At 35.5% G+C, this 144,179-nt stretch overlaps 5 protein-coding genes across 6 annotated transcripts; 3 read left to right on the forward strand and 2 right to left on the reverse strand.

The window, feature by feature from the left end:
- Positions 1-42,041: 42,041 nt before the first annotated feature.
- Urod (uroporphyrinogen decarboxylase) lies at positions 42,042-49,814 on the forward strand. Its single transcript, XM_085958586.1, has 7 exons — positions 42,042-42,161; positions 42,253-42,540; positions 43,406-43,564; positions 44,184-44,327; positions 45,139-45,294; positions 48,133-48,300; positions 49,564-49,814. Exons 1-7 carry the CDS (start codon positions 42,144-42,146, stop codon positions 49,705-49,707), a joined length of 1,077 nt encoding a protein of 358 aa, XP_085814712.1. The 5' UTR covers positions 42,042-42,143; the 3' UTR covers positions 49,708-49,814.
- Positions 49,815-51,236: 1,422 nt separating this feature from the next.
- On the forward strand, positions 51,237-77,509 carry LOC147064135 (1-acylglycerol-3-phosphate O-acyltransferase Pnpla3-like). 2 transcript variants are annotated; one of them, XM_085958620.1, is made up of 9 exons: positions 51,237-51,460; positions 56,687-56,919; positions 58,145-58,333; positions 61,742-62,002; positions 68,285-68,460; positions 70,622-70,786; positions 73,037-73,205; positions 75,555-75,690; positions 76,198-77,509. In XM_085958620.1, the coding sequence occupies exons 1-9, from the start codon at positions 51,301-51,303 to the stop codon at positions 76,389-76,391; spliced, it is 1,683 nt and encodes a 560-aa protein (XP_085814746.1). In that variant the 5' UTR covers positions 51,237-51,300; the 3' UTR covers positions 76,392-77,509. The 2 variants fall into 2 exon arrangements, with proteins under 2 accessions (XP_085814746.1, XP_085814745.1); XM_085958619.1 differs by having other exon boundaries at positions 75,537-75,690; positions 76,198-76,860.
- Positions 77,510-81,429: 3,920 nt separating this feature from the next.
- CRIF (growth arrest and DNA damage-inducible proteins-interacting protein CRIF) lies at positions 81,430-85,292 on the reverse strand. Its single transcript, XM_085958723.1, has 3 exons — positions 84,906-85,292; positions 82,895-83,130; positions 81,430-82,377 (listed from the first exon to the last, which is right to left on the reverse strand). Exons 1-3 carry the CDS (start codon positions 85,210-85,212, stop codon positions 82,174-82,176), a joined length of 747 nt encoding a protein of 248 aa, XP_085814849.1. The 5' UTR covers positions 85,213-85,292; the 3' UTR covers positions 81,430-82,173.
- A 15,318-nt stretch (positions 85,293-100,610) lies between these two features.
- arr (low-density lipoprotein receptor-related protein 6) lies at positions 100,611-127,116 on the forward strand. Its single transcript, XM_085958618.1, has 20 exons — positions 100,611-101,121; positions 102,216-102,436; positions 106,740-106,930; positions 108,513-108,803; positions 109,252-109,436; positions 112,888-113,108; positions 113,842-114,015; positions 114,446-114,679; positions 115,675-115,816; positions 116,288-116,452; positions 116,975-117,119; positions 117,648-117,775; positions 118,288-118,441; positions 119,441-119,718; positions 120,515-120,760; positions 121,132-121,531; positions 122,346-122,528; positions 123,003-123,174; positions 125,114-125,337; positions 126,006-127,116. Exons 1-20 carry the CDS (start codon positions 101,025-101,027, stop codon positions 126,967-126,969), a joined length of 4,815 nt encoding a protein of 1,604 aa, XP_085814744.1. The 5' UTR covers positions 100,611-101,024; the 3' UTR covers positions 126,970-127,116.
- A 7,855-nt stretch (positions 127,117-134,971) lies between these two features.
- TTLL1B (Tubulin tyrosine ligase-like 1B) lies at positions 134,972-142,149 on the reverse strand. Its single transcript, XM_085958824.1, has 8 exons — positions 142,121-142,149; positions 141,754-141,953; positions 139,826-140,012; positions 139,544-139,745; positions 136,429-136,592; positions 136,188-136,254; positions 135,760-135,869; positions 134,972-135,116 (listed from the first exon to the last, which is right to left on the reverse strand). Exons 1-8 carry the CDS (start codon positions 142,132-142,134, stop codon positions 134,972-134,974), a joined length of 1,089 nt encoding a protein of 362 aa, XP_085814950.1. The 5' UTR covers positions 142,135-142,149.
- Positions 142,150-144,179: the final 2,030 nt, after the last annotated feature.

The following is a 144,179-nucleotide window of genomic DNA, read 5'->3' on the forward strand; positions in this document are numbered from 1 at the left end:
AGTTATCTACGCCACCACCAGGTAATCTTTCCAACTATTGTATCAATATAGCAAACTGTTGCAACTGCATATTATTTAAATTGATCTCAAAATCATTCCTGAGACTGACTACCCTTAGCAATTTAGGTACATCGCGAACACCCTGTTGCAGAGCCTTCTGCGGTTTTAACCCACATCCCTGACATTAGCTACCGATGGTTCTCTGATAATTTTTTCATGTGATTTTAATGACTGTTTTAGTTTTCTTGTCTTCGGGGTGGATCTGTCGATGATTTATATTTTTACATTTTAGGTTCGCGATAAAAAAAATAACTAATTATTTTACTCGATCGCTGAACTGTGGGTTGAACAAACTTGAGGAAGCTTAGGAGATAACATCATTTGTAAAATTGTAGTATGTATATGTATTTGAATGAAAACAAATACGTATGACTGACCAAATTTAGCGTGCACTATTTATGGCGATCTAACAGCCTAACTCCACCCTTCGCCATGGGCAGTTGTAGTTAATATAAAGATCCATTTTAGGTATAGGTATTTAAAAAAATCTAATTAGGTAAGTATGCAATAAATTGATAATGAAAAGCTACTTTATTTATTTACCTATTATGCAATATGCTAATATCAACCATTATCTTAAATTATAATTTAATGACCCGTGAACGGCCAACGCCCTGCCCTCCCCAACGTAGATATTATGCGTAACATGGCGTCAGCTCAGCTAAGGTAGCTACCTAGGTACCCTTTCCAAACTTTCATTAGAATAATGCGAACCGCCTGAGTTTACCTTTAAAATTCGGTGGCGAAATACAGGGAAGGTATTCCGTCGTACGCAGGAGGGTGCGTAAGGAGCTTAGGGGAAAGTTGATCGATATCAGAGACTGATATTATAGTCATATAGTGAAACATAGGGTAAGCCAAATGCGCTGACTACTAAATAACTGCAGGTGAGCGTGTAAGTTAGACCAGTGACGGTACACAATATTTTGCAAAATATTTTACTGGCGAATATCTCAGTCACCTGCGTCTTGCAGACGACATTGTTATCTTTGAAAAAGATCCAAATTATATCCAGGATAAGATATAGGAGCTTGAAAATAGAAGCAATACCTATACGGAGCTATGTAGGTAATCGGTAGGTACTCACTACACAACGTATTATTCACAATGGTTCGGAGCGCATTCGGGTATGTACATGTACCTAAATAGTATTTATTTCAACGACTTCTCATTGTGGCTAATGACCAATCTGTGCAAATAGTTAAGAGTAACATAATTTCCTATCCTGGTCAATATCAATAATCAATGAAAATGGGACGAAGAGGGCCAGACTGGCTGGAGGAAAACTGTGGATGAAGCCAAGACTTGATTTGACCTGTAACTCCAATGGAAGTAGGTACCTAGGTAGGTATATCCACCCTCCAATACCCGTTTCGTAGGGTAACGAACGTTTGGCGCTATTCAATGTTGTGCTGAAAGTGTCAGAGGAGCAACCTCTTATGATATTGATTGCCGTGCTCTAGAATGTGCGTGATTACTATTCTGATTTAATGTGGTCAAGCCTTGGTCAAAAAAGATCTTCTCCATCGACGAAAGACGTCGCAAATTTATTAATAGATTTATGAACAAGTAGGTATGTAGTTTACAACGTTTTTCTTAGCTCGTATTCTTATTTTCCGGTACAAATCTTGCAATCGATTTTTAACTAACTTCCCGACTAGCTATACATTTGAAACTTTTAGAATATATCAGAACACGATGACAATGCAGTCTTTTAATACTTTTAGCCGTCTTTAAGTATAATTGAATTCATTTTCAGTTAATTCTGTTTTGTATGAAAAGTTATTTCGACATCATTATCGGTTGCTAGGGGTCTGGGGTCCAAGCAACTAAACTATTAATATATAGGTACGTGCGTTACTATGGAAATCAATATGACATGTCAAGTACAAATTTTTTTGATCGTTGCTAGGCAAGTCAAGTTTATATGGTTCAACAGAATTTAAAAACGTTGTAAGTATATAAAAAGTTCTTTTTATCTTGTAATTATTTAATTTGGTGTTGACCCTCTAAAATAAATAGTTGTCAGGCACAGCACTGAAAGGGGTTAGTTTTTGTAAAGAACGAAACCGCATGAGTTTGGCTTGATAATGGTTAAGCCTATTGACCCTTCGCGAACGACGCCAACTCAATGTTATTCGCTTTTCTAATTAGTAGATTATCTGAAATAGATAACCGCGGGACGGAAAAGTTACTGCTTATGCCACCTAATGTTTTGCAATGCCGGCTGATAAGATATCCATTGATCTTGAAGATTTAAATTTAAAATAATGGATGAGGTATCCAAAACCACCGTCATATTATAATAAAATAACTGCCCATCTAACAAGCTTAAGCCTTGTTCATTCATTTAATTAATTGGTAGGCACGCATACAATTTTTGTTCTAAAAATAATCATCAGCAACTACGGGCTAGGTTTGAATGCATTATGTCATGGCCCCCACATCTTGAACCGGGCCCCCAGGTTAGAATCTTCGGCGGTGTGAGTCAGTGTGACGATCTACAGTTGTGTAATACAAATAGTGTAAAAGGTAAAATTTTGGGTATTTTATTGCGATTTTTTGTATTTTTTTGAATTGTGGAGTTGTGGAATCGACAAACAATAATCGAAAATTGTATTACACAAGTACATATTTTGACATGTTCGTATGCTTGAAGTTAAATAGCGCCGCAGGCGACATTTTTTACTATTAGTGCAATTTTATGATGTGTGTTTATCTCACTTGGCTGGTCGATCCGCTACGCCGGGCTCCCAGGCTAGAGCCCTGTTAGCCCCTCCCTTGTGGGGGCCATGCATTATGTCTTAAACTTAAACTAAGATAATTAGGTACTTAAACACAAAAGTCGAGTTACACATATCTTTTAATATACCTATTTGTATACTTATTAGGTATGTAGGTATTTGCATAGGTACCGCATAGGTTCTTAGGTAGTACGGTTAAAGAATTTTCTTTCATTCGTTAGCAGTATTTTTTTATTATTAACTGAAAAATGTGTTGATCGCTCCGAAAGGGTTGAAAAATTGATAAAAATGCAAGATAGATTATCTTTTTATACCTAGTTTTAATGTTTCTGAAAATGGTTTTATCGCGTAAGAAAATAAAAAATAACGCATGCAATAGACTTGAAAAATAAAAATAAATCCACGCATTTTAAAGTTTGCTTGACTCGTATGTAATGTATGACATGTAGGTAAATAGGTATACAGTTACGTCATTAGACATATCGGTAGGATCGTGTTATCAACAGGATTTGTTTAAAATGAACATGGAAATGGAAAATATAGGTAGTTACCTACATACATACATTGAAAAATTTATTTGCTTTACTTCATGGCTCCCACAAGGGGGGAAGGCTGACAGGGCTCTAGTTAGCCTGGGGGCTCTGCGTGTCGGGTCAACCAGTTAAATTAGAAAAAGGATGATAAATTTGCTCTTATAGTAAAAAAAAATCGCCTGCGGGGAGTCAATCAAAATTAACAACCACCTTCACAAAAAAACACTCAATGTCCCAACTGCGGAATTCATAAGTCAGGTACGCACGGGACTAAGAGGGCTTCACTGTGCCTCGAAAATCTTTGGTGGTTAGCCCACCGACCGGCCGTTGCGCCTAGTTGCAGCGACTGACTGAGCCAGTTCAATCACTCGTTGTATTGACTTTCGCCTGCAAAACAATTACAATGAAAATGATAATATTTTTGAAATCCGCGTCTACCAGTATCGGTACCTAGAACCTAGTAGCTACTTACCTACTTATCGATACATATGCACGTATAAACATAGATATTATCTAGGTAGGTAGCAGTGGCGAGGGGTGGAGGTAGTCTGTTAAGATTAGACATAAATAGTGCACACTAAGCTTTGTCAGTCATACTTACTTATTTTTTCATTGAACTAATAATAGGTAGATAGCAGTGGTGAAGAGAGGAGGTAGGCTGTTAAGATCCGCCATAAATATTGCACGCTAAACTTTGTCAGTCATACATAGGTACCTACTTGTTTTCATTGAAATAAGACTGCATTTTACAGATGGTGTTGGTTAGTTTTTAAAATTCAATTAAACCCTGCGAAACAAAGCCATAATACATAATAGTCAAAAAATACTCGTATATCTATAAAATATCTAAAATAATGCAATTAAAGCATACATAAATTTGGATATTTTATAGATAGAATAATAATTTTTATCTATTATAGTTTGGTTTAGGCATAGCTAGATGAATTTAAATGAACCAACAATATGTGTAATACGTATTCTTAATCTAACGAAAACAAATAAGTAAGAATGAAAAAATGTGCACAATTTTGTCATATCGCCTAAAATATACCAATACTATTATGGTTTGGTTTAGACAGGGTTTAATTGATTTTTAAGACCCAACCAATACCATCTGTAAATGGTAGACTTATTTCAATAAAAACGTATACATTAGACTGAAAAAGGTTAATGTGCACTATTTATGACAGACTACCTCCGCCCTTCGCCACTGGTAGATAGGTAGGTACAATTTGCAGATGATGCTTGTTAGTTTATAAAATTCAATTGAACCCCGCCTAACCGAAACATACTAGTTTAGGTATGTTATGGGTAATCCTATAAAAATAGTGCACACTTTTTGAGTCATAGGTACTTATTTGTTTTCGTTGAATTAAGAATAATATTAGGTATGGTATTGGTTATGTTTTTAATTCATTAAACCATGCCAAAACCAAACCCTGATCAATAAAAATATTTTATATACTTATATCTAAACGATTTTTTTACTATATTATCTACTATGGCTTGGATTAGGCAGGATTTAATTGAATTTTAAAAGTTAATAAACCTCAGAGTACCTAATGATATAAGTATAACAAACACTATCTACACATTGTAGTCGTTCAATGAACACAAATACGCATGACCGACAAAGTTTAGTGTGCACTATTTATGTCGGATCTTAACAGCCTGCTTCCACCCTTCGCCACTGGTAGGTAGTAAGCACCTATGTGCTGATGTTTATAAACTATAATACTTACCTAGATTCTACTTGTACTAGATGTAGGTACCTACTTAGGATATAGTTACCTACCTAATTAATATGTAATTTTATTTACGAATATTAAATTTAATGAAAATAATGTTTGCGTGAGTGCATGCTTACATAGCCCGCTCTAATCGAATAAGCAACGCATTTTAAATGGGTGCGGTTTTGGATTTAGGTTTATTTATCGAAAGATAGCTAGAATAGGAAGGGACTATAATATCACTATAGTGATAATAAAAAAAAATAATATAAGAAATAGGTACGAAAGTAGGTACCTACCTTATATTATGATTATTGGCTCTGCAACGCAATGTGGATCTGGGCCTCCACACGAAGAGGTTTTTTCAACAGATTTTTGTTTTACGAGAAATGGATGACAGTGACTTGCTCAACCTATTAAGTACCTACTCTGGATCCTATCACACGTTGAAAAACAACATGTGAATTTTTGCCACACCCGGGATTCGAACCTGAGACCCAAGACATTACAAGCTCGTATGCACCTACCGTCAATAAGTAGGTAAAAATCTAACTATTGTTTTTTTTATATTTATACCTAGCAATCCTAGCATTATAAAACTTAGTAGATGCATATTACCTATTAGGTAGGTATTTATACCCAATAGTAAGTTACATATCAATGTAACTCTGCCACACGTTTTCTGAATTCCAATAGATACTTATGTAATAGTTAAGGTAGGATTATGTCTTACATGGACCTACTTCCTACATATTTTCTGAATTACACATTCTTAGAAATTAAAGCAGATAAAATAACGAGCTGGTTAGATTCGCAAAGCAGTGACGTCCCGTGTGGGTAGGCAGATTGAGCGTCGCTTGGGGGCGGCAGTTACTCGAAGGGCGGCAAATCGAAGAGAATCATTTGGTTTATATAGAAATAGCTACCTAAACTGAGTACTTAATAACGAAGATATCTTTCCTTAAAAAAATCAGCTCAATGGTTGGGAAAAAAATGTATTAATTAACATAAATGGTTTAACAGGGCTGTATTTTTTCTCGGGTTCGCAATGTCTAGTTTACTCCCGTTGCCCTTCGACGTCGTTGGTGACCAGAAACGACACAAACACGGATGATTAAAAATATTTTATAAAAAAATGGGGCGGCATTTTGTCTAGGGACGTCACTATCGCATAGTATAATAAAAGTAATCATACAATACCATGTAGCAGTGGCGAAGGGTGTAGGTAGGCTGTTAAGATCCGCCATAAATAGTGAACACTAAACGTTATCAGTTATTCGTATTTGTTTTCATTGAACTAAGACTATAATTTACAGATGGTGTTGGTTAGTTTTAAAAATTCAAGTAAACTCATAAAAGATAATAGTCAAAAATACTCGGCTATCTATAAAATATCTAAAACTATGCCATTAAATCATACATAATTTTGGATATTTTATAGATAGAACAATATTTTTTATCTATTATAGTTTGGTTTAGGCAGGGCGTAATGAATTGTAAAAAATAACCAACAATAGGTATATGAAGGTAATATGTATTTCTTATTTAACGAAAACAAATACGTATGTATGAAAAATGTGTACATGTTTGTCGGATCGTCCAAAATATACCAAAACTAGTATGATTTGGTTTAGGCAGGATTTTATTGATTTTTAAAAAAAATTAATCAACACCATCTGCAAACTGTAGTCTTAGTTCAATGGAAACAAATACGTAATGTGTCTAACAAAGTTTAATATCCACTATTTATGTCGGATCTTAACAGCCTACCTCCACCCTTCGCCACTGCCATGTAGGTATACCTACCTAATGTTTTGTTCATACACAACATTATAGGTACCTATATGCCTACCTACCCGAGTCAAGTTCGTTGTTAAGTTTTTAGTTCGCATACCGCGAGCTCTGCTTTGTCCACCCTTGCCCCAAAACGCGCATCTACGTTTTTTATTTATTTTTTTTACAAATCGTGCGGGCATTTTCGGTGTGTGCGTAAACCAGTGGAGTCCTTAAGAATCACAATAATGAAACATTTAGTAGGTTGTGCATTTAAAAAGGAAAATATTATTCTATATAAGTAGGTAGGTACCTATGTTGGTGAACCTTTTTATGTACGCGTGCCAAATTTTCCCAAATATTATCTTTCAACTGTCTGACGTGCCGAGCAGTTTTTCGTGAGGAAAAAGAGTTTTTAAAAATTAAAAATGATGATACCTCTCAGAGAACATAACACACATATAACTTTTTCACTTTTTTCAATTACGCCAAACAATTCGGTCCACCAATTTTGAAACTGTCTGCCATAATTACTACTACTAGCTTCACCAAGTTCTTATTTGGTGCAGTCATTTTTTGTGGGTAGAAATGAAATTGTTTGTTAATGTATTAGGTAGGTAGTTCGGTTCTTACACAAATTGACACGAGAATTGCTCCGATTAGATGAAGCATTCTCTTGCTACAGTGGTCTCAAGCATCATAAATCGATCAAAATTAGTGGTTTACGGCGCGGCATCTCCCGCCGCCCGATGAAGTTAGTGTGATAATATTATATGTGACGCATAAAGTCTAAGGACCGACCTATGCAATTATATATTTACATTAAACGTAATGCTTATTCATGAAGAGTATTTGTCTGTTATTTTTTGTACAATGCGATCTGTCATTTATTATTATTACATATAGGTATTTTTTCCTTCTTCTCTTTCACGCGTGCTATGCAAAATCATCTCGCATGCCACAGGTTCGCCACCCCTGGCCTATAGCATAAGCATATTAGGTACTTAGTATAAAAAAATACCCAAATACCACTCAGTTATTATGAGTCCAATATACCTATTATTATTAGAAAGTTTTGAATAATATTAGGAGGAGAATAAAGTGTGTCTTATATGAAGAAAAAATATAAGACCTGCTCTTCAAACTACGTAAGAGAGCTCAGAAGAACAGTAGCAGTTAGTTATATGACATCACGTCGTAAGGAGGGGGTCTGATCATGTACCTAATATGATGATTTGTGATGGAGGTGTTAGGGAGGTTGTAGAAAATGTGACACATATTATAAACTAACAAAATATAAACTTTTTTTTTAATAAAATTATTCCGAGAATATTAGGTACCTACCTACGTAATTTAGACAATAGGTTAAAAATTTTGTTACATCTCGTTTCGCTTCACATATTGTATGGATTACGTTCGCGTGAATTGAAAACTATTTTTATATGAAGTTTGTTTCTCATAATTTCAAGACGTCTGCGGCGGCCCATATAAATTGTTAAGCTATTTAAGGAGCGCTTACATTTTACGTAAGTGCACATTTATTCAAAATAATTTCTAGGGATTCAATCACATATAAATATTGATTGTTGTTAAAAATAATAAATAATTTATCTCATGATTTTTATTTGTCAGTTAGTTTATTCATAGACTAAGACAATTTATTCAGCCAATTATGTAAGTTGAAATCTGATATTGTATCTAAGTCTGTGTTTTAAATACTTATAGAAGTATTTTAAAATGTCTAGTATACGGGTTAAATTATAAATTGTTATGGAACAGATTCACAACAACGGATATTTTCAATATATTTTGAGCGTACCTATCTTGCGTTTATATTTAGGAAATTACATAATTCAAATTAATTGCTTAATTTTATACCACCATCAGTGAGCTTTTGAAATTTCATCGGTTTTTGTGTACCTACCTATTCATCAGTAGTTATGTCGGATTATCTTCTTATTTCACGTAAATACATCTAACAGGTGTGTTTTCTCCACAGCCTACCTGTTTCCAAAAGTCACCCTTCGCCACTGCAAAATATAAATCTATCGTTGGAGAAGTTCTAATTTATGTTATGTGAGTTGTAGTTCTGACGATGATTTTAATGTTTTGTTATAAGTCATAAGATGACATAATTGTGGAACCGATGGAAAATCACAGGGATTTGGTACTTATGATGATACTGACAAAAATGACCTGACGTAAAACCATCATAAAACGGGATACAAAGGTTATACAGGAAAATCTGACAAATTGACCTTGGGCTGTATCCTGGAAACGCCACTGGTGAAGTCCTAGCTAGACGAAAATGCAAGAATGTACCTACCCGTTTGATTTGTATGGTAGTGTGCGTGCTCGCGGGGGCGGGGACAATAATGCATCGAGGTTGTTAGCCCGCGATCGCCCAACTAACATTCCCAAGGCCACGAATGCAATGGCCCATCTCGCGTCGCGCGGCAAATATTTAAATTTTCATAAATGGAACGTTGGGAGAACGCTCGGCAAAATGGCGGACGCGGGAATTACGCGCCAGGAAATGGTCAATTGTGTGTGTTGAAAAACATGATATATTTTGTCATTGTTTTCAACAATCGTCGGGTAACACCTATTTATTTAACCATCAGACAGTGTCACTGTGGACAAAAATCAAATGCATAACATACTTAGGTAGGTAGGTACATTACTAATATCTACTACTAACTCGTAATTCGTACCTAAGGGGCCGTCCACATATTATGATGTCACACGATTTTGGGTGTTTTTAAACACCCCCTCTCCATTGTCAAATTTTGTCACATAACCTTTTAAGTACCCCATTTCTATAAGTATTTCTATAAAAATTAGCCGTGTTGCTAACTTTATTTATTTAAGTACCTCGTAATTTTCATGTTAGGCAGTGACGTCCCGTGGGGGTAGGCAGATTGAGAGTCGCTTGGGGGCGGCAGTTACTCGAAGGGCGGCAAATCGATAAGAATCATTCGGCATACTTAGATATAGCTACCTACCTAAACTTAGTAACAACGACAATGTCTTTTCATTAAACATATCAGCTCACTGGTTAGAAACAAAAAATGTATTAATTAACATAAAAAGTTTAACAAGGCTGCAATTTTTTTATCGGGTTCGCGATGTCTAGTATACTTCCGTTGGCCTTAAACGTCCGATGTCCTTAGTGACACGTGCGGATTTGTCTGCCGTCGACACTAAAGATGCATGCCCCCCCCCTCACAGAGCGATCCATCTACCGCTCTTGGTCCACGATTTTAGTATTAGTATAGTAGTAACGTCAAAAAATCCCCACTTTTGGGAAAAAAATATGTATAAATTTAATTTTATGTGTTTTAGTGGTAGATATATATTTTGTTAGTAGGTACCTAATGTATCCATGCCAACCCAACACATTTCTTAAATGTTGGAGTCATGAAAGGATGATTAAAAATACTTTTTATAAAAATGGAGCGGCATTTTGGCGCTGCCTAGGGGCGGCATTTTGTCTAGGGACGTCACTGATGTTAGGTAGGTATCTAGGTACATAAGATTATTATTTATTGGGAGAAGACGAAAGCTTGCACTTTATTATTGAAAGCTGCGACATATATTTTTCCTAAAATGTAGCATTTTTATGCCAAATACTTTTAACTGTATTGATTAAATTCATTCAACATATTTAGGTAGGTAGGTACCTACTCTGAAAGTTTCAGAAACTCTGGTTTATGGAATTAATACGTAGGATATAGATAAGTACCTCAAATTAACACGTACAATATGACAATAATAATAATATGTAGGTAGTAGGTACCTACCTATCTACCTACCTACCAGCTACTTACCTACACCTCCTATCTAATTGTAAGCATCAATTTCTTTATAATTACTTATTTCGCTTTTGCAGTGTGCGTAAAGTCGAAAAATAATAGGTAGGTAGGTAGATATCGCTATTGTTATGTAAATTGACCCGAGTTAGGGTGCGAGGGCAAAAACGCAACCTTTGAATATTATTTGTCAATTCCAGTGATTCCCAATTTTATTTAAATATACCTACATATAGCGATAAATACATTTTTGAACAAGTAGGTTTTATTGGGAGTGGAGACATTTCCTAGGCGAGAGGTGACCAATATATACCGATGATGATATAAAATAGGTACCTACGACCAATAGTATGTAAAGACGTGGTGATGAGTAGAAGGCATAGCATGCCAATACCTGGGTAATTATCTACAGTGCCAGATTTACCCTTCAAGGGACACTGGCCTACTTGGAGACCCGATAAACGTGTCTAATTAAATATTTATATAAATGCATACCTATCTTATAGGTGTAGTGTTCTAATAATATTCAATTTGCTTTTTATAATCAAAATCTAATACCTACCTACTTATCCTGAACATTTCAGACCCAATATACTTACCTACAGGGCCGGATTTACCATAGGGCTAAAGGGGCTATAGCCCAAGGCCCCAAATTGATAGAGCCCCGGAGATCAACAAATAAATTATTGAAATAGTGGTGTTAACATAAATCCCACAACCACATGGCCAGAGCCATACGACTTAGGGGCGAATCTAATAATATAGGTACCTACCCTATATTGAGGAAGTCTCGTGTTTCAATTTAATTGTTCTGTTTACAACTAAAATATGCTTAATAAAAATTACATAATACCTACCTACCTATTACCCCACGACCCCTTCACGTGTAATTACAGCCCTATAGGTATTATGTATTTCAAAACGCTAGTGTTGTTTTTAATTCGTAGTAATCAAGAAAATACTTTTCGATTTGCTCATTCGATTATTTTTCGGACCCTTTTGGGGAGCCTTGGCCCTATCACCATGGTAACCCCATGCTTATCTAAAATAAAATTACTCTAATGTAGATTATATTATATTAAGTTGGTGCTTTGCTACATGTAGGTATCTTTTGTTTTGTTAACTATCAATTCATGGTGGAACTGCATTGTATTGTTGTTTTTATTTAATAAAACGCAATTTTTTTATAGTACTTATTCCACTTTAATTAATATATTAGGACCGGTTTCGTCCGCCTCAGTCCGGACGAAACCGGTCCTAATATATTAATTAAAGTGGAATAAGTACTATAAAAAAAAATGCGTTTTATTAAATAAAAACAACAATACATGTAGGTATACCTATGAAAGTAAGTATGTATATTATTAAAAAAAATCACACAGGAATAATTAACTCTCAATCAGGTTTACTTATAAAAAGTTTAACAGCCGCTGAAGGAAGTCAGTAGGTGGGTAAAATATTGTATTCAAGGTAAGGGATGAAAATAATGTCCTGCGCACAGGTGCTTCGGGACACCCCTTGCTGACTTTCTGCCCGTCTGAGAAACGCGCGCTTCCAAGAATTTATTAAATAAACGAGAATAATAATAATAATTTTACTCAATAGGAATAGCATCCCTCGCAGACGATACTGGAAAGCATTCATCCCTTGATTTTTTGTCCATTGCGTAATATTCATAAAAGGGCTGCATTGTATGAGCGGAGACGACAGGTCTGTCTGTCTGGAAATATTCGGTTACTACGAGGGTGGGTCAATAAGTCCTTAGAAAAGCCGACAGGTGGCGCGACTAGTACTGCAAGCGGTTTGTTTTCATGCAGCGGCACTACCGATTCAGTATGCTGCGAAGTTTCAATCAGATTGGTCGGGTTGTTGTGTGTTTCTCGTACATTTAAAAAAAAATTGCTTGTGGAAAATGGAAAAATGGAAAATGGAGAAAATTGAGTTTAGAGCTGTTATTAAACATTTTAATATAAAAGGGTTAACAGCAAAGGAAATAAAAAATGAGTTGGATTTAGTTCACGGCATATCTGCTCCTTCACTTGCAACTATTTATAACTGGTTAAATGAATTTAAACGTGGTCGTACATCAACAAAGGATGAACCACGCTCAGGACGTCCTGTAGAGGTGACTACACCAGAAATGATCAATAAAATCCACGATATGGTTTTAAGTGACCGAAGATTAAAGTTGAGTGAGATAATTGAGGTTACAGGGATCTCAAAAGGTAGCGTCATTTCTATTTTACATGACAAATTGGGCATGAAAAAAATTTCTGCAAGATGGGTGCCGCGTTTGCTCACAGTCGACAATAAACGCAATAGGGTGGTGGCCTCTAAAGCCCTGTTGTCGCTCATGCAACGCAATCCGGATGAATTTTTTCGTCGCTTTGTGACTGTAGATGAAACATGGATACACCACTATACTCCCGAGACGAAGAACAGTCAAAGCAGTGGATTGCGAAAGGCGAACCATGTCCAAAGAAGGCGAAAACCGTATAATCAGCTGGTAAGGTTATGGCTACTGTATTTTGGGATGCACGTGGAATTATTTTCGTTGACTATTTGGAAAAAGGAAAAACAATAACAGGGGATTATTATGCATCTTTATTGGACCAGCTAAAAAACAAAATTGAAGAAAAACGGCCTCATTTAAACAGGAAAAAAATCCTCTTTCATCAGGACAATGCCCGTGTTCACACATGTTTACGATCAATGGCTAAAATTGAAGAATTGAAGTTCGAATTGGTCGACCACCCACCGTATTCGCCAGATTTAGCCCCCAGTGACTTTTTCCTTTTCCCAAACTTAAAAAAATGGCTAAGTGGACAACGTTTTTTTTCAAATGAAGAAGTCATCGATCGGACAAATGCTTATTTTGAGGACCTTCCGAAAACTTATTTTTCTGACGGTTTAAAAAAAATTGAGAAACGTCTAACCAAGTGTATTGAGCTCCAAGGAGATTATGTTGAGAAATAAAAAAAAAATACATAAATAAAAACTGTTTTAATGCTTTTTTCTAAGGAATTATTGACCCACCCTCGTATAATAATATGTAGGTAGGTAGTAGATACTTAGGTATGGTAGGGAGGTACCTACCTACATACCTAAATCGATTCAAGATAAACTTGACCTTTTTGTGTTACAATACTTGGTTACGATTCCAAACTATAGTCCTAGATATACCTAGGTACGTAACTAGAGATATAGGTACATATATACGGAAATCGTACCTATGTGATTTTGTATCGTGTCTCATACGAAACTTATGATTTTTATTCATGAAAATATATTTTTACTGACAAATAAAAATCAGACCACGTGTGTAAACTACTGAATACACGGAACTTATTAGAACAGTCAGGGAAGGATTGATTGCTCGTAATTCCGTCATCACACGTGTGTATCCAGGGCCGGATTTACCATAGGGCATATAGCCCAGAGCGCCCAAATTGGTTGGTCCCCACTAGGGATTTCAATCACGGGATCCCGAGCTATTTTCGATACCTATGAATCCCAGGATTGATAAACATAATCCCGAAACTTTCGGGATTGATTTTTTATCAATTTTTATGGAAAATAAAATGAAAACGAAAACATAGCAAAAAAAATACTTTTAATAACAAATAACTACATTAGAAATAAACTGAGTTTGAATGAAGTTTCATTTATACCAATGTGTAAGTTGCCGATTCATTTTATTTTTTCACATGAATTAATAAAAATGAGAAAGATTGGAAAAAAACAATACTTCGCATCATTAAAAAGTAATTCCACCATGATCTCATACGTTTGACGGCAGTTTCATATTTGGCTGACTAATTAGATTTATGAAGCGATAAGGCCATAAGTACACCATGATTTGCTTACTATTTTAAATCTCGCTAACCCATTCATTAAGTCTTTACTATCAGAAACAGCAATCACAATTCACATTATTATTTATAATACAATATTATTTACTCCATTAAACTTATATATTTCCAAGATTGAACGTATACAATATTAACAATAAATGTCTTAAATAGTATAAATTATACTAGATTTATTTTTGATCGATTGTATCAATGTTATTTGTAAATATATTTTTTTTTTATATAAACAATGGAGAAAAATGCCAATCCCGGGATTGTCAAATCGTAATCCCGGGATCAGAATTTTGGCTCGGGAATGGATTCCCTAGTCCCCACTGGTCCGAAAAATAAAATTTTCCTTAAAACATTTATGAAAATCTAGAAGTAGACAAAGCACTAGGTAGGTACACCACGCGAATAAATTTGTAGAGTCAAAAAGCTCAATAAAACCACGAGAGGTGCCCTGGTTTGTAGAGTCTTCTTTGACGAGGAATGAGCTTAAGTTAATACTGAGGCTAAGAACAGGGCACACCATGGGCAAAAGATTTGATGTCCTCATGGGAAGAAGCGAATCGCAGCTCTGCGATGAATGTCATGTTTTAGAGGACATTGTACATATAGCACTGCAATGCCCCAAATATGAAGTTCACAGAGTACAGCTGCGAATTGCAGATATCTATGAGAATGTCGACGAATTGAAGGGTGTCCTGGCGGTGGGTAAGACGGAAGAGCTAGGCAAAATTGTAAAGTTATTTAACAGAATAGGACCTGATCGACGGATCCCCTTCTAGAAGAGAAGAGGCGATATGACAACGAGTCGCAGTCAAAGCCTCGGTAAAATCACAAAAAAAAAAAAAAAAAATCGCAAAACCCATCAACTTATTTATCAGCCGAAAATTTCGTGGTTGAAAGCCATGCATTAATCATAAAGCAAAAAAATCAAAAAAAACTATAATAAGTATGTAAACGACGAATATATTTAGGTAGCATTTTGTAAAATGCCGTTTTCCGAGGGGGGGCAATATGTACCTACCTATTAGGACAAAGCCCCCCCCCACCTCAAGTGGAAAGCGGAATCCGACCCTGTGTCTACCATTATAGTAATACTATTACCTACCTACAATTCCGTTACCTATCTAACTCAGGCACAACTACCCTAGTGCAACCCACATAACTATTTATTTCACAATATTCACAAAAATGTTCCTATTTAGGTAAGTAGGTATATTTATTTTTACGATACTGACTTAATGTAATAATTAATAAATAATAATGTAATCTTACCCAGATAGGTAGGTATCGACGTTTATTTTAAGTGTTTATGTGCGAATAATAAGAAAATTATTATGTCATGATGGCCAAAATCACAAATAATGAGTACTATAACGACATCTGTGAAATTGCTTTAAAATCATGATAAATAATGATAAGAAGATTCCTATTTTATAAATTATGGAATTGTTGCTTGTGTAATAAAATAAGTTGATAAAAAAATAAATACTTTGTTATAATTTTGTTTTCTAGCTAGTCTGGATAATCAATGGAGACAATGTATTCAATAAATTATAAAATGTATACATAATTTTACTACGATAATATCTAGGTACCTATCGTGGAAACACTCGTTCACACGCACGCCTTTCAATCTTCCATTCCACATCCACTCCTGGTCCTGACTACGTCCTCACATCACTACGCCCTCGAAACATGACACACTGTGTTAGGAGCGTATCAAAAACAACTTCCCGGTAGAGTACATTAGAATGTTTAGTAGATAATTTTGAATATTATTTTTGCTTTGGTTGAGACCACAGAACAGATAATAATTAGAATACCGATAGGCCATATTCAATACGCCGCATGGTGAAGCAGGATTTGAATGTGTGAGTGTCCTACGAAAATGAAGCACGCATTATGCACGTGCAATGGTGTGTGTAATACACCACATTAAATGAGCGTAAATGCATAAACCGCGAGCAGCTTTCAGTATTCGATGTAAAACGTATTATTGACACGTGTGAAAGTTTAGCCCGGATTCTTCCTTACTCGAGTCGGTTACCTGCTATCGCCTTACCCGTTATATATTTAAGTTCCCATTATTTCTGAGTTCCCTGGTTGAGACCTATTTTAAATGAGACTTATCTCGCCGTTAGGTACCACCTACTTACAATTCGCCTATAGGTACCTACGTTTTTATTTGCAGAAATCGATTGGTTATCAGGCGATACTTTTTTATTGTGCATGTATGTACAATATAGTCAATCATAGTAGGTATCTAGATATCATTGTATAATAAACTTTTCGAATAGGTATAGGTACCTACCTAGATACTTCTAAGCATTTCAATTACGCTGATTACGCGGGTGTCCCCTAGGGGTCGCCTAATTATTACTCTAACTAATTCTAATGCAAAATGACCGCGGACTTTCAATTATGTTACTTTACATCGTTGGTATCTATTAATATTACTTTGTTATGAACATAAAAAAATCAAAACATTTTTTGCTTATAAAACTACCTGCGTATTTTTTAAATCTTAATTTTCCTGGGAAAAATAAAGATCACAAAAATATAAATTGGCCGAGTTGAATAAACGGCTCTAGTGAGTCGATATCAGCGAGAAGGATACGCCTTATGAATATTTTTTTGAAGGAAAGTAATTCAGTTTTTTATAAAGGCAATAAGAAAATCACTTTGTTAATTTTCTTTTAATGGCAAGATAGGTATAACAGGACAGATAGGACAGATCGCCAATGAAAAATCACACGCCATTGAATTCTTATTCACAATAAGTTTATAAGTAGGTAGTAATTTTATTAAATGGTAAAGAAATCATAGTTTGAGATAATAATATACTAAATCGTAGCAGGTAGAACATGGATATCGTAACAAAATAGTCAATTACAAACTAGATTAGAAAGTTTTACTGGATATAAGTAGGTACCTACCTACCTACTTGAGTCTTGGCGAATTGTTTATAGGTAGGTATATAGTGCGTGTTTCACAAAATAATAACTTTAAAAAGGGTACCTACAATAACTACAGATATCTTATCAAACAAAAAATGTCGATACTTATTCTAAATTTTAAAGCAGACAGGTCTAATTTTACATTTTATAGTAATAGGTACCATGGTCCCCACAAGGGGGAGCTAACCGGGCACTCGCCTGAGGGCCGGGGCTCAGAAGGGGCCCGGCGTGGCGAGTCGACCAGATAAGTGAGATAAACACTTATTTTCAAAATTTTCTCTAATAGTAAAAAAGTTATTTTGGTTCAATCGTATTACTATTTTTAAATCTGTGGTTGTACGATGCAACTCTATTATTCAAATGGACGTATTAAAAATATAAAAAAATTGCTAAAAATACACCTTAAAACTGCGTAAGTATACCTGGATATGTATATTTGGAAAAAAACTATTGTAGTGTCACACTGACTTTACCCTTAGCGATAGATGTGGGGGCCGGCCAAAGATCCTAGTCTAGGATGTGAGGCCATGAGTAATACTCTAGGGTCTCTAGGTACCTATTAGGTAAGTGCGTTATAAAGTCTTTTATAATATACCTATCGAGAATTACCTACACCAAGAAAACGCTGAATTTCTTGAATAGATTAAAAATTAAAACAAAAATGTTGTTGGACGATAGGGCATATCCTGAGGGAGATGCATTTTAATGACTGTAATATACCTACCCTTAAATTTCGCATTTCGCCCACTACATCTGTCTTGTCAGAAACTCACTAATTCTCAATATAACAACGGCTTTTTTATGTTCCGCTAACGGTAAAATCCTGAATTATGTGCGTGCGATTGTGTCAACCATTTCCCAGATATCATTTATTTTTCTTTGTTCGCTGTTAAAAAGGTTACGATATTTTTACACACCAAATTTTTAAGGGATTTTGTATTTTGTAGTTCTAATATCTAATAAATCAAACAGCTATCATTCGATGCAAACTTGTTAGGCGGTTATGAAAAAATGTTTGTCTATTTACCTGGATATTATGTCACAGGTGTTTATTTGACGGTGAGTAGGTAGGTAGGTACCTCAGTAAAATTTTAATTATCGGATATAGATATAGGTAGGTAGTCGATACATAATTTTCCAAGGTATAAGAAGGTATTAAAATAAATAAATAATAAATTAATGCTATTTCGATATGGCCAATAAATAAATAATGTCACGTTCACGTGATCATATACCTACCTAAAGCCTCAATTACATTGAGCCTCTTTACGAGCTGTTTGTTAGCGAATTTATAATCTGCCTGTAAAGTCGCCAACAAACAGCTCGTAAAGAGGCTCAATGTAATTGAGGCTTAAGCCAATGTATAATCGTTAGATGTTAAATAATAATCGTCTTCTATCGAGCATTCGCTACTGATATTCGCGACTGTCAATACTTTTCTTACGATATCTATATGTATCATAATATATTATTATCAATTGGTAAAGTTATCGCAACTTTCGTCCGATATTACATCCCTACTTAGGTATTACGTATTACACATGTGGCACATTTAACTGTGCATCTGAAGCTTTTTTTTTATTACATCCTACGGAAAATAATAGGTAAGTATGTGGATAGAATACGTGTGTCATTGATGAATGATGAGGAATATAGTTAGGTAGGTACTATAGGTAGCAGTGGCGAAGGGTGGAGGTAGGCTGGATCCGACATAAATAGTGCATACCTACTAAACTTTGTTATTCAAACGTATTTGTTTTCATTGAACTAAAACCCTGCCTAATCCAATACATGGTAGATAAAAATCAAAACATATTCGTTTATCTATAAAATACCAAAAATATGCCATTAAACCGTACATAATAATTATTGTAGATATTTTAAAGGTAGAAGAATAGTTTTTATCAATTACGGTTTGGTAAGGCATGGGCTTAATGAATTTAAAAAAAACTAACCAATACCATCTGTGATAATATGCATTCTTAAGGCTATCCCTCGGTTGAGGCACGGTCTAAAAAGATCGTGGCTAGCGATGCGCGGATTGCGGGTCGCGGGTGCAAATGACGCATGTCAAACGAAATATAATTTGTCATATAAATCCAACACGTGTCCATTTAATGTTCTGTTTATTGTTCTATCAGTATCTAACAATAATAATGTCGTCTCTGTTCTGGCAGAACACACTAACTGGAGAATACTAGTTTTGAGTAATTTGACTTTGAAGTTGTTAAAATGTTTGAAATGGTCTATCATGTGAGTTTATTAAGTAATCGTAAAAAGGATGACTTTAAAATAAAGACTGTTTATTTATTAAGAATGTTTCCAGACGGTAAAGTTTGAAATAAGGAACATTTTGGTATAACTAACTCAAATGTCAATTTTTCGAATTAGTGTCTTCTGCCAGAACAGTGACGATATATTCATTGACATGTTTTCTTTTTAAAGTAAATGGGTCACGTTTTTAGTCATCTTTACACGATTTAAGAATAATACGCCCGTCGCCATCACGAAAAAAATTTACGTGTTTCCAGCTCGACGTTCTCTCTCCGAATGGCAGCAGGCAGCGAGTCCAAAATTTCGTCGCGCCTATAGTTGAAAATTATTTGCCATTTCACTGATGTATCACCTTAAGGTAGGTACCTATGACTGAAAAAGTGTGCACTATTTTTGTCGAATCGCCCATAGTGGTATACCTAAACTATTATCGTTTGGTTTAGTCAGGCTTTAATTGAATTTTAAAAAATAACCAGCACCATCAGCAAATTGTATTCTTAGTTCAATGAAAACAAATAAGTATGAGTCCAGTGACGTCCCTAGACAAAATGCCGCCCCTAGGCAGCGTCAAAATGCCGCCCTATTTTTTATCATCCTTTCATTACTCCAATATCTAAGAAATGTGTTGTATGAAGCATGGCCCCCTCATCCTGAAGCGGGCCCCATGTTAGGATCTTTGCCCCCCCCCCTACCTATCGCTAAGGATAAAAGCAGTGTGACGCTCTACAGTAATGTTTTCCAAATGGTGTACGCGTTAAAATTGATGTGTATATTTAGTGTTTTTTTGTATATTTTAATACATACACTTGAATTGTGGAGTTTTTGAGTATCGCTACACAATTATAAATTGTATTGTGTAACCACATAATTTTAAATAATATCATTATTGAAGGAAAATAGCGCCACAGGCGAATTTTTTGCTATTAGAGCAAATTTGTGATAAGTGTTTATCTCACTTATCGAGCCCGAGCCCCAGGTTAGAGCCCTGTCAGCCCCCCCCCTTTTGGGGGCCATGGTTTGGATAGATTACTAATAAAATATACACCTACCACTAAGCTGAAACATACAAAATTAAATTTAGATATCAATAAATAAATAAGCGAATAAATATAATATTAGTTAGACACGTACCCAAATCACCAGAGTCTGAGATGCCATTTGGTTGATATGTCTGACACATTTGGTTTGTATCATTTAGTAATACCTACGCAGATGTATTATTTTCACACCATTTTTTCTATGCTATTATTGTACCCTACAACATGTAAACAAAATAATTTTCCTCATTATTTTTTTAATATAAACCTAAATTTAATCATAAATACACTATTAATTAATAGTCTCAACATTCAACCGTTGATGATTGAAATAAACTACAAATCCACACTATTATCAGCAAAAAATATGTTTACAAAAAAAACGACTTAAAAGAAGGTATTGCACAGTATTGTATTCACAGCACGATAAATATGATATAATCTAGGTAGATACCTACTAGTGTACATTTTTATTACAATTAGCTGGTACTTAACGTAAATACCTATTATATGCACGAATACTAATTGATTATGTCAAATGTCAATAAGGATTAATAATCATTATGAATAGGTATCTATTTCCAATAGGTACATCCGGCAACTTTTAAATCTCGCGAATGACTGGCAAAAATATTTGGATAAATTAAAAAATACGGTATGTACCTACCTACCTATAAATCTCTACCATAAATTCTCCTTGTTTCGTTACTGTAACAAGGGATGGTGTGATGAGGGGTAGGTGATGAATAAAATCAGAAGGTTTTGATGCGTATAAAAGTAATTCCCCAAATTTATTATCCCTTAACACAAATTACAGATTCAATTTACAGCTTGAATAATACAAAGTTCATAAATTAGATTACGACGATAGTGTTTGTGATAAAAGTTATTTTAACGTTGAAGCGAGCGGCGTGTTATTAAGACGAGCGAATTTAAGGTACTGAGTTCTTGTTGGATTGCCACGTCTGTTTTTATATTGAAAGTAGACAAAGGAAATGCTATCCACAGCGTGGGTAAATTTATTGTTTTGTTCCCACATTGCGGATAGATTCCTGGGATTTTGTCTGCGAAATTTGATTAAGGTACAAACGTTATCAGTCCAACAATGGATTTCACACGACACAATGACAGGAATGCACTGTTTACTCGTTCATTCCTGTGATGGACAACTGACACCCGGCACTTAAGCATTTCTTCAGCCGGCGGGAGGTGATCATATGTCCGTTCTCACGGCAGTGTTTTGCTGATCATTAAAAATATTGAATTATTAAAATGTTGTAATTTTTAGGTTTTAACTGCTATCTACACATTGCACTGTCTGCGGACTACTTCCACCCTCATACCCCCCTTCCAGCGAAATGCGGCACGCAAATCGCGATGAAAGTAGGTAGAGGTGGTCGCTTGAAGGTCCAATCAGATCTGTCTCGGTGGATGCTGCGGTGGTCTGCATCCCGGGACGTCTGCTCTCATGTCCTTGATGACTCTCTTGGTGATGTGCTTTTTGCAATTTGTCCATAGCAGGTAGCTGGAAACTGCGGCAATGATGACGATAATCAAGGCAAGCGTTGCCCACGACAGTTGGCCTGTCGACGTGTCGTTGACAATTGCTCCGCCCGACGCAGTCTGTGCGACGATGATCTCTTCCTTTGTCTGTTGTGCACCCATTTTCGTATGCTGGTGTCTCTTGGTGATGATGATGGTAAAATACTGAATAATCCAGTTGAGTTATCCGCATTTATTGTGAATAAATTGTTTATGCCTGCATTTTAAATATTGCGTACACCACTGACCTACATTCTAGGTCGATGTGTGTTCTTGCTGTCGCTAACGTTGCTGTTTTGAAATCGGAAACTCCGCGTGCTGTTTTGAAACACGACCCCGATTGCATTGTTCGGCTCGTGCCTGATGTTGTTGACCGATATTTGTCCTATTGACCTAGAGACGGTCTGGAAAATGGACACGTCTGCCGTATCGGGTAACACGAGCTCCCACGGTGTCAGGATTTTTCTCAGGCTGTTCCATTGTTTTATTTTCCTTGAGAATGTACGCTGGTTTTAAACGGTCGATAGAAACGGTGACGTTTTTTCCTCTCTTGCAAATGACATATGTTCGCGAATTGCGCGTGATGACCTCATATGGTCCGGTAAATGGAGATCTTAGCGGAGTTTTGACTGTATCATCGCGTAAGAAGACATGTGTCGATTTGTTAAGGTCTTTGAAAATGAAAACGCGTTTTTCGCCGTGTTGCTGGCTTTTCACAGGTTGCAGTTGTTGGAAATGTTTTTTCAGGATCGTGACGTAGTTGCTTGGGTCTTGGTTTGTGCTGGTTTGATGGCACAAAAATTCCCCTGGTAGGCGTAAGGGTTCGCCGTACACAAGCTCAGCTGCTGTCGTCTTTAAATCTTCTCTCCAAGCTGCTCTGATTCCCATTAACACTGTCGGCAATGTTTCAGTCCATCTCTCATTCTCGTGGCATTTTATAGCGGCTTTTAATTGACGATGCAGTCTTTCGACCATACCGTTTGCGGCTGGGTGATATGCTGTCGTGTGAATCCTCGCCGTACCAGTCAGACGATTTAATTGTCTGAAAAGGTTCGACTCAAATTGTTTGCCTTGATCCGTTGTCACTCTCAAGGGCGTTCCAAAACGGGCGATCCAACCATTGTAGAATGTACGGGCGATCGTTTCCGCTTCTTGGTCCTTAATCGGAAATGCTTCCGGCCACCGCGTGAATCTGTCAACGCAGGTGAGGCAATATCTGCAGCCTTCAGACATAGGAAGGATGACGATGTCGATGTGGACATGCTCAAATCGTCCTGAAGGTGCAAAGTTTCCGAGTGGTGCTGATATGTGACGTGTGATCTTGTTCTTCTGGCATTGAAGACAGTTGCGGGCCCAATTTCGACAATCCGTTTTAATCGACGGCCAAACAAATCGTTGTGTGACAAGTTTGACGGTCGCATTAATTCCGGGATGTGAAAGTCTGTGGATATGATTAAAAGCTGCTTGTCGGTGCGGTTTGGTTATGAAAGGTCTTGCGATAGGTGTTGACAAGTCACAGAATACTTTTATGTCTGTGTCGGGAATAAGTACTTGTTTCAACTGAAGTACCGATCCGTCACGTAAAAATGTACTCATTTCGTTGTCAGTTTCCTGGTCGGCTGCGAGGTTGGCATAATTCAGTGTGTCTTCAACGACTTCTATCCTAGACAAGGCATCAGCGACGATGTTGTCTTTTCCAGCGACGTGACGTATGTCGGTCGTGAATTGTCCGATGAAATCGAGGTGTCTGAATTGTCTTGGTGAGCACTTGTCCGATTTTTGTTGGAATGCGAACGTAATGGGCTTGTGGTCGGTAAATATGGTGAACGTGTGAGCTTCTATCATGTGTCGAAAATGTTTGACAGCTAGATAGATAGCTAAAAGCTCGCGGTCGTAAGCGCCATATTTTCTCTCCGCTGGACTTAGCTTCTTTGAAAAGAATGCCAGCGGTTCCCATTGATCGTCAACTCGTTGTTGAAGTGCTGCGCCAACGGAAGTATCGGATGCGTCACTAATTATCGCTAAGTGAGTCCCCTCACTTTTCGGATGTTTCAATAGCGTTGCTTCCGCCAAACTCTTCTTGCATTCCTCGAAGGCCTTGATTGCTTCTGGTGTCCAGATGATAGGTTCTTTCTTGGAAGTTTTTCCTTGCAGGAGTGAGTTCAGTGGAGCTTGCGTTTCTGCGGCCTTGGGGACGAATCTCCTATAGAAATTCAAAATTCCCAAGAACCGTCGTAGTCCTTTTTGAGTGTCTGGGCGGGTGTATTCGCGAATAGCGCTGACACGATCTGGAAGTGGTCGAGTTCCGGTGCTGGAAACCAGGTAGCCAAGGAATTTAACTTCCTCTACTCCGAAGTGGCACTTCGTGGAGTTGACAACCAGGCCGTACTCCTGTAGGCGTTTGAACAAAATTTCCAGGTGTTGAAGATGCTCTTGTTCTGTTGTGGAGGCTACCAGGATGTCGTCTATGTAGGCGTAGCAGAAGTCCAGACCCTGCAGAACCTCGTCAATGAAGCGCTGAAAAGTCTGGGCCGCATTCCTCAAGCCGAAAGACATAAATGGAAACTCGAATAATCCAAAGGGTGTTGTGATGGCAGTCTTCGGAATGTCCTCTTCAGCCACTGGGATTTGGTTGTATGCTCTCACCAGGTCGATCGTGGAGAAAACTTTCCTATCACGCAATGTTTGTGTGAAGTCTTGGATATGACGCACGGGGTACCTGTCAGGTACGGTTCGAGCGTTTAATCCGCGGTAATCACCACATGGCCTCCATTGATCTTCAGATTTGGGCACCAGGTGAAGGGGTGACGCCCAAGAACTTTCAGATGGTCGTGCTATTCCAAGTCTGGTCATGGTTTCGAATTCCTTTTTGGCGATGTGAAGTTTGTCGGGAGCTAGGCGTCTAGGACGTTGAGCTACAGAAGGTCCTTCGGTGGTTCGTATGTGATGTCTCGTGTTGTGGATGACTTCTCTACCAGCTCCATCTGGGCGCGTGAGATCCGGAAACTGCTGCAGTAATCCATGATAAAGGGATTTACCTGCGACAGTTTTGACAGTTGCTATCTCAGTGCTGCTGTGGCGTCCAGAGGTTGTAAGTTGAGTCGTCTGATCCAACAGTCTGCGATTCTTGACATCGACTAATAATCCGAAATGGATTAGGAAGTCAACACCAATAATGGGCTTGGTGACATCTGCAATCACGAATTTCCAGGTGAATTCTCTTCGTAACCCCAAATTCAGCGTCAGTGAGATACTGCCATACGTAGCAATGACAGATCCGTTTGCTGCTGAAAGTTCGTACTGTGATTTTGGTCGGCGCCCCTGTACTTTCGTGCGTGGGAAAACGCAAAGGTCCGCTCCGGTGTCGATAAGGAATTGTATTTTCGTGGCGTGGTCGGTGACGAAGAGGCGGCTGGAGGTAGGGCTGTAATCGCTGGCCGCGCTTAGCGACTGCCCGTGGCGTTTCCCTTGTTGAAGGTGCATGGTGTGACGCACTTCTCCGCATCTTGGCCGAATCTACGATGATACCAACACATGCCAGGTTTGCTGTGGCTTTGGTCTCGCGGTCGGGAATGGTTCCTCCTTTGGCTGGCTGATCGTGACTGGTGACGTGGCCTTGATGGTCGGTTTCCTCTTGCGAGCTCTTTGGAGAGCTCCTCGCGAAGAGTTGAGATTTCCTCCCGCAAGGTGATCACCAGCTTGCTGATGCCGCACAGGTCTTCCATCGTGGTTTCAGCAATGGATGCCTTTGATGTGGAATCTGCCATGGCGTCCGCTAGGTCTGCAACCTTGTTGAGATCCGCGTCCTTCTGTGTCGCCAGTACCAATTGCATGGTATGTGGTAAGCGACCCATCCAAAGCGTGCGTAGGATGTCATCAGTAACGGCTGCTCCTGCGAGAGAACGTAGGTGGCGCAAGAACTGTGATGGTTTGCGATCACCAACTTCCTCGTGCTCCAGTAGTCGTCTGGTCTTCTGCTCCTGGGTAGAGCTCAGCCTTCTCGTCAGCTCCGTCCTGAGGTGCTCGTAGGCTCCTTCACGAGGTGGGTTAAGGATGATGTCTCGAACCTCTGAAGCGTAACGAGATTCCAAAGCTCCCAGGATGTATCCAAATTTGGTCGCGTCAGTCGTGACGCCAGCTGCTTCGAAGCTTCGCTCCACCATGCAGAACCACATTTCCGGGTCTTCTGGACAGAATGGTGGGATCCTCACTGCCACGCGGCTGATCTGAGGTGTGGTCTGCTGGGCTGGTGCTGGTGTTGTCGTTTCTCCTCCGGCATTGCTGCCATACCCGCTGGAGAACTGTCCATTGGGCATCTTGACAAGGCAAGTGAATTTAAGAAAATTAACGCGGGAAAACGGATGTTGAAAACTGCGCGGGAAAACGAGCTCCAACGAAAAAATAATTCTCTCACAAACACAGTAAAATAGTAGTTAATAAAAAATTAAACGAAGTCTGTAAAATGAAAATGAATGAATTGAATTTTACTTTACGGGTCACCACTGTAACAAGGGATGGTGTGATGAGGGGTAGGTGATGAATAAAATCAGAAGGTTTTGATGCGTATAAAAGTAATTCCCCAAATTTATTATCCCTTAACACAAATTACAGATTCAATTTACAGCTTGAATAATACAAAGTTCATAAATTAGATTACGACGATAGTGTTTGTGATAAAAGTTATTTTAACGTTGAAGCGAGCGGCGTGTTATTAAGACGAGCGAATTTAAGGTACTGAGTTCTTGTTGGATTGCCACGTCTGTTTTTATATTGAAAGTAGACAAAGGAAATGCTATCCACAGCGTGGGTAAATTTATTGTTTTGTTCCCACATTGCGGATAGATTCCTGGGATTTTGTCTGCGAAATTTGATTAAGGTACAAACGTTATCAGTCCAACAATGGATTTCACACGACACAATGACAGGAATGCACTGTTTACTCGTTCATTCCTGTGATGGACAACTGACACCCGGCACTTAAGCATTTCTTCAGCCGGCGGGAGGTGATCATATGTCCGTTCTCACGGCAGTGTTTTGCTGATCATTAAAAATATTGAATTATTAAAATGTTGTAATTTTTAGGTTTTAACTGCTATCTACACATTGCACTGTCTGCGGACTACTTCCACCCTCATTACCAACGTTGATATAATATATAATATTATTTTCTTTTAATAACTATGGCGCGACATAATTATTGGCTTTTGCGCAGTATACCTACCACTGTTATGAAAGGAACTCTTTAATCTGAGTAAATGACATTATATTATTATGACTGATTTATTATTCGCTTGTAATGTTTTACATTTATAAAAATATTCATAATGTGTATAGGCGCCAAGTTTATTAGCATTTGTATACGAAACCGAGCAGTCAAGAATAAAATAAAAAAATCTCTAGCGGAGCGTGGTGACATCATTCTAAAATCGCTGCGAGTACCGACTGGATAATAATAAAAAAAAGCATCCGGAACAAAACATCTCCAAAGCTCTGGTTATAATATAACTAAGTTTAGGTAGCTATTTCTATATAATACCAAATGATTCTCCTCGATTTGCCGCCCTTCGAGTATCTGCCGCCCCCAAGCGACGCTCAATCTGCCTACCCCCACGGGACGTCACTGAGTATGACTGAGAGCATACCTCTCACCAGTGGCGCACCCAGGATTTAATATTGGGGGGGGGGCCAAGTTGGAGAATGTAAATTAGTCCCATAGGCTCTTTTACTTCTTCATATAATTATTTTTACATATTTTCACAATACACGGCGATATATTTGTACAGTTTCTCATAGTCCTAGCCTAAGTGGAGGCATAGTGGCGGTAACCGTTGAGCGTGTCATCAGCGACTGGCGGATTGGAAGTGACTAATAGCGACCATGCTGGACATGTGCACCTAGTTTGCTAAAACGTTTCTTAAATAATATCGGCTGTGCTACCCGCTTGGTCTAGAGCAGTGTTTCCCAAAGTGTGGTACGCGTACCCCCTGGGGTACGGGAAGAGTTTGGTGGGGGTACGCGCTGCACCGGGCTATGGCTACGCCTGGTGCAACAAGCATTAATACAACATCCATGCTAGAAGGCTTATCGCAAGGGGAAGAAGAGCAATTGTTGGAATTATTAGCTTCAGACGGATTCTTGCAAAATATATATAAGGAGTGTACTTAAACATAATTTAGGTTGTAAATGCAACATGTGTATCCAGTTTTAACAGAGAAATTCCTGAAATACATTGCCTTTTTCAACTTCATATCCATAAGAAATTGCTTTTTCAGCATTTGTAGACATTAAGTCAAAAAAAGTAACAGCCTTTGGGTGTGGAACCGCATTTCAGATTAAAATTAATAACCAGGGAACCAAATTATGATGATCTGTCGTTTCATTATAAATAATTAATTTCATCCTTCTCATTTTTATAATGAATGTTATTTTTTATAATATAACTTTTATTTATATTTTATTATGAATGAATTTTATTTTTCGTTTATTATTATTTTGTTAATGTACTACAAAAGGAATATATAAATATATTTTGATTGTTATTAAAGTACTTATATGCATTTTTCTTTGACGAGAAGTACTCAGTGTTACGAAAATTATAGAAGGGGTACACAGATGTCGAAAGTTTTGGCAACACTGGTCTAGAGAGCTACAATATTTATGCCGAATTTCATCGAAAAATTCCACCGAATTTTTTTATTTACACCACCAACGACTGTAGTGGGTGTAGTCGTTCTTTTCGCCGAATGTTTATCATAGATTTTTGGTTTTTTAATATTGAGGTTCCAAAATATTAATTAAAAATGGACAAAAAAAGTATTATTGCATTTAACGTATACACAACCTACTCAACACAACACAGCCTAATATCTCGTTTATCGGTCTTTTGTCTATTGCGCTCGGTGTACCTACACCATGGCCCCCATATCCTGAAACGGGCCCTCAAGCTAGGGCAGTGGTCGGCAAACCGCGGCTCGCAAGCCACATGCGGCTCTTTGGTCCCTTGAGTGCGGCTCTGCCACAGATGCTCTCTCCCATATTTGACATAGCCACAAAGAAGAAGCAAAGAAAATGGAAGAGGATAACCGTAAATGTAATGTTGAATAGACCGAGACTTGGCGTTTATTCAAAACTTAAATGGCACCGACCTGTATTTATGTGTCGGGAAAAATTGGCGCATTCAAATTTAGAGAGATACTACAACTAAAAACTCGTAATTTTGCACTAAATATTTTGTCGATGATGTAAGGAAGAAAGCAGCTGAGGAGAAGAGTCAATACCCGTTACCGTTTTTAAAAAAATCGGTTAGGTACATGTTCAAACACGCGCGTTAACATCATTTTACTCCCTACTTCAATTATAGTTTGTCAATTTATGTGCTACGGCCGTATGTTGTAGCTTAACCACTGGGGAATGCCAAAAGAAATCGCGTATTTCAAAAAAACACTACTTTATTCTTAGGTCAATAATTATTATAGAGCAATCATTATTCGTAGGATGTTTATCACACCTTGAATGGTCAAAGACATAGCTTATAATTAGTATCTTTAGAATTATCTTCAAATGTGTTAATCTTGCCCATTTTTTGAATAATAAAATGCCTAATTCTTGTCAAATTTGGGATCACAGAGATTACAATATATTACTTACAATACATTACGTAAATATTTCACTATAATAATGTCGATATAAATTATACTGAAGGTTTTATAAATGCGTTTAAAAATTAATAAATGTAAAAAATCTTAACACCACTGCACATTTATGTACTGAAATATGACTATATTCTACAACATTAGAGCGAGAGGTTTAAAAGAATACTATTTTATGTTATAGAAATACTTTATGCAGTCATCAAAAATGTTTAAAATAAATATAACGGGTAATAAGGCTTCAAAATTATATAAATAGATTATCTACAACCTTTAAGGTATGTCCAGGATCATGCTTTGAATATAGAACAAAAGCTATATTAGGACCTACGCTGAGCATGTCCCCCCTTAAGAAATTTGGCTCTGTTGATATTTGGCTCTATTGACTAATGAGTTTGCCGACCACTGGGCTAGGGTATTTGATAGGCCCCCTATCCACCACTTAGATTAAAGGCAGTGTGAAACACTACATTAACGCACTAAATTGTGTTTTAGTTCAAATTGAGGATACTTATACAGTGAATTATTGGTGATTTTCAATACATCTACTTTGATAATGGAGCTGTCGAGTATTTTTTTATTTCAATTTTTTTAATATATATTGTGGACATTACAAATTATAAGTTTAAGACGTTCACAACATGACATTTAGAAACAAAAATATATAAAACAGTATTACATAAAAAAAAGAGATAGATCAGTAGATAAATTAGATAGGTACAATGAAGTACACCGGATGAGTTAAGCAGACCCTATTGTAAAAATTTATAAAAAAACGTCCACCTAAACTCATTCTCACGTAGGTGGAATATATCAACACCCGAAGCAATTTCGTTAAACATAGTATCGATACATAATAATCAGAAAATATATTGGACAATTATATAATTTAAAATGTTCATAGTCATGAAGGATAATAGCGCCGCAGGCGACTTTTTTTTACTATTAAAGCTAATTTATGTTGTGTGTCTATCTCACTTATCTGGTCAACCCGACATGCCGGGCCCCCCACAGCCCGGGCCCCAGGCTAGAGCCCTGTCAGCCCTCCCCAGCCATGACCTATACCACTCCGGAATTCAGGTGGACACCGAGAATTTCATTAGGTACGGTTCACTAAACAGTTCATTAGGGAACGGGTTTCTCAAAAAACCCGACATTAGTGTTTCGGCCCCTTGCCCCCCCCCCTGGGTGCGCTACTGCCTCCCACCCCTCGCCACTGGTTAGAATGTATCTAGGGTTCACCTACATGAAAAATGATACCTATAAAGTATCCATAACCTACATAGGTACCTACTCCTATTTTTAGTTTAAAAAAAAATACTTACCTACACATAAATACATATCTGTTTTATTGATGCTAAATTAGTGAACCACAACGTGAAGTCAAGGCGCAATTTTATAATTTATTATGATTTAAAATCCCCCCAAAGGCCAAGAATAATTTTTAATATCACTTTTCGATCTGATTGACGCGTGTTCTCCAAAGTTTATCGTTTTACAATAAATTAAAGATATAGTTTAGTAAATATTTTCTTTTTGATTCATTCCAGTCCGTTTAACCATGCACATAATAATTGTTAAATTGAAGATAACATTGTTTTTTGTGCAATAACTTTAGTTAAAATAATATTTTATTACTTCTACATTGGTAAGTAGGTACATACTAACTAATAAGTAACGTTACTTACTTATGTTACGTATTATTCATATATAAACATTAATTACATAATGACGATTCCCATTTTTTCAATGTTTATGTTTTTCATGCATTGAGAGACATTGACGTAGGTAATTTCAAAAATTGCGTAAGAGTGAAGTTAAAATAATATCAAAGAAACTTTTTATTGTTTATATTTAGTGTTTATATTATTATAAATGTTACATGATTGAGACGTAGTTCTTTTTTTAAATTTAATTTCATATTTTAATCTAGCATAATCTTACCAGAGTAAAATATAGAATCAATGTCAAACTGTGCTCTTACAAAAATAAGTAAAGTGATTAAGAATTATATTTTTAGTTTATTGATTATAAATATCGTCTTTTGATGTTCAGTATTTACTTAGGCATAAAGTAATATGTAGACATCTGTTAACACTTATACTATACCTATATCTATCTACTTACTAACTGCCCTATTTATCGAATTTCTGTGAGTGATATCCGTGTTATTCTGGACTACTAAATATAACGGAAGCGTGTTACCGCGTTAATTAGATACCTAATATTTAAAATAGCCCTGCTGGTGTTTGTATTGTAATTTATAATTAACGACAGATAGTAGGTACCTACCTATTATCCATGGACCATGGTTACTTTGCACTTCATAATTAGGCGATCACAATTTATTTCTAAACAATGTAGCTAAAAATGTTGTGGGGTGTAGAGGTGCCTTTATTATTTTATATAATACCTATTCATTCATATCCGCCCCTTCTTTGGAGCATATCGACATCGCGCGGCGCCTCCAAAAATCCCTGTCGCTAGCCAGTCTTATTGCACCGTTCCAGGTCATACCAGCATCCCGTAGCTCCGCCGTATATAATTTAGCTATAGTATTAAGTGGCCTTCCTGGACGCCAGAACAGAATCCGGTTGGCTTAAAGAACAGACTGTTTGGTGCGTTCTCTTATCTCCTCGTTACATACTCCTAAAGTACCACCGCAAACCCAGTATCCGTCGCAATCATCTGTTCTCGAAGTTCAGTATATGGTTGCTCTGAGCCTTCGTAAGGTGCCCGCACCGTCCGAACAGGCGGCATTTAGTTTTGATCGAGTACAATCGTGAGTCTCAGACAGTCCGCATCGAGTTGAATGTTGCTCCAGCCATTTCTGTTCGGATTGCGAGCTCTCTCTGCAAAATTCCATCTCCCGTGATGTGTAGGTACTCCCAGGTGTTTGAAGATGTCGACGCTCTCGATGTTTTGCCCGTCACTTATCAGAAGGAAATCAGGATCGGGACAGGTGTTTGATTATCAATCTAACGCGGGACGCGTAATTATGCAACCTGACAATTTTCTCTTGAATGCCCTCGATTAAGTTGTCGAATATGACAGCATCATCCCGTGGGGTAACGGATATGCCTCGATCATGTAGTATTGACTTTCGTAGTAGGTATGAAGTCAAAGAAAATGATGAAGAGAAACGGAGCAAGGACACAACCCTGTCTGACTCCGGTCGTGACCCCAAACCATACAGGAACAGTATCACCAATTCTGACAACATTTGTTATTAAAATTCAGGCATTTAATCATGGCAATAATCTTGGGAGCGATCCCGTATGCTCCCAGTATCCTCCAGTCCAGAAGGAGGGGCGGTGCGGACTGTCGAAAGCCTTCTCATAATCCACAAAGCAGCAGGCCAACAGACTGTTTAGATCATGACTCTGCTGGAGAAAACATCGAAGGTTGTGGATTTGGTCAGCACACGCTCGTCCAGGTGGAAACCTGGCCTGGGTTTTCCTGAGGACGTGCATTATCGGGACACTTATCTTATAAAGAGGATGTTTGCCAAAGTTTTGTCCGGAACGCTGAGTAGCGTAATGCCTCGGTAATTGTCGCAACTAAGCGCAATAGACGATAATGTATTTTTTATCTCGATCAATTTATTATTTTTCATTTTTCCACAATAATTTATTATTTCGCAATCAGTGATGTGACTCAGATAGCAATCCATCAAAGGAATGTTTCAACATTGAAAATAACAAAATATATTACTGCAACGATTGACAATTTCTTGAAAATCTCTTATCGATTTCGAAAAGGTAAACATAGTATAAATAAGTAGGTAAGTAACTACCTCTCTCCCCACTGCGCACATAACACCACTACGTCACTGAAAATAGTCATTGATGTATTAATAGGTACTTATTATAGAAACTGATCTCTCACTTGCTATTCTTATAGATAAGTAGGTATTATAGAAACATACCTAACTTATACCTACTTTAATAAATGGGTAATGAGTATTATCTACCTTCAATTTATTAATATAACATTTTCCTGAAACATTGCAATCTGCACAGTATGGAGCATAATTAATATTTTTCCAGTCAAAATTTTTCGTATCTAGGTTTAAGGTTTCACTACGTTATCAGATGATATTCATAAAACTCATATTATTTTGTTTTATTATTAAAAGTTAAAACATGACGGTGTCCATTTACGCCGAGCTATAAATCTACATTAATTTTATCCTTTTAGTCCTCGATAGTTCAATCTACCTACATAGGTATTTTTTATTTCATTTTAAACATATGGATCAAATTTATTCATATATGTTATTGTTATTAGGTACTAATAGGGTAGGTAGATAAAAGGTGCCATGGTAATATCAATATATCTACAAATTTATCTAAATTTTGGTAGCGAGAGGTTATTGGCGATAGTTCAATAAAAAAAAATATTATACCTAGGTACCTACTTACCTATTTATATTTCATACCTACAGGAGATAAGTAAACGCGTAGTGGGTGAGTTAACCTTGTATAAATTATTATACGTAATATATATTTTATACCTAAGCTAAATAGAAATTCCTTTCAAATGATTGTTTTTTAAAGAAGAGAGTTTTCAACCCTTTTCTATTCTCTAATTCGCGTCGTAAAAAACATCCATCCTAGTTTTATGGCAGGTATAAAAGCTTCTTTTTGAGCAACGGGGTGCAAAAAATACACAAATAAATGCTAACCTGTAATCAACGTAGGGCAGGTAGGTGCCAAGGCCAAGGCTTACCCAATATCATTATAGTGTTTAACAGTTATATTTTGCAGATTACATAATATATGTACCTAATTATTTATTTTGCCCATTGTTTTCAGTTCGTGAAGCTATCTAGATATCTCAAATATTTTTTTTTAATTTGGTATCTTACCATTGCACAACGATATTCACATAAATACCTATACCCTTACTATGTAGGTACCCCATAATTAGGCCCTCATATTCCAGTAAGTAAGGCGCTGGTATTTCATCCAGGAGCCCCGTGTTTGGTCTCGGTGAGGTCACAATATTTATTTATGTGATTTTCTCAAAGCCTGTGTGTTTGTGATTGTTTCTCTTCTATTACCTTCTGAATACACTACTGTTTCACTATACTACTGTCATTTAAAAGAATATAAATATGTAAATACTTATATATATTTGATTACAAGTATGTACCTACCTACCTACCTACCTACCTACTAGGTATACCTAACGAAAAAAACTTTGCCCATTCATTTTTTCGATCATATAGGTATATACTTACCTATATATAACGCAGGGAGGGTGACAGTCAGGAAAAAAACTCTTGGTACCTATTTGATCAGGTCGAAGGTTGGAAAGGATGAGTTGGAGATTTCTCAAGACGGACGATCTAAATGAAGTAGGTACAGATACGTATCACGGCTTCCCATTGACGTACCCTGACGTCCAAATCATTTGGGTCACGATGTGGCTCTGATAAAGTAGAGTGTAGAGTGTGTAGACTAACTATTAGGTAAGTAATGAAAAACGAATGGAACTCACGATACATAAACTCATCGACAGGGGAGTTGACCCGAAAGTTTTTACCTTCGATTTCAGCAGCACGAGACGTCAGGGTGCATAAGGGGCTGTGTTTTGAGATGACTCAGATTCTTACAGGTAACGGAGTCATGCGAGCATACCTGCACCGGTTTAAAATAACATCTGATGGCAGTGACGTCCCTAGACGAAATGCCGCCCCTAGGCAGTGCCAAAATGCCGCCACATTTTTTGTATACAGTACTTTTTATCATTCTTTCATGACTGCAATATCTAAGCAATATATTATATGGATACATTACTAACAAGATAATAAATCTCTGCTTCAATAGACAATATTACGAGTCTACGGTTTCAGATAGGTACAGTAAAAAATAAACCTGACAACTTCCTAAACTCACGAGTGACTGACAAAAATATTTGGATAAATTTTAAATTAGGCATGCACGTGTCATTGCTGTTCACCAAGAACGTGGCGTCCAAAGACAACGGAAGTCAGCTAGACATCGCGAACCCGACAAAAAATAAAGTCCTGTTAAAACTTTTAGTGAGCCGAATTTTTTAATGGAAAGATATTTCCGTTATTACCAAGTTTATGTAGCTATTTATATATATACCTAATGATTCTACTCGATTTGCCGCCCTTTGGGTAACTGCCGCCCCCAAGCGACGCTCAATCTGCCTACCCCCACGGGACGTCACTGTCTGATGGAAAGTGTCCATGCGACGACGGAAGCGACCAGGAGGTCCTACATTTACTCCTAGATTGTCAAATCTTTAGCAAGGAGCGGCACAACCTGAACTTTTTATTACAGATGGCAGATGCGGACATTCGAGACCTTCTGGGGACCATGGCAAACGAGGCCGGAAGAGATGCACTTTTTAATTTCTGTATTGATGTAATAAAAAGAATAAAAATAATAAATGGTGACATGTAATGATGATTCATGCTTTTCAGATCCAGTGACTGTAATCATATAAGATAGGATAAGTATATACTCAGAATATCAGTCCTATGCGACAATTCTTTTACCACGGGAAAAAACTCGACTACAAATCGCAGTCCTCAGTTCCCAATGAATACGGCAAAATATTCATCACAATCAACACCGCCTTGCACTACAAAGAATTTTCCAGGGTTTTTGCAAGGCGGTTTCATATGCTCTGGCCGAATTCAAATTAGCAATACCCGATGCGGGTAGAAGAATAGTTTTCAATAAGGCATATTCTCTCAGCCGGCACAATTTTCATTTGACTAGCATCAGGTAGAGTAGTTTGCGTGCCAAAGTCCTTAAGAAACCTCGATAGTAAATGCGAGGTATCCATAAAGGCATCTAGAAAAAAAAATAGGTACCTAAGTAAAGTTGAATAATCGTTTCTTCGCCACTGGTACTTACCTGCCTACTTAGGTAGGTGCCTACCTTAGATAGTAAGTAGACAATTAGGTAGGTAGGTAAGTAGGTACCTAATGTTCCAATACCAAGGATAACTTTTATGTAGGTAGGTACCTAGGTATAATACCTACCTATATAGACGCAAAAGGGGCTAGACCTACTCAATACGGTAAATTCTGCGAAATATAAAATAACACAATGTGAAGCAAACATTTTTTATTATAAAGGAAGGGTTGTAAAAAATATTGCGGTAGTGCAATACGGAAGTTGCAGAAATTGAAAGAAATGTTTTGCAAAAGGGTTGCATCCATAGACTATAGTTGCATCTCGTTTATTGCTCAGCCAAAATTTTACCTTATTACCCCTTTTCAAGAATTTCAAACAAAGGTATTTTATAAAATAAAAAAAATATTTTTCAAAAAATATCTCGCAAGGAACATAAATTTTATTTGTTTACTTTTTATTATGAAGATTTTTTGCCGGATGGTATTTCAGTATGTACCTACCTCATGGCTCCCACATCCTGAAGCGGGCCCATAGGCCAGGATCATTGTCGGGGCCCCCTACCTATCGCTAGGGTTAAAAACAGACGCTTTACAGCAACGTTTTCCAAATGATATTCCAGGTAAAAATAAGGGTATTCAGTGTATCTTTAACGATTTTTTGTATTTTTCAATAAATTCGTTTGTATTATGAAGTTTTCGAATATCGACACACAATATTCCAAATTTTTCATCACACAATAACATATTTTAAAATGGTAATATTCTTAAAGCAAAATAGCGCTGCAGGCGACTTTTTTACTATTTGAGCAAATTTGTGATGTGTGTTAATCTCACTTGATAATGTAGACGCGCCACGCGGGGCCCCCCCAGGCTAGAGACCTGTCAGCCACCCCCCTTGTGGGGGCCATGACCTACCTACATAATAACAATAATAAGTTAATAATACCACCTACTGCACCTACCAATGATTTCCTGCGATCATCACAGAACATAATATCTATCTACAATAAATTCCGTGGTAATCAATAATCATAATATTATGTAGGTAGGTAGGTATCTACCGTACCTTAGTACCTACCTACCTTCAACTCCGCAATATTTACTCATCATCAGCTATCCAAAATTTTACTATAACACCTACATATTATTTGAATTATAAACCAGTACCTTGGTACAAAATAATATCACAGAATTAGATACCTACTTAGGTACCTGTATAATGTATATTATATACAATAGGTAAGTAAACTGAAAAGACAATACGCTACAAAAAGCTACGGGAATGCGAACGTTTCTAATAAATTTTACTGTAGGTTCCTACCTACATAAGGGCTCAGACACGTCATGATACTGCAGTTTGCGTTAACCTGCGTCGACGCACGTTTACGTACGTCGACTGCAGTCTGGCCCAATATACAGGGCACTGTCAACGAATCAACTCAGACGGCGCTGCAAATTCGCGCAAACTGCGGCACCGTAAACCTGATCTTAATCGATCCCAGTTGAATCCAAACTTTTGTGGATCTTATCCGAAACCAATTATTGGAATCAATTTGAATCAGATAATATCCAATAAATTGTCAGCGCCACGTGCCTTGGGTCTTAGGCACATGGCATTGCATTGGACGTGCGTCGACGCAGGTCCTATTTGATTCCAATTTCATCCGATTTGAATCACCAACTAGATTTCTTTTATCCAATTGGCGATTCTAATCGGATGAAATTGGAAACAAATAATAACTGCGTCGACGCACGTCCACTGCAATGCCGTGTGTCTGCAGCCTTAGATATATCGACGTAGACTGCGTTGTGGTACCGAAGTCAGCGTCGATTTGTAAACACGCGTGTCGTGGACCTAATGGACTGCCACCTCGCAAGTTGTTGAGGAGATCCGTGATCTAATTTGACCGTTAGATTTTTTTAGTCATTAAGTATTTCAATTTGCTTATCAATTTTTGATGATAATTAGCAATTAAAAAGTAGTGATTGTATCATTTTCGCTCATTTGAATTTTGCGACATACATCAATATTAATTGAAGGACGCTGTCTATCAACAGGGCTGACACTATGATTATTCATTTTTCATTATATTGCCTGCAAACTATAATGGTTTAGATATGTATGGCAATACAACTGATATTAATAATTGTGACGTCCATAGGCAAAATTTATTTGTAATTATTCTTCAAAATATAGATCTGAGGGCGCAGACACACGACACTGCAGTGCAATTAACGTGTGTCAACGCAGGGCTTACTCAATTCCAAATGCATTCGATTAAAAGATCGAATTGGGTAAAGAAATACAATTGGAGATTCCAATTGGATGCATTTCAAACTAAGTAAGATCTACGTCGACGCACGCTAACTGCAGTGCCATGTGTCTGAGCCATTAATTTACCATGTATTGTACGACAACATCTTCTTGGCTAAGCTTCTAGGCGCTGCTGTCTACTAAATGGGAGGAGCTTCTTAGTTTATAATAGGATTCCAGGTAAAAATGGGCGGAGCATGTTAGTTCACAGTATTAACACGTAGCTGACGTAGCCAAAAAGATGTTGTCATACAATAGGTACCTAGGATAACGATATTAATTTAGCTAAATTCACACAGATTTGATGCATACACAATTTATGATAGTTTGTAAAGCATTCGGAGTCATCCATTGGTCGGCGTGCTAGTATTAAATGGTATGCAGCCAATTAGATATCGATTGATTAGAGAGTAGTGGTTTCCGGCCAATGAGATTTTAAATCGGATTTGCCCAAACAGAAGGTGGGTAATGTACGATTTTCAATTATTGTAAGAACGTCACTATTAGCGTAGGGAAATAATTACACCTCATTAGTCTGAGCCATTACCTCTTCAGAACTTTGTTGATAATAGTCGAAGAGGTTGGACAGTGCATCTGATATTAGGTACCTACTAATATAAAACAAAAATGTTGAAGTTTATAATTATGGCATATATATGAGAATTTAATGTAGGTTTAGATACCACTTGCTGTAATCTTGCACTATGTTGATAAATTAATATTATTGAAAACTAAGGTAAGGTAACATATGCCTAACTCCCAATGTTATACCCCGTTTACACATGCATAGATTTACTGTGCACAATAAGAAAATGTATGGGAAAACATGTATCATCCTGCAGTTGGCAAGATTGCGTGCATGAAACAAACAATTTGGACGGTTTTGAATTCAACGCGCATGATTATTTTCGATCTGCGCCTGCGCAATAGAGCGATAGTGGCGAACATGCCGGTAACAAAAACGAACTACTCATTTTGAGCTTAACTGATTATCAATACGACCTGTCAGATAGTAGTAGGTATAAAATGACAACATACAGCGCTCGAAAATTTTCTGAGGATATTAACATGTTTATCAAATGTTATGTGTATTTTATAAACATAAGAGTGATAGATTTTTTGTTATATGGCATATCAAGCTCAGACGGTCAAATTATTTTGTCCACGAGACGGAGCTATAGCTAGATTTCACCAACCGAAACGGCGCTCCAGTGCGCTCGGGTCCATTTCGAGCACTGAATCGAATGAGTTTGGAGAGACAGTCAGTACTTTTACGTGTACACAGTTATTATCAAATGATAGTTTAAAATAAGCACTATTGCCGACAATAATTCCATGCAAGTGTACAAGCGCAATTATACGTGCATGAATTTACTGTTGACAGTACGAAAATGACAAAATGTGTGGGTAAACATGTATTATCCTGCAGTGGGCAAGATTGCATGCATGAATCAAACAAGTTTAGAAGCTTCTGAATTTTCATGTGACAGTAATAGCGCCTCTACGCGTGCATGGATTTACTGGCGGCAATAGTGCTTATTATATCATGACAATAACTGTTTACACGTAAAAGTGTTGACGATCTCTCCAATTCATTCTTTAAGAGTGATCGAGACGCGATGTTGTCATTTTATGGTACTAGTTCGTACTATTGACAGCTAGTGAAAATATGTAAACTTTAAAATTCGTTTTTTTTTACCGACAGGTTCGCCACTATCGTTATACTGCGCTGGCACAGATCGATATCTTGCCAACTGCAGGACATGTTTACCCATACATTTTCTTACTGTCAACGTGTCAACAGTAAATCCAGGCACCTGCAAACGGGGTACCTATAAGATGTTTTCGATCTGCGCCTGCGCAGTAGAACGATAGTGGCGAACCTGCCGGCAAAAAAATTAATTTTCAGGTTGACCGATTTTCACTAGCACTGCTGTCAAATACTACGAAATAGTACCATAAAATGACAACATCACGTCTCGCCTTATGTATGCGTCTCACTCACTCTTTAAGAATGAATTGGAGAGACAGTCGGCACTTTTACGTGTACACAGGTATTGTCATGATAGTTTAAAAGAAGCACTATTGCCTTCAGTAAATCCACCACTTGTACCTACAGGCGTTATTAAGGTAGATAGGTAATGAAATGTTGCGAAATAAGAATCTTAAAAATTTAATAATGAGTGCAGAAAAAACATTTATTAGCAATAGCTAATTTGTTGTATTTTTTTTTCATTCTTAGAATCTTAGAATTCATAGAATGAATGAAATTACTAATACGTTGATTGTTGGTAAAATACAAAGAGATTAGACGTCAATCTCTTTGGTAAAATATGACTGACAACCATAGACTATAGAAACATCTAGACGCCACCCGTTGCATTGCTAAATGAAGCTGCGTGCCATGCGTTTGGTTTGTGGGTGAACGAACGCATTCGTCTACAAATGTTCGAGACCATAGACCATTTCGGTAGTGCTCGCCCAAAGTGCTCGCACTAGACGCTCAGAATTAGAATATAATTTTCTATTTTTTTAGGTACGTTATATAGTATTTTTAAGCGGTCAAAATGCAACCATTAGATAAAGATATCCATAATTTAAGTTATTTTAAAGAAACACTATGTCACTGATATTAAAATATATAATAATATACAAATAAATTATCACGAACATGTATGAACTTACCTATGAAACGTAATACCATCGTCTTGCTTATCAGTACGGCTACCGTATTTTAATACAACACACCTTTAAAATAAAATATTCTTGGGCCGATATGACGTGACCTATGTGCCAGCCCTGGATAAGTTGCCCAATGATGAGGTGTTGCCATGCCGCATTGCCGCAAGTTTGTGACAGTTCAACTTTTGTTGATAATTTAGTTGTGTCATAATACCGGTAAATAAAAACCAACTGTAATACGTATTTCAATAATTTAACGGTATAATTGTACAATGGCTTTATCAAATAAGGTATATATTAACAATTTAGTGCATTTATTTAGCTATATTACAATATGTAACTCTGACATAACCTCAATTCCCGAACTGTTTTATATTCCAGTCATTCCCTGCTTTAAAAAATGACAGACTATTGCGAGCAGCCAGAGGTGAAGAGGTCGACAAGGTCCCAGTATGGGTAATGCGACAGGCCGGAAGGTATTTGCCAGAATTTCAAGCCGTGCGTGCCAAACATGACTTTTTTGAAGTTTGTCGAACACCAGAATTAGCATGTGAAGTGACACTACAGCCTCTGAGGAGGTATAAACATTTAGATGCCTCAATCATATTCAGTGACATATTGGTCATACCTCAAGCCCTGGGAATGACAGTTGAAATGCACCCTGGAAAGGTTTGTCTGATCTTCTTAAAATATTAGATAATTTATTATTGAACTGACCTAAAAAAATAATTATTGAACAGCCATTACCCCATCGAAGTAATTTAGGACTTATCTCATTATTCCTAATTTAAAATTTCCGTCTGCCTCGTTCCTACAGAAGATACATACAGACATACAAACTTATCTGTAGAATGGCCAAAAATGGAACTACGAACTACCAGAGGACGCCATTTTCAAATTTTCAAAATGTCATTCTAATGTCAGATTTTGTTCAGTTACAAGTCTTGATTGGGTAATTTTTGACAGTGGCTCCCCCATCCCATTCTTCAGATAAGTTTCTAGGTCTGTACACCGAATTTCAAACAACCATAATTCAAACCGCGACCAAAGACATCATTAAGTTTGACGAATCAGCTTTCTTTGGAAAATGGCTTGGCTTTAGCTTAATTTGAAGTTTTTTTTATACAATGTAGCGATTCATCAGTATGAGTAATTAAATATTACAAATTGCTAAATTTGACCACTGACTACTTACTTCGATAGTCATATATTATAGATATAGTTAATAAAATGTCACTATTTAGTCAGACATAAGTTACTAGAGTGTGACTTCTATATTGTGGCTGACACATCATAGTGCTGTATAATTATATGTAGCGTGAATGGGTGGAAAGGGGGGGGGTTGGCATATAGATGTACGTGAATTAGCTGGGATGTGGGGTTTAGTTGTCTATGCGTGACCGCTAGCGGCAATAATATTGTCAATAAAAAGTCTCACTATTGTACCATTTATGACGCACCTTGACCTCCACAAAAATAGCAATGTTTATATAGTTATCTTCACATACATGATATCAATGAATTCACTTTCTAGGGTCCTGTATTTCCCACACCGTTAAACACTCCTGAGGATCTCGATAAGCTCACAATAGAAGGCGCTGTTTCTCGATTGACCTATGTTGGGGACGCCATCACATTGACAAGAACTAAAATTGATGGACTCGTTCCACTCATTGGATTTTGCGGAGCACCTGTAATACCTAATTTCTTATTTAAATTTACAGCATTTAATTGTCGGTATTTTTTTGTAGCCAGATCAAAACACCGTTGATTCTGCAATGAATTGCTATTGAATGTGTATCGTTGAGCATTTTTGAGTTATTTACATTGCTGGATAGGTTTATGTCTATAATGTAATATGTGATTCAAACTAAACCGCAAATGAAATAATCAAAACAGTAACAGCTGAGGCAAATATCAATGAACCAACACTGCAAGGCGTACAGTTGCCCTAATAAGAAGAAATGAAACACTAATATCATGGAGATGTTATCATGGAATAAATCATTCACTAATGGCCTTTGTCCCCAGCGGTGAGCTGCGAGTGAAATTTTCGAGGATTGTTTATAAGATATCGTTGTGAATTATTGTTTAGATTCAATCAGGAAAGTAATATGATATTTAGTTTCAAAATGAAGGATGATTTAGCGATATGCTTAATTAAAATTTCAACACTTAACAGAAAACAATTATATAATTTTATCATTACAATGGCGTTAACAATCTCTTAGCGAAACTACAACTCATTATTATTCTTTTTGACAATTGGATTACTATAGTGTTTTTGATTTATTCTTTCAACCTCTTTCCAGTGGACTCTGATGGGATACATGATTGAAGGTGGAGGCAGCAAAACAATGGAAAAATCCAAAGGATGGCTGAAGAACTATCCCGAAGCAACAACTAGATTATTAACAATTATTACAAATGTCATTGTAGACTATTTATTAATGCAGGTAATTTCGTCTAATTTATCTAACATTTGCCCTATTAAATTGTTGAATAGGTTATGTCACTTAATCAATCACCAATTGAGATCAATGAATTATATAAACATCTGCGATGTTGAAAACTGTATTTAACAGAACCAAGATTTTCGCAGGACATTTCATTAGAAACGCTGCATTGAAATCAGATTAAATGATGTGGAAAATGAACTATGGTATAAGATCTTACGAGATCATATAAAAATAGCAATATTTATGAAACAATTGAACACTATTATAATATATGAATTGTAGAACCAAGGCCTCATATAGTCAGAGCACGGCACTACATTGCGAATTCTGGTGGTGATTCAAGTTACCACTTAACTTCGAATACAATGCGGTAACCTGTTTTTAGTAAATGAAGATTTTCAATTGCTTATTTTGTTCATATTTATTAACGTATTACCATTTTTGTCATGAAACAATCATGATTATCTTACAAACAGTTGTATTCGAAATATAAGCAGTAACTAGCACTGCAATCGAAATTCACAGTTTCGTGCCGTGGCCTGATTATAGCGGTCCTTATCGTAGAACATTAAATTTGATTTACATTCATGAGTGTAAAAATTACCAATTATAAATAATTTTCCACTTATATATAAAACATATTTTCTAATTGGCTGTTACACAAGTAAGTAAATTATTAGGCTTTATGCCAATTAAGTTTAAATTATTATTTTGTCATTAATTTTACATTGACATTATAATTTTTTGTCATTTTGCATTGGTCAATAGTTATTTATTACTGATTCACGCTATTAATTGTGTTCGTTAGGTGGAAGCTGGTGCTCAATTACTCCAAGTTTTTGAGTCGAGTGCTGAACATTTGTCTCCAGAGCAGTTTGCAACGATATCCACTCCCTATTTGAAGGATATTACAAAACGCGTCCGTGAAGGAATCGCACAGAGAAACCTTCTGAATGTGCCCATGGTTTGTTTGTATTTTAATTATTATAAAAAAAGTTAGGGAAAGTCTTTTGAAAAAAAATATTTTAAATAATTTTAATCAACATAATTATGTGTGCTGTTGGCTTTTATAAAATTTCTTTAAAAAAAAGTAATTCAAGCTATATGTCATCCGAAGATGACGACACTGCAAAGTGTAACAGCAAAATTGGAATAATATTTGTTAGAAAAATAGTACCTACCTATATGAATTATTATTATTGTGTAGTTATGTTACACCTATAAAAATTCATGAGATACATTAAACACAAAATGCATTAAGATTTTAACAATATTATTTTTAAGAAATTGGTAAATTATATAAATTTAAATACGTGGGCATTTATAATAATAGTGCCTGTACACGTGTATGGAGTTACTTGCACCAATAGTGTGTATTTTAAACTATCGTGACGATAACTGTCTACATGTAAAAGTGCTGACTATCTCGCCAATCTCATTCTTCAAGAGTAAGCAGACGCGATGTTGTCATTGTATGCTACTATTTGACAGGTCGTAAAAATCGGTTAACCTCAAAATGAGTCTGCACGGTGTAGTTTATTTTTTTACCGGCAGGTTAGCCACTATCGTTCTACTGCGCAGGCGCAGATATAGCACAGTCTAATTGTTCAGAAACTAAAGTAAAAGAAACTTCTGAACCTTTTTAATCCATCTTCAATCTTGTAATTTGCACGATAATACGTGTTTACACATGCATTGCTTTGTTATGGCCGTGATAATACATACTGTCAGCAGTAAATCCATTTACATGTAAACGGGGTATATATTTTATGAATGTCAGAACTTTTATTTTTCACTGCATAATGTGCTTACATGATTTATAAAAATATACTATAATCCATTGTGTTTTCCTTCTTTTGTACATTTTTATAGTCTATTGTATTTTCTATATATCTGTACATAATGTTAGTAGGTACCTATGTATATTTTTTTATTTTCAAGAGTTGCATTTGATATAAACCATTGATTTTATTTTTATAAGTATAATTTATAACACATTTATAAACAATAATTTTTGATGTTAGGTATTACTTATATTGAAAGTATTTAAACATGCTGATTATTGAAGTTATACTTCTTTTGGGGCGTTTGGGAAAACAGATCAGAGTGTATTTTTGACGTGTGACGAAGTTGCGCGTGCCGATGTAACACGTTTGGCGTGTGACGTAAGTTGTGCGCGCCGATGCAACACATAATTTATTATTATGATAATATTCATTTCGGTCTCAGGAGTACATGCGCATGCGCATAGTGTCATTTAGTTAGTCGTTCAATACAACAAAGTAAACAGTACTTGTTGTAAGCATAACAAATATTGTGTTATAATAAATATATATGTTTATAAACAAATTTCTGGAGACTAACATTCTACACTGTTAATTTATATTCATAAAACTTTATTTATATTGGGGTGTATATTTATTTTTCATTGTAAAGATTGTGTATTTGAGGCTATATTTATGTAAGTATTATTTTTGTGTAAAATTATATGTCAATAAATAAATAAATTTTGTGAATGCTGAGTTGGTAAATAATTCAACAAATATATTAAAATTTGATTTTTTATTAATTCATCATGGGCACTTCTGAATCAATTATAACCGCTGTATGGCAAAGATGAGTTTTGGTCCAATACAATAATTAAATTACAATTATCATGTGCTATATGAGACACAGATGAATCGCGTACGTTTTCATCAACCTAATCTACTGTAATATTAATAGACTCGGGTAATTAATTATTTTGTTTTGTTACGTCAAAAAAGTATAACTTCTAACGCGCGTACATATTTTTTTTAATCTGACAGTTTTAACCGCAAACCCGGCTAGTATTTTTTTCCGATTAACTGGATGCCCTAGCGTTGACTCACAGGTTGATATGACTAACACTGACATTCTGTTTACATAAGTAGGTACCTCCACACTGAGGAAGTCCATAATATTATGTGCTGTCGTATAATTGAAACGGTAGCTTAACTTTGCTTTCCAATCTTGTATTATTACAAAAATAATCCCAAAGTATATTTAATATGAACATATTAATTAAGAAAAAAAAATGCCAAATCAGCCATTTTGGGTTTTGTACCTATGTAATGTTTTGCAATTATATTATTATCTTGTAAGCGTGTGACATTTACAATTACCTACGTAATTGGTTGGTATATGAGAGTATTATTTTAAGAATATTATAAAAAATATACAATTGTCAGTTATGCAACACATATCAAACTTCCGGGGGTCAAGTTAAAATAAGTAGGTATGTACTCAACAATCCGTGTTATCTCTTACACGTATAACATTGGTTTTTTAAAGATTATAAATACATTACAAAATGAATAACACCATATCTTTTTACGGAGAACAATAATTCAATAAATTGGTTATGTAGATTATTGTTTAATGGACACTCCGTGCATAGGTAATCAAATATAATGCGTTGTTGTACAATACGATATCGTGTCACATTCCATGAATATTTTCAACAATCAACACAATTTTATGTAATATTATTTTATGATAAATCCACAGGAAAATATATTTACAAAAATAAATCATACTTACAATATGAAGAAATAAAACATGGCTTGTGGTATTTTACCTTTATCACTGTTTTTGTAATCATCTTTTTTATAACTTAATGACAAATTAAGAAGGAGACAGAATTTATTGTTAAGGCCATCCTACATACCCATGTGAATATTTGTTATTTCATTTATATGTTGGAAAACCTCAATAATTGGAAAGAGTAATCATGGGTTATAAGAATACTTTCACACTTACAGTTTTCTTTTATTTTTTGTAGACTATATTCGCTAAGGGCGCTGGTCATTCTCTGAAGCTTCAATCGGAATTGGGCTATGATGTGATTGGAATTGATTGGACTGTTGATCCAGTTAAAGCAAGAGAAGACGTCGGGCCAAATATCACCCTGCAAGGAAATTTGGATCCCCAGGATCTCTACAAACCGCAGGTAATATATATTATGTATTCTCCGTTGCCATTTAAAAATGATAACTTTTCAATATGGAGCAAATTTTAGTGTCGCTAGATTTCAAAATCAGTCCATAATGGATGAATAGGAGAAAAACAGCTTTTTTGTTTTATCAAGTACACAGTCACAAGGGTGAAAGTTTATATTATTTCGAGTATAGAATATTTAAAATTAATAAATTCCACATTTCGATAATGCAGAAATTTTAGAAAGCAGTAGTTCTTCAGCAATTCACAAAAAAGTTAAAAAAACCTAAAGGTGGACTTGGCTGATTTTGAAATCTAGCGACACGCAGTGAAATTAATAAATGAGTGTGACAACAGAATTCTTACTTAGTTTACCATGTTCGATCCTAAGAAAAGAATATGGGCCTCCACGGAGTGGAGGTTGTATTAACAGATTTTTTTACGAGAAATGGATGTTAGCCACTTGCTCGATCGTCCATACTCTGACTCCAAACACAAATTGAAAAACAAAATGTGTATTTTCCAGACCCAGGATTCGAACCTGGGACCCACGACTTTATAAGCCGACACTTAAGCCGCTCGACCATCGTGGGTGTTAACAGAAGCGTTGGCAGAATTCTTACTTTCCAAAACACTGAATTACATAAAATTAAATATTTCATGGTATTACGATGAAACTGTTTGAAATAGTGATGTTTATAATGTTTCAACTTGAATGATGTAAGATCGTAAAAAGAAATTTTTCCATATAGAACTGCTTAGTTGATACCATTGCTGAGGGGCGGAGGTAGGCTGTCATACGTATATTTTTCATTGAACTAAGTCTACAAATTGTAGATAGTGTTTGTTAGTTTTAAAATTCAATTAAATCCTTCGTTAACCAAGTCATAATAGACCCACTCCACCCTACGCCACTGGTTGAAACCTACTAATTACATAAGATAAAACTCATTAAGTACAATTATAACCTGCACTTATGAGTTTTACCTGTGATACAATATTTCCTAACTTGTTATTGATATTCATCGTATACTACCATTATGTTGTCCAGGCTGTTTACGCCTATTTTTAATAAAAATTGAAAACAAACCATTACGTCATAAGTTATATCATTAGACTATAATCGTTCTAACCGTTAATGTCTTAAAATTACTGTATAAAATTTCCTACACATATACCATATCGATCTGTATCTATGGTATCTGCATTTAACAAACTTAAAAAGTATAAATCAATGTTTACCTTTATCGTATAGTTCTTTTTTATTTCATTGCAGGAAGAAATACGTGAGCTGACAACTGTTATGGCACAGAAGTTCGGTAAAACCAGATACATTGCTAACCTTGGGCATGGAATCACACCATTGACGCCCCTCGAGAGCATGACTACTTTTACGGAAACAATTCACGAGGCTTTATAATCTCATACACATTCCTCATTATAAATCGAATGTTATGTAGTTACTGTTTATAGTTTATAATATTAAAGTTTACGGTTTTTGGAATATATTATGTTTTCTTTTTCTCTAATGCATGGTTTCCTTTGATCCACTCATTTTGTTTAATAATAATAGTGAAAGAATATTTTAGATTAAGTAACAAATTTTCAGTTTCGTCGTTTAGCCATAGAACAGCAATATTCCTAACAACACCTCATGTCTTACCATTATATCATAGCGGCGATATGTGGATCCTATATCTATACTCCCGACCCCCCCACTTTCATCCTTTAAACTGTATAATTATACTTCAATGGTTTTATGTTATTTTCAATTATTCTAAAATAATATTAATTTGCTAGTGCAAAATCGTGAAAAGCTATAGTTAAATAATGTTTGTATTTAAATACATACCTACCATGAACAAAAATTAGCAGTTTATATTTTCTTTATGAATTTTAAAGGGAGGGAATTAAAAGCGTGATTTTTCAAAAAAACCTTGGTTATAAGTTATAATAGGCATTCTTGAAGTAGTGAGATTTTACTTGAGAGGGGAATTTTCGTTACAACATGGAATGAAAGAACAATAAATCAGGCGTGAAGTTGTAAATTGTGCTCAGAATTTCAGTAGATTCGATGGAGATGAAAAATTTTTCGCATGCAGCCCAGTCATTAATTTATATATATATTATGAGGTGTAGTTATGTATGGAAGTTATAAAGATTTTTTTTTGCACGTATCCATTTAAGATAACCACAAAAATAATAAAGCATAGTGAATAATATTCTACAACCATCATGTCTTGGCTCCAATTTTATAGCGCTGTATGCAGTGGTAAGGACTTAAGCTGGGATCAGGAGGATAGATAGGTACCTTGAAAATACGGAGGGATCCACAAATCGCCGTTAAGATATTCGCAGTCATGTAGCTGATAATTTGAGATTAAAATAGTAAGGAGCATTTTGATTCTACCTAAGAACTTAAGTGACACTAATTTCTACTAATTTTAGACCTTTAATAATATTATGTCTATCTAAGAATATAGGTTGCTTGAGATTTTATAAAACGTTGCAAGGGTTTCACCAAATAAGAAAGGTTGGAAATCTCTGCATAGGAGAAGGTTTTCCTCAACATACTATTTACGTTCACACTACTCACTGTTAAACTTATTCCTAGTTATTGTTATTCGTATATATAAAATTTGCTTTCTACAAAATATAACGTACCTATTATCAGGACACTCAAAAATTATTATTGTTAGAAGCATTACAATTTACTTCGTTACTAAGAGTAATAATTAAAAATGTTGTCGGAATCCAGTACCAAAAATATAATATATTTTTAGAGTGGCAACATTTTTAATAATCTACACACTCGTAGAAATCTCGTAAAGTAAAGTAAAAGTAGCGCGTGTGTTGGTGTTGTGTTTAATGTCATCTTATCAGCTGTTTACACGATAAACACAACTCCGATCGTCTTATTTATATTTTCATCGTGTACATTCTGACGATAGTTATCAAGCGACGTTCGTTCAGTGCGGAGTGATTGTGCCTACGAATTTAAAACTATTATATTATGAATCTATCATTTGCGGGCTGCGGGTTCCTCGGTATTTATCACGTCGGAGTAGCGGTGTGTTTTCGAAAATATGCTCCGCATTTGCTGTTAGATAAGATTTCTGGAGCGTCGGCTGGAGCGATATCGGCGTGCTGCCTGCTTTGCAATTTACCATTAGGTAAGAATGATATCATCAACGAAATTCTACATCTACAGAGACGGTCCGACAACGGTGGCTTTGTTTAGTAACCTTCACGAATGCGTAAACAAGCGTCATGTCAATTTATCTGGATGACGTAAATATTCTCGTACTCGTACGTCGATTGATACGGATTCTTAAAAATGTAGGCAAAAACTATATCAGTCCGACGATAAGGCTGAGCGATCACAAGATATCTAAAATTTTAAATCGTGATGTACCCGAAACATCTCCATGAAATAATCTGACAATTACATTTACTTTCGACACAAGCTGCAGGCAATATTTCTTTTCATTTTGCTTCCGATACTGTTACGTTTGTAATAAAATGCTTCAAAAATCACGAAATAAAAAATGTTCTTACAGAAATCATTACAACACGTGTAGTAAAAAAACAATACCAAATGACACTGAGCAGTGAGCACTATAATATTATCAAAAGTGCTTCACAGTTATGTTGATAGTATTTGCTAATATTGAGACAAAGTGTATATCATTTAGGTACTATGAGAAATAAAATATATTTCTCTTTTCATTTGTATAAAATACGAAATACAAATAAAAATACCTCCATATATGTATGCATCACTTTAATATAATATTATTATCAACTCCTTCATATTTTTTTTAGACTGCAACTGATCTCTAAAAAAATCATTTAAGTACAATTAATTCGTCCTGTATCTAAGACGAGACAGCAGCGCGGTTTCGTTGACGCAAAAGACGCAACCAGAAAGTCAGAAAACTTATAAATGGACCTCCTAAAACAGTTCCCCAACCATACATTTACATACATACATACATACAACCCAATCATACGTTTATTATAAATTACCTATACCGAAATCTAAAAAATATGTGTATTTCACATAAAAGTTTTATTTGTATTTTATTTTTGGTAATCATATGTATTAAAATGAAGTCGACTTTTTAAAAATAAACATCCCAAATAATATGAACGTAACTACATAATTCGTACAGGAGAGTGGATGTTATTGGGTGTTACTTATATCAAGGCAGGTTATTTTATTATTCTCTAGTGATGAATTGTTTTACGAGGGGCAACAAGTAAAAAAATCATTACCTTATTTTTTGGGCACTTCCTATATTGCACACTCATGTTAAACATCACAAAATGATTCTTTTTTTAAAGGCTCCTAAGTATTATAATACGGTTGGGGTATTTTATTCCTGTACTTTCAGTACCATTCAGACTTTACTTCATTTTCCAATCGTAAAATTGAAAAACGCATTGAAATTTAATATACTTACCTTCCCATTTTTTATTAAATGTTTTGTAATATTATTTATAAGATCATGTACTTTACTCTTCAAAAAACTCTGTGAATTTTATTGTGATGTGTGACCTATGAAGTCATAAAATTAATCAATCAATAACTGTTACCAATTGAATATAATTATTGAAGGTGAATATAGGTACCTATATATTTTCTTTAATTACAACTGAGATAAGATAACTGTTTTTGAACTGGGCTTCTAATTTCAAATATATACCCATTTTTAACTTTTCATAGTTTTTCTTTGATATTTCTATATACCCATGAAATAGGTAAATTAACCATTTGTTTTTTTTAATAACTTCGAGATTTCACAAAACACAAACTCAACTATCATTCAACAACGCTAAAATCAGCGGTGTCCTCTGGGAGAAGGCAGGTCATGCGTTGCTTAGAGACAGCAAATTTAAGCAGAAATTGCTGTTGTATAAAATTAATATTATGAACTCCCGTTCTCAGCGTATTCTGCTACCTTATTCTATACTTTAAATAATGATTCCGAATGAGGTTTTTCGATACACAGGAGTTCGGTGAACCTTGGTTCCATGAATATTCGCAAAAAGCTATCTAAAAATAGTACCTATGAGTACCCACATTTTTTATAATTGAGTTTTAACGTGAATAAAACAAAGATATATTAAAAGTTTTGCTTGGTTTGTTACAGATAATTATTAGCATAGATAAATATATAGCAGCAAGAGTTTAATAGAAACGGGGAATTTTTTGTAGCAACATGGATTTCGGTAATAGGGAAGTATGAGTGTTGTCGGCTCTCCCGGCTACTAATTAATCACTCACTACCAGTTGATTTATTTTCACTCATCGAACATAATATTAATATGTGTCAGCCAAATTCGGGTTCCCTAAGATGTTAAAATGTAATATCTCAAGGGTTTTTCTAAACATAAAAGGTCGAGGTTCACTGACGGTGGCCGCGTGGCTTAAGCGTTGGACTATCACGCCGTGGGTCTCAGGTTCGAATCCTGGGTCTGGCAAGTACACATATTGTTTTTCAATTTGTGTCTGTCAGGGTATGGACCTAATAGGTTGAGCAAGTGGCTAACATCCATTTCTCGTAAAAAAGAAAATATGTTAATACAAACCTCTACCCTGTGGAGGCCCATATGATCTTATTAGGATCGGATATGGTCGGAATTAATATGGCCATGTATTATTTATTATTCTTGGGTTGACTTTGAATTCTTTTTTCCGCATGTTTTTCTCAATCATTCAATTATTTTCATAATCTTATCAATATCTTGACATATTTTCGTGTTATTGTCTTAATGCTTACGTATTTAATTCACCATGTACTTGTGTAGATAACAATTATGTTGATTCCTGCGGAAAACGGAGATGAAACGGAAGACCTCTTTACTGCATAACAATATTATATTATTACCAGATTAGATATGAATTATAACTACATTTTATTTGTACTGAGCCCACACTCAATATTAACTGTGTTAGTAAATCTTGTTTTTTAAATTTTATCAGAAAAAAAAATACTTGCCATTGACCTTCAGGATAAGATAGCAATAATCGTCATTATTGTATAATATTATTGACAACTGGTGATAAAAAATTAACATCCTCATGCGTAGTTTATCGAAAGGGAAAGCTTATCCGCAAGTATTGATTTTTATCACTCGTAAAACACTGGTACAATTTTGTTGAACAATAGCCACTCGAGATACTGTAAGTCGAATATGCTAAATATACATTTAAGTTAGAGTAGATAAATCTTGACTATAATACTATCAAGATGAATCTCCCTGATATATATTGTTATTTGATTAATTACAGAATTATACGCTATTGTGTAAAATGCTGCAGGCAAAACAATAAAATTTTAAAAGAATTGTGTACCTATACCTATGCATATTTAACTAGAATCATGCATGCTTACAAAATTGGTTATTGTTAATAAATATACGTATGGCTAGTGGACTGTATCTTTCAAACGACTTCTTAATATCACTATTATCAACCGCTTTTAGCTTTTCACCGAGATCTCTTTCCACCGACCTTAATAAAGTTATCAACCCAGTAAGTTTCAGGGTTTTGAGTGCTACTGTGTGATTTATGTATGTGCCGCAGAACTTATTTGCTTCCTCTTCCGTTAGTTTTACTTGTGGCCCTTCCCGATTACTTTCATGCTAAGTACTCTCAATTTATGAATCTCACTTAAATTGAATGTTCATGTTTTTCATCTGTGATTTCCCAATCACAACCAGTGAAGATAATTCCAGTTTTACAAATGCCGTTATTCTATGCTACACATAATGTGTTTCTTCTTCTCTTTATAGAATTTGTATAAAAATTATTCGACGTGGCGTACTTACTTTGCGTTACCTTCATATGTTTAGACTCCATCTCTATAGGAGAAGGGTTTATTCAACATCTTTGACTTTGGTTGTATAGAAAAATATTTTAATATCATTATTAATTGTTGTATTCACAAACAATTTCCGTTTAATTAAAGTTTGCCAGTTAAGTATCTTTTCAATATAAGTACTGAGCTGTTAAAACAATCTTGTTTGTTGTTATTTGAATGTTCAAAACATGATTTTTTTTAATCAGCATGACCCATGCTCATAATATAAATGCAAGTCAAACTTTTTAAATAGTCACAGGTACTTGAACACATTTCACTTTCACATTGTGGTCTTAAAAAGTAGTTAGCCTAATCTAAAAAGTATCTACTTTCTCTCTCACTCTCTTATTACTTTCACCTATCAAATCGATGCATTTATTTTTTTCAATGCAGCAAGCTTGTTTTGAATATCACTTTGGATCGTTATCTTAGTATGTACGTGCTTATTATTTGAGCTAATGCATAGCTGTCCATTCAATTATATTTTTTTTACTATAGCAACAATCGTTGCAATTAATTCATAGATAAAAAATGGACATTTACAATAATTAAGATCTTATTTTAACTATATAAATTTGTTAGACTTTGTATCACCTCAATTAAATACCTATTTTGATGACGTATCACTTTGTTCGGGTAATAGAAAACAAAATATAATAGTTATGTATGTAACATGTAATTTTTAGTATAATATACAAAAAAAAAAATCAACTGGACACATCATGTGTTTGAAAAAAGATAAAATTGAATGTATTAGGTAGGTACCTACCACAAGATACATGCAGAATAAACAAAATTATGTCATTAAACTCCATTTTAGTGATTTTCCTAGATTGCAAAAAGTATTTAGTATAAATATTACCATGTTAGAATAATATGGGCATCCAAAGAAGGGATGTCATCCTTTATGCCACCATCAGATCTATATTTGCCTTATCATCTGCCTCACGGAACAGTTCAGTGGAGCTGCATATTTACCAATCACGGCGTCGTCCTCTACTACACTTCCCGTTAATATTTTCTTTAATGACAAGTTGGGGAATGCTGTATTTTTGTCCTCTCATAATATGGCCGAGGTACTGTAGTTTTCTGGTTTTGATACTACACAGAACTTGTCGGTCCTTTCTCATTGAGGATGTTAAAAATTTTCTCATCTCTACATTGAGGATGTTAAAATTTGTCACCCGGTCAGTCCAAAAAATTTTGACGATGTGTACTTCTATACAGCCACATCTCGAAAGTTTCATTGACCAGACATTTTTATTGAGAAAGGTTGCTATGCAACCGCACAACCCATTCGGTCTTTGCTCTGGATCAAATACTCATTGAAAAACAAAATTTATTTTTTATTAGAACACTGGATTTGAATCCGCACCTACAAATTCAGACATTTGTATTTAGTATAAATGACATATTATGAAATATAATATTTACCTGGACATGTGTGAATTTTATCCGGCCAGCCTTTGTTAATTATTCAAATAACATTAATAACTGCATGCTCTTGATAGATATTTTCTTTTTCCGCAGGTGAAATAACTAGCGATGTGCTACGGGTAGTGATAGAAGCACGGGCGGGGTCTTTGGGGCCCTTCAGCCCATCCTTCAATGTTCAAAATATCCTGTTGGAAGGACTCGCCAACTTCCTGCCTGAAGATGCCCACATTAGAGTGAGCGGAAAGCTTCACATCTCTCTGACCAGAGTTTACGACGGCAAAAATGTTATCGTCTCACATTTTAACAGCAAGGAGGATTTGCTGCAGGTAATGATAATTTACTTTCACAAATCGCCTCGCTGGCTTTTAGTCCTACAATGTACATTGAAGGTACGAATTAGTCAAGGCTTAATTTGAGGCACTGAGGATTAAACGTGTACAAGAAATATGTAATCAAAAATAAATGAGGAACAGCATCACCATAATATACATACTTATGTGTGAAACAGGATTTAAACTTGTAATTGATTGTAATATTTTTGTTCGACTTGTCCTTCAATTTCAATATTTTTTCATGGAACAGTAATAATGGATCATTTTTACAGAGTGTTTGAAAACAGTTGAGCATGTAGAATTTCTATTCTATTCTATTCGCATTTAAAATTTTGAATTTACCCAACTTGGTTACCGAGTGCATTGTATTAGTTGAATCTTCAGGACCTCAACTATCATAAATACAAAAATTTTGAAAGTCAGTAACCCATAAGTGGCACACGCGGCCTTCCAATAGTACTGTTTATAATTGGTACAAACCAAGCAAGTTGTCGGTACTTTCTCCTGACATATTCCTGGTAACATGTATTATCGTAATAATGTGCCATTGAATATGTCCTGTAGGAAGCGTATAAAGTTGTATCTGGCGGTAAGTATTAGAAACGAATAGGTTTTAAGTACTTTTATTGTTTTAGCAAATTGCTTGTTTCAACAGTTAACATTCACAGTGTGCTACTTTGCTAACTGTACAGGAAAATTTAAATCAATTTGACCTCCACAACAGATCAAACTATTGTTTTCACATGTGTCTAATCACTTACTTTACATTTTACTATTCTTTGATTTCATTAACAGCAATCGTTTTCATTTTTAATGTCAATCATATTATCAAAAAAAAAAAAATTTAAGTACCCATAATAAATCAATAATGAATGCTATCAATTCGTTAAATATAATAGCCACTCAATTAATTTATGATTACTGTTAACATCTGACATAAACATGATAATTTCATAATAACGATTTGCTGTATTTTGCCCTACATTATATAAGTAGGTAGTTTATAATAGATAAAGCATTTTATCTATAAGTTCTTCATGTGTAAGATTACCCCCAACGTATGTTTTTCTGGCAGAAGAATTTGTATTATCATAGAGAATTTTCATTCCCTTTATAGAGAATCTATCATGTGTCGCAGAATATTGATCTATGTCGCCATATTCCCATTAGTTTTCTTCACAACGCTGTCATTTTAACACAATGTTTTTATTTCTTTCAGGCACTATTGGCGTCGTGCTTCATTCCCGTATTTTCAGGATTGCTTCCTCCCAAGTTTCATGGGGTCCGTTACATGGACGGAGGATTTAGTGATAATTTACCGATTCTCGATGAGAACACAATAACCGTCAGTCCGTTCTGTGGCGAAAGTGATATTTGCCCGAGGGACCTTAGTTCACAGCTTTTCCACGTAAGTAAAACTAAATAATCTACGTTTTAACCTCGGAAGAAAAGTAACCTCGTTGAGTCAGATTGACCCGGACACTGCGCTGAGCATAATAATATAATCATGCACAAACGAATTGAGTCTATGTTACGATGGACATAAATTGAGCAAATAATAGACACGCCCTCATGGCTGTTGCAACTAACGTTTTAATTTATTTTAAATTCATTTTATTCACTGTTATTTACATACAATTAATAAATAAAAAATTTTAGATTATATAAAATCACATTTTAAACATTTTTGCTGATGACTTTATCATGACTTTTAGCTGTCATAAATATCACGTCATTCTATAATTTAGTACTTACATACTGACTTTTTCCAGTAACGATCAAATGATCCGCTGTGAATATTAAAGATTTGTAAATAGACCGCTACGCTACCACTACACGCACAACGTGTATATACTTCGATGGTTTTGAAATAATATGTAGTACATCTATAATCTTAATTGGTTCATTTCTAAATATATTTTTACATGATTCCGATGACAAATGTTTAAGATTGATCATATTTATAATAATCAGCCTGATTTCTAAACATTTCATGTTATGTCAACAAAATAACCAAGGACAATAAAATATGATTTTCTCTGACGTATATCGACTCTGGATAAACATTTAATTTAAATATTTAATTGATATTATCAATTTTAAATTAACATCGTACGATCATATTTGTAACTGACAATCAATTTAATAATTATTATTCTCCATTATATGGCTCAATGAAATTTTGTGTTTCCTTATAATATAGGTATCTCACTGATTACTTCCTCCAATTAATATTTTTTAATTGATGTCGATAAAGTTATCATGTTCGCTCATTCTCAATTCATTTATTCAGTAGAAATTCGATTATTCCGACTAATTGACGATGAAAGCAGGAATGCATTATCATAATTGTGGAATACTAATAAAACTTATAACTAAAAATTTTGAATTGATGTTTTTAATAACTTGTCATTCTATCAAGTATTCAATGAAAAAAAATATTATTAAAAACTTATTTACGTAGGTACGCAATGCGGTGGTGTTTGAGCATAACCTGATAACTGCTTTTTTGGTCGTTAAGTAGTATAAAAATTGGGTCACTATAAATACTATTATCTTTCATTTGGTAATAACCCGGTATCTATATTTCAATTTAAATGCTCAAAACCATATGGTAATAATTATGATGATATGTGAACAAACACAGCGGTTATTTTGGTCAAAACATAACCAAAGACCTTCTCATAGTTTGATCACTGATAAGTGACATTATTTTCCTAATTAATGGAATAATTGATAATCTAATTATTGTCATATTTTTCTACAGTTATTTATTTTAAAATGTTAAACAACGTATGACAAAAAATGAACCGAGATTTATGTGGGCAATTCAAAGCTTAAAACTGCTCTCCTGTAAATTCAACACTTTGCAGTTAACAGGTTATGCCCAAACAACACCGAATTCATTGACAATTTCAACATTTATTCGTGCCTTTTTCGTATGCTAATGCTAAACTGATGATCATAACGAAATCCAGTCATTAGAAGCTCTACTATAGACTTAATATTTAATTGAGTAAATTCTAGCTTAATGGAGACTCTCCCCAGAAGAGCACTCCCCCAGACAGTGAATGATTTGACTTCAAATCCCACTCGTTCATATACATATATTTCTGAAATTTGTCACAATTATGTAAATAGAACATAATTACATCTACAGTCTCATCACAGACGTCACAACTTGTATAAATGTGAAAGTGTTTTTATCTTCATAGATAAAAACACTTTCATATAAGCAAATTCTTATAAAGCTTATTCATTTAAGGGGGGACATGCTCGTCGAAGGTCAAAATTGAGTTTTTATTGTATTTTCAAACCATGATACTGGACACTCCTTAAACGTTGTAGATAATCTATTTATATAATTTTGAAGCCTTATTATCCTTTATAGTTATTTTAAACATTTGATGACTGCATAAAGTATTTTTGTTACATAAAAAAGTATTCTTTTAAACCTCTCGCTCTAATGTTTTAGAATATAGTCATATTTCGGTACATAACTGTGCAGTGGTGTTAAGATTTTTTACATTTATTAATTTTTAAACGCATTTATAAAACCATTAGCATAATTTATTACGAGATAATTTTTGTAAAATATTCACGATAAAAAATTATATTGATAATCTCTGTGATCCCAAATTTGACAAGAATTAGGCATTTTATTATTCAAAAAATCGGCAAGATTAACACATTTGAAGATGATTCTAAAGATATTCATTATAAGCTATGTCTTTAACCATTCAAGTGTGATAAACATCTTATGAATAATGATTGCTTTATAATAATTATTGACCTAAGAATAAGGTAGTGTTTTTTTAAAATACGCCATTTCTTTTGTCATTCCCTCGTGGTTAAGCTACAACATACGGCCGTAGCCATAAATTGACAAACTATAATTAAAGTAGGGAGTGAAATTATGTTAACGCGCGTGTTTGAACATGTACCTAACCGAATTTTTTTTTATTTTTTTTTTAAACGGTACATGTTCAAACACGCGCGTCAATATCATTTTACTCCCTACTTCAATTATAGTTTGTCAATTTATGGCTACGGCCGTATGTTGTAGCTTAACCACTGGGGAATGACAAAAGAAATGGCATATTTCAAAAAAACACTACCTTATTCTTAGGTCAATAATTATTATAAAGCAATCATTATTTATAAGATGTTTATTACACTTGAATGGTCAAAGACATAGCTTATAATAAATATCTTTAGAATCATCTTCAAATGTGTTAATCTTGCCGATTTTTGGATTAATAAAATGCCTAATTCTTGTCAAATTTGGGATCACAGAGATTATCAATATAATTTTTTATCGTGAACATTTTACAAAAATTATCTCGTAATAAATTATGCTAATGGTTTTATAAATACGTTTAAAAATTAATAAATGTAAAAAATCTTAACACCACTGCACAGTTATGTACCGAAATATGACTATATTCTAAAACATTAGAGCGAGAGGTTTAAAAGAATACTTTTTTATGTAACAAAAATACTTTATGCAGTCATCAAATGTTTAAAATAACTATAAAGGATAATAAGGCTTCAAAATTATATAAATAGATTATCTACAACGTTTAAGGAGTGTCCAGGATCATTGTTTGAAAATACAATAAAAACTCAATTTTGACCTTCGACGAGCATGTCCCCCCTTAAGCAAAATATTTACTGATAATGTTGCCAATTCTAATCAAAAATAATGACAGACTAATATATTTCCAGATATGCTCAAATTGATGTTCTCGTTATATGAAATAATAAGAAATGTTATCACTTTGTTTGCACCTGCTGATATCATTTTTATTTACAGGTCAATGTGGCCAACACAAGTATTGAACTCTCCAAACAGAACATCAGCCGATTCGCGAGAATCCTCTTCCCGCCCAAGCCGGAAGTCCTGAGTAACATGTGCAAGCAGGGATTCGACGACGCACTCAGATTTTTGCACCGGAATAATCTGATTTCGTGCACGAGATGTCTGGCTGTCCAGTCCACTTTCCAAATTCAAGATTCTTTCGACGATACCATAGACTTCGACCCCGACTGTCTGGAATGCAAAACCCATAGACAGGTGAGACAATAAACTATGTAACAATACAAAAAATTTCAACATTACCTTTGAGCTTCTTCAATAATTATCATGACTAATTTTTTTGTGTAAATAATTTTTTTGCTACACAATATAAGTCTTGATGATTATAAAAACATTATCTTAGTTCAATTCATGTTTTATGAGCGATATGCCTATTAAAATTATTCTATTGTTTAATCAATGCGGATTGGTATAATATAATTATTAATTAAAAATAGGTACAAAGTCCAAGATATCATTACACAAAAGAGTCAAACTGAATTCCTTGTGCCACAAATTTGGCTGATTGAAAATGATAAGGTTCGAAAATCAATTTGGTTGAAATTTGTCTCAGCTTGTGTAAAACAATAACTATTCTTCACTTAATTTATTATACAACCGGGCTAAAATGTATAGTTCGCATATTTTGTATAGCCCTGTAGATCAATTAATATGTAAGGTAAAGCAGATGAGGCATGGAGACCTCCATGTATCTGGATGTATCTTCGCAGACTTTTTACATTAACCGGTTGTTATCCACTGAATGAAAAAACTGAATTTTACCCAGCTGTGGGATTCGAATTGCAACCAATAGAATGAATTCTTAAAGCCTTAAATAATACACTAATTACAAAAGGAATCCACTAGCCACCAAAACGTATGACCCTCAAAGGCACAGTATAATGTGGTTTCTTAAATCTTAATTTTTCTTGTACTAAATTTAAAGTATCACAATTTTTTTCGTCATTTTCTATTGGGATAAATAGGTACTCATCGGAATACTATTTTTTTTCGAGTGCAAGGATAGAGTTTTAAGGCATCTTTTCGTAATATTTACTGCAATTACAATCAAACGCATGAAAAAATTTGATGCGGATTGATGGACTTACAGCATCATTGGAAACGAAATATACAGCTTTATCAATTAATTGTTAAATATTATTTTGACTATTAATTATTTCATTATTATTAGACCGTACAAGGTGTAAATAAAAAGTCTGCCATTTTTGCGTATTGATCTATGTGTCCCTGATATCTGAGAAATCGAGTCATTTGTCTGTTCTCCCAAGGTGCAGAATTAACCTTCCAATTAGGAGAGCAATAACTGTATTAATCGAATTGATATAGGTATCCCACTTTTGTGATGGCGAGTTTCGATGAACGTTAATTTATATAAACTCAATATAGGATCTATTTAGCTCACTTCGTGTACTTCCTTGTACTTTTTATGATTACTTCATATTTTATACATGATATTTATAATATTATTTTGATATTTCCATGGCGTGTTGGGTTCGCTTTGTGTAAAAAAAATAATTTAAATTTTATATAGGGATTTAGCAGATGGCTAACAACCATTTCTCGTATACCAAGATACCTCCATACCATGGCGGTTTCATAGGAGCAGAATCAGTGATATACCGTTTAATGCTCATATATTGTGAATCATGATAACATTATTATAATCAGTGTAGTTTTCTCATGAATCAACCTTTTTATCTTTTCAAAAAAAGAAATAAGCTTCACTAATTCGGCTACGGACTTGTTGGTCATGTAAACACCTGAATTAGAATTATCATCTTAGTGTGCATCACATAAGTATAACTGGACAAAAGAATAATATGACGGGCCATGCAATTCCAAACTCCGTTCACTTTTATTATCAGTTTCGAGTCCTTACAATATTATAGGTACAAACAACGTACAAGTATCTGTTCTTTATCTTATCAATTATTAGTGTTATTAAACTGAGTAAATGGTCACAGAATTCTAGATAAGCACATTTGAATCAATATATGAACTCGAAATTGATAAATAAATTATTGATAATCATGTAAGAACATCTGCAATTACATTTTCTCAATTATTTTCTTTGCTTTAGTCATAATATAATCTCTTTGTTGCTGATGCATGCTATTTGAATAATCTTTTGAATTGCATAAGAAAACAATGAATAATAATTTATTAAAAAGATAGCTGAGTAGACTCCTGCGTTGTCTCAGTGTTTCCTTCCAAAGGTTTCCAAGCTTAGACTATAGATACATCTAGACGCCACCCGTTGCATTGCTAAATGAAGCCGCGTGCCTTGCGTTTGGTTTGTGAGCGAGCGAACGCATTCGTCTAAAAATGTTCGAGACCATAGACCATTTCGCTAGTGCTCGCCCAAAGTGCTCGCACTAGACGCTCAGAATTAAAATATAATTTTCTATTTTTTTACGTTATATAGTATTTTTAAGCGGTCAAAATGCAACCATTAGATAAAGATATTTATAATTTAAGTTATTTTAAAGAAACACTCGGTCACTGGTATTAAAATATATAATAAAATACAAATAAATTATCAAGAACATGTATCAACTTACTTATGAAACGTAATACCATTTTCTTGCTTATCAGTACGGCTACCACATTTTAAGACAACACACAGAACCATCTTTTCTACTTAATCAACCAAAAATATTTACCACTGACTTTATGTTTAACACAAAAAATATCAATTTTAGCAACACGAGCTCGCAAGTTGTCGACGCTATGTGAAGCGTTTCGCCCCGATTTAATGGCGATACTTTTGGAAACTGGCTTGTAGCTAGTAGACCTTTTATCTTACTCTAGCACGTGTCGCAGAGATTGTAAGGGTGCCGAATACTTTCTCACTCGCACTCATGCATCGTTTTTGTTCAGGCCTTGTTTCCAAGCATAAACTGAACAATGCAAGAAAGCACAGCCAACAGCTTATGAAAATATTATTATAATTCATCAGAATGATTATTTTTCAGGAGCAGGGAAGGTGTTTTCTAAATACGTATTGTAATATATCAAAATAACTTAGCATTGATGCCATTGATCCACATAACATAATTGATGTTATGTTATGTGGATATAAGGAACTTAAAAGTATACTGTTCACACTATTAATTCTGAGAAACAACAATTTTTGATATTTCTTTTTAAAAACCAATGAGAGCTAATTACAATTATTAAAATTGTATTTAAATCTCATTTGCAAGAATATCTCTAAATTGTTCAAAAGGATTGTACTTTTTCTACATTTTTCGATATTTCAGTTTAGAATATATTTTCACACTACAATTATGATTTGATAAAAAATAAATGCTAATTGATGAGAGGTTTGTGCTAATAGGAAACGGTTTTAGCGACTCGGTTTTCGCCTTTGGTATCTTCAGGCTCTACTTATCAGATATATAATTAACAATAAATAAAATTTGTTACTGTTTTTACACTAATTGATAATTATATTATATAAACGATGTTATAAATTAGAACGTATGGTGGAAACGACCACTTAAAGATAATCAATTGTAAAATTAATTTTTATCCAGTACCCTGAGTGGATAGTATTACTTTTTTGTTAGGAAATGTTATGGATACTCCAATGAATGAATATTTACTTAATTACCGACAGAGTGGAGCCGAAAATCATACAATCTCCTTGCCAATGTAAATAGAGTGACATTCTGATTAAACATGCATATCTCCCTCACAAATTATTATTGTAAACGTATATTAACATAGAAAACCCGCCCTTTTTGATAACATTATATCTTATTATTCAAACAATGTCCAAAATTGTCTAATTACAAGTTTGTGACGCCCGTTGTTTTGCATGAAATTGTGTGTTTGTTTGTTATCTGTCATTATCTATTATTGACACAGCGCAGTATCACCATCTTTCAGAAGCTCACCAAATATTATGTGCTCTTCAAATACTCCACAGAGGATGTTATTTGATGAGTTAATTTATTTTAAACCGACGTGACATAACTATCTCGTGAGTCACCTTCTCTCTCACCCAATAATCGAGAGTTTTGTGTTTGCACGCTTGTGTACACTGTACATAATCGAGCGTTGACTTGACAAATATAGCATTATTTTAAACACTAAATATTTTTCTATTTCGTATCTGTGACAGATTTCGATTATGTTTATTATTGATACTTATTCCATTTCATTTTTAATTTTAAACTTCCATAACCTTTCTGGTAAGGTGTATTCTTTTTACATTTTTACGAATATAGAAAAGGCCTGTATTGTCACATATTATGATCATTAATACCAGTGTACCAATTATTTCATTTCGTTTATATATAAACAGATGTACATCATTAACTGAGTCAAAAATTAGACACGCAGAATAGTTAAACTTTGTTATAAAATAATATGTTAATTACCTTTTCATTAAAACTCCACTTGAATCTCTATTTATAACCTTGGTCTCGCCATTCGGCATCTTCAAACATTGTGTACGCTCACCGATGGCAAATCTACAACTGACATCAGCGGTGAAGGGTGGAGGTAGTCTGTTAAGATCCGCCATAAATAGTGCACACTAAACTTTATCAGTCATACGTATTTGTTTTCATTGAACTAAGACTACAATTATTTACAGACGGTGTTTATAAGTTTAATGTGCACTATTTAAGACGGATCTTAACAGCCTACCTCTACCCTTCGCTACTGACTGACACACACAGCACAGTGCTAGTTATTATTCAAACAGAAAAGTACAAAACTTCAATCAATAAAAATTTATAAAATGATAATATAAACAATATTAAATTTTACAAGATAATATGATAGGGAGGATGGATAGAATTTAATATAATTCACTTATTATTATCATTTTGTAAAATGGAATTCTACCTGGTAAATGCTGACTTGATTAATAATTAGAATTTAAATTCGAATTCCATCGAGTGCCCTCAGTGGATTGTATTAATTTTTTAATACATTATGGTACAACTAACTCTAAATGTGAATAGGTACTAATAAAAACAATCAATAGATCATTAGCACTATTATACACATATTACAAAGTGAGAAAAACTTTTTATATAAAGAAAGATCTTGGAACCTTTTTCATAATTATATGAGAAAACCTCGACCTATATCGACATCTTTTTTTTCAATCAATTTCATTAATATCTTTAATATGAAAAATCAATTGATCATTGCAGAATCTGATAATGAATTTATACACATGCTATCTATTTCTACAGTTATTCGTATTATTATTATTATCTTCATTTGAATGTTTTCAATAATATTATGCTTCTAGAAATTGTTAGATTGCATTGATATAGGAGCACATTATTATTATTATTATTAGAACCTATATTCAACAATGTTTCACCACATATTGACATCTTACATGGAAGCAATGGCATATGGAAAATTATAAAGCATTTGAGCTCATTTCTTTCGTATTAAATTAAAAAAAAAAAATTGAAATTCACAATGCAATGATTCAAAATTCGAAAATTAAAATAATAATGCCAGATGGATGTTCAATAAAACTACCCAGCTAGAAATAGAAAAAAGCTTAGTGTTTATTACGAATGGTATGAAAATATTCTCTGATCTGATGAATAACAAATGAGTGTGTGTGACGAGCACACATGACAGAGGTGAAGCTTTTTGTATTGCTCTCCATTTTCATAATTTTCAACATTATCGTCGTCAATGTATGACAACTGTGCATAAAACTGTCATCGGCACCGTAAACCATCCCGTCTTGACTGTCTACTGAGGTTCTCCACATACTGACAAAGTTACTCAGTTTTATCAACATCAGTTTTATAGTCTTCGTGACATATTTGTAGTTAATATGTATTACAGCTTCTCTTTGACGCTTCAATTACACGTTGTATTAAATGTAAAGTGTTAACCAACGGCGATTTCTGTTATTGTTGAAATTTCCATGAGAGTCAAGCAATTTACCGTGACTTGGCCAGCTGATTCGAATAAAAGCAAACCACCTTGTTTAGCTTTTTCCGCCTTGGCAGTAGTTGTGTATCCTGAGTACATATTTCTCATTGGCCACGGCCTCAATGGATCATTCGAGGCTGACCATTGCTTGCATTGTTTCTAAAATTTTGGAATCAGCTATATGACAGTTTTTTTGTTACACATCAGCCAAATTTACTGTACCTTGCGAAAAATTGTTGTTTATTCGTTATGGACATAAAGTTTTGACAAAACAATTAGGAACCAATATAAATCAATTTTTATTTACAAAATGTAATATACTGGAAACACACATATAAGTATATTATAACCAAAACTCTTGAATGTACTGATAATGTTGAATTGTAATCAAAATATACCGATATATTATTATTTGTAGTATTACATTAAATTAGTAAAATTTTTACTGTTGTAACCGAACACTGTAATTTTCCACAAACGGTGATTGTCTTGGGTCATCCACCTCAATTCAACCTTTCGGTTACATGCAATAATGATGATTTTCCTTTGTTACAGGAAGCGTTAGTAGCGGATTTACCAGACACGGTAATGACAATATTCCAAAATGCCATTGACACAGCTAATCAAGGATTAGTAAACTGGGTCTTCAAACACAGAACCATGAAATTTCTATCCATCCTCACGCTGCCTTGCACACTGCCCGTGGACATTGTGTACGCCACCTTCACAAAGTAAGTTCATCTTATTTATTATCTTGATATTGTTTGTTTTATTACGAGTTCGGTCAGTGAACCTGAACCGCTTTTGTTTGAATTATTACCTGGAAAAAAAAACAATGATATTACTTTGATTACTTATCTTATGTCACATTTATAACCTTCCATTTATGTAAAAAAAGATATTTTATTTATTATGATTAGTTTAGGATTTTTTTTACTTTTTACACCTGCCCGATTCGTTTTCAATTTTATGATTCATATTCAATACTAAATCGAATGTCTTTTGTATTAGATTCTGTGAATTTTTTTGAAAGTAAATCAATCGATGAAATTAAAATCTCTTTGTGACATTCCGTGCATCATTTCACTTGGCCCTTTTTAATTTTTCATCATTTGGTTTCATACATCATCGCCAGAATTATAAACCCGTGCACTCAATTGGTTGTGACTGCAAATGATTTTTTAATATTGCCTAAACCTAGCAAGATATCTTGTGAGCCCTTATAGTTCATTGTAACACTAAGTAACCAAGTAGGATCATGGTCTCGCTTCAATATTTATACTATGAAATTTCGAATTCACTGTGGAAAGTGTTACCTTTAAATTAAACTTAAAATACCGCCCTCAAATATATGTATATAAAGCACTTTAAGGTGGAAATAGAGTGTGCAATTTACTTGGTATTTAAATGTATCAAAACCACACTAAAGTCACCTCACTCATTTCATGTCACACCACCAATTTCATGTGTTTTAGAACGGTTTTTTATTTTCCTACCCCACGGGACATCACTGCGAATTAAGTGTCTTATTTTTTGAAATAGATATGAAACGAGCAATTGGTAGTGACTACAAATAATAATTTATTGTACGTTGTACGCTGGGCAACTCCGTTCACGAATTGTACCATCTTATGAATAGACGGTCAATGATCATAATTAAATATTCATACCAGGGTTATCCCTATATAATAAAGCTGGATTGAATCCACAAATGAAAGTGGTAATAAATTTAAATAATCTAGTAATGGTTGCCATTAAATTTGATTAATGTTGCAAATTTAGCCTAAGTGAGTCGACAATTGAGACCCATACCCGTCAATACAGGGTGTTGGGGCACGTGCTCAACACCTACGGCGGCTGTGACAAACACTTGGCCATGTACCAGAGGTAAAATGATGAAACTTACTTGACACATTTGTGGCTTTCGGTTGAAGATCTTCTTACACATAATGTGCCAAACTATGCGCTACATTATGACCGCGTTGCTTTATAATAGCACAATGGAAAAATCATTGGCTTTCTTTGTCTAAATTTTTCCGCCACATAATTATTATGGTATATGTATCTAATTAAAAAATAGATACATCTTTAAGCTTATTGGTTTGTTTGTTTCGTATTTTTTTTCTGGTATATGTGATCATCGTTTGTCATTGACAGGTGGAAAATTGTATACGTATTACGCTTTATTTAACAGCTGAGTTCGGTTCAAAAGAGAAAAAAAAATGCATGGGATTCGGTTCCGGATCGGTTTATTTCTATGGCTAGATATAAACAGTTATCCGGAATCGACTTCCTCCCGGCTAAATCTGATTATATTGACAAAAATAAGAGTTAGCATATCATTAAGTCTTGCAAATATATAAACTTTTGTTTTAAGTAAAGTATTTGTTGTAGTGACAGTGGCATAGTGATCACTGATCGCCGTATCTGAGTCATAAACGCTGGCCTAGAAAAGTTATCACAAACTATTGCGTGTATGTATAAATTAACACTATCATCTCAATTGATAAGCTTTGTGTCAAAGCTCCATTAAAAATCAACATTGCAATGTTTTGAAATCTATGTGCTCAGTTATTTTGTCATAATAATCATATTGAAGCCATGAACATAATAACATTGTCCCAATAAATTGCAATTGTCAGTAATGCCACCTGTAGTCCATTTATTCAAATATGTTTAATGAAATTATTCCATTTTTAATCTGTGTTGCTAGCAATAAAAATTTTGATTGTTGATTTACACTTAATAATATAATTTTATTTATTACTATTATTACTCTCTTATAAAATTAAATACTTCTGCAATGATTATTAAATTTAGTCTAGTATTTAATATTGATGAAGTGAAATATATAAACTGTCATTGAATTATTTTCTTTTTGTTCTTCCTCAGGTTAATAGCCTGCACGCCAAAAATGAATCTGTCGCTGTGGGCGGTGTGTCGAACGCTGGTTCGGCAGGCCCACGGGGCGGTGTTGGCGGCCGGCGGCATCTCTTCACCTCCTCCCTCTTCAAAGTCTTCTCCTGTTAATGAACCTCAGAACCCTAGACCCTTGAGGTAAACTTTACAATACAATTGCAAGCGTGACGAATGAAACGTCACTATATTATTCTACTCCAGTTAAGTTTGCTAAATAAGTATAGCTGCCCGAGAGCTATTTGTTACGGATGTTAATTTTTGTTGATATTGGTTTTCTGCTGTGACTTGAGTACTCTTTTTATTATTATCTATTCAGTAAGTAATAAAATATGGCGAAACTGTTCTTATATTTCTATTTCAACTATAAATACACAGGTGTACCAATAGTGGATTTCTATTCCAAATACAAAATCAATAATAATTAATGATTCAAAATTTTCTTTCTATGGTTATCCAGACTAAATTTGAATTATCCATAACATGATCATATCAATCTTACGGGCGATCCAGAGTCTATAGGTAATTCAGTACATAATTACAAATTTGGATAGTAACAGTTTTGAATCCAGACACTTCGTAATAAATCAATTCATTGATTGAGAAAATGAATTCGGTGCAATTATTGTTGACCTGTAATCCGACAAGAAAAAAAAACGTGTTATATATCTTTTCATGATGTCATTGTGTGTCACCGTCTCGATCAAATGATAAAAAATGAGTCCCCTTTTATAAAACATTATTTTGTTGATTTATAAAAAAACCTTTGGTATTGCTTTTCGACTTTCACTGCAGTGTAATAAACTGCATCTGATAATAAAAAATATTAACACTTTGTGATAAAATCACTTAATCACCAAATAATATGGATTTTTCGGCCGTCAAATATATATACATATTATGTAATCATTTTTAGATAATGCATTATTTGCGTGCAGTGTGATTGATAAGAAATGTTTTTATTTTTCAATCCTAATCCGTTAATATGTATATACGTACGTAAATGAGGCCATTCTCAAGAGGTAATGTGTTGATGAAAACAGCTGTAAGGTGTATGAATGCAAACCCTGCTAAGTATGTCGGCGTTCGCATCATTCATACACTTCCTCAACACATCTCTTGAGAATGGTCTCTGTAATGAACCTGAAATGTTGAGGAAAGAAGGAGAAAGAACACGCGGTAGAAACCCAAAAACGACAACAAACAACCGCGAAAGTCTCAAAAATTGTATGTAGGTAGATGATTTCACAATATTACATAATGATAAATTTAAAGAAATCCGTTGTCGTGGGACTTCTAGAAGATGTGAATTGTTCATATTCAAAGAGTGGGCATTTGATGAATGTAGGATCGGACACGGTGGCCGCGCGGCTTAAGCGTTGGACTATCACGCCGTGGGTCCCAGGTTCGAATCCTGGGTCTGGCAAGTACACATATTGTTTTTCAATTTGTGTGTGAGTCAGGGTATGGACCTAACAGGTTGAGCAAGTGGCTGACATCCATTTCTCGTAAAAAACAAAATCTGTTAATACAAACCTCTATTTTGTGGAGGCCCATATGATCCTATTAGGATTGGACATGGTCGGGGAAAAAAAAAAGGATCGGGAAGCTACCCAAATAATCCACAATGAATTGTGATTAGCCACGTGATCATCAAAGTTCTTCTTGAAAATGTGGATGAATCAACGTATGATAGTTTAATGTCTGCATTGGAATTGTTGTTTCCATGAAGCATCTATCTTTTTAACTATTTAGTTTTGAAACAAAGAATTTCATAAAATATAAATTTTACTTCTGGTAACCCAGATCTGGACTAAATATGACACTAAAATTACTCTTCGATTCTTCAGACTAGGACTTAGAATACTTGACATGGTTTTAGTTGAGCGAATTGAAACACCAGTCCATGTACCATAGGGTGGGGTGGTAAAACTGTTATTACAACATTCAATTTTATTAGTAACTAGCTGAAATTCTCGATAGCAGTAAAAATCAAACAAAATAATACCAAATTAAAATTGAATCCAAAATATTAAGCAAACTTTGTTTCACAAAAGTGGTGTTTTTACTTATGCGATCATCGCATCCAAATCAAATCCATAGATTCAAACGGCAGTGTTTTTACTTGTGCGAGCAATCATCGCACTGGATTCTACATTTTACAATGAATTTTGGTTGAAATATTACAAAGCGATCATCGAATTGTATATGGCAGTAATTTTACTTTTGTGATGATTACATAGTAGGTACATGCAAAAAAATCTGTGCTAAAAATTCCATATTGAAAGGAACAAACAAATATACTTTGTATTATATATATACCACTGCAACTATTATCTATATAATATATAATATAGTCATTTTTTTATATGCAAAACATTTTGATTTCAGACGTTCTCATTCGAGCATATCTAGACTTGGGAGTGTGGAGAACAATATTGGAAATACACCGTTGTCGAATGAATTGCCATTGGAGGATGACACATTCGAGCAAATTTTAAGAGTTACCAATCACCACGACGCCGTCATGGCATTTTACTATATGGACGACAATAATAAGGTATTGATTATTAAACTTTCTACCGAATACAACTAATTTAGCAGATTCATATATTTAAAGCGTATGTCAGAACACGGTTGTTTCACAATGTAAAAATAGTGAAATGATGATTTACCGTAGCAGGTAATAATTATTAGTTATCTATTTTATATTTGTTAGTCGTTTGTACTACCTAGGTTCCCACCGCCACCCGTCATGTTTGTACAGCCGCCATCCATGACGCTAGACTGAATGAATTTATATAAAAATTATTACCCACTGAGATGGAATTAGTAAATTCCCTATTTAATCAATTTAGTATACTGCTAAATGAAGCAATGTGGGCTGTCTGCAAAATTTAAGTATTTTTAGGTATTGGTCTGTATATTTGGTACTTACCTATTTTGCAAACTATAATTTCTGAAATAAATAAGTCTTAAAGAAAACATTGTTGGCCTATCAACCTCTTTGAATATTAAAAGATATCTTTTTAAAACATTTTCAACGCGATTTTATGAGAATAATTAGCAAAATTAAGGGAAAATTTTTACTTGTTAACTTTTCATTCAAATATAATTTTTTACAATATTGATCAGGATGACACTGCACGCATGATAAGAGTGTTCAATCTCATCAACGACTGTTGTGTAACATTGTGTGGTTCATTGTTTGTGAATAATCAAACACATAAGCCGCCGGTTCGATTGTGTGTCACAAATAATAAGCCCGTTTCTTATCAACAGTGCAAATTCCACTCTTTTCGCCTTTGTCGACTTGTTGCCATACGCTAATTCCCAGCTGCTTATTAGATATTTACTTTATGCTATTTTGACTGACACTTCAAAAGTAATTGAAAACATTTGTTTTGCCAATCTTACCTTACTGTATTAAACAAATAAAATAAACAACAAAAAATATGTGTTATGTTGTATTCAAATCTATATTTGAGGTGTCTAATTCCAAAAAGCGATAAGTTCACATTTGGTCAAAATCGAGAAAAAATATGCACGTATTCTTTTATAATTTTACACAATATGTATTGATCTATAAATTCCAAAACGCGACATAACCCTACGAAAAAAAATATTTTAAGTCTCGATTTATTATAAAAATGCCAACTCCGTGTTTCATATTATTTAAAGCTTGGTTGATTTCGCGCTTGTTTAAGTCAACCAATAAGGGAACGTTCAATATTGAAAAGGGCGTCTCCCATGCTGTAGCATCTGGTAAACTCATGACAGTGCCACGGAAATATGTCCCTTATGCGGAATAAATTAAAAAGTGAGGTACAAGTAGCGCTATGTCCAATTTTATTTTGCCTATATTTATTACATTTAAGAGTTTATCGGCTGAAACAAATTGCCATTTGGTTCTAATTTCGACATAGAATACAACGGAAAAAATAATCTCACGTTAAAACAAATAATTTAAGCTTGAAACATAAAAACGTTGTTTCCCGAAAATATTGAATTGTGGACTTGTCGCTTTTTGTAATTAGACGCCTCATTTATACCTTAGCTGCCATATGCACTTAATGACTACTATAATTAATGATATGTAGCCTAGAATCTGATCTATTTCATTCATAAGATGGTTCCGTTTGACCAAACAACTTTTTTTGAAAATATTATTACATCCGTAGATTTTTTAGCCTAAAAAGATGTTTTTACTAGTTATAAAAGTAAAATGGATTTTTTCAATTCACCATCAAAGTGGAGGTGCATCTTTGGTTATCAAAAATTTCAATATGGAATATATTGCATCACTGATCTATGCTGTCCAATCGAACCGGATCTAAGTACACACTGTAGATTTGAAGAAGATTGCCATTACATTATCTGTAATTTATGACATGATTATTCAGTTTATCTTTGAAATATTGACATGACTCCTTGACGGCATCATATGCATGTCATACGACATTATAATAGTGTGTGGCAATAATTTTATTGATTCATACACAATGACAGAAAACGAGTTCTAGAATGTAGCATAAAGTCAATGTTTTTGAAGTTCTTATATTTATTTGAATATGTACAATTTTTTTTATGAATGAAAATCTAAAATAACTAATAAGTAATTTATTAATTAAAGTTCATGAAATTATGCTAAGTAAAACATACAGCTGTTTATTTCTTGAGTCGAAGACAAATATGGCATCGACATAATTCATTGATCTGTCAAATATTTCATTGACGCGTTATGATTTCAATTCGATTTTAATTATTTATTGTAAAGACTGTTTGTCGGCATTCAAATTGCATTTATCTACATTATGTAAAAATGTTTTCTTAGATTATTAACTGCTGTGTAATGTTTTGGTTATACATATTAATATTATAATTCAAACAGAATGTTTTCTCTTCGCAGGTAAAGATTACGGAGATATACGACGTGACCGACACGGAGGCCGAGAGTTTGCAATCTCCTACAGAACGAGAATTGAACAAACAATTGGAATTCGACAACGATTGGGGTGATGACCAGAACAACTTCTATGACAATGGTGAGTCTATTTTACCTATATTAATGTGTTTATTTGTATTTACATTTGCTTTCATGCATTTTTCACTTCTAAACTGAAAATAATCACAATTTACGGACCGCTGCAAACTTATTTTCGAGTCTTCCGTATCCAGTGGGGTATGGGATATAGTATTTTGAATCTCATAAATACAGAAAATAACGTTATTTTATTTTTAAACAAAATCGACATCTTAAAATAAAATTATATTATATTTATAAATGCGATTGAAGCGATGAATGAGATGCTTAGATAAAGAAGGTACTCATAGTTTAAAAATTAACAATGTACTGTTACTATTTGATTAGCGCTACACCACTGTCTGTAGCTTATTCTTAAATATATGACATAATTATAATTTTAGATTAATTTGAAAACATCCTTAATAAATTTATAGAAAAAATTGTATAATGTAAATGTATGATGATATTATCTATACTTGTACTGATAAAATAAAATAAGCTAACGACTCTTGATGTTTTTTCGCAGAGTTGGAAGGTATGTCAGACATTTCCTTGGAAGACATCATCCGCGAAAAGAATATCTTCTCAGACCCGGAGAGCGAGTGGGGTCGTCCCAAGTCACCTCTCTACAGTACGGATGCGGAAGAAGATTCCGACAGACCGGAGTCAGATCGGCCTCCAGGCAAGCAGCATTCCTGTCAGCATCATCATTCGCAGTGATGAATTCCGCATCGCAATTTAGACATAGTTACCGACAATAGTTATTTTTTGTCAAGGAAAATATTCAGCTTACGTATGTATGTGTGGCTTTGCCGGTATATTGAACAAACTCGACAAGATGACGATCTATTTGTTTTTTAGCATCCTCATTCCCTTTTTATTGCTTTCTTTCTAACTTATTTTTAACAGGTAGAGATCATTTCACTCATACATCCATCTTTATATTATGTCATTATTATATTCAATCCGATCGATTATTAAAATACATTTCTTATATAGAACGAATGCAGTGGGTAGGAGCAACAAAGATAGTTTTTTTTTACCATTCTCTTTGATAATAAATTAACATGTTCACAGGAATTCAGAATTTCAGGTGCTACTTATCGTAGGATGTGACTTTTTGAGATACATATTTAACTTTATACTATTAGTCCCGGGTCATCAATCAAGCAATAATCACCAAAGCAGCAGAAACAAATAACATTCAGGGATCAGAAAGAATAATACATATCGATAGAAAAAATTTCTTTGCGTAATATTTAAATTTGTGAGAAATACGCATATTTTTAAGATTTTGGTATGATTTAATTATTCTATGAAAAGTTTGTCTTAAATCATTTGATGAATCGATTGCGTCATCTGCATCAAAGAAAATCGCCGCCGCTAATATCACTCTGTCTAATAAGCATTCATACTTCCCAAGCATCTGACAGATTTTCTGGGCAATATCTATTCTATGGTAACCAATCATAGTGGCGAGAAAATCTATTCTGCGTCTGTACTTCATACATTCCCTTTTCCATTTGAAGGATTTATCTCATTTTTTATTAGAACTAAATAACTTTTGATTATAATATGACATACCTAAATCAGTTTGACTAGTCTGTATTTTATGTGAAATGAATTCTACCTAATAAGAGTAATTTTTGAGAGACCATAATATGTTTTAAATATGTTCTCAATGTATGCACTTGTCAAGTTAGCTCCTGCAATCTGCAAACGCCCCATAACATGTGTTATGTAAATCTTGACAAGTATATCTTAAATTATTTTTTTAAACACTAAATTTAATATGACAGAATATAAGGTGATCAATCGATTTTTAAAAAAATTACCACGAATACCATTTATAATAATAATAATAAGAAAATGTATTGTTATAATAATTATATGCATAATGAAATCTTTGACCAACTTGCAGAAATTCTCGAGTATAATTTCATTAAAAATATGGTGCTAGGTGATGCTATATGGGCTCCTTTGATATGTTCATGTATTACTAATTATTGTTATTATATAATTATTTCTTGGCAGCTATTAAAATATTGATTTTATGAGCCACACCGTGCACTGTGCACTTTTATATCGGTGGTTAGTACAAAGATTATTTTCCTTGGTGTTGTGATATATTATTGACTGAAGTTTGACATTGATTTTATATTAATTTTAAATATTAGGAGATAGATCTTTTACGATGTGTCCATTAACTGTTACATTAATATGCAAATCTATGACAAATAATGACATGCGCAAAATAAGATAATGTACTTATTTAATACTAGATGATAGTGTATTTTATAAAGCATATATTTTAATCAATAAATTATTTTTGAATAAGAATACTGTTTTTATTTATGATTATACATTGGTAGTGGAACGATTCAAAATCCTCCGCAGCGACCAACACATGCCAGCAAATACACAATATCGTCGGTACTCTGTAAAAAGGGCGAATTAATCAAAATGCTACTTTACAGGAGGATTTTTAACTTTTATTTATTAATTGCATACCTGTAGAATTCAGTTTCTGCCAAACTATTTTTACTTCACGGCATGGATTTGTTCCGCGGCACACCAAATAAAAATGCCTTAAAAACGGAAATGTATCTTATTAATATGAATAAAGGAAATCATAGTATAGGTAACATTTTTTTTTAATATTTCAATGTTTTATCAATATATATTATGTAATAATTTTATTAGTGAAATGATGCATTGATTTTTAGAAAGAATTCTGTCAAAACGTGGCTCTAAATTAGATAAACAAACACAAAACTCTTCATCTACCATCTGTAACCGATGTCGTTTTTTTTATTTCATTTCCACGAGCGCTTAAAAATCAAATTCGCAAAGATACGACGATCCAAACGACAACAGAGATTTAATGTCTGTTATAGCCGTCGAGGATATTGACTCCAAAGCGATATCCAAAATGCTGACAACTCTAGCTCAGAAAATGAGGCTTTGTAAACAGGGTCGTTTTTTAGATTCATTAAAATTTTCTCCTGTTAGTGTCAGGTGTGTAATGTCAAATCTTGCGAATGGATTGATTACCCATTGGTACATTATTTGACAATCAAGTGATGGAAAATGATGCAGAAAGGAGTTCTAGAGGAGGAGATTAATGTCCTGCATTTCTGGCAAAATTTTTAATTTGTTTGAGGAAGCGTCTACACCTGAGAAGCAATCAACTTGTCAGTATTTAACTGTTATGGTACACTTGTCTAAGTTGTCAGCGAAAATTTTTAATTTTCCTGTAATTGTAATATTTTCATTCACTCCTTGCAGAGTTAAATTTAAAACGTTTAATTTCTCAAAAAGGTCATTAAGAAATGTTACTTCCAGCCACTAAATTGTCGTGAAGAAAATCATATCCCATATTCTCAGCATCGATTCTTTGCGATAGTACTTTAATCGTGATAATACTTTTCCTTTTGAGAGCCAACGTTCTTCAGAATGAAGCAGCAAACACTTAAAATCAGAATCCATATTTTCACTCAGTTAAAGTGAAGTGGCAAATATTTATTTGAATATGTAGATGTTGAATTTATTTAAAATTGAAGAAAATTTTAATATATAGCGCGGCACACAGTTTGGCAGACACTCCTGTAGATGATTATTAATCTCTAATAAGTTTTTTAATAAAGCTTAGAAAGAATACTGTCTTTATAATATAATATTTTAAAAGTCCTGATACCAGATGAAAGTCTCCCACAGGAGACTACCTCAAAGGGCGGACCGAACCATCAACTTTCCCAAAATACCACAGCCTACGTCCACTCTTCGCGGTTATCGCAACCCTCGGCCGAGCAAAGCCCGCCTCAACCGGAAATTCAAATTCGTTAGAATCCCGCCAAAACAGACGCGGCCTACCGATAGCGCCGCCACCGGTCAATTTGTCGGTATAACAGGGAGGTTCGCGACCGAGAGCGGGATGACGCCGAATCTGACGGTTGAACACGCGCGAAAAGCTCCTTCTTCGATTGGCCGCCGGACAGCGAGCATCGTCTCTGCTCGCCTCGGACGCGAAGCCAAGATACATATCCCGCCAAAAGGACCGCGTCGGCAGACTTCTCAAGCATCTCCAGGAAATAAAGGACCACATCGGCAGCACGCCAAGCCACAAGCCCCGATCCTATCTCCCATCGGACATCGAGCATCGCCTCGGATGCCAAGCATCAGCAGCTAGGACGCAAAGAAGCCACGCTTGCAGCCCGCCAATTACCGACCGACCGCCATGACAATAACATGTTACAACGACTTACAATAAACCAGCCTTGACCAAATACCCCGTGCGTTTCTGTCTCCCACCCCCGCTTTGACCTTGACGTTATCACGGCCTGCTATCTCTGCTTCACACGCGGAAGGCCGGTGATAGTCCTAATATGTCACATTCGCTTTTTATCCGTAACACAAGTGGATATCTGTATATATCTGTATATCCGTAACACAAGTGGAAGTGGATATCCTTACGATTATCATTTTTATGTACTTTCCTGTGGAGATATAAATTCGCCGTTTTTACACAACAAAGCTAGTGAGGTACACAATGTTTTCTCATTAAAATCTCAGTTTCGCCAAAATGGTTGATTCACCCTTTTTACAAAACACCAACGATATATTATTATGGTTAGAACCTTAGTTTTTGTATAATATTGTTACTTTCTGATTTTCATTACATCTGCGTGGAAAAAAATTTCATTGGAATGATTTCTTTTTGAGTGCAAGCATAGTTTTTGTAATTTTACAATTAATATCCAATTACTTGAAATAAATGTGTCTTTGTAAATTGTAAAAAAGAAAAACTGTCTCTAATATGAAATCCATATGCAAGTTCACTCTGGTATTTCCACTCACTCACATGATATAGGTGCAGCGAGGGTAAATTTGGCGAAGAATACAGTCATTGAAGGACACTAGTCATAGAAAATGAGTCACTTAAATATGAATGAAAGTCTTTGCGTTACATTTCATGTCTAGTTCTGAGGGTTCATGTCGAATGTTCATGAAGAATAAAATTTTTCATCAACACGATTTCACGAAAAACACGCTGACTTGCTCCGTCTTCAGAGCGTTTACAAATAACGTTGACTGGATTGAAATGTAGGTTTTTAGCCATGACATGAATCGTCACACATAAAGTTGGGTTACAAGGCGTGTCTAAGAGCCTCCGCACACAGCCACTGAACGCGGCCATTGCTCGGCCACGCGTTCAGCTGCGGTCCAATTTTTCTATGTGTTTCAATGAACGCTCCGCACACTAGGTGCTTGAGTGGACGCATTCGGTCCACTAGCTGTAGCAGACGCCGGTGCTCGCTGCTAGTGGCCAACGTTAGTGGTCGAGCACCTGTGCACACTAGGCAGAAATGCCAGCGATTTTCAGTCTACCTCTAAGAGTTGAAAGGCGAGTGCGTGTGTTGTGAGTGTATATGTACTGTGTACTCGAAAATTCAGATATGAAAATTTTTATTGCCAATGTTCAAGATCGTCCGGCCATCTGGGATGTCGGTTCGGTTAGGTCGGATAATGGAAAAAAGACAGCAGCATTGAAAGAACTATGTATGAAATTCCTTACGAATTTTGAGGAGAAAGATACAATTTTCCATTTTGACGCACGTCCACCTTTGTCAATTGTTTCCGAATGAACTCAGATAGTGGCCGTCACCGGTGGCTCGACCCAGGCGTTTGTGGCCGCCATTAGTGGCTCGACCCGACCCGAAAGGACAGTCGTCCACAAGCTTTGAAATAAAACACGTATAGTAAAGATTATATATATATTATTCTACTGCCAAAAAAGAAGAAAATAGATAGGTTAGGTTAGGTGTCGAAGGGCTCTTCAGACGAAGCCAGGAAATGGAAAATACTTTTCTCTGCAAAACAGTGTTGCCTAAAGAAAAATTGGGCCTCATGCCTATAGTGTTAAATATATCTGTGAGTATGACATAGGAGTCTGAGGTAATAAGTACAAAATTAAATTATTTACCTACATTATTCTTTAATAGATCTACAACAGGAAGTACAATAAAATATTTTAACACGCCATGTACTATGTAGTACACATATTTCTAAATGATACAATGATGCATGTATGCATGATGATTCATAATATAAATATATGTATGTATGTGTATGTATTTAACTTTGAAAATGATAATCTATATTTTAGATAATTGTTCATGGGATTGGAAAACTTGGAAAAAACACTCAAAAAGTACTTTGAATATAAAACTTCTAAAAAATAACCAGTGAAATTGGCCAATAAGTAGGTTTGAAAAGAAATCATGTTCAAGTTGGGCCAAAAAGCTAACAGACGATGGTAAGTAACATTTGTGTCTGATAAAATGAATTAAAAGATATTTTGGAAGAATTCTGTATACTGTCAGTGGATATTAAAATATGTATCTAGATGGCATTAGTTCATTTATGACAACTTTAGTGTAAATAATGTAGATATTCATTTTGAAAGTTAATGTAACGACGTGGTGAATCCTCTATAAAATGATTATGATTCTGTGGACACTTCGGCGTTCTTCTGTTGTAGTTTGGCCATCATCTGAGCTTCTCTTTGCGCTTTCTTTGCCACTTTGTCTGCCTTCTTCTGTTCCTTCTCCCTTTGTGCCAGCATCTCTTGGAAGCGTTCATCTCTCGGATCCACCGTGAATCCAAAATGTCTTCTGACTTCTTCAACCAGTCTGTCTTTTTTGGCCTATAAATATAACACACAATATGTATATTTTAATGGTTTTTTTAACTTACATAAATAATATATGAAGCAATGACATTTAAAATCATACAATATAATATCCAGGAAATGACTTTGTCAAATAGAAAAATACTGATTTAAGGAATATTTATGAAGGTAATGTTGTACGATTTTGTGTTGAGAAACATGGTAAATATTATGTAAGTTAGATTTGAAAAATGGATTTAGTCGGTTTTGATTGTAAGGTATAGATTTAACTACATGTTTTTGGTCTTGGCTTCGATTGTCTGTAGAGATTCAGCTATACATATTTTGAAATGAAGGCTGATGTTTGAGGCTGGAAATCATGTTGCTTTTAATGTGTATTTGACCCAGTTCAAGGACTTAATGAGTTGGGCCAATGACCAATTATTCCTCGCAAAAGTCTGTTAATATACCGTTTAGGTGTTTACTTATTTTTACTATCTTATCGGTCTACGGTTGGAGCGGATATGGGAATAAAAATAAATACAACAATAACCTTAGCTTTCTCCGCATCAGATCTTTTTTTCTCAATTTTCATGTGCAGTTCTGTCTTCCACTGTTCTAACTTTAACAATTTCTTGTCAATGTCTCTTTCACGCGCGGCGATAACTTCTTGGGCATCCAATCGTTTTTGTTTTGCTTTCTCAACCATTTCTTGTAGTGTTTGATTTTCTAAAAGTTTTTCATAGCCTACCTTCTCGCTCATTTCATCTTGATCCATCCAACAAATACCTAAAAACACATTAAATTGTTTGTTTAGTATGTGAAAATATGTCAAAATAACAGACATTAATGCATGATGTGGCACCCCGACAAGACCGCTCGGACATTGTCGCCAAACCATGCACCCATACCAGTGCTTGTCAATACCGCTCAGACAAATCCGCCTAGACAAAACTGCCCACAAAAAATACAGAAATATATAAAACAATATTGCTTTTTTGGTTTTTCGAATCGCGTATCGATAGAAATTTACACACATCAGTATAATTTGAGATTTAATCAGTCGCAGCTGTTATAGATCCACCAGTATAAGTTTTCCGCTGAGTGATGGCGCCATATTCGACCATGTCCGATCCTAATAAGATCATATGGGCCTCAGAGTGGAAGTTTGTATTAAGACGATACATCAGTGAAACGGCAAATAATTTTCAACTATAGGCGCGACGAAATTTTGGACTCGCTGGCATTTGGAGAGCGAACGTCGAGGTGTGAATACGTCAATTTGTTTCGTGATGGCGACGGGGGTATTAATTCTTAAATCGTGTAAAGATGACTAAAAAAGTTATTCATTTACTTGAAAAAGAAAACATGTCAATGAATATATTATTATTGTTACTAATAGAACAATAAACAGAACATTAAATGGACGGATGTTGGATTTATATGACAAATTATATTTCGTTCGGCATGCGTCATTTGCACCCGTGACCCGCAATCCGCGCATCGCCTAGCCACGATCTTTTTAGACCATGCCTCAACTGAGGTATAGCCTTAACAGATTTTGTTTTTATGATAAATGGATGTCAGCCACTTGTTCAACCTATTAGGTCCATGTAATGAGCTTAGTTCGAACACTTGACGATTTATGATGGTATATCTATAGTAGAGTAATAACTTAAAATCAACAGCTTGTAACACTTAGTTAATACCTTTGTATGGTAGTATATCTTATTTAGAATATTTAAGAAGGTTACCACACAATTTTTGAATTTAATTTTAAATTTATATTTTTTTTATATATTTATTCGTATGTTTTTTTTATTTGTGTATCTAAAATATATTATGTAAAAATAAAAATTGTCTCATTTCTAAATTGTTTTGGCGACAATGTCTGGGCGGTAATGTCCGGGCAGTTTTGGTTCGGGCGGTTTTCTTGAGACTAAAATGCAGTACTTAAATTTAAGCAATTTCTATTTTGTTATTGTGTCAAACAATTTTCTGCGGTTGCGCGGCCAACATCAAAGCAATCCACATTAGCAAGTGGTTGTGTCAAAATTTATCACATTTGTCGCAGCCTTAACAGTGTAATTGGTAGCACGCTCGCCTATCAACCAAAAGGTTGGTGGCTAAAGGACGACCAGTGTTTCTTTTCACTTCGAAAGGGTATTCTTCATAATACACACCGTTTTTGAAATGATAAATGTTTAAAACAAAGTATGCTACTACATGTTTACTATGTTCTAATTCTTTTTAAATAGTAAAAAAATAATGAATCGTGTCGTTTTCACCGGTAATAAGTTTGCATATTGTCTAAACTTGCCTAAAAAGTTCACTAATCTATACTCCTATTAAAGTTCAGGTTTGTTTTTATGCCACAGAGACTCATGAGTGTAGTTAAACCTGTATATTCAATAAACTATTGAATAGGCATTATCGATATTTTGTTGCAAGCAAAAGTTCTAAGCAGCTTAATACTAAATACTTATTTCAATTGTAAACCTCTATTCGTTTTATTGAAATACGTAAAGCACGTTTATATTGCAATATCAAGCATTATGTTGTACCTGGGTCTACGTTGCTCCTTAACCCATAAGTCCCTAGTACTTTTCTATTGTATCTGGCCGTATGATGTACCCAGTTACGGGCTTCATCGTAAGGTTTCCGTCCGTTCATATGATTGAAATGGGCCTTGGACAATCCGGATTTGTTCCTCATTCTTTCGATTTCTTCTTCCCTCTCTTGACTGTTTTCTTCGCTTACGAGAGAATCTGCATCCAAATCCGTGGCTGCAAGTTCAGTGGCGAATGATCTTATAGAAGATAACACGCGAGCAGTGGCATTGGAAAGGTAGCAAGGATTGAATCGCAGCATTTTTTTATTTGAATTTTATACTTTTTCCAAAAACGAAAGAATATTATTAGTCCATAACATAACCTCAAATTTTACAGAATGTCACTTTCATAGCGGCTAGCAGTGCTGCCAACCATAATATAATAATTTTACCAAAATTATAGTATTTGGGGATAAAATATAGTACGCGTTTTCATCTGTTGAAAATGAAAATTTTCCCAATTTTTCATAGTCAGCTTGTTTTTTTTTAGGAGAAATATTTCGCCGCGGGCCGCAGGTTCCCAATTTTTCATAGTCGGCTCAGGAAAAATATTTCACCGCGGGCCGCAGGTTCCCTATTTTTCATGGTCAGCTCATTTTTTTTTAGGAGAAGAAAATTTCGTCGCGGGCCGCAGATTTCCAAATTTTTGAAGACCACTCGATTGCGAAATTATAGTACTTTTATATTAAATTATAATACGATATTCAAAATTATAGTATTTTGGGCGTACTACACCTATTTTATATCGTACATAGTACGCGAACCAAAATTATAGTACAAATACTATAATTATAGTACGGTTGGCAACACTGATTATAGTATTTGAATGAAACCAATCAAAACAAACCATAGCAATACACGTACAAATTGTATGGGTAGAAAGTAATGCTTCAAATACACTCTATGACGATCGGTCACATAATATATTATGTCGAAAAACCCGTTTCTTATGTTGGCGTCCCGTGTCACAGAGTGTAAATACGATGTCATAGACTGTCACATACATGTCAAACGATCTATGACAGCCTCTATGTCATAGATTTTCGGCTCAGTGTGAACACCTCCGTAATTTTGTGTGACACTAGTTCCATGTCTGTGACATATTCTATGCCAACATGTTGTCATATATTATTGTTTATGTGTCATAGATCACGCGGGAAGTGTTTTTTTCCGTCTTTGATTTCAAAAATTTTCCATACAAAATCATAATCTTCAAGTCTAGTGGCTCCATGCGTAGTAGATCTACCACCCCAAAGTCACCCCCTGAGGTTAAATGCCTAAGGCCTACCGCGCATGGACGATTACATAACCGGCCGGTAGCATTCGGACAATCGTTGGTTTGCTCGCGCATGATCCAAATTATTACCGGCCAGTATGTTTGAGCGCGCATGGCGTGATATAGATCTGAGATAGCGCGCACTGAAGATATGCTTCCGCACCGAAAAATGGGGGACGCAATATAAGAAACGTCAAAATGGATTTTTTTAGAGCTTATATTATATAATATATAGAGGTTTTGTATAGATTATCAAACTGTTTTAAAATGTGGGTGTATATATTATTAATTTATGAAGAAAGAAACTGAAAAAATGGGACTGGTACGCGCATGCAAAGCCAATAGGTACGCATCGATGAACTGTCAAGTCAAATGTGGCGGTTCGATGTATGCGTGCGCTACATACGACCGCGTCACTTGCGCGTGCATGTATGACTGCACTCTCGGCCGGCCATGACTTGTCATGTGCGGGCTCTCATTTAAAAGCATTGCCAATGGGACCCCGGCCGGTTCGAATCGGTGTAAAATTTTGTGTCTGAACACAGATTTTCAATTCGGCCGTTCGCTCGATCGTCCATGCGCGGGGTTGCATTGCAATACGATGGTTACAACTCCTCGATTGTTGACCGTACGATAAGAAATCGTTCATACGCGGTAAGCCTAACGACTTGTAAAAATTTCACTCGAAAAATTATAAATACTTACCTGAACGTGACGGATTTTTTAAGATAAATACCTCTTCAGTACTTAATCATTTGGAGATGCAAAAGTTTTAGTTTTGAACAGCGGTTCTTCAACGGAAGCCCTGAATTTTTTTTTTGAACTTTTATTTTATTGGCAATCGGTTTCCAAAGCTTCTTCGTGACGGCTCCGTGCGCTTTGTAATAATAATTGTATAATATCGGCGACAGCTTTGTTTGAATTAAGTATGTGAACTTTGATAAATTGTGAACAATTGTGAACTTGGACCTTGACTTGACTTTGTGTAACTAAATAATAATTAATTCTGTGTATCAATAAACAACCCTTTGACTATAATTAAACTAAAACTTGTTAATCAAGTGTGAATGTGGAAAATATAAGGACTTAATTTATTTTAGACGAGTTTCGTCTGAATCCCCTTCATGAATACTCCAATCCAAGAGACCACTGCCTGCTCTCCTACATCGATGAACCTCCACTACCACCCTCAGAGCTAGCTGAGGGAATCTGAGGTACCCACCCGGAATAGACGATTTTACGCATATGGGTGTCTTTTTTTTATAATCGACTCAACCTTAATAGTTGGCATTATAATATGATATGGACAGGAACCAAATAGTTAAATAAATAGATTTAAAATCTCACTAACAAGCCTACTGATTTATTTCGTTTAAAATTATTATCTGTTTGACGTTTACGAAGGCGTACCAACCATAAAGTTTGCTAAACGTCATGTTGGTAGTATTTATCAGTGGCAAATATGTGACACAATAGATTTTACGGCATCGTGTGTAAACGGATTGGCACATGCGGGTGTCATAGAATCTATGCCCACGCCTCTGTCATAGATTTTTTTTGACATATATTGGCTTTTTGGCATAGATATGATCATAGACATTAAAACGCTCTTGTCACATATGTGCCCAATCGTCATATAGTCTATACCGGAAACGTTTTGAGATTTGACGTTTGGTTCACTGTTCCATTGAAAACCAAACCAATCTCAGATCGTCAGAAATGGTTTGTACCTATGAACATTATAATATTTTAGGATTAAGAAAAATTTAGATGATAAGCATTATTTGGCATTTATATGTCGTGAGATGTTCATATTAGTATTTTAGAGATTTACGCCATAGGAGTTCACTTGAATTAGGTATATTATAGCTTAATAATCAATACCTATCTATTATTCATAAGTAGCCATGTGCGAACAAGAAACCGCTTTTGGTCTTCCCAAAACCCAGCCATATTTTCTATGCAAAGAGTTTGATGTAATATCGTTACCTATATTATCGTGTCAGACCAACAATTTATTTTCATTTTATTTATATTTTGTAACGGAGATTCTAAACTACAAACTATGTTAAATCAATCCGAAATGATCAGGTTTTATATTATCTAACGACTTTTATCAATTTATGTTCATTTGTCGCATTTATCATATTGTTTAGTTTAGTTAGTTGTTTAGTTAGTTGAGTTTAGTTCGAAACGTTGAGCGAGTAGGACGTACATTGTGTTGTACCGCGCCTCGTTAGTGAACCATTACCATTACCAATTAATAGTGCCAATATAAAGCCCATATTCCATTGGCAGATTGCGTCTGGCCCGATCGTCTGCCACGACTGTCAAACTCTATTCTCTATGGTTTTCAAGGATCGTGAGCGATCCGGTCGAAAGTGGAAAATTTTCTATTATCCGTCGTGCGATCCTTTCATTATCAAGCGAAGATTGCCGAAAGCGTACGAAAATAGCCGAATATGCGCCTGAGTCATGCAAACGGTCGTTCATTTCATTCTACTGGTCGATTTCAACTGAACAACTACAATAATTAGTCTTTGGATTATTCGATTTCGATATTCGAATTATTACTCAATTGGTTTGGAGATTCAAGCTCGCCCAGTTATTCATGATGTAAATTAACAATAAGTATACAAACTTTCTATAAATGTCAAACGGCCGCATAAATTTTAACAGATCTGATGCTCGCTAGGTTTGACAGCTGACAGCTCAGTTTTGTTGACGTAAAATTGCGCGGGAATGCGTTCAGTGTAGCCACCAATCTAAGAAATATCTAGTTTTCACTCAACCTATATTTTTAATAATAGCAACACTAGTATTATTTTAACCAATCAAATCAAGGACCAACGAGATTGAATCGTTGCGTGTAATTGCAAATAGCTAGCGACGACGGTTGGCGTCGATCGTTGGATCGGGTTGGGTCTGTGCGTCTGCCAATGGAATATGGCCTTTACTGTTAAAAACTAATGACAACTGAATAACTTTAAAGCTAAAATATATATCACAGTGTAAATATCAAGAAAAACTACTTACGTGCTAGTGTAATTAAGTAATCAGTGTTAATCTGCAATTATGGGCTAGTGAAATAAAATATTGGCTCATTAAGTGTCGATAATTTAATACTTAATGACCAGTAGCAGTCAAACAGGGGTTATCAACTTCACTGAGAAAGATCTCATACTCGATTACGCATAAAAAAAATGAGTGACGCCGAATTGAAGAAGCGGCGTTTTCTACAACGCCGACTCATAAATAGCGACGCCCGGGATGACTCCTCTTCTTCGAGGGAAGACTCACCATTCACCCCCAGTACGCTTCTTAAGAGAATACCAACTCATTCACAAGCAAATAGTACCAAGATATGTTCAAAAATAAATTCCACTGAACTGCTGAATCAAGCAAATGGGCTGTTCATTTCCATCAAGGATGCACTGGCTGCCCAATCAGCTAGAAATCTAAAGGAACAAAAAACAATAATCCTAGACAAGGAGAAGAGACTGAACTGTCAAGCCGGACGTGTTTTTGCAATGCTATTATTTCGCTTTCGTTATCTTCAATTTCGACCCTGCTATTCACAAGTTTTTGATCCCGTTTCTTCACTAATACCTTTGCCTACCCTTGGAATCCGATTTATGAAACTTTTGTGTGTTTTCCCCTTGGACTTTCCCGGGAATTGTGACTTTTTCCTTGCCAATGTTTTGTGAATGTTTTGTGAATGTTTTTGAATAATTTTATTGCTCCCGTTTACCTAATTATCTTAACAATAATATTTATTGTGCAATAAATTGTGTTGTGAGTGAGTAACGTGTGACGAGTGTTACCTAGCGCCATGGTCAACCACAAAGGGGACCCCATGCAAATGGAAGGAATGTCCACTAGGAAGCGGAAGTCGGACGTGGCTGAGGGTATTGGTGACCCCAAGCAGCCCCCCAAGGTCAAGGATAAAAGGCCTGATAAAGAAAAAGAGAAAGACAAGCAGAGCGCTTCCACTTCAAAGGGCAAGGGCGTTAAGTCAAGGGCCGGTTCAGCCTCAGAATCTTGCGAGGAGATCAGTCCCGTGGCTTTGAGTATTCTCAGGAGAGTGCATCCAGAGCGACGATTGCCATCAAGAGGGCGCTTGCCACCCTCGAGAAGGACAGTCGTATTGCCAGAGCAATCGTGAACGCAGTAGCCGCGGAGCTTGAGATGGCAATCACTGAAACGTGGGCCATGGCAATAGAGCTGGAGGCGCACAAGGCAATTGTGAAGGATCGTGCCTCCTTAACGAGAGCCATCATCCAGGCTCCTTCTAATGCTCCTCCCAGGGGTCTTTGGAGTGACGTAACCGGTAGAGAGGCTCAACCAACTAGAGCCTCCGAATGGCCACCAGTTCCTCCGAAAACTGTCGCCAGGCCGGGGGTGATGTTTTATCCGACTAAGGAGGGTCAACAATCGACTGCCACAAAGGAAGCGGTCATGAAAACTATAGTGCCTGAAACTTTGGGAGTGCACATAACCGGGGTACGTAAGATCCGGGGAGGCGGGATCATCGTGCATCCCAAAAGTGACGACGAGGCGAAGCGGCTCATGGCTGCCCTTGGGCTGATTGAGGCCGGCTTAAAGGCCCAAGTCGCGGGGAGAAAGCTTCCCCGCGTCAAAAATTTTAATGTACCCATTGAGACGACAGAAGAGCAGCTCAAGGAGGCAATCATAAACAATACCCAGGAGGCGTCTGGCCTTGCATCTGAGGGTTACGCTGGAACAAAACTGAGCCACAAGGCGGGACCAAAGACCGAACGTTGTCATATGATAATGTCGATCCCGGGAAAGACTCGAGAGGCGCTGCTTAATGATGGCAGACTTTTCATGGGGTGGAATTCGTTCCCTGTGCGTGACTTTTGCGGAGTTTTCAAGTGTGCAAAGTGCCACTTATACGGACACATAGCGAAAGGTTGCAACGCTAAGGTTACAACGTGCGGCCACTGCACTAGAGAAGGGCATGACAGCGCAGACTGCCCAACCGCTGACGAACCGGGCAAGTGCCCTGCGTGCACGCGCTACAAGAAACCGAACGGCCACTTGGCCACCGATCCCGACTGTCCCGCGCGCCTACACGCTATTGAGGAGGAAAGAAGCCGCACTGATTACTGTCCGCAATGATCTCCTTCGCTCAGATCAACGTGGGCAGAGGTCGAGCTACATCTGCCGAGCTGCTTGAGGTTTCTCGGGATCAAAATACGGACATAATTATGATACAAGAGCCATACACCTTTGGTCCCAATCGGGGCCTAAGCGGTGGTCATATCATACAAGCTACCCCGAAATCTCTAGCTTGCATATTTGTAATTGACACCGCACTGACTGTGTTGCATCTCTCGCATCTATCCAATGAGCTCTTCACGGTGGCGGAGATTGCTAATAACAGGGAGCTCTCCATTATAGTTATATCTGCGTATTTTCAGTACAGTTATTCTACCCTGTATTGCACAAAACAACTGGAGAAAATCTTATATGCTTGCAGAGGCAAGCAGAAAATTGTTGGGGCGGACGTTAACGTCCAGTCCTTGCTCTGGGCCCCCTCTGGGCCCAGACCTAACAAGGACAGTCCTGAGCCACTCGAGGAGCTCTTGGCCGCCTTTGATTTGACAGTGCTAAATGACCCTGACCGGCCACTTTCTCCACCAGAAATGGTGAGTCACATATTGATGTCACTCTGACATCCAGTGGCGTTGCCAGACGCGCCGTGGACTGGCAGGTCCACATGGACGCGGTGGCTAGCGATCACCGTCTAATCACATTTTTGTTCAGAGTTGCGGGAGATGCGGCCACATTGAGCCAAACCGAGAACGTACTGCTTCCCAGGCGTTTTCGGACGAGCGGTGTCAATTGGGATGCTTTTGACGTCAAAATCGGTGGACTGGCCTCTGCTATGTCGGCTGACGATCTCCACCAAAGAGCCAATGACTTGACTGCGTTCATTACTCAAACTGCGGAGTCCACGCTGGGTAGAACCTCTCTGAGGCCACCCAACCTTGCGCCATGGTAGATACCAAAATTGACGTCTTTGAGAAGGACCATGAGACTTGCCCAAAGAAAATTGCAAAGAGCTAGAAGATCTCAGAACAACTTACCCAGAAATGACGAACCTACGGAGATTGCTTATAAATCCGCAAGGGCAAAATCCAAAAAGAGTTAAATAAAGCCAAGAAAAAGCACTGGCGGGATTTTGTCTCTGAAATGGGGGGCTATGATCCATGGGGACCGCCTTTCCGCGTAATAAAACTGGGCTCAAGGTCTGGTAAAGTCATGGCGGCTATGCGGCGCCCCGATGGCACCTTTGCGATGGACAGCGCAGAGTCTGCATCCATACTGCTGGAAGCTCTAATTCCACAGGACATACCTACGGCACATGAGGATGACAGAACCTGTCAACTAAGACTATCTGCAATCTTGCCGTTGGAGACTCAGCATTCTCTTGAGCTTACCCAGTCTGAGGTGGGATTAATTTTTGATGGGATCAGCAATGTGATTGCCAGAAGGGCGTGGCTTCGAGCGCCTCATGAGATAGCCGGGCTGTATGCTGACTGCATGAGCAGGGGCATAATCCCGGACTGTTGGAAGAAGGGTCTCCTTAGGATTATACCTAAGTTGAGCACACGACCACCGCATGACCCAAAAGCGTACCGTCCAATCGTGCCTTTGACACCGCATGGTGGCCATTAATTCTGTCTAAGCTTCGGCTCCGACAGATCCCGGGGGACCTCTTTGCCCTAGTGCAAAGCTATTTTAATAAAAGGGAAGTTATATACGACTCTAGCACTGAATTGATTTACAGGGAGACCACCATGGAGTGTCCGCAGGGTTCCATGCTTGGCCCCTTGCTATGGAATATACTTTTTGACGATGTTTTGACGTTACCTCTGCCACCAGGCTGCGCGCTCGTCGCGTACGCTGACGACCTTCTTTTACTAGTTGGCTCGTCGAGCCGTCCGACACTCGAGCGCGTAGCTAAGGACGCATTATCGAGAATCCTAAACTGGGGTAAGCTAAATAAGCTTGCATTTGCACCTGGCAAAACGGAAGCTATCCTCAAGGGCAGCTCAAGGATAAACATAAATAAACGATCACCCGCAGTGCGTTTTGGCGACTCTGCTAGTCAAAAGCAGACTTTTTTGAAGCATGCCAAAGTAATTGTGGCTAAGGCCAACTCAGCCTATCAGAAGGTTGCTCGCCTGGCGGGCAACAATTGGGGCCTAAAGTCTCGTGCCCTGAGAATCGCCTACGAGGCTATATTCATGGGCATCGCTGGCTATGCCTCCAGCGTGTGGCACACCAAAGCCTCGCTGACAATTGTGAAGAGGGCTCTGCTTAGCAGACAGAGGGCTGCTCTGATTGGCCTTAATAAGGCCTATAGGACCACATATACGGATGCCCTGGCGGTCCTTGCGGGGGTCTTTCCCCTCGACTTGCACGTTCAAATTAGAGGATCGATCACTCTCCTTATGAGGAGGATCAATACAACTCTCGCCGGTGTCCCTCTGACACCGCCAACGAAAGTGGAGGGCGTGAGCTACAGAAAGACTGTATCTGAGCTGGTCTACAAGACCGCATATGCGGCATGGCAGGCGAGATGGGTGGCCTCCCCTAAGGGCCGCCAGACTTTCCTATACTTTCCAGATGTCTCGGTGAGACACATGACGAGGAGACTGGTGCCGACCCACTGGACTAGTCAATTCATGACTGGCCATGGAAACTTTGCGGCCAAACTGCAGGGGTTTGGTTTGGCAGGACATGGGTCGGGTTGCTCATGTGGACACGACCAGCAGGACGCAGAGCACGTCCTGTGGGACTGTCCACTTATGGGCCCCGAACGAGCGGAGTTGTTTGCCCGGGTCCGACCCCATTCGGGCCCAATAGGACACGCGGACATGGTGGCAACCGAGGCCAATTTTGCGGCCTTTACTTAATTCGCCAGAGCGTATGGGAAGCGGGACACTCTCGACTCTCCTTGCGACTCTTCAAATTAAAGTCACTCTGATAGTTGCCATATAAATTAACATCATGCATTCGCACTTCGGTGCAAGGTTGCATCACCAGTCCCGTGCGGCTCTGCTCGGGACAAAATGAGGGCTTAAATGCTTTGATCTGGCACACGTAAGGGTTATATTAGCCGGCCGCGTATGACGTGGCTGCATATACATAACGGGAGCGGAGGTGGGAGTTTTACACACCAATCCCAGACAAGGTGGACACACTGATGCATTTGTTTGCCGCAACAGTTGCCGAATCATCAGAAAATTCAGCATCTGGTAGAATTCTAGCACAACAGATTTCCACGAGTGAAGGAACTGTTCGTCAAGCAATGGAACTCATAAAAATGAAAGCCTTGAAAGGTTTCACTTCATCGTTTGCTGGTGCTGTAAAACAAACAACAATTCCACTACCGATATCCCGTCTAGGCGCTGTAGCACGTCCAACTAAGCCTGCAGTACTGGTTTTCCCGACAAATGACCAAATAAAAGATTCCGCATCAACAAAGGCCATCATACAAGAAGCGATAAATCCCAAAGAGTTAGGAGTGAAAATTACCGGCGTACGATTGGTAAAGAATCGTGGGGTCGTAATAAACACTGCCACAGAGTCCGACTCAGAACGCCTAGCAGCCACACCAGCAGCCCGATTTCCTCACTATCGTCTCGTGTGGCACCAGACGACATGACGTAATTGTGACGTCAGCCAATACATGCCACCCGCTCGAGCGTGTATTGGCTGACGTCACAATTACGTCATGTCGTCTGGGGCCACACGAGACGATAGTTAGGAAATCGGGCCCCTGGTTTCAAATCAAACAAACTGGAAGCAAAAATCCCACCCAAAAGACTGCCACGTATAATCGTTTACGATGTACCCCGGGAAGTTGAGGACGTAGACTTCCTACAAGATATTTATCAATCAATCCGCGAAATACAATTATCTGCCGAAGTGTTCCCAAAAACAACCATCCGTAGTCATCTTGCTGGACCTCGAGAAGGCCCAACATGTCACCGAGTATTTTATGTCCAACCAGCGGTAAGGCACTTATTAATAGAACAAGTTCGGTGCTATTTTGATTGGTCGTCACACAGAGTGCGTGATATTACCGGTATAACATTGTGCACACAGTGTTGCATGTATGGGCATCCGAGCAAATTTTGTAAAGAGCCTCAAGTTTGTTCCCACTGTGCAATACAGGGTCACATTTCTACCGAGTGTCCACAGTCTAATAAAACACCAACATGTGCAACTTGTACACGCTACGGGAAGCCCGATAGTCACAAGAGAGGGGAAAAAATATGCCATGCACAAGAAGCATATTTAAAAAGGTCTCTCAACTCAATCGATTATGGCTGCTAAAATAAAATTAATACACGCCAATATCGGTTATAGTCAGATAGCAACAGTCCAACAATGGATATCAGACCAAAGGAACTTCTTGGAATAATACGGCAGACAAAATTACTTTTCTTCAACAAAATCTTCAGCGATGCCACTCAGCAATGGACCACGTCATAGCTCATGCTAAACACTATGATATATTACTTCTTCAAGAGCCTTACATCGGAAATACGGGCAAAGTAACACCTCCACATAACCTCCGCCTTCTTTGGAGAAGCGTCATATCCGACTGGTGCAATGAATTTGCATCCTTGATAACTGGAACTTTGCAGTTAACGATTGGATCAATTTATATACCACCACCATCCTCAATATCGGCAACACTCTAAAAAATTGAAAAAATAGGAAAAGATAAGGGCGAATAGGTATATAATAGGAGGAGATTTCAATGCAAAAAGCAGCTGGTGGGGGAGCCCGAAAAATGACAAAAGAGGCGAAGAGGTTATCAGTTGCCTAGCCAGTATTGGGTGGCACGTATGTAATGAAGGATCAGTTCCAACTTACAGCACGTGGCGGAACGAGAAACATTTGAAATCTCATATCGATATCACTATCTCTTCACTAAACACAACACAGAAAATTTCTAACTGGACCAACACAATCCCATCTCAGAACACAATTCAATCACCTTTACTTGGAACAATACAATTGGCGTAATCTCACCCATGACCGACTCAACACGCGATTTTATTACAAATGAAAAAACCGACTGGAGAAAAATAACTGAATTGATAAGGGAAAACATGGCCGAGCTTAACATAGATAAACAGTACCTTGAAAACATACATACAACTCTTGAACTCGACACTGCAGTGGAAATGATCACCTCGGCAATCTCTATCGCATGTCATAAAATACTCCCACAAAAAACGCAACATGAAATCAGGAAAAATCCAATCTGGTGGAACGCTGAATTAACAAAAATGAAAAGAATAACTCTTAGATCAAAACGGAAATTACAGAACTCAAGTGACATCATGCGCCCACAAAATCTCACTGACTACATTGACAAAAGAGAAGCATATAAAACGGCCATTGAGGAACCAAAAATTAAAAGTGCCAAATTATTTTATGAATCTCAGACGCCAATGACAGCATAGTACAAAATAACAAAAAAAAACGAATGCCAGCAACATACAATCGATACACCGACCACAGAGGGAGTAAATAACTCAACCGCAAAAGACTCTGCAAAAGCCCTAATGAAAAAATTCTTCCCGTACGATGATCCAACAGATACACCGATACAACAACACATCAGATACACATCGGACAATCATATTCCGGGCGGAGAGGATGATATCCAATTCACACTCACTGAGATTCTATCTGTTTTACAGAACACGACTCCAAAAAAGTCACCCGGACACGACAACCTCACATTAGATATCTGCCAAAATTTCTCAAAAAACTTCCCAGAAGAAATTTTACTGCTATACAATAAATGTCTAACACTCGTTCACTTCCCGAAATCCTGGAAAATAGCGATCATTAAGGCCGTTCCTAAATCTGGAAAAGATGCTATGGACACAAAATCATACAGGCCTCTCGACCTCCTCCCCGTTTTCGGAAAAGTGCTAGAAAAACTAGCACTTCAGAGAGTGCACTGGCATCTTACAAAAAACAACAAATTGAACACTAAACCATTTGGCTTTACTCCTCAGACATCAACATAGCACGCACTAAACAAAGCCGTACATATAATCTCAACGCATCTCGAATTGAAAGAATCACTTAATATGGCAATTTCCTTAGTGCTCGGCCGTAGTGAATTGGCGGGCGCGGCGCGGCGGCGTCTTGCGAAACTCAAACGTATAACCGTATGTATTTTGCCCCAAAAAAGACACTGTCTACGAACATTTCACACACGGTTATACGTTTGAGTTGCGCAAGACGCCGCCGCGCCGCCCCCGCGCGACCACTACGTTCTTGCACTTAGATATTCAAGGTGCATTTGATAATGCATGGTTGCCACACATAAAAAAACGCCCTTACAACTACTAACTTGTACAAACTGTTCAGCAGTTATCTACAAGATAGGGAAGTAAAACTAAAGTATGCAGGCGAAGAAATACAACAAGACCAAACCCAAGGTTGCATTCAAGGCTCAATTTGTGGTCCAACACTATGGAATATCGTTTTAGACAGTCTATTAACAATACTTTTACCCCACAATACACACATACAAGCCTTTGCTGACGATGTGTTAATATTGATAGCAGCAAAAGACACCGACGAACTGGAATTAAAAACCAATAGCGTGCTTCAAAAAGTAAACTCGTGGGGAGAAAGCCGCAAAACTAACCTTCTCAGATATTAACGGCCCACGTGCTCGTCGAAGGTCAAAATTGAGTTTTTATTGTATTTTCAAACCATGATCCTGGACACTCTTTAAACGTTGTAGATAATCTATTTATATAATTTTGAAGCCTTATTATCCTTTATAGTTATTTTAAACATTTGATGACTGCATAAAGTATTTTTGTTACATAAAATAGTATTCTTTTAAACCTCTCGCTCTAATGTTTTAGAATATAGTCATATTTCGGTACATAACTGTGCAGTGGTGTTAAGATTTTTTACGTTTATTAATTTTTAAACGCATTTATGAAACCATTAGTTTAATTTATTACGAGATAATTTTTGTAAAATATTCACGATAAAAAATTATATTGATAATCTCTGTGATCCCAAATTTGACAAGAATTAGGCATTTTATTATTCAAAAAATCGGCAAGATTAACACATTTAAAAATGATTCTAAAGATACTTATTATAAGCTATGTCTTTGACCATTCAAGTGTGATAAACATCTTATGAATAATGATTGCTTTATAATAATTATTGACCTAAGAATAAGGTAGTGTTTTTTTGAAATACGCCATTTCTTTTGTCATTCCCCAGTGGTTAAGCTACAACATACGGCCGTAGCCATAAATTGACAAACTATAATTGAAGTAGGGAGTAAAATGATATTGACGCGCGTATTTAGTAAACTAAATTATATTCAAATATTTGCAAATATAGAACGATTTAAGGATCGTAACCATAATATTTATGTTGATAATCAATTTGTATTCAATATCAGCCTATTTCCAATGAATTTATGAGATTTAAATAAAAAAATCTATTTTTTATCAATCCTGCAAATCTCAGTTACCTACTACATTTTTCCGCGTATTCCTACTGTTTTTTTTCCTGTGTCGAATTTTGTGAACTGGTCGGCGTCCCAAAAACCAATTAAATCTTGTGTTTTTATGACATTTTTATGAGTTTCACGTATCGGGTTGAACTGTCATTACACAATGCAATATGAATGGCAAACTAAGATCGATATTGGTGCGTTCACCACGAGCGCACGATTTCGATGACTGTGCAGTGAGTACATGCTTATGGTATAAATTTACATTGATTAAATTGCGATAAACCAGTGATGACTTATGAATAGCATTGTTGCACATTGAGTGATGTTTAGGAAAAGCAGTGCAGCGCACATGCATGGTGTTAGAGGACCCGCCGCTGATCCACACACCCACTAGTAAGGGAGATTTTAACACTATCAACACAGCTTCGAATGATAGGAACAAACCCTAAATTCTTCTGGATAAGAAGTCACACAGGGATAGCCGAAAACGAGGAAGCTGATAAATACGCTAAACAAGCCACTACAGATAAAAGACCTTCAACCTATACATACTTCCCTCTAAGTTACGCAAAACAAAAACTAAACGAAGTCACAATAGAGTTATGGAACCACAGATACACAACATCCGCCACAGGATCAATAACACAGAAATTTATTCCAAACATAAACAACTCTGCCATCACTCTTGCTAGGAACATAAAAATATCACACGAACTCACACAAATACTCACAGGCTACGGAGCGGTGCGAGCTTATCTAAAAAGATTTAAATTGAGGGATGATGACTGTTGTCCATGTGACGGCAACACAATATCACAAACTGTGTGGCATGTCATTAACGACTGCCCTATACTAGCAAGGGAGCGATGGACTCTCAGGACTCGGTGTAGACAGCATAATCATGAAATTGACCTCCTAAAGTCTTACGAAGTACTAAGCAATAGAACAACACAAAAACACTAGGACACAAAATATTTAATCCTGGCCAAAAAGAAAATTAAAGATATAAATGGAGAAACCTTATTAACCCCACATCAATGCAACTAACCCACCCAACCACCTTGTACGAAAAAGCAAGGGCATGGGGATTAAAAAAAATCATATTGTCAACATGAAAACAATTAAACAAGTGCGCGATTAAGAAAAGCTTTGGGCAAAAGTAATTTTTAAAAACCTTTGTCATACCGATAAATCTTATAAATGGCTACCTATTCATTAAGCATTATTTATATTATGTATATTTAAAATAAATAAATACGACAATTAATTATTGTGCTATTGTACTACTACGACTAATGTAATATTAAACTAGTATTTTGTTCTATAACTTTTGTCCGTACTATGTACGATAATACTAAAAAAGCATAGGTACCTAGTACCCTGAAAATACTAAAAAAGGACCTCAGAAATTCTCAAATATTGGTAGGTATAAATTACAATAGGATGACATCGCGTACCTACTATAATTTTTGCCGAAATAAAATTTCTTGGGTCTCGTACTTTATTCGGTAGCAAAAAATGGCAGCACGTCTATTAAATAGACAACTATGTCTGTGGTTGTTTTAAATCAGTGCTGCCAACCGTACTATAATTATAGTATTTGTACTATAATTTTGGTCCGCGTACTATGTACGATATAAAATAGGTATAGTATGCCCAAAATACTATAATTTTGAATATCGTACTATAATTTAATATAAAAGAACTATATTTCGGATTTGCCATTTCGCAATCGAGTGGTCTTCGAAAATTTGGAATGGAAATCTGCGGCCCGCGGCGAAATATTCCTCCTAAAAAAAACAAGCCGACTATGAAAAATTGGGAAAATTTTCATTTTCAACAGATGACAACGCGTACTATATTTTATCCCCAAATACTATAATTTTGGAGGCTCTGTACTATAATTCCACTTTCAATATATGGCAACACTGTTTTAAATGTCTATGTTTTATTATTATCTATGGTTGTTTTGTTGAGGGTGTCGAAATGTTAAAATGTGTTTCTTTCGTTGATAAAGAATAGGCCGTAATCTTAAATTTCGGTAAACAAAATTGAATATTTGAAAAGTTTGTCCGAAAATATCGGATTCGTAATCGTGTCTATCGCATTTCGACCGATAGCTGTTGAAGATTCAGACCATACATTTGTAAAAATTCTGAGGAATTTATGAATGTTATAAAATGTAAATAAACACCGAATGAACTTACGGTGAACTTAGTTCGAGGAGCAAAGCAATGAATATTTGGAGACGTATCTATATCTTAATTTGCACAAACATATACATTTATTCTTCCTGTGTCATATTGTTGCTTTCTTTCGATAATGCCGATGGTAAGATAATACTAAACTTATACTACTTGCCGAATGTCCTTAACATCTTCCTTCAAATGTCATTCTAACATACGCGAAGTATTCAATTAATAATTACTTAGCATTTAATTACATCGTTAATAATAAATTTAACTTGATTTCATATACTTAAATGGTATTCGTAATGTAGTTCAAACAAGTTTTTATTACCCATTTCAGTTGGGTGATGAGTAAAATAAAACATTCTTGTACTTATTCACGCAGGGATTACAAAAAAAGGGAAGTGGGTTCCCTTCTAGGTGTTGCTGTAAGAAGGTATAACTCTCGAGTGTGGACGAAATGGGATAAACGTAAACATGTGTTAATTTCAATATTTTCGTCTGTCATAAACAAATCATGCATTCAATATTGGTAATATTGAAGGACGCTCAGTTTTGTATTTCTTGCTTTTTATGGCATAACTGGTACCTATTCACTAAACAAAATTGGCTTCAAAGTCTTGGTCTATAATATTATTATGAATCTGTTCTATGTACTCACGCATGTCAACTTTTTCTTTGGGATTTTTAATCGGGATATAGTATTTTCCTGATTTATATGGATAATATAATTTGGAACAACTCAGATACATATCTGATGATAAAATATTTATACCGAGCGGTAGTTGAACTTACAACAATAGCATTCTGAGCAATTTGCTTCATGAATATGCTAGGTGGAATACTAATCTTGCGGAAAAATTCCTTACAACTATGTGTCCGAGGTGTTATTTCAAATTCCGTTAATATTGTCTACCGTGTTTTGTACTTTTGAATCAACGTAGTAAAAATACTAGGTTTGTGGGCCGAAAGATTGTCATTCAATAATCAATTGCATAAAATTATGATCTCGTAAATGTTGAATTTGTATTTCATATTAAAAATGTTCATTATATCGAATAATATGAAAAAATCTACGACTTACGTTCATAACAATTAATAGAAAACAATTAATTAGTGTTTCTTTCCAAAAGATAAAAGTCATCAGAAACATAAATAGAATATTAATCCATCGTCGCTAAACAGGATATAACATGGACCTATTTTCAAGTAATAATCTATTCTATTGTTTTCCAGGATACACACCTTCTTTGGGCACAGTGCTCCTATACACGACCGCGCAGGACATCAGGATTACAAACACTTCTCGGCCGGGGAAAGTTGCGGCGATAGTGCGTAATTTGGAAGATGCTCACGCCTTGGATTTTTATAGCCAAGGAAAACTCATTTGCTGGAGTGACCACAAGAAAGGTTCAATTCAATGTGCCGGCTATAATGGAACACAAACTGGGACAAAGGTTAGACCAAGCTTTTAATCAAATGATTTCTACTATTGACTGACAGTCCTTGACTGTACATTGGGCGAGGATTGTGCTCCGAATAATTTGGATGTCGAATAGCGCTCTCAACGGGTTGGCCTCAAGGCTTTTATCAGTGAAAGAACCATGGCACTCATAAATTAGTGGAACTATCTGAGGCATTTAATGTTTGTTTTAATATTCCCACACTACATGTTTAAAATACAAGACAGCGCGGACGACATGAACGGACACTAAATATCCTAAAAATTATGAAAGTTTGTGCGCCTTCAAAAACCATTTGTACATTGTGCTGAATATGTAATGAATATGCAATGAATCGAATTGAGTCTATGTTGCTATGACCATTTAAACATGCCCAAAATTTATTTTGGTAAATGTGCCGCAGATGCGCGCATGAGATTTTATAACTTTCTTTTTAGACCAAACCAAACCTAATCTAACCTACCGCAACCTAGTAGTAATATAATCTTAGTTTGTGATAATGCGCGCATCTGCGGCAGAATTACCTTAATTTTAATAAAATTTTGTTACCTGAAGTGGTCGAGCGGTGATGTGTCAGCTTACAAAGAATATGGGTCTCGGGTTCGAACTCCGTGTCGGGTAAATTCACATGTTTTTTCAATTTGTCTTTGGACCCAAATTATGGACCTAATAGGCAGATAAAGTGGCTAACATCCATTTCTCATACAACACAAGAATCTGATACAACCTCTACTCTGTCGAGGCCCATATGCTCTGCATAGGATCGAACATGGTAATTTACATTAATTAATTAGTAAATTGATGAATAATTGGCTCGTGTCGAAAGGAGAATTAATTTTAAATTCAATAATAAAATAGATAATTAAATTAGTGCACTTCCCTGTAGATTGTTATCTGTAACTAGGGTGTTGTTAGTAATATATACCATGTAATTATAGTTACTATTGTCGGTGACAAGCGGAATATATGGGCGTCCATGGAGTGAAGGTTATGTTAACCCCAATTGAGTTGAAGTACAAAACACATAGGGTAAATGCACTGGTATCCGGACAGTTAACTATTTTCTCACCTTATTTTCGATTATCTTTTCCATTTTTAGAAGAAAACAAAATATGTTATGATTTATAAATGTTTACATATATATTCTTTTGGTTTATAAATATTTTAAAAATCTATATTTAGGTAAATTACTATCATATTTCTCATGTTAAGAAAAATGGTTGGTTTTTTTAGTCTCCGGACACACAATCTTAGTTTCCGGACGTACTATTTTTAGTGGTCGGACAGATTATTTCGTATAGAAAATAAGACAAGTTTTGGTGTTAAAAAAATATTTTTTCACGTTTAAACAATTTTAGTTAATACAGTGATGCAATAAAAGCAGAAATAGTTCACAATGAGCACTCAAGCAACTGATAACTTGAAAAAAAAACATATTTTTATTTATTCAATGTGTTTCTTTCATATAGTTCTGTCGAAGTAATTTTGAGTGCAAATTGAGCAAAGCAAAATTAAATAAAAAACTGAACTTCATAAATCAAATGGTAAAACTAATAAACATCTCAAGTGAGTTGACCAAATTTTGACATTAATTTTTATTACATCCAAAAAATCTCAAACTGTGTAACTTTTGTTTGTGTTCTATAATATGCAAAGCAGGCTTACAAAAAAAAAACATACTTGAGAACTGCTGGCAACTAAATTATTGCCATTGATAATTTTAAAAAGGTTCAACACTTCAGTCACCATAATTATATTTCCAAACACACTAAAATAAATTTCAATACTAATCCTAATCCCTTCTCTGACGAAAAATAAATGTTTTCTAGTGCTATTTTCAATCATAAATATAAAAGAGAACTAAGTGTAAAAAATCCATGCTTGAATCAAGCACTCTTCAGTAGTTTTACAGAGAAAAAAATGCTTCAGTGCTATACCCCCAACCCAATAGCCTGGATATGTGACTTAATGTCTAAACACCTACAAACCCGGAACCGGGGTTCAACGTAATACGGGTGTCTGAGTGATTATACGGGTGATAAACATATTAATTTAGGTCTAAGTTTAAACAAAAATTACATACAAAATCTTTTAGTGATGCTTCACTATAAGATAACATAGACATTGTCGTGCATTTGCGGTGAAACCAACGAACACATCCATCACAGCCAATGTTCTTTAATAATAAACCATCCTCAACATCACTTTCTAATTCATCAGAACATTTTGGCAAATCGCCTTTTTCGCTTTCCTTTTTTTTATTTGTCTTCTCTTTTCTAAGGAAGACCTTTCATCTTTTATGAATTGCTGTACTTTTGTCATCTTTCACTTTTTCTTCTATGATCTTCTTCCACGCTTCCGAAGAAATGGCGCTTGGTGCTTTGACAGTGTCTTATTATTCTATTTTTACTCCCAAATTGAGTAGGTTTGGGGTAAAAAAGATGAGATTTTAATGTTAAATTGCCCACACTTGATGAACTGGTGCTTGTATTTGACGTACTCGTACCAGCTATTGGAGATAATTGTGTAAATACATAATAATTAATTAGAAAATAGCTTTGTCCGGTCATTCAATATTGAATTTTAGTCGCCGGACAGCAGGATCAAAATTATAAAATCGTGTCCGAAAACTAAAAATATTTACAATTCTATGTTTGTCCTTTTCTAACTTGTATGAAACCAAGCAAGCCTCGATGTGATACTGTACACACACAAATACTCAATGTCTCTTATAAATTCAGTGCCCGGACACTGCGTCCGACAACTAAAAAAAGATAAAATTTTGCACTTTAGTTGCCGGACACCAAATATTTAACTAAATTTAACAAAATACATTATTTTTATCATTGAATAATATACAAGAACATATTACTGAATAATATGAAACATCTTTGAAGCGAATAAATGAAATAATCATAGTTTTAACGTACTTTTTGTATCCTTCGTTCACTAATTATTTTTTAAGAAATCGAATATTTTTTTTTGTTGAGTCAGCATGTGCACCACTACTAATGTAATACTATAGAATGAATTCATTTGTGCTTGACAAATATAATTTTATTGGTCAAGGAACAATACAGGCACAATATGTGAGTCATCCTTCATATGAAACTCTCATACTTTGCTTATTTTCGTTATATTTGTACAAAACTGTCCGTATACTGAAGCTGTCCGGGGACTAATGCAGTTACCCTATCAACACATTTTTTATAGGTTTTTTTTTATTTTTATAGAAGTTACTAGTATATACAGGGTGGGGCGTGGGAACTTCCTCTTTTGAAAATGAAATAAAAAACTAAGTACATACACGTTTCAAAAAATTTTATTCTTATTTTTCGCCTGTCACACAACATAAATAATAAAATCTTTTAAATCTCGTACTCCATTGTCAATACCCTGATTCAGTCGAATTCAGAAATTTTCCAAAATGTTTTAAGATAATAATATTAGGGGATTATAGAAAATAAAATTTTCTTGTTTTGATTTAAATATTTTTTTTATAAAGATTTGTTTTAAATGAACAAGCACGGTCTACTCTAAGTGTGGCCTGAGTGGACAGCATTCGGCGGGGCGTGAGTGGCGTGCGCTGGCAATATGTTCCCTGTCTACTTGTCACAATGCGAACATAATATTATTTCCATTAGATAGTGTCTTATCTAAAGATTTAACTCATTTCTATATACAGTATAACCTCGTTTTTACGTGCCCGGAATTCACGTTTTCCCGGCAATTGCGTGTGTTTTTTTCAGTCCCGATGTATTTCAGTACATTTAATACCCGCATTTACGTTTTTCTTTCCCGCGATTTACGTCGGAAATATTCAAAATATGCGAGTTACGCGCACTTGACAATGATTGGGTCGTGACATTCGAACGATTTTTCAATAAAAATTTTAATTGAATGTTGTTTTTTAATAAAACATTATTTTTTTAGAAACATAAAATTTAAATGTTCTTTTTTTCAATACCCCCCTTTTACATTTTCTCTCCAATTAGGTTTTTTTTCTTCAGTCCCTTAAAAAACGTAAAATAGGGGTTATACTGTATCTAAATCGCAAAGTTAAAAAAAATTAAGCAAAACATTCTTAATACAATTTCAATATGTGTCACATTTATTAGGTATTTATTATGTAACCTGTGGCCGCGAATGTGTTAACCATAACCTCTACAGTTATGGGTCTTTCATTTTCATGATTACAAAAAAGAATCAGTATGTTCTTAATTACATACAATTTTTTTTTTCATATTGTGTAATACCCAATAACACTGATCTAACTTGTATTTGTCTTCACTTCCAGTTTAGTGTGGTAAGCAGTGGGCTGAATACTCCGAATGGCTTGTGCATCGATTGGTATACGGAGAAGGTGTACTGGACCGATGGAGAGACCAACAGAATCGAGGTGGCCTCCCTAAACGGCACGCATAGGAAGGTGCTATTTTGGTCTGACATCGACCAACCCAGAGCCATAGCGGTGATGCCAATGAAGGGGTAAACATTATAAATATAGTTCACGTGAGCCGTTTTAATTATATGTCACAGCTGAGGATCATGGCTGCTCCATGATAGAGCACATCACTATACGGTTTAGTATTAAGATGATAGCATAATTTTTGAAGAATGGTTTTTAGCCAATCCTTCAAAGAAAGGAAAAAGTGTGGAGTAAGTCGCTTACACTCTGGATTCTAATGAAATGTTAATTGTAAAATAGGTCAATTCTGATGGAATTTGATCCTTGCTTTATTGATAGCAGTTATTGTGTGGTTGACATTTCCTTGAATTCTGTGGTCTGTTTTTACACAATATTATCATAATATACGGAAAAATAAAAATCATTTTAATGCATATCTCGATGATGGATTTCCCTGACCTTTAATTAAAACATCATGTGCTTTTTTATTTATTTCTATTTTCTTTGACATTCCTTTCTTTTTAGACTATCATAACATAGAAATCTATACACTCCATTCCACAGTAATGTGACATTATCTATACCAGTGGTTCACAACTTATTAGAAAGAATGGCCAATTTATCCAGTTTCTAATTTCTCACGGTCCGCAGTGCGTAAAAGTGTTGAAAAATAATGATATATTATACTAGACGTGACATTTTATTATTTTTAATTTAATAGTTACATAATATTATTATCAGCTACTTCAATCACTCCACGCTGCATTACGTAGATATGTATTTGCACGATAGAACTTAGTATATAAGAAATTAGGATTTTGTTTAATGAAAAATTTGGTGATGCCGTTTGTGTGTCACTGATCCATACCAATACAATTTTTCTGTTTTTGTAATTCCACTCATATTATTTGGAGCAATATCCTTGCATGGGTAATTATGAGGCACAGAGTCCATAGAAGACGATATGGAATGTGCTTGACTGCAGGCGGCTTACGTCACATGTGGCATCCTCAGAGCACACGGCATGAGACCACCCACCGTACTCTGTAGATTATGCTAAAATATATTATCATCACGTCACATGAGCTCGGCTAGAACCATCAGAACATTCAATAACAATTAAAACTGATAGCCTACAAAAACATTGTGTCATTTATCTGTCATTTGTAACTCTCTTACTCTCTTCCAAACTACCAAAATCAAAGATAAGTGACTATAAAATGTGTAAATTTGCAGATAAAAAAACCGCTGACATGAAAATGGAAATCATGTGTGGCGGCATTGAGGGGGAATAGCTAGTTCATTATTTTGAAACGCAGTCAAGTAAAGTTTGTATGACAATAGGGTAGATTTCAAATCAATAGCGCCAATAAGAAAAAAATAGGTTTTGGCAAAACATGACTGGCGCCAAACTTCATGTGGCGTTAAAATGGTCTGTTTAGATGTGTCACGTATTACTATGTTTTGCAATATTTGTTTGCATTGTATTTTGTGTGAGCAGTCATACCATTCGCAAAACTGATGCACGCACCGTTGCCTCACCAAACTCTGGATTTCGTGTCTTACGTAGCATACCTGTGGCATATATAGTCAAGTCAGTGGCAATTCGATAACTCTCGATCCGATGACTTTATTATAATTCTGTTTAAATTTGCCTCTCAGGTTGATGTTCTGGACGGACTGGGGCGAAGTACCGAAAATTGAACGGGCGGCGATGAACGGCGACCCCGCCACCAGAAAAGTCATTGTGAACGAAAAAATATTTTGGCCAAACGGTCTCACCCTGGATTATGAAGCAAAAAAAATCTATTGGCTAGACGCCAAGTTGAAGTTTATCGATGTCATGGACCTCGACGGGAAAAACAGAAAGACCATCGTCAAAGATGGATTGACTTACGCATTTGCTCTCACTACATTTAATAATAGGTTGTATTGGACGGACTGGGAGACATGGTTTGTTATTCTATGTACTATTCTTTGTAATCTTAGAACATGTAATAGAATTAATTACCAGGTATAAAGTATACTGAAAAATTACATTTGTGTGAATATATGTGGGCGAAACAGGTGTCATATTAAATAATTTTTATGTCACAAATTCTGAGGGATTTAAAGAAGTTTAATTAAGGTATTTTGTAACTTTACAGAAGATCAATTATTTTAAATAGACTTTTTAATGGTGTCATCATAATTATATTTTTCACTACTTACATATCCTGCAAAAAATATTTATTATGTTGTCATTCTCAAGGATTCTCTCGTAGATAACTCTGTACTACCCGCATGGTGGGCGTGAGCCAATCATTTATGTATATAGTTCATTATAGCCATTTCCGTTGTCTCTCGATAGTTCATTCCTGCTGATGATTGTACTCTAATAGGAGGATTTTTGCATCGGTAGGTCTATTCTGATGTGGGATATGGGTGCGAAAGGTCCGATCAAGGATTTGATCAAGCCGGGCCAAGTTCCGGTCGATATCCGAGTATGGGACTCCAATCGACAGCCTGCGCCCACTTCTTTGCAGCCCTGCCAACAAAACAACGCCAATTGCTCACACCTCTGCCTTCTGTCATCCGAACCTCAAGGTAAAATACCAATTGATTTAATAAAAATAGATTGATTGTGTCAATTAACTGACAAAAACCTTTGGAGACAGGGTGAATTTTTCAGGATCACTTAAAAGGCCATACTGATTACTAAAGTTGATATAATCCATTTATTATTCATTTATTTCAAATAAATTCTCTAAATACCTATTTATAGGTACTTATTGCATTTTTCTGTAATTTATTTATATTTTAAGTTAATTTTGTTATCAGTGGAATCAAGAAAACATTTCAAATATGTATAGGTGTTGGTATTTTTTTTACCCTTTTTAAGTCGACGATAGAAGTAAAATAATAAAATAAAGATATACTAAAACTGGAGCTAAATAATAATACAGTTTATCTCAGATGTAATGAGGAACGCTTTTGTTGACATATTAGTTTATGATTTTCTCCATACATTTATTCACTTTTATAACGAGCTACTTCTCGGGTATACCGAGCAAAACTGTTTGTGTCGATCGTTTAAAAACAACATTTTCGACCCTAAGCAATAAAATCCGACCGGAAAAAATCTTTTTTTTGAAAAAAGTAAGTCACCCCGACGGGGAATCGAACCCTGTATCTCCCGAGTTTTTTCTATTGGTTATTATATACTCTATCAGAAAGTGTTTTTTTCAAAATAATATAATATGTTCAATAATCAGAATGATATATTCTTAAATCTTGTGAATTATTCGTTGAATAAAAGAAATAGTTAATTATAAATTATTAGCAAGTGCAAGTAGCTACATCTAAAAAATATTGGAGAAATTCCACGACGTCGGTTAGTAATCAAAAGTAATAGTAATATACCTACTTTGATTTAAGAAACAAAAATCGATTGCCAAAGTAGCTGATTTGGAAGGAACGCTGATGGGTAGGTATAGTAATTGACCAATAGTTAAAATTTGTTCGCTATTAGTATGTCACGCCGTAGCATAATGGTAATGCGACGGATGAGGCGTATACTCGGGAGATACAGGGTTCGATTCCCCGTCGGGGTGACTTACTTTTTTCAAAAAAAAAGATTTTTTCTATTGGTTATTATATACTCTATCAGAAAGTGTTTTTTTCAAAATAATATATGTTCAATAATCAGAATGATATATTCTTAAATCTTGTGAATTATTCGTTGAATAAAAGAAATAGTTAATTATAAATTATTAGCAAGTGCAAGTAGCTACATCTAAAAAATATTGGAGAAATTCCACGACGTCGGTTAGTAATCAAAAGTAATAGTAATATACCTACTTTGATTTAAGAAACAAAAATCGATTGCCAAAGTAGCTGATTTGGAAGGAACGCTGATGGGTAGGTATAGTAATTGACCAATAGTTAAAATTTGTTCGCTATTAGTATGTCACGCCGTAGCATAATGGTAATGCGACGGATGAGGCGTATACTCGGGAGATACAGGGTTCGATTCCCCGTCGGGGTGACTTACTTTTTTCAAAAAAAAGATTTTTTCTATTGGTTATTATATACTCTATCAGAAAGTGTTTTTTTCAAAATAATATATATTTATTATATATTCTTTTATTTTTTATGTTACTTTTTTATTTTTCTTTTTTATCTTTTGTATATCATTTAATTATTCATTATTCTTCCTCATTTTTCTCATCTAATCTTCTTATGTAATTTCTTTATATTTATGTTATTTGTACTCTCTATCTTGTTAGGCTTAACTATATTATAATGTATATATGGAAACTTTGCTGGTTGCAATAACTTTTTATTATTATATTTTAAATTTCTGTAATCAATATGTAACTGTTTGTTTTCCTTAATAAAAAAAAAAAAAAAATGTGTTTTACTCACTCAAACACCACACCATATCAAACTGACAAATTGAAATAAAAATAGATTTTATAAATCAATTAATTCTTATATTAAATATATCGTACTCTATATAACTAACATCATAAAATGATAGCTACATCTATTATTAAGTAATTTCAACATATGAAAAAATCAAAATATGATTAAAAATGTTTGATTTTCACCATGTACTGCACCCTGTAACAGCGGTGTAACAGTTTAATTTATTTTGATGAATATAATATATATTTGTATTGATTTGGTGAAATTGTGGTATTACAATTATAACATAGTACATTCATATCGTTAGAATTTAATTTTTGCGTAATGTTAAATATTCTTTAATTTATCGTTTTGACTAAGCAGTATGTGTAATTCTATATACTCTATGGGCAACGGATTCTTTATCAATGGAGAGCCCAATAATTGTTTTTGACAAATCTCTTCATAGTTACCATAAATATTTCACTCTTTGGTTACCTAACTGTAGATATTGCTAACGCATTACTTACTATACCAAGTAATATTAATATTATTATATATAATAATATAAATTAATATTAATAATATCTAATTACATATTATTAGAACTACTAATAATTACACCTTTTGCCAAAAAGTCAACTCTCACAATGAATCAGATATATTTGCATAATTTATAAATCAGCAATATCATTTTAAAGTAATGCAAGTTTCTCAAACTTTTTTAGTCTACCACCTAGAGTGCGAAAATTATAAGTTGAAGTGTCATGGCCGCCGTCGTGGCGCTGCGATATATTATGAAAGGATTGTCGGTATTGTAGTTCTCGAAATGGCCACGCTTCATGTTAAACTTGCTGCAGTCTAGTTTTAGAGCATATTATATAGTATATAGCCCTTCCCTAGAAAACCTTCCACATATCTAAGATGAAGCTTATAAGCTGAATAAATGGTTTCTAAGGCCAATGATTAAATTAGATGCAAATCATTTCATATTGGTGATTCGTTTTTAGATGACATCTCGTCATCATTCCGTGAAAACCATTCCATTTTTAGTCCATTTTTATCGAAAATGACATTTCTCGTATTTTAACATTTTCTACCCACCAAAAAAGTCCCTGAGCAGGATAGTTTTGTATCGATGTGCGCAGGAAATACGTAACTAAGTCCGTTTGTAAAAAATTACCAAAAAGAAACAGTTAAATGGCACTGTTTTTCGCTAATTTTATTTTTGCAATGATAGCTTTTTGTTGTTTTTTACTAGTAACTTTCGTAACATTTTATTTTGATATTATTAGTCTAAATGCGAATAAGAATGCGAAGCTACAAATTTTGTACTCAAAGATATTTTTATCAATACAGCACGAGATAAAAATGCCTTGCATTATGTTACAAACCTAAATAATTTTTTATGAAAAATCATTAAAATAATCATTAAACAAAGCAAAACTTCAACAGCCGACTGCTCACCATTTCAGTTCTGTTTTTAAAGAGAATATAAATTTTTCACTAGTTACCAATTCAACCATACTAAAATCGATCTTGCAATTATCAAATGTATGAATCACTCTTTCTATAGTCAATACTCTTTGATTTTGCTCCTTTTTACACTATGTACCTTTATTACTAACAATGTATGTCTCTATTTCAGGATACACATGCGCATGTCCGACGGGTGTCAAACTGCTCGACAAAGAGCGGTGCGCGGACGGTCCTCAAGCTCAACTGATTTTAGTGCAACGGAGAGCGATATGCCGCGTCTCACTCGACCTACCTGACTACACCACTTTCCCCATTCCTTTACACGGAATCAAGTCAGCCATCGCCGTCGACTATGATGCCGCCCGCAACTTTATCTACTGGACAGATGATGTAACGTTGCAGACACATTTTCTAATCTAATATCTAACAATGATAAAATTGCACAAAGAATTGCCACCTTTCACGTCAAACTGGATCTTTATCCATGTTTTGTCCCCGGTGGAATAAATGCACATCACATAGAGTTTCCTGTAGCTCCGTCGACTACACCTTGCAGGTGATATTTAGCATCTTGAGGAAGAGGCAGCCCATATTAATTTCTGAACCCTTGAGGCATCTGTAATAAACACACACATCATATCTTCACTTACAAACTACTTATCACGGTCCGATGTCATATCTTCACTTACAGAGTAAATCTGGATTGCATGTCTTCTGACTACATCTCATTGGATAGCAAAATAATTACACATTGGGATGCAACAAATTTTTTCATAATTAAAACAATGAGCGTTTTACCATTACGCCATAATATGTACCAATAGTTACCAATTCAATCCGTTTACGGAATACTTGTATTTAATATTTTTTCACGGCTGTCTATTGTTCAATGTAGCGTTGGAAAATATCATCAAAGACTCTAATCCAAACAGGGATCAAATATGATAAAGCAACGCAACTCCTCGGATACGCCGATGATATAGATATAGTGGTACGATCGGAATCGATGTATAATGTGATTTTCTAAAGCCAGTTTCAGCCGATGCGCATGAGTGTAGGGATAATCAACTGTTTAAGAGTATGAATAAGATACTCTCATGTGGCATTTGAATTTGTGTTGAAGGCCCGTATGATATCCCGTTCGCATTTGGACGGCACGAACCAGTCCACTGTGGTGCAGCGGGAGGCAGGTAATCCAGACGGGATCGCCGTCGACAGCACGGCGGGGAACCTCTACTGGACGGACCCCATCGCTGACACCATCACCACCTCTCGACTCGACGGCTCAAGTCCAAAGGTATTTTCACTCTCACCACTTCACATCCAAGTAATATAATAGTCAATATACGCCAGTAAACAGTCGATAGCAAACGATTATATAACATTGCATTTTACCTTAACTTGTAAAGAAATGTGTTTGTCGTTTGCTGACAGCTGTCTTATTCTTCTGGTGTAAACGTTTGGTTTGAAACTCAGCTATAATTATTTAAAATGAATAACAAAATTAGAAGGTAAATAAAATGCCTAGGTAGTTAAAATCATTTTTATAATGTATTTGTATTAATATGAACAAAAATGTATTATGGTAAAAAAAAATCATGTATTATTCACTGGTAAATTTTTCTGTAAACCCGCCAAAAATGATAGTCATAATTGATTTATTTAAAGTATTAAATTTAGTCTCGATATTTTGGTTCTTGAACATGTATCATTATCTATTCGATCAGGTGCTCATAAATGAAGACTTGAGTGAGCCGAGAGCCATAGCAGTGGCTCCATCTCTCGGCTGGATGTTTTGGTCTGACTGGTACGTGAAGAAACCTAAGATAGAACGAGCCTCCTTGGATGGCACCGACCGAATCCTGCTGGTGTCTGACCGTTTGGGTTGGCCTAACGGTATCGCTCTCGACATCAAAGCCATGAACATCTACTGGGGTGACGCGTACACACATAAAATTGAGGTTTGTAGATATTTGAGGTAAATCAATATCTGTTTGATGTATTTCCTTTTTTTATAATGCACTAACTCACCATCTTCAAGGCATGCTCGCCTTTCATTCTCTTGAAGCTCGTAGGTCACTTCTGCTCTTAAAGCATTTTTCCCTGCTCTCACGTGGTATCATTTTCAATCCCGATATTCTACAAAATTTAAATTTTTACGCACCCGTCAATTACATGCGTGGTCGCAGCCATGAGCTATTTTGGGTGAAAGCTGTTTCCTCATGTCAGGCTCACCAGGCACCAATAGCGAGGGCTGTGCGGTTGTTCAATGCACTCCCTAGAGATGTAGATATTTTTGGCGATCCATTATATATTCTGTTTTTTAAATTCTTTTTTATTGTTTAATTTGTACTTTTTGAATCATTGTTGTTTTTATAATTTTATTCTTTTGTATAAAACTATTTTTGCTTTCTTTTTTCCTCCACTTTATTTTTTCTGATTTTCCGAACTGATTACTTGTAATTTTTATTCTAAATGTCATGTTGTGAACGTCCTGAATTAATAATTTGTTATGTACTCAACGTATCTTTATCAAATAAATAAATAAAAAATCTTTCAAAACTTATTTCTTGGTTCCTACAGACCATATTGTCCAGAGGCTCGACAGTTGAGTTTTTTTGAAATTTTTGAGCTCAGATTATGTTGATATCGAGTCGCATGCTGTGTGAATTCACACAGATCAATGGCTTAATGGAAAGAACCCTCACTTAAACACTGATAGATGCAGGGCTTCGAACCACTATTTTTTTCATTTCGGTTTTTATTCCGATTTAAAATGATCATTTTCTATAAAAATTAGCTTATTATATTTTTTTCCCGCAGTTTTTATTTTTCAAGGGAGGGCCTCAAAAATATTGGCTGTCCCTTGTCTCAAATTTACTTTGTAAAGCCATGACTGTGATACCGTTACTATGTTTTGTGAATGAGTTATTTATTATGTTATTTGTATATTCAGTTTTGCAAAATGGACGGATCAGATAGAAGAGAACTGATCGGAGATAATCTCCCTCACATATTTGGTCTGACACTCCTGGGGGACTATTTATACTGGACTGACTGGCAGAGAAGAAGTCTTGATAGAGTACATAAGTTAACAGGTAATTTTTTCATCTATTAATGTCTGCCATTTATCATTGTCCTTTAACATCTAGTATATTCTTTATTCACTGCTGTTCCTGCATTAATACCAAAGGCGAAGATTCAATACCAAAATGCTTATTTAATTTTTAACTTGATTAGAAAAAAAATATTTAAATATGAGAATGAATAGTGTAAATCAATTTATTATTCCATTCGTGTAATGAAATTTAGCATGAGTAACGCCACATTTTACTTCAGTATGAAATTATTAATAATTTGCAATTGTACGGAGATAACTAGCACTTTGGAGAAATAAGTAAGATTCCCATAAAAAATAGATACTATTTAAAATAATAAGTATTCTACGTACACATGTGGTTGAACCTAATACAATATGTATAATGAATAGACTTTTCCAATATCTTCAGAATTTTTTGTTCTGATATCTACACAAGGTGTAAACTGTAATCCCATTTGTTTGTTCGAAGGCGCTGACAGAGAAGTGATAGTGGAACAACTTCCAGACGTGATGGGCCTCAAGGCTTTCAATTCTGACGACGGAGCTGCAATAAATGAGTGCTTTTACAACAACGGCAACTGCTCACATCTATGTTTCAAGAGACCGACTGATTTTGTCTGCGGATGTCCTATCGGTAAGAACACCAATAAAGTATCTTAACGTACCTACAGGAATATTAAACAAAAAAAATCACTCCTGCAAAGTGAAGTTGTATAAATATGAAGCCCTTTTTATGAGGAATTATGGTTAGCTATTGCTCTGAACGAAACAACAGGTCGTCTTTGCCAAATGCGGAATTCAAATGTCCACCTACAGCGCCAGGGACGGTTGCTCTACCGATATCGTTGGCATTAATGTAAAATACCTACCCCATTTACATAATATATCAATCATGTATGTAGGTATATAGCAAACCAATTTATGAAAATCAGGGGTATATTAATACTGAGAAGATATAGTGGGTGAAAAATGGTATGGGAATTCTAAATATTGGTGAGGTGAGACTCCAGAATCCAGAAGATTGAACCAGTTGGAGAATGTAAGGTTTAGCGCAAATATCTCTACGGGGATTTAAAATATTGATTCATATTCGATCAAGGGTTACCGTCAGTCAATAATATATGTAATGTGTTTCATTTTGTTTTTGTACGTACAGGTTTGGAGCTAAGCAATGATAATAGGACTTGCGTGATACCTTCCGCCTTCCTCCTGTACGCCCGTAAAGATAAAATCGGCAGGCTCAGCATTGAAAATAGAAACAGCGATGCGTTTCTTCCTATCAAGGATATCAAAGATGCTTGGTGAGATTCATTCACTTCCGCTGAGCTTATTAAATTCTGTTTATTTTATTGTTAAGGCAAACCTTCTTCAATTCGGATAGATCTTTTATATACATATGAAAGTAAATCTGAAAAAAGGTTACTTAGGCTAATGATTAAATTAGCTGCAGATTACTTTGCATTGCAGAGATTTCTAACAATCTTCACACCGAGATTAAAAATAAATTTTGTAACATGAAAGAAGTTTACTCATAAACAATACATAAGCTAGTAACTAAAGCGAGACATCAACAGCAGGCTGCCATTTTCTTTTTTATTTACGAAGCGTTTGATGCTGCCTAAGCGGAAGATAGTAATTTAACAATTCAACCATACTAAATAATGTTCCTAAATACTAGTTCAATTTATATGGTAGTACACAATATTATTTTTCGAATGGTCTTCTTGACAAGCAAAATATAACATACATAATAGCAATAATTGATAATAAAAACTTAAGTTTGTAAAACAATTCAAATCCATTTTTAAAATGCTTAATGTTTAATGTAGTGCTCTCGCTGTCCACGTTTCCGATGGAAGAATCTATTGGGCAGATTGCAAAACGAGAAACATCGGCCGATGTGCAGTCAACGGATCTAATCCCGAAAAAGTTATCGAGTGGACTAACGTGGTTGAAGGTATAATATTATGATGAATAATATTTTCTTTTTCGGTCACCTTTTTCAGGTTGTGGCTTATATTCTGTTACCTCCCCTGTCATAATTGCATAAAAAGATATTTTAATTTGGTGAAAAATCACATTACAATTATTCATAAAATAAACAATTCACGTGGATCACATCACATCACATTCTTTAGCACTTTGTTATCAATCATATTTTTATTCACTTTACTAAATACTCCGTTTCTGTTAAAACCAATGTGAACTCCTTCGTCACATTTTAGTTGACTGTCACTGCTTGACAACTTTTACTACGAAGAATGATTTATATTTAATGCGTAAATATTTTAGACCATCCCCGAAATAATTGTACTTACATCACGATCGTGAGTGTTGCCGAAGACCACTCCGATGAAAGTATAGTTGTATTAAATATTAATAAATTTCATTCCTTCTACATAATGTACACACACGCGATATTTATACATAACCATGACAGTACTAATTGGACTCATATTTTTTTCTCAGGGTTAGCCATAGACTGGGCGGGAAACAATTTATACTGGAGCGATTCAGCAGCTCAACGAATAGAAGTGGCTCGAATGGATGGATCGCACCGCAGAGCACTTATTTGGCAGGGACTGAGGAAACCAAAGAGCATAGCGTTGGACCCCACTAAAGGGTATGTTGTAACAACCCAGTGACCCCCACGTCCTGAAGTGGGCCCCCATGCTAGGAACCTTGATGGCCCCCTCCTACCTATCCAGTGTGATGCCCCATATCAGTGTTTCTTAAATGGTGTTTCGTAGAACCCATTCAGCGTATTTTTTATTGTACATCAATTATTGAGTTTGTTGGAAGATAATAAGATCATCAATAATATGAATAATGATTTAAATGAATAATTATGCCATAGCTAGTGTTATAATTTTTCTTTTCAATCACTGAACATAATATTATATACTTCACTATACAGCGGCCGCTCGTTACATGACTGTGCGTAATTTTTTCATATACGGGGCAAATAAACAGTATTTGCAGATGAGAATTAGTTCATTCATACGAATTATTCTATTATTAATCCATTCAAAACTAATGTATACAACCATCTAACCATTCGAATTTTACTTTGCAAAGAAATCATTCATACCATAATCCATTCAATATCAACTTATTACAATACATTAAAAAAAAAATATACAATCAACTTATTCATTCTATCAATCCATTCATAAAATAATTTCCGAATCGACTGAGTAGGTATTTGGTATTTACTAATAGAAATAGAAAATTTTACGAACTGTAGTGCTCGATAATTTTCCTAATATTAAAGTGTGCTCATTTTTTTATTTATTTACCTACCATGGACGGACACATGCAGTAATAATCTATAAATACCTACCTGACATGCAAATCTGCTAAAAATTTGATCTGGCATCGACTTTCAGCACCGCAGCCGAATAAAACCTGCTTCAATGGTAACGCTTTGATTAGCACGTGTTGGTGTAACAATTTTTTGCGTAACTCATAGAAACAAAAATTTGTTAATACAATCTTCACTCTGTGGAGGCTGCTCAAACACGCTGATGTAATCTGTCAGGTCACTCATAATAATATGCACAGATGTATGTAATTTGGAAGCTGTTTTTATTATTAATCTGGTCTTTTTGTATACATTCAGGTATATGTATTGGTCAGAGTGGGGCTCGAAGAGCATTAAGAGGGCATGGATGGACGGATCGCTGCCGACGCTTCTGATGGATCAGATCGGGCGGGCGAACGCCCTCACCATCGACTCAGTGAAGGGTAACCTAATCTGGGTCACGCTAGAGCCGGCCGGGATCGAAATGTCCGATTTGGACGGCCTCAACAGGAAGAAGCTGATCGTAGAAAACGTGGTGATGCCTTTCGCCTTGACACTTTATCGAGACTATATCTACTGGGCCGATTGGAATACAGGTATATATTATGAAGTGTTTTTATATAAATCAGTTAAAATCATTTTGTGCATGTATTTCGTAAAGCACATGTATTCTGAAATAAACATATTTTAATACATCATCAGCTGGGGTTTTGATTCACTGCTGGGTGAAGGCCTTCCTTAGCTCCTTCCTCTCTCCTCAATTTCTAAATTTTAGCTTCTAGGATGGAATTGACTCAAATTCACATGAAAGATTCACATTATACCCATGAATTAGTGTATTTCGATTATTTTTCAAGTTATAGAGGTTTCACGATTGGTCTACTTATCCAAATAACAAAAACTTACATTGGTTTATGGCGCTATGTCTAAGAAATGGAAGCGGTGACCCCACAATATATATATTATATTTTTATCATAAGATGAATATGAACACCTATTTTTTCATTTTGATTTGCGCGAAAACTATAATGATATTAATGAAAAGTCTATTTCCATTAATAAAGTCCAAATGTGATCAAAATGTGACAAACATACATATTCTATGTGTAATGTCACACATTATGTCATGTCCATAACTTGAAAAACCGCCAAGCGCATTTATGAAGAAAATATTTTAAAACTTAATGACAGAAACCAATTAATTAAAAATAAATCTATTATTGTTCTAATATAAAAATACAGCAGAAAAAAGAAAATAACGTTCAAACCAATCATTTATGCTTGAAACACAAAAATAATGTGCCCGTATTTGCCGTTTGCTATATGAGACCCAACCCTAGAATATAGATTTTCCACTGTATTGAATTTAATTGTTAATGTATTGAACTACAGGCGATATTGAAAGTGCTTTAAAAAGCACGGGAGGAAACAGAAGTCACATAAAATCAAATCTGGAATACATCTCCGACATGGTGGTCTACCATCAGTCCCTGCAGCTGGGAACGAACCCGTGTTCCGTCAACAACGGCGGTTGCTCACATTTCTGCTTGGCTGTGCCCGCCTTCCACGGGAAACTCGCCTTCAAATGCGGCTGCCCTACGCATTATCACTTGAACAAAGATAACAGCTCATGCGCAGGTTAGTGTTTAATACCAACCTAACAACAAAATTATATTACATTATATATTATGTATGCACCTGTTTATTATTACAATAGCAGTAAATGAAATTAATTGTAATGTCTTTCGTGTCCAAATTGTTCTACCAAAATGATTATTTTTATTGTAGTTTGATATTTAATCTAGTGTTGTGTATCCTATTAATTAAAAAATACATATTTTTATAAATGTTAGGACTGTGGACTAAGAATAAGTGATTCTTTTTTTATTGTCTCACATTAATTGCATTAGACATTTTTTTTTAATCACAATATAAGAATCTGCAATTGAAACTGTCCTCTCATAACTATGCAACTGTATTCCCTCAATAATGTGATTTTGTAATGGCAGCGCCTGTGGAGTTCATAATGTTCAGCCAGCGCAACGGCATGGGACGAGTGATGACGGGCGGAAACGACTGCCCCGACGCGTCTCTACCTCTCGCCGGCCTGAAGATGGTGCGCGCCCTGGACTACGATCCCCTACACCGCAGAGTCTACTGGATAGACGGCCGCACAGAAACCATCCGACATATGTCTGAGACGGGTGGCGGAACGCCCGTCGTTCTGGTCTCCGGATTGATCTACCCCATCGACATGGCCCTGGATGCGATCGGTAGAACCATCTTCTGGTCGTGCGCCAAGACCAACACCATCAACGTCACCAGATTGGACAACGATTCTTCCATCGGAGTGGTGGTTCAAGGAGCGGGAATGATGCCCAGATACATAGCACTGCATCAGAATAAAAGGTAATCGTCATAGTTGTTATTACATTTCAAATTAACCCGCAAAGAAAGCTAGGCAAACTTTCGGTTTTATTTTATTTCCCTGCACAAAACTGAACGGATAATGACCATGTTGTCACTCATTGATGTGAAACTTCTCTCTCTAAATGAAATTTCCCAGTATTTCTGTTTGCTTCCTCAATCCATTCCTTTGCCTTTTAATTTATTCAACCTTCATACTGAGGAACAATCACTCTTTCTATACTCATCAAATCTCAAATCAATAAAATAAACGTGATAGATATGATGTGTCATAGAGTATGACAATTATATATTGAGAATTGAGATGCGGCTATTTTGTAAGTTAATTCCTGACACTAGTGCTACGGTTGCCGCCTCAAGGCAACACCATAGATAGGCATGTATGAAGCTCCACACGAGTCCACGCAAAGTTGGCCGAACTCTGCAGAGACGCGGTTCACACAACATGCATACCAACTCAAATATTCGCTTATCACTGTAATATTGTAAATAACCAACCGCCTTGTATACAGATTTTTTCCAAGTGATATCCGTGTTATTTTGGATAACGAAAAATAACAGAAACATTGTTTGAATAGCTCTAATCAAGGCAATAAAGTCGCCTATGGTTGAAAAATGTTGCGTACAACTACTCAAATTTTTGAGAAAGATCACATAAATTCAAACTTAAGCTAATGCTGTCATTCGATGTAAAAGATCTTTTATTTATAATATAGTAAATAAAACAGTATTTGATTTTTTTCTCACTAACTGCCAATAATGCAATCATATATTAAGCGAGTTGAATTTGTTTCAGGCTAATATTCTGGTCCGATGTGGGAACGGGGGCAGTTCACAGTGCCGGAATGGACGGGGCGGGTCGGGTAGAAATCGCCAAAGCACCCAACATCACAGCGCTCGCCGTAGACCCTTACACCGACACAGTCTACTGGGCGAACGCTAAACAAATTTATGCCTCCTCGTTGAATGGCGACGGAAGGTAAATCACGAGACCACATATTTTTTTTTGATTGGTTCTACAATCCAATGTTAATCTTGGCTACCTCATGAAAAGGTTTCTTATCAAATATTTTCAACAAGAAATGGATGATAGCCAGGTCGTGCTGTGTCGTGTGACATCTCTGGATCCCCTTTGTAATATTCCCATGTCCAAACTGTCCCTGAATGTACACCTAGACTGGCTACTTTCTGCAATTTTTGGATTGTTTTTCACATACAAGTATGTGAAAATTACACATTTCTTCATAAATAGATGTCTTTTGATAACTTACACCTATTCGTTTGATTATGTAGTCATATTAAAACGTGTTTCTCAACGTAACTGAGATTTTGTGATGTTCGATGTGAAAGTCTTTTGCCGCATCGTCAAAATAAACCTCGACGTTTGAGTAGTGTGTACTTATCCTAGGACCAATATGGTATACATAATAATAAATGATTTTTTATTTTGCAGGCGAATAATCTGGCAAGGCGGCATTGTGCAGTCATTAGCGGTGCTATCAGGAACCTTGTACTGGATTGACGGGGAGAAACAATTGATGCACTTGCCTCTCAACAAGAAAGATGCCCCCGCGCACCCCGTTATGCATGTCCTGCATATTACCGATGTTGTGGCCGTTTATAAGGTTGTCAAATCAATTTGCTACATTCTTAACTATTATAAAATTTCATGGATCGTTTGAATAGTTGTCAAAAATCCATTCTGTTCATTTTGGTACTATACTGCGACCATCATAGTGATGGTCATCTTCTTATGTGGTGCAGCATTTGAATGAATCACATCGTTATTATTGTAAACAAACCATAACAGATTTTTAATTGCATAACAGCAGTATAAAGGGGCCGAGAACTCAAGCGGCAGAAGAGACAACTTCACAACCTATTTATGCATGAAAAATGATTCATATATGAAACTGCCTTGCATGCAAAGTTATAAGTTATATACGCTATTACTGCTCCCAGTACACCTAATTCTAATACCCCGTTGACACGTGCGTAGATTCACTGTGCACAGTAAGAAAATGTATGGGGAAACATATATTATCCTGCAGTTGGCAAGATTGCGTGCATAAATCAAACAAGTGTGGACAGTTCTGAATTCAACGCGCAAGTAAGATTATTTTCGATCTGCGCCAGCGCAGTAGAGCGATAGGGGCGAACATGCCGGTAAAAAAACAAACTACTCATTTTGAGTTTAACCTATTTTCAATACGGCCTGTCAGATAGTAGGTACTATAAAATGACAACATCGCGCCTCGCGTACTCTTGAAGAATGAGATTGGAGAGACAGTCAGCACTTTTACGTGTAAACCGTCATTGTCATGATAGTTTAAAATAATCACTATTGCTGTCAGTAATTCCATGCACGTGTACAGGCGCTATAATAATGCTCACTAGACAGTCCAGATTTGACTTTCACATTTTGTTGTTGTGTTGTTATTTTTATAGTAATGTGTCAAATTTAAATATTTTGGCCTGACTTGTATGCTGTCTCCAAAAAAATGTGGTGGAATGAGAACATTTTTACGTATATTGAAAATTTATAATAGTTATATAGAATTTTTCACACAAATTGTTGCATAATATTTGAGTTTGAAGTAAATTTATTCAGATTGATTATTCATTCACTTAGTTCCCTAATGTGCTCAGGCCTTCAGCGCAACTATTCTTAACATTTAGCACTTTAACATGTTTTCATTATTTTCATTGGTCCAAATTAACAGGGAAGGCATTCCATTCACAAGGCGGTTATCTTCAATAATTGGTAAATTCGTAATACGGCAAAAATTTAGGTTGGTAGACATGTCGGTCAAATTCGGGATGTTTGTGCTGGCCGATACGCCCGAACCCAAAAATTTTATATTGAAACGTAAAATATATCAACATAACCTACAATTTTATTAGTCATGTCATTACGATCACAGCATGTGGTGAAACAAATATTATGTTACTACTAGCTGCTACTAGCCACTCGATATTTGACAGCTCGCGGGGAACTATAAATTAAGGCGGCAGCCGTGACGTAATTATTTTTCTTAATATACGCAATATGTAAAGTGATAAATGTGATATATTTAACACATGTAGCACTTTTTGGATGTTAAGTTTGTTTTGTTTTTTAAATTTTTAACACAGATAATTTTAGAATCACTGGATTGGTTTAATGTTTTCATGCACTCTTTAAGCTGCGCGTCACCGTTTCGAATCTTATGTCAGACAAAATTCACAGGTGTGTTTTTACAGTTCTAGCTAGAGCAAGAAACCCTATGGGTTGAGTGAATGACTGACTAGCAATCACTCATAAAAAAAGTCTGTTAATGTAACCACCACTCCGTACCACTGAGACCCATATATTCAACTTCGGCTTGAAATGCTACTGCAACAGTACGTTATAACCTGTCATCTCAAAGGCATGTGCATTATACATGGTGATTTATTTTGTCTGACCGATTCGTGTTACATAATCTTATAGGTTGGATTAAAAGAGAACCCACAGTCCCAATCTATTAGATAAGGCAATTTATAGCAAGCAAACAATGTCAAACTTACTGTTGTCGATTTCAGTTGGACCAGAAAAACATGTGCTTTGGCGGGGGCGGGTGCGGAGGGGTGTGCCTGGCGCATGGCAGCTGTGGGTGCACGCGCGGGCTGTCACAGGCCTCCCAAAATGGGGACGCCACCCGCTGCGGTCCCCCGCCTCCCTGCGACGGCAATTCTTTCACCTGTCAACCCTCTAAGTACCCTCACTACGGGAAGCAGGTCAAGGACTGCATACCCATCGGATGGAGGTGATTGTCATTTGCATTATTATACTTCATGTTTTTAAGGTCCGGTGCTATTGAATTTGGTCTTTTCACTATATAGATATCTTTAGGATAGCTCCTGTATTGCAAGGGTTGCCTAACATACACCGAACAATAGGTTATTGTTAATGGTCGCTACTGATTGCCTGTACATGTTCACAGGTTCCATTATAACTATTTCCAGAGATATGTAATAAAAAAAAAAAATCTCAGTGAATTACAAAAATGTTGAAGGAAACTTTCTTCTATAAAGACAGCCTAATTATATGAAAGTGAACCTGGGAAGGAGGTTAATAAGACGAATGGACAAATTATGTTAAGATTCGTTTGTAGTAAACATCACAACACCTACTACTCAATAGAATCACTCGAGTTAGTAGGCGCCCATAGTGACGTGCATCACGGCTTCGAATCGTGCATTTAGTAAATTAAAAAGTTGTTTTTTAATGTGTGTTTGAATCCAGTGCATGGACCTAATAAGTTGAGCAATTGGTTAATATCAATTCATCATAAAAACAGTCTGTTAAGAATGCTCTTTCAGGAGGCAGCCACACCAGATTGTAGAGCCAAGGAGGAAAATTGTGTTTTATTGACTTTTCGCATGTTGTCAGTGGACAGATATTTATTTATTTTGTGGGGATGTCTGTCAACAGATGTGACGGGCAGAAGGACTGCTCGGACGGATCGGACGAGGCGGACTGCGCGCGCTGCGAGGGCAAGTTCAAGTGCGGGGACGGGGAGTGCCTTGAAACGGAGCTGGTGTGTGATGGGGCGGAGCAGTGTGCAGACGGGGCTGACGAGGCCAACTGCTGCAGCGGCCCGCGTAACTATCAGTGCCCCGGTACTCGCGTTTGCATCCCCGCTCGCTCCCTCTGTGATGGCTGGGAGCACTGCGCCGACGGGGCTGATGAGGCAGAAGCCTTCTGTGCGCAGCGGCGGACTACCCGCCCCCCTGAAAGGTTCACCACCCTCTACATCATCGGAATGCCCACCATCCTAGCCCTGTTGGCGCTTCTGGCGGGCGTCTTCATGTACTGCCGGCGCCGCATGCTCTCTCTCGAGCGCCTTTCACCTGATGATCGCGCCGACGATCCGCTCAGTCCTAAGACCTCAACCCGGGGACGGAAGCCGCCGGGCTTCAGGCCGGAGGCCGACCGTTCGCGGAAACCCTCCGATGCTGTAAGGATGTCTGCCCTCACCGGGAAGAGCTCCAGCGGGATGGAGAGGAACCCGGGCACGGGCGCGTCCAGTTCCGCGACTAACGGTTCCAGCCTGGCCGGGAGGTACCCTCGTGAACCGCTCAACCCTCCCCCCTCCCCAGCTACCACTGCGCCCTCGGCCAGCGTTGTATCCCGCCACCGCCCCTACCGGCACTACCGTGCCATCAATCAGCCCCCTCCTCCCACCCCCTGCTCTACCGACGTGTGTGACGAGTCTGACTGCACTCTCTCCTATCCCGCTCTGCCCATGAGTGCCGGTGCCTTTCTGGAAGCTCCACCTCCCACCCCATGTCCGCCCTCCCCGCCCTTCCCTCCATCTCCCTCATCCAGATCATCCGCCTGCTTTTCCCCCTTGCCTCCGCCGCCTTCCCCCGTTCCTCATCCCTATGACTCGTAACATCGGCCTCCGCCTCTCGGATCGTCGCGTCTCTTCACGTTTCCGCTTCTGTCTGTTGTGGCGACAAGGACAAACGGCCCCTGTCCATTCATATTCACAATCATCTCTGGCCTTTATTCTAAATTATGTTTCACAAATATGCAAGACTTCTTCCTAATTTATAGTATGTTCATTTCACGAAAGCAAAATTCGTTTGGTTTGATTAATTTAGCAATATATTTTACAATCACATAGTATCGACCGAATGCCACCCGCAAACTAGATCTATACTATAAAGTGAAATGGCGATCAGTCATTGCAAAGGAGTAACAAAAGTTAAACTGCACCACCCCACCCCATCTATATTGCAATATGTCAAACAATGAAAATCAACTTAAGAGTGCATTCATTATTGACCAATTCAGATGATCCAGCCTGCTATACAATTTTACATAGCGGAATAATAAAAATTTTCAGTGTGCTTTTTAATTTTAACGATATGTATGCAAAGTATAACATTTTGACCCCGTATTTCTTTCTATGTATAAATAATTATCTTTAATATTCAACGCAGTCTTATTTTTTGACATATAGCTCTTTTATGGGGGTGTGCAAAATGCATTTACTGTGATATGTATGATACGGAATATTGTCACTGTAAAACTTCACGTCTCGCATGATAATTTTATCGCTGAAAAAGAATTATTGCCCTACTCTATGAGTAAATAATGATATGTATAGCACAAAACAAATTAAGTTAATTATACTGTAAGATATCCAAAGATCATTGACATATTGAACTAAAATCAGCATAGTTCTGATTGCCTTACATGAATAATATAAGTACATACATAGCATCCAAATCATTGCCATAAAATATAAAGGAATAGTTGGTAATTTTAGTTTATTGTCAATAAATACGATTAATTATTATGAAAACCCACATCAGTGTAATAATTGAGGTACTGAGGATTGTCAATACAAGCTGAATAAATTGACTTCAAAGATAAAAATGCGACTGTAAATTCTACACAACTTTACTGTCTTCAACATTCTGTAAATGCGGTCTCGTTCTCAAACGATTTTTTATTACACACTAATCCATAAAAAACTATTTTACATTTTTTTATATTTAGATGTTTATGTATTAACATTTTTAGTGTTTGAAGAAGGATAAGTCAAGCCAAAACATTCAAATTATATACAGTTGCTATGAATCTAATAATGACATTTTATTCACCATATCCAATTTTAGGAATAAAATGCTTGTAAATGCTGATTCATACATGGTTATGTATGCGGTGATTTGAAAACCACTCCTGACACATTTTTTAAATATATCTCAGTTGGACTTGTTTAATCCTTGATTATTATGTTTGCAAGCATGATATTGAACTGATAATTGATAGCATGCATTCATAATGTTATGTATCGATGTTCTAATGTCAATACCCCGTATCTGACCTATATGGCCAAAATGACTTTTTGATGTACTAAAAACAACAAAAATACTGCCCATCGACTGCGAAATTCCCATATCTGTAGTTAATTTTAAGAAAAATGATACAGCCATTTTAGTAGTTTCCCGTATTTGAACAATGCAGAAAATAATTAACCTGTAATAGCCCGTATCTTGCCTCTAAGCTGTCAAGCGTGTTGCATGACGTGTGTTGAATTCAGCTTCAAAATGTCACTTTCAAATTATTTAAAAGGTAAAACAGTAAGTAATATAAAATATAACAACTTTGGATGTTTATCTTTAGGTATATATATGTCACATTATATTAGATGTTATCATTATATTAGACGTTATGTGCATTGCTTTACCACTTTTTAGGTTACGGGTTATTGGCATGCTATGTTGTTAGAACATGTGTGAACTATTAACAGTCAGATACGGTATATTAAATATTTAGTTTTTTTAGCTTTCTGCACAATTTGTAAAAAGTCACTTACGGGATATTGACATTAGGCCATCGGTATGTAATATACTTACCTACAAAAACTCAACTAGCTAAAAACTATTTAAATACTTCAAATATAAAAATTAGTGTTGCTCTTATAAAAAAAAATGGGGATACTTGTTGATAATAATTAGTATTTCAATTTTTACAATGTGTAGCCAGTTAGAACTATCTGAACACTATGCCACAATTGGACGGCGCTTATGCATTTATAGCACAGACAACATTTTTCTTAATTAAAATGCAAAGATGCTTATTCTGCCTGTTTGTTTTATTATTTTTTATATAGCAGATTGCATCCATATAATTATGTAGTTTTTTTGACATGTCTCTTGATCTATTAATGTGTAAAGCGGTCCAATTAATACAACTTGACTACCTTGCATTAGTATTAGATGTTTTTAAGAATATCAACCATTAAACAAACAATACTTAATAATTTAGGTGCCTACAATATGTGCCTATAAATTGATGTAAATATATTATTTATAAGTAGCCAAGTACTTTAATAAATTGAGGAAATAAAATAAATACCTCAATAAATATATTTTTGTAAAAAAAAATTTATATTCATATGTTTAATTATAGGAGTATTTTATAATAATTAAGCATGCAATCGAAATGATTAAAAAAATTAACACAGGTCCAAATTCATTCAGGAACATTAATTTAATTTTATATTACAATACATCATTGAGTATAACATTGTATATCTATGATAACATCAACATGCAATATAAAGCAAAACATTTTCAACGTTACTGTTGTCTTCTTTACCCATGTTCATTATTCAAATAATTTTTTTGACATAAAAAAAATGAAATTCAAAACAATCATGACCAGAGATATTATAACTATGTACTAGGCTAGGCATAAGCCAGATAGAACTGCACTGCAGAAATATTTCCATTACCGTATGAGTGGCCACATCAGTTGCGAACAGACGTGCGTCGTAATTACGGAAGTGCAAATAGTGTCCATTTATGAAGCTCTTAGAGAATGTGAGAGAATAAAAGAACTATTGGGTGCGTCTTTTAAACGCCCATAGATTGTCAATGAGTCGGTTTAACTGTATGCGCATCAAATCATTTGATGAACTACTTATTTTGCTAAAGCCTGGTATCGTAAGATCTCTGCCGAACCTCTAAAATATATTTTTCTGTATTGAACATTCTCAAAACTTTACCAGTCAGATAGACAACTGAGGGGTAGTGTAGCGTCAGCGGTAACACAACATGTGTTGCAATGTTGACCTCCGTCAAAACAGTAATGTTCTTTTCTTCCACAGCAAGCAGCGAAACTAGCGTATAAAATGTTCCGCACCGGCTAGTGTGGCTTTGCATATTATATAGATGTGTTTTATAGTTATGAACGGAATCGGAATCTTCATTTCTGCAATTCCATTGCATCCCGTTCCATCTGGCCCCTGCCTAAAATTTTTGTTTCAAATATCCGAAAAAAAGTATTCGTGTAATATTAATTATTAACAGTAACTGACAGATTTCATTTTTCATATGTTACACCCTAATATAAAATTTTGAAAATGTAATTATATATATATTTTTGTATGTGAAATACAGTGTGTGTAGCTGTGGCTAATACTACTTACCAATAGATAATTGAACATTCTAATTCATTAATCATTAGTAAGTAGCATTTGGGCCTCCACAAAGTGAAGATTAACTTATCAGACTTTTTATAAGGGATAGTTGTTACCATTCACTCAATCCATTGGGTCCTCGCCCTGGATCAAACGCGCACTGAAAATATAAATTTGAGCCAGCCACATGCTTTAAACCTGTTACCCATGGCTTTAGAGGCTGATGTTTGGCCCACTTTACTGCAGGTGTGTGTATTATTGTTTTCAAAGTGCACGCGCACCTCCTGAATATAAGAAGATAACTATATCGACAATGCTTAAAGGCCTTAATGACGATTTGCATTTTTTCAGTTGAGTAATTTCAAAAATAATTTTATTGGTTTTATTATATTATCATCATTCTATCTTGTAAACATCATAAATCCAAAATTGCATTTTTTAGACCATCTAATTTGTGTCTACGGATTTTTTAAATTCAAAAAATGTTTATAAATCAAGTATAAACAATGAGCAAACTTTCAATACAAAATCATAATGATTTCGGTACTGACATACAAGGTATCAAAATTGAATTTATGAGTTACAAGATAGACCGACAATATTACTTTCACTGACTATTCTGATAAAAAATAGTTGTGACTTTGTGACAAAATAATTCTTGCCAATGTACTTATGACACTGTAAAATGTAATCCCATATAAGTTCATTTTCGCCGTATCGTTCCGAACACTCTATATACGCTTGCATGCAGTTCTAAGTGAAAATATTTATTAAAAATAATCTTCGTGCCTTATGTGTTATATAATATACATAAATAGTTTTCAAGGTATCCACACTTCATAAAGTATTATTAATATGTATTGTTCTGCTGATGCTGTAACAGTATTCTATATCTTCCATTATTGAGAAATAATATAAACCAATTAATGTTTCATATCATTCATTGAATAATTGATGAATAAAATTACAGTATGCATTTACAACGACATCAGTTACTTGATAAACTGTTGATTAGTTCCTCTCAATTGCCATGTAATTTAATTTGTATTTTTAAGACTGAATGTAATTAATAAGTAAGCAAAAAAAAAGAAATTTGATTGATGATGCCTTAATTTTTTATGCCAATATAATAAAGTTATTATTATTGTATGTATGTAGATGAATTTTTTGTGAAGTAAACATTCAAAAATGAAAAGTTTTTTACTAGCATCCAAATACTCCTGATTTGTCATTAACTATCGGTAATGTTAATTATCCTATTATTAAACTTCCTACCAGAATACCTAGATACTGTGTATTCCACGAAACGGGAAATGACTTCTCAATTACAGGTGTCGAATGTAGTTAATAAACAGCTGTTCAATACCTACGATGAGAGCGCAGCAATTGACTCTTAGCTGAGAATCCTCCACTAATATTCTTGGGGAGTGGGTTGTGATTACCTGACAGAAAATTAATCCAGTGTCTATTGAAAACGGATGTAAGAAAAGTAGCATTTTTACCAATCAGCATGAGGACACAGCAGCGAAGGCTCTATACTAAGCGATTATTTAAAGCTTACCTTCTATTTTCAAGTATTTAATTTAAATAAATAAATATCTATGTTGTCTAGGACTAGCTTATAATAAAAATATTGATTGTCATCTATCGTCGGTATTTAGAAGTAGAACGTTTAATTTAGTCAAGTTTCGAATCAAAAATAAATGACGGAACGTCACAACGTGAGTGCTATTTTTAGAATTATGTCGATCATAATCGAAGCCGAATTTTGTCTGCGATGCTTGAGTTTTGAACTTCATACATGTCTGCGTTTTTGTTCCAGACTTGGAAGCTTTACAGGACAAGCTTACGCGCTATTTTGATTTGTTTATTGTCTATGATTATCTTTTTAAGCAAATTATAAATAATAAGGATGATTAAAAAAAAAATAACTATTGTGTTCGATCACATATAATTTATAAATTGTTATTAAAAATAAATATTGTATTAATTCGCGATTATTATTTAGGTTACTTCAGTCATAGACAAACATAACATGCTATTCACAGTTCATTCACAATTAAAAGCGGTGATAAAGTTTTACTTTATAATACAAAATTCAGTGTGTTACTGTGTTTTGAATGTGGATAAATTATCTCATTGTACCGAAATCATTCGCCAGTGCTTTAAATATATAAGTATTTATTAAATTGTGTAGTGTCCCGATCGAAGATGTGCGAACGATTACATTTAAAAAAATTCATTCCCGAGTTTGAAGTTTCTTCAAAAATTAAAAATTATCAAAGCTTGACCTTCCAAGGGTTCATTTAGATTTGAATAGAGCATTAGACATTTTCACAACAATTTATATGATAAATATTTGTTTTTAAGGGGGGGCTGAAGAGCTCGACATTCAAATATAATTTAGTATAAAAAGGACCTCGGTGTCGTAAGTACGTTAATTTAAATCGATCTTTTCGCAAAAATCACTAATCATCGGAGATTTTATTTCAAGAAACATTATTATTATTATTGATATTGTCTGCCGCTGAACATTATTATTATTTTATAAACACCTGCAAGATGTACGCCGATCAGAAAACAGGGCTTTCAAAATAATATTATGAATTAATATTTTTTAAATGTTAATTTCATCATAGTTTTTAATCAAACCTGTGCAAGTACGTACTGATAACTTGGGTGGATTTTGTAGCAAACATACTATTGATATATATACGGGTATATTATTATTATTATAACCCAATTCAAATTGAACATAGGTTGATACTCAAATACTATTATAGTATGTTTATGATTTCGAGAAAATAATACGATGGTATAATTAATCCATATCAATTATTTGAAAACATTACATTCGCACTTTGCAAGATAACATAAAAATGTTTATATACTTATCTAAATGACGAATGAAATTCATGAGTGAGCACGGCTGAAAGCTTGGAAATGTGTTTTTTTCTATTTCAAAATCTTTTAATTGTGTATTATTTTATTACAGATTCAAGGCGAACTTCATATAACTAATAAAAAATACTGTTTGTTTCTACGAATAAAAAAAGAAGATGTGTACAAATCACGGCAATCAGAATGGCCAACAATGCGTGATACACAAACATAAAATACACAAAATTACAAACACATTCGAAGTTTGCCGCACACGTACAGACCACGTGATATTTGTTTACGCAAAATCGTCACTTTTCAAAATGGCAAATTTGATTGCCAGATTTTACTGCGATGAATCAGTATGTTCCTTCTTGTCTTTTTTTATTCGTAGGTTTGTTTACTATGCACACCGAGAAATTTCCATTTATAAAATCGGAAACGATTTTTACAGAAGAGTTTTGGAATATAATGCAACCAAAACTGGAAAAAATTCTATCATGGTTGTTGACTTCCTGAATTAGTTAACCCCAGGTCCATGCCACTACGTGAACCACAGTGCATATTAAGCCATTTCCACACTGGCAACAAGTTGCTGGCAACCTCATTAAATTTTACGATACTTACCATAATTGCTTAAGAAATTTTACGATAATCATCATAATTATCGTAAAATCTAACGAGGTTGCCAGCAACTTAACTTGTTGCCAGTGTGGACCCGGCATTAGATGCACAAAACTTAAATAATATATATTATAAATAAAAATTTAAAATTATAAATATTTATGTCTTCGACAGCCCTGATGAAATATGAGTCGGATCGAGTCATAGAGCAAATTTATTGACACAAACAACTTTGACACGACCTTTTTATATTAACTAGTAGACCAGATATTATGGACCACATGTTAAAAATCATATTTTCAATTCTCAAGGTAGAACATCCCCTTAACTGGCAGTTAAGGGGACGTATACATTAAACAAACTTTTTTGTTGGCGATGCGTATTGTTTGCTAAAGAAAAGTCTGCGTGGAATTCTACTGCCATAAGTGATTTAAATAATTTGACAAATTCAGCGGTGAAACCTATGACCAGTGTGTCGTTGTCATTAGTGTGCACCTATTCATCAGTAGTAATATCGTAAGTATTATCTTCTTATTTCCCGTAAGTTACCTGACAAGTGTGCTCTTTTTCTCTGATCTCCACAGCTTACCTCTTTCCAAAAGTCACCCTTCGCCACTGGGACACAGCATATCATTTTACGAGAAGAGGAATATAACAAGGATGTTCAGCATACATCAGTAATTAGTAATGATTCAAGAGACATGATAATTCAAGCATATTTGAATGAAAGATTTTTTCGCAATTTGTTTAAATAAATTTTTATTTGTATTTAATGTTTCAATTCAATCCCATCCAAAATATTTCAGCTGCATTATATCCGGGATAGTAGGTAGGTACACAACATTGCCTTTTAAAAGGACATTATTTTCAACACAAAATTAATTCCAATTATGTAGGTATATTTTAATAACTTCAAATTTTATCTAAACAATTTATTGCAGCATGAATAGTGATTTCATTTCCATCTATTATGATTTTTTAACCGATTGGCGCTAGAATTGGCATGTGCATTAGCTTCGTCTTGGGCTGCCAATTCCTCATCAATCAACAATTCAAAACTTCCCAGAGCGTCCTGCGATGGAATCTTGTTCCATCGCACGCTGCAAAAACAAAATGGATTAAATAAATTGATTCCACCGATTCTTCAAAATGATCACCATTATATTATGTGAATCGCAATCAATCATCTTAATTAAGCCTCCAAGAACACCGATCTTGCCTGTACATCAAAATTATTTGCCAGTTCTTCACCCCAGTTCTACCTCATCTTAACTCATTCACTGCAGACCTGTTAATTATTATTTAATTAACATGCTAATAGCGTCTAATGGAAGAGCACCAGTTGCGTTGCATGCATGGAATGAGTTAAGATGTGAAAAACTTAGTGATTGATCAATATGTATATAACAGTGCCTATTATAATAAATTGCACACATTTGTCATAATTTATACTAATTTAAAAAAAATCAATTGTCTCTTATGACAAAATATTATAACTTCTAGACAAAAATATATATCGTTGATGCACCTTCCAAACCGGCTGTATTTTTGCAAAACTATACATGAGAAGCAAAAAACATTGCAAATTTTAATTAACGTCTGTGTTCTAGAATATAAATAATTTTGTTTTCAAAACAACTCCACAATGTATTAATTCTAGAATTATTTTGGAAAAATACATAGCTGGTTCTTCAAGGTAATGGTAATGTAAATGTAAATAATTGTTCTTATGCAACTACATACTCTGGAATCCCATCCGGTGGAAGAACCACTGATATAATATTGTCAATAAGTTTGTATTTAAGAATTCTGTCATTTACTGTTGTAGACGTCAACGACGGAGATGCATTTACCTGCAAAGCAATATCAAGTTTATCAATTGTAATTAAGGGGAAAAATGCAAAAAAAGGTCCAAAATAAAAAAAATCTTTTAAATAAAGATATTTTTGTCATTATGATACCCTATCATTTCTCTTAATAATATGATATTTACATTATAATGATCATTAATAGTTTAAACTGTAAAATAATATTATTTTCAACCTCATTGTTTTAAAATTTAGAACAATAGTCATAAACTAATTCATTCCTTAAAAATAATAAGTGAATTTTAATGTTGTGATTATAAATTTTCAAACATAAACAATTACATAGATAACAATAAAACTTACCTCCACTAGCCAAGGTTTTAATTGGTTATCAATGATAATATCGTATCCGTAACACTCAAAACAATGCCTGAAATCAAATGAGGTAAGTGTCATGTTAGAATGATAACAATATTTCTATTTACCATATCAAAATATTGAAAGATTTAAAAATCTTATTTCTTGACCTAAGACTGCAAGTTGCAGTAGTTGCATTTATGCGGTAACTTATGATGCGTGCGTGTAATGAAATGTTTATAACTACCTGTCATTGGCCATTACAGGCGTCACCGCTTTCAAAGAATGTACAATGAGCCATTGAATTGCTGAGAACAGTTTTTCTGTCACTGGTTTACCTCTTGTGCCCTCTAAGTAAAGCCTCAAATTTTGCACGCTCATTTTGCCCCCATGCAAACTGTTGTATTCACCCTATAAAAAAGTGCCAAATTATGATCACTATCATAATTTATATATAGTAATATTTATGGTACGTTTACATCTGACACTTATACCGTTATACTTATTTTATGTGTCGGACATAAAATTTCATTTACTGTTTACACCTGCATGGATCTGACATAAAATTCTGGTATACTTCTCGTTGAAATAAAGTCTCGACACTTTATTCAATGGCAACATTGGAATAAATATATGCGGTGTTTACATATGATATTGTAATTTATTCGGACACTTATTTTGTATACTTCTCAAAAACGTTATGTCAGTTGTCAATATGGGAATGTTAAAAAAGAAAGCAGCGAGTGTTATTATTTTAAGTCTTTTGGCAACAAAAAGGAGGAAAAAATGGTCTAGATGGGTGCGGGAATGGATTCAGCGACGAGAAGAACTAGGTGCCTTCCGTTTAATGTCAGAGCTTAAAATCGAAGATCCAACTCAATTTGTGAACTCTAGTTTGCAAGATTGGACCTTTTGCCAAAAAACAAGACACACAATTCAGAAATGCGTAGAAGAACGATTAACAGTAACATTGCGATATCTAGCACTTGATCGTCATTGCATATTCAATATAATATTATCGTACCTAATACGAGTGCAGGTGTGGGCCAAAATGAATTAGGTAATACCATTTGAAGCGCATTTTTTCTTCACAGAGTGCATCAGAATTAATCGTATGTGCCGAGAACAAGCGATATTTTATTTTCGAACAAAATCCATAGAACACGGCACATCCGATTTATTTCTCATTGTCTATGATTTTTGACAGATCGCTACAGTACATTTATTAACGTAAACGTTGGGCATACATTCATGGTTTACCTATGATTATTGATTGTCCGTTGTTTTAGAAATATACATATGCAATTCACTAGGTACCTGTCAAACTACGAATATTGTGTCAGGTACTTGACATAAAAGTAGACGGTGGTCCAACTTCGGTGATATATCGCTCCAAGTTCGAACTTGTCGAATATGCGGTGTTTACATTTGCGTATATAAGTAGATTGAATAAGTGGTAGGTGAGAGTCGACACACGCAAAATAAGTGGCAGATACAAATATACTTACTGTTTACACTTAAGTGAATATGGTGTCATACATAAATATGACGATATTAGTGTCAAATGTAAACGTACCATTATATATAGTAGTAAGTATACATGTGTTGACACATATCAAATGTCGTAAAGTCCACTGAATGTCAAACTGTGAAAAATGCAGTTTTATCATATCTTGTAATACAAATGGTTGTAACATGTGAGATATTGTAAGATAATTGAATCTAATACCCACGATGGCTACAAGGAAGTCCTGAAGGTATTCCTTCAGTGCAACATTTATAAAAAATGTTTTTATTTTGGACTTTAGCAGTTTAGATAAAATACAGGTGGACTTTATGAGTTTTGATAAATTTTTACTTGGACTTTAAGCGGTTTGAAAAAACTTTGCATGGACTTAATGCAGTTTGATATGTATCCGGGCGGCCATTTTTATTATTTTCAAAGGGACGTATCCAGGAGTATGTTTATTGGCATTATCAATAAAAACAAAACAAGTTTATTTATTATCGAACTTAGGTAAGTGGTTTATGTCACAAATAGTAAATTGGTAGAAAATTTAAAGTAAAATACGTTTTCGAATGCTGTCGTCGTAATGGCCACTGAAACATGTGTCATAATTTTCCTAATGGTCAAAATATTAATGAAAAAGTCTTTTGAGGCACAAATAAAAAATCAAGTATTATGTTTTATGAGATATGTATACCTATATTTTTAGATGGTTTGTGGTAAAATCTTTTTTTTCATGCTGCCACACTTCAACTATTCATAATTATTATTAATTTATTGTTTGTTTCATTTTTATCGTGATCCTTGATTTAATAGGTAGGTGATAAAGTTTTTACCTACGTTATTGTATTAATTTACTGTTAAGTGAGAATTAACTGTATTCGTTGTCAGTGTGTACTTGATAAGCGCGCATAGTGCCCAAAGATGCTGAAAGGCGAAAACCGGATCACAAAAAATGACTCAAATGAAATAGTAGAATACTCAAATCCATTAGAATTTAATTTATTTAATGTTGAATTGAGCGGAATCTTAAGTATTAGTAGTTATTATAAAATATATTTAGGTAATAACCTAGTTCATTGAATAATAAAAGCAATATTACTCTTAATTTTAAGTACATAGACTTGATTAACTACATGGGTAAATTCGCATTGCTCCAATACGGCCCTGTCTCACAAGTTACAACATACTGTAACGTCAAAAACTGAACTCAGTATCAAGTAAACTAAAAATTTCTGTGTCTTGGCGGCATTTTTCTTCTTAGCTTCGGTGCTCGACCTCTTTCTGGCTTTGTCTGGATCCACAAAATCCACTTCTACATCCATTTTATGTAATAATTGTTTAGAAATTAAGGAAAATGATAGGTGCCGTCGTTCACCTTTAGCTTGAAAGTAGAAGAATGGCGGCCATGACAGGGCGCTAGCTTGTCAGCGATTGGTCCGTAGGGACTTTATGCGGTTAGATAAAATACGCTTGTGGACTTAAGGTGGTTTGAAAAAATATTGATTTTTCGAAACGTGATTTCATACGTAAACAGTGGACTTTTGGGGGTTTGCAGTATACCATAAGGTGCAGATTTGCATACTCTATTAAACGTATATCAAAAGTAATTTTTTTCAATATGTGGACTTTACGGCGTTTGATATCCATCAACACACATAATCATATATAGTACTATCACTAGAGAAGACTTAATACTATTTACCATCCAGATCAGTCCGGTTTATTTCCTTTAAGAACACTAAAAATATACTATATAATATTTTGACCACATCACTAGATAATCTTGATGCCACATAAAGGGTTGTATTGACATTATGCTGACAGTTTATGTCAAAAATAAAAAAATACTTACACCATGTTTTTGAACGCTGACATTTGTTAGATGGACATACATGTTATCCAACTCTGTCAGACTGGTGTCGTATTTGACAGTACAGAATCTGCAAAACCCTAATTTGAACAGATACGCCTTCAGGGGGCGAAATGAGGTTACCAAAACGTACAATCTCAGATCAAATTTTTTCCCTCCGATCAACAATGGGTTGTCGATATATCTGAAAAATATTCAGTCAAACGTTACTTTGTTTAGGTGTATCATTTTTTTTAAATATATTACAAGAAATGAATCTCATACCTTGATATAACATAACTCTCTTTAGAGAGTTGAGGGTGAAAAGGTGTTTTAGCTTCTCTAGACCATTTTTTTAACTTGGACAATTTGTTTATCAGGAATATTCCGGCACCTTGTGATTTTCCGCAGGGTTTCATTATCCACGTACTTTGTGGTGACTTTCTATACTCTTCCACAAACATATTGTAATCTATAAAAAAAACGATTAACGGGATGACGGAACGTGGAATAGGTTTACAGAATTTTATATTAGAATTTGCCTTTCATGATTATCTGGTGAATAGAAGACATCCTTTTTGGAAAAACTAATTTCCTGTACCTACCTATGTAGAATATAATATGTCCATTGATATACAGAAGTGATTCCCAAACTCATGGGTCGCAGACCCCTGGGAGGCCACAAAATGTTTCAGTAGAGCTGCAAGTATTTATTGATGAATACTTTTTACAATAAATTATGTATGTATATATTCTATAAGTCAATTAATATTTCGGATTAAGCAGAGCAAGTTCTTTGCAATTCAGCTCCATGAATCTACTGATATTACGACTCACAACTATATAACGATTTGCTTTTCTGTCAGAAAATTTTTCAACGAATGGGGGCCAGGGATTATTTTTTTCAGATTTTGAGGGGCGTGTTATGAAAAAGTTTGGGAAGCACACACCAGTTGATACCAGCTAAGCCATGGCATCCTCAGAGGATCCAAGGCCATGAGGCCTGAATCATCATTGGGCTGATTCATGCAAACATGAACAGATCGACTGCGAGGCAAATTTCTAGCCCGTAAGCTTAGATGTATGAAAATTTATAGTCGCCCTTTTGCAAGTTCTACAAAATTTTATGAAATCATTCTAGCCCTTAATGTATGTAAAATCCTGCATTTTCTTTATACCTACATTAATTCTAGAAGCAAACAAAGTAAAACCTAGCGTCATTATAAATTTTATACTTATTCAATTTTAAACATACAAGCAAGCTGTAATTTAGTGCAGTAATGATAATCCCAGCAAATGCAGTCCCTTTCAAAGCATGTACCTGGAAAAGGTCTGCTTGAATATTTCTGTGGTTAGCAAAAATTCTCAGAAATATGACACCCAATGTACCTACCAGCCAGGTACATAGGGTGTAAAGGCTGTCCTTTTGTCATTTTTCAGTGACAGAATTTGTAGGTAATATTTTTAATTCTTGCCTGAGTTAACCTACTCCAAAAAGGTTGATTCATTCGGTTTTCGGACTCTCAAGCGCGACGTCGGCTGTGGCGCCGCGCTCGCCGGCGTCACCGCCATTTTAAATTTTTTTTTTTTTTTTTTTAATATTTTGTACGTTGTACTTTACTGTATTTATATTCCGAACAATAAACGCCCTGTTTTCGCCTGTACTTCCGCGTTGTCAATCAACATAAACATGTCCCCGAAAGAAGAAGCAGACGATACCACCGTGACTTGACATGACATTACATCATCAGGGGGACCAGAGCACTCATCCTACACCCCCCCCCTCCCTTTCGGAGGTGACACAGTGATATTCAAAGTGTGAACATAATACCAGAAAACCTTCATTCAATGCACTGATGCACCATCACACTGATAGATTCTTAAACTTCGATGGGCAGAAATTAGACGTTCTATCTGAATCACAATCGACTCAGTTTAATGTTTAATCCATGATCGCGATTCAGATTGAATGAGTAATGAGCAGATTGATAGGTTGTTGAATTGAATCGCTTTGATTTTTGACATCCACAATCCGCAATCCAGATTGAACGTGTTATGCCTAATTTTATGAAAATAAATTTGACAGCTCACACAAAACGGTAATTTTTGTTCTCTTTATTAAATTAAAATGATGAAAAACAGACTACCGTATCAACAACAGCAACTAGACCGAACCAAAAATAGCCCACATAAAAAATAATGAATAAACAAACCTGCCGGTAATACAAACGTGATGGGAATGAAATCCAAATGAACATAGCGTGTCCCCGGCTGTCCGTTGGGTAATATGACTTCCACTTTCTCGGCCAGCGGGTTTCCATCTCTCTCCAACTCCTTACGATAACGTTTTATATTCTTTACCAGCAAATCTTTCCGAGATAATTCATAGTGATTGGAGAAATGATTTATGATTCTTGAAGGGAAAGTAAAAAGATTAACGAACCGTTAACTGTCTTATTAGTTTTACGATAGAAATACAAAAATATTAAATATTTAATTTATTCAGTCGCTGCACATGAACAATCAATGATTCGTAGTGTTGTATCGTAAAAAAATACCACACATAAATTAAAGTCTTACTGATTATCGTTCATCCTATATCCGCTATCAACGCTGAAAAGGCTGCGGCACGTTTGAGTTCCGGCCCAGTAGAAATTCCATTCATCATCAGGACCTACTTGAAGCCAACCGCGCCTCTCAAAATTGTTCACCAAGACGGATTTATCCAAATCGGTGCAGAAAGCAACCCGACTTCGTTCAACGCCGGGCACAGGGATTCTTTTCGAGACACATGAAAATAATTACCTCAAGTAAATATTAATAAACAGTACTCTTTATCGTCAAAATGGTGGTTTTCATTATCTTTTGACAACACACCAAAAAGCCAAAGAAAGAAATGCAAAATTTGCGTATTTGGAACATTTAATTTATTGTCAAAATGAGAAAGTATTAAGTAAGTAGAACTACTAATTTTTGTAAATTTTTTTGTAATCCATTTTTCACGTATTTCTTTAACGATATGGAGTAACTTCATATTCTAATAATATTAAGTTACTCAGAAATGAACAATTTAAAAATGTTTTTGTCAATATTACACAATCTGCTGTTATAAATTGTGATTTCTATAGCTAGTACTGAATTCGTTTTTAAATTATTTTCTAAAATATGTCAATTATGATGAAGAGTTTCTTGGAAAAAAATATTCAATGTCTTCGGGGAGGTCAATACACTACATCGTCTAAGGAGGATATATAGACATATTTTGTATAATTTTGTTGCGGGTGGTGGGAAAATAGTTCCAAATGAAAAACAGATAAATCAAAAATACCTGCCATATATTGTCGCAAGATTAGCAGTTGCAGCTTTTTTAATTTCAGGGTTCATCATAATTAACTAATTATCAAAAATGTCAATATCTGGCACTGATCAAGACAACATTTTGTAATGTAAAGTTTATTATGTTCCCATGGTAACATAACAATTCGAAGAAACTATGACGACTGATACCTACCAGTAGTACAGACCTACAGACATGGCCCCCACAAGAGGGGGCTGATAGGGCTCAAGCCTGGGGGCCCAGCGTGGTAGGTTGATCAGTTAAGTGACATAAACAACCACCACAAATTTTCCCTGATGGTAAAAAAATACAAATATGTGGCTATGTGATGCAATTCGGTGTGATATGATGAATGATGGTTCCATTGGGGATACCATTTAGGGAACACTAAAGTGTAGAGCAGGGGTAGTCAACCTGGTCCTTACTGTCCACTAGTGGGCGTTCCAGCTTTCATGGTGGGCGGTAGGGTTTTAAAAACATTTTCATTATGTTTTCATAACATTCCCCGTGACAATTTAAATTTAAAAAATGATTTATTCTGCCAAACTTAGCGAAAGTCTGACATAAAGTATTTGGTAAATAATTATTATTATAAGCTTTAACTTGCTGTAACTCTGCTTTATAAATTTTATAAAGTAAAGTTACTTCCCTACTTTATAAATCACCATTACAAAAGTATATTAGTCTACGACCATTACTGTGGAACCGGTGGCCGGTTAGAAAATTTTACTACTAATAGAGATACAAAAGTGGGCGGTAGGTATAAAAAGGTTGACTACCCCTGTAGAGTGTCACACTGCCCTTAACTTTAGTAATAGGCATGGGGGCCCACTTTAGGATGTGGGGGCCATGGACCACACTATAAAATTTTCAATGTATTTCTGATAAAGATTTTTAAAGCCAGTCCAATGAACTCTTTGGCACCCTGGCTGTAAAAAACAATATTATACCTACAGTGAATAAAATCAGCCAAATATGTCATTCAATTAAATCCATTAATTAATTATTTATATTGAAACTGAAAATTTAGATTTTATAAATAAATATGACAGCAAAAATATCATGTTGGTTAAATGCGTAGGTTTGTTATATTATCAGGCGTGCATACAAGGAGGGGGGGAGTTTCGGGTCCGAATCAGCCAAGAAACGGAAAAAATACAAATTAATTACATAAATGAAATATTACTTCTTATATTTCATCAGAGCCTTGCGACTGAAAATCGTGCCTCGGTTGATTTGGCTATCAAACAGCCTATGAAGAGGTTGGTTCCACTCCACTCGACATTCTACGACAAGCAAGAC

Source organism: Rhyacophila brunnea, unplaced genomic scaffold (genome assembly GCF_057557595.1).
Source record: "Rhyacophila brunnea isolate RB1 unplaced genomic scaffold, BYU_Rbru_1.0 scaffold_8, whole genome shotgun sequence".
Taxonomy (NCBI): Eukaryota; Metazoa; Arthropoda; class Insecta; order Trichoptera; family Rhyacophilidae; genus Rhyacophila; species Rhyacophila brunnea.

What these genes read in the sequence shown, in the direction of transcription:
- Urod (XM_085958586.1), top strand. An exon ending in TTGGATTTTGCGGAGCACCT is followed by an intron (nt 43,565 to 44,183) that starts GTAATACCTAAT and finishes ACCTCTTTCCAG; the next exon opens with TGGACTCTGATGGGATACAT. An exon ending in TAGACTATTTATTAATGCAG is followed by an intron (nt 44,328 to 45,138) that starts GTAATTTCGTCT and finishes TGTGTTCGTTAG; the next exon opens with GTGGAAGCTGGTGCTCAATT.
- LOC147064135 (XM_085958619.1), top strand. Translation starts at nt 51,301, where the DNA reads ATGAATCTATCATTTGCGGGCTGCGGGTTCCTCGGTATTTATCACGTC. An exon ending in AATGCAAAACCCATAGACAG is followed by an intron (nt 62,003 to 68,284) that starts GTGAGACAATAA and finishes CCTTTGTTACAG; the next exon opens with GAAGCGTTAGTAGCGGATTT. An exon ending in GAACAACTTCTATGACAATG is followed by an intron (nt 75,691 to 76,197) that starts GTGAGTCTATTT and finishes GTTTTTTCGCAG; the next exon opens with AGTTGGAAGGTATGTCAGAC.
- CRIF (XM_085958723.1), bottom strand. Translation starts at nt 85,212, where the DNA reads ATGCTGCGATTCAATCCTTGCTACCTTTCCAATGCCACTGCTCGCGTG. An exon ending in AAGGAGCAACGTAGACCCAG is followed by an intron (nt 83,131 to 84,905) that starts GTACAACATAAT and finishes ATGTGTTTTTAG; the next exon opens with GTATTTGTTGGATGGATCAA. An exon ending in CTGATGCGGAGAAAGCTAAG is followed by an intron (nt 82,378 to 82,894) that starts GTTATTGTTGTA and finishes TTATATTTATAG; the next exon opens with GCCAAAAAAGACAGACTGGT.
- arr (XM_085958618.1), top strand. Translation starts at nt 101,025, where the DNA reads ATGAATATTTGGAGACGTATCTATATCTTAATTTGCACAAACATATAC. An exon ending in TGGACGGACTGGGAGACATG is followed by an intron (nt 108,804 to 109,251) that starts GTTTGTTATTCT and finishes TTGCATCGGTAG; the next exon opens with GTCTATTCTGATGTGGGATA. An exon ending in TCGACGGCTCAAGTCCAAAG is followed by an intron (nt 114,016 to 114,445) that starts GTATTTTCACTC and finishes CTATTCGATCAG; the next exon opens with GTGCTCATAAATGAAGACTT.
- TTLL1B (XM_085958824.1), bottom strand. An exon ending in GAGAGTTATGTTATATCAAG is followed by an intron (nt 139,746 to 139,825) that starts GTATGAGATTCA and finishes AATATTTTTCAG; the next exon opens with ATATATCGACAACCCATTGT. An exon ending in TAAAACCTTGGCTAGTGGAG is followed by an intron (nt 135,870 to 136,187) that starts GTAAGTTTTATT and finishes ATTGCTTTGCAG; the next exon opens with GTAAATGCATCTCCGTCGTT.